The sequence below is a fragment of the Dryobates pubescens genome, chromosome 31, assembly GCF_014839835.1.
Source record: "Dryobates pubescens isolate bDryPub1 chromosome 31, bDryPub1.pri, whole genome shotgun sequence".
Classification (NCBI taxonomy): Eukaryota; Metazoa; Chordata; class Aves; order Piciformes; family Picidae; genus Dryobates; species Dryobates pubescens.
Window position 1 is genome coordinate 3,554,165 of NC_071642.1, and position 107,447 is coordinate 3,661,611.

General features: G+C 57.2%; 6 protein-coding genes and 1 non-coding gene across 13 annotated transcripts; 4 read left to right on the top strand and 3 right to left on the bottom strand.

Annotated features, from left to right (window-relative positions):
- The first annotated feature begins 8,678 nt into the window (after positions 1–8,678).
- PTBP1 (polypyrimidine tract binding protein 1) lies at positions 8,679–38,952 on the top strand. 7 transcript variants are annotated; one of them, XM_054174996.1, is made up of 15 exons: positions 8,679–8,795; positions 12,966–12,996; positions 24,614–24,692; positions 25,651–25,823; positions 26,968–27,114; positions 28,509–28,679; positions 29,516–29,626; positions 30,054–30,228; positions 30,837–30,926; positions 32,186–32,328; positions 35,315–35,348; positions 36,160–36,252; positions 36,878–37,094; positions 37,608–37,685; positions 38,805–38,952. In XM_054174996.1, exons 1-15 carry the CDS (start codon positions 8,788–8,790, stop codon positions 38,935–38,937), a joined length of 1,683 nt encoding a protein of 560 aa, XP_054030971.1. In that variant the 5' UTR covers positions 8,679–8,787; the 3' UTR covers positions 38,938–38,952. The 7 variants fall into 7 exon arrangements, with proteins under 7 accessions (XP_054030971.1, XP_054030972.1, XP_054030973.1 ...); XM_054174997.1 differs by having other exon boundaries at positions 30,837–30,914; XM_054174998.1 differs by having other exon boundaries at positions 30,873–30,926.
- A 10,552-nt stretch (positions 38,953–49,504) lies between these two features.
- On the bottom strand, positions 49,505–53,837 carry PLPPR3 (phospholipid phosphatase related 3). Its single transcript, XM_054175492.1, is given in 9 exon segments — positions 49,505–50,671; positions 50,673–51,127; positions 51,235–51,408; positions 51,691–51,748; positions 51,829–52,024; positions 52,232–52,361; positions 52,636–52,821; positions 52,989–53,096; positions 53,762–53,837. Coding segments are annotated over 8 exon segments (2,082 nt in total). The 5' UTR covers positions 53,064–53,096; positions 53,762–53,837; the 3' UTR covers positions 49,505–49,863.
- Positions 53,838–56,572: 2,735 nt separating this feature from the next.
- Positions 56,573–59,194, top strand: CFD (complement factor D). Its single transcript, XM_054175485.1, has 5 exons — positions 56,573–56,727; positions 56,953–57,106; positions 57,398–57,542; positions 57,909–58,166; positions 58,661–59,194. Exons 1-5 carry the CDS (start codon positions 56,661–56,663, stop codon positions 58,835–58,837), a joined length of 801 nt encoding a protein of 266 aa, XP_054031460.1. The 5' UTR covers positions 56,573–56,660; the 3' UTR covers positions 58,838–59,194.
- Positions 59,195–60,438: 1,244 nt separating this feature from the next.
- Positions 60,439–72,408, bottom strand: MED16 (mediator complex subunit 16). The gene is made up of 14 exons (XM_009900457.2): positions 72,223–72,408; positions 71,761–71,868; positions 70,904–71,073; positions 69,321–69,752; positions 68,042–68,147; positions 66,553–66,708; positions 65,251–65,462; positions 64,803–65,009; positions 64,035–64,245; positions 63,710–63,843; positions 62,909–63,101; positions 62,438–62,654; positions 61,991–62,074; positions 60,439–61,131 (listed from the first exon to the last, which is right to left on the bottom strand). The coding sequence occupies exons 1-14, from the start codon at positions 72,356–72,358 to the stop codon at positions 61,005–61,007; spliced, it is 2,493 nt and encodes an 830-aa protein (XP_009898759.1). The 5' UTR covers positions 72,359–72,408; the 3' UTR covers positions 60,439–61,004.
- Positions 72,409–73,269: 861 nt separating this feature from the next.
- On the top strand, positions 73,270–73,376 carry LOC128898792 (U6 spliceosomal RNA). The gene has a single exon (XR_008462975.1). It is a non-coding gene; the product is annotated as a U6 spliceosomal RNA (small nuclear RNA).
- An 873-nt stretch (positions 73,377–74,249) lies between these two features.
- On the bottom strand, positions 74,250–84,436 carry R3HDM4 (R3H domain containing 4). The gene is made up of 8 exons (XM_054175486.1): positions 84,325–84,436; positions 79,973–80,127; positions 79,731–79,849; positions 78,507–78,630; positions 78,003–78,088; positions 76,167–76,252; positions 75,730–75,785; positions 74,250–75,015 (listed from the first exon to the last, which is right to left on the bottom strand). Exons 1-8 carry the CDS (start codon positions 84,366–84,368, stop codon positions 74,912–74,914), a joined length of 774 nt encoding a protein of 257 aa, XP_054031461.1. The 5' UTR covers positions 84,369–84,436; the 3' UTR covers positions 74,250–74,911.
- Positions 84,437–84,864: 428 nt separating this feature from the next.
- Positions 84,865–107,213, top strand: ARID3A (AT-rich interaction domain 3A). Its single transcript, XM_054175493.1, has 9 exons — positions 84,865–84,974; positions 87,701–88,625; positions 89,286–89,607; positions 103,728–103,800; positions 104,795–104,978; positions 105,511–105,758; positions 105,992–106,288; positions 106,389–106,478; positions 106,896–107,213. The coding sequence occupies exons 2-9, from the start codon at positions 88,210–88,212 to the stop codon at positions 107,120–107,122; spliced, it is 1,857 nt and encodes a 618-aa protein (XP_054031468.1). The 5' UTR covers positions 84,865–84,974; positions 87,701–88,209; the 3' UTR covers positions 107,123–107,213.
- The last annotated feature ends 234 nt before the right edge of the window (positions 107,214–107,447 follow it).

Sequence of the window (107,447 nt, forward strand, 5' to 3'; positions counted from 1 at the left end):
CGCCCCGTGTCCGTCTGTCCGTCTCTTTTCTCATTTAAATGACCTGCGCTCAGACTCTGCCCTTCCCCTTCAAAGAGTCATCTGCTCGATATCCATTTAAATGGCAGCTGCGGTAGGGGACAACCTGAGGACAGAGGACTGGAGCTGGCATTTCAGGGAACAATACCTCAGCTGACAGGCGAGGGATGGAGCTCCACAAATAATGCATGAGCTGCAGGCTCCAGCCCCGCCGGCTGGGACACGCTGCTCACCTGGAGCTGCGTTTCGCTTACCAGTGACCCCTCCCCAGGTCAGATGTGCTGCCGGCACAGCCACTAACAACAGCCCAGAAATGGACTGGGACAACCAGTCCGAGCTCTGGAGAGAAACAGGGACCATGGCTTGCAGAGCCCTCGAGGTTCTGGCATGAGTGAGTCCTGCAGAGAGGAGAAGACTCTGGAGCGGCCTTGCAATACCTGAAGGGATCCTGCAGGAAGGCTGCAGAGGGACTTTCCCTGAGGGTGTCTGGAGACAGGACAAGGGGGAATGGTTTGAAGCTGAAGAAGAGCAGGGTTAGACTTGAGCTGAGAAAGAAGTTCTTCAGTACAAGGGTGGTTGAGACTCTGCAACAGGTTGCCCAGGGAGGTTGTGGATGCCCCTCCCTGGAAGTGCTCAAGGCCAGGCTGGATGAGGCCTTGAGCAATCAAGCCTAGCTGAGAGGCGTCCCTGCCCACGGCAGGGAGGTTGGAGTGGATGAGCTCTGAGATCCCTTCCAACCAGAGCCATTCTATGATCCAGTGAAAAGCTGCTGCTGAGCCACCAAGCTCCCTGAGTGGTTTGTCAGGCAAATGGCACCACGGTGAGAGGGTAACAAAATGAAACCATTGTAAGGCGAGGCAAGAGCATCGCAGTGCATCTCTGAGCAGATCTGCAGCCTCTGAACTCCTCTTTCATTGCAAAAAGAATAGCCCAAACCCCCCCAAACCCCCACCCCTGAATAAAGAAAACAAAACAAAAGAGATGGAAAACTGCAGCTAGGGATGAGAAATGGTGTTTACTCCCCTGCCCTGGGACAGTGCAGGGGGATGTGCTGGTGAGGAGGGTTGTTTGTATAAATAAATGTTCATTCTTGGCAGTGGAATGCAAACTATGCTGAAGGGCTGGAAACAGACCACTCGGTGGAGCTGAGGCCAGAGCAAGGGAGAGATGGAGTGAGGCTGTGGGGAGGAAATTCACATTCATTTTTAGCAGCTTGGGAGAGTTTCTCAAGCATGTTTGACATTTTTAATTATGCTGATGTAGAGCCCTGTCCCCGGGACAAAAGGAGTCAGGATTACAGGATAAACAGCGAGGAAACTTCATCCCTGCCAGCTCGGGGTGGTGTTGCCTGTGGGTCTGCAGACTCTGCTGAACACAGACTCATCTGTCATCTGCTCCAGACAGATGGAATTTGGATGTCTTGCAAAAAATCTTCACCTAGGTCAGGAGCCCCAGGTCGTGGGCTGGCACATTTCTATCCAGGGTGCACTTTCTGATAGCCCACATCAGGCAGGAAAGAGATTAGTCTGAGCTGCTTGCTGTTTGTCTGGGGCTTTCCTGCAGGGTTTCCTGAGAGGGCAGGAAACAATCCTGCTGTGTTTAGATCAATTGTCCCAGATTCTGGAACTTTACAATGGAAAATAAACCTGAAATTTCTCATGGAGGGTAAGCTCAGCTCTAGGGTATCAGATTGGCTATGAGAAAGAATTTCTCCCCCTGCATTGGAACAGGCTGCACAGGGAGGTGGTGGAGTCACCATCCCCGGGGGAGGGTTCAGAAATGAGTAGATGTGGCACTAGTGGTCATGGAGATGTTGGGCAGAAGGTTGGACTTGATCTTGGAGGCCTTAATGATGCTATGATTCCATGATCAGGCAGTCAGTGCCTGTTTGGCTCCTTTCTGCACTAACATCTTGCATCTCACCTTGTGTGCACTGATTGGGAAGAGCCTAAGGTGCTCCCTCGCCCACCTTGCTTCCCAGAGAATCCCCACAACCCTCTTCCTAACACTCCAGTTCCTGTGCCTGGGTGATGCATGCAGCACTGGAATGGTCAGGTTGGTGCTCAGTGCTGAGCAGTTGTTCAGAACCATCACCCAGGAGAGGTTTCTGTGCACACCTGTGCTGTCTGCTCAGACATCCTGCTCCTGGGATGAGTGGAGCTGAACAGCAACCTGCATTCTGTGAGATAATGGAAAGTCAGGGGGAGGTAGCCAGCTCCTGAGCATGAATAAGGGAATGAATTATTCAGTGCTCATCCCCTCAACATGTGCTACATTCAGGCTCCAGAGGCAGGATCCCTGTTGTGGGGGTTCCCTTCCCAAAGATTACAGATGTGTGACAGGCTACTGAACCTAAAACTTCAAATGACATGATGGGAAATAAGATTAAAAGACTAATTTTCACAATTAAAAGGGCTAATTTTCAAAGCAGCAGTAGCAGGCTGCTGGAGAGAGAGCTGTGCTCCCTCAGGCTGGTGCCACAGCGATTGGGCACTCTCTGAACTCAGGCTGCTGTTGCAGTGAGCTGTCCACAGCAGCTGGAATCATCACATGAAATATGAACAGGCAGTGGCTCAGGGGGTCTGGAAACAGAGGGTGGAGGAGGAAGGAAAAAAAGTAAGTCCTGTAATTGTGGGTATAGAATCAATCCAGAAGCTGGCCCAGTCCTGAAGGAAGCTACCTCTAACACAAAAAAAGCAGTATGGGTATTACCTGGATGTCCCAAATGCCAACATGCAGCCTCAGGAGCACTTGCAAGATGAGGCAGAACAACTGAGCTTTGGGCTGTGATGTAAGATCTGTGGCTCTGCTCTGTGGTGCACTTTGAAGACTCCATTTCTTGGGGGTTGAATGAGGAGAAGGGGGTTGCCATGACTGGAAGGCTGGCACTGGTAAATCTGCATCACTGCCATGACTTTAACCTCACAGCCCCAAATCCAGTACCTGAAGGGGGCCTGCAAGAAAGCCAGCAAGTGACTTTTTACAAGGGGTTGTAATGATAGGATGAGAGGGAATGGATTGAAGCTTGAGGAGAAGAGATGTAGACTATAGATTAGGAAGAAATTCTTTCCAGTGAGGGTGGGGAGAGACTGGAACAGGCTGCCCAGGGAGGCTGTGGATGGCCTCCCTGGTGATGTTCAAGGCCAGTATGGATGAGGCCTGAGCAGCCTGGGCTGGTGGGAGGTGTCTCTGCCCCTGACAGGGGGTTTGGAACTGGATGATCTTTAAGGTACTTTCCAACCCAAATCATTCTACAGTTCTGTGAATCCATGAAATCACAGAGCCCAGGCAAGCAGGGGGCCAGCCACGATCCCTGAGCAGCTTGCAAGGATGGTTCATCAGCTCAGGAGGCTGCAGGGCAGAGCTGCAGGGCTACCATCAGAGCCCAGATGAATCCACACCACTGCAGCACAGACTGGGAAAGAAGAGAAAGACCAAAAAAAATAGGAAAAAAGAAAAACAAAAGTCCTGTGCTGAATGGGCAGGAAATGGCTGGTTCATCCTCCACAGGAAATGAGTCACCCAGAAGGATCCCCGAGGAGCCCAGAGATGGGGAAGTTCTGAACTGAGAGGGGCTGATAACAACAGAATATGGAGAAGTCTCATTTTGTCCCTGAGGGGCAAGAAGAGAAGTCAAACATGAGCTGGTGTGATTAGGCCTCCCAGCTGCCTGCAGCACAAACACTCCTGCAGCTGTGGCCTGGCACTCCTGTCAGAAGGTGACCTGAGAGCAGGCAATGGCAGCAGCAAGAAACATTCCCAGGGCAGCCACAGCCACTTGCAAAGTGCTTTTTAACTTTGGCCTCCAATTGCCATGGTGGCACAGCTGATGAAAGTCCAGCTCAGGGAGCTGGGGGCCTGCTCTGAAGAGGTTGCTCCTGTTTCAGACTGAAGGTGCATTAAGCTCAGTTCCAAACCAGTTTATGTGCACAGACTGCTACGCTTAGTGAGGCTCCTTCATGCTGCCAAGCTCATGGATCAGTGGAGGAGCCACTGCCCTCACCAGCAATGAGCACTGCTCTGAACCCACCCACATGCCCTTCAGCAGTGCACTGGGACCAGCAGCACCAGCTCCCCACATCTTTGTGTACCAAACAACACCCCCTCCCCCCTCCAGCACCCCAGCCTTCTGCCTGTGCAGCCTGTGACCTCCACCTATGTGTTCCCCTGGTGGTCCCTCTCCATCCCAAGCCAAATGAGAGGACACCTGTGCTTGGATGGCTCTGAGCCACAGGTGAACCACCACCAGAAGGCATGTTCTGAGAAACCCAGCTCCTTCTCTGCTACCTTGAGGACTAATCATTTCCAGAGCTGTGGATGTGGCATCATGAATGATGCACAAAAGAATGCTCTGGCACCCTATGATGCTGCTAAAGCTGCCAGTGGGTTTTTAAACCAAACAGCCCTGTTAATTGAAGGGAGTTTAAAAGAAATGGAAGCAACCAAAAAGAAGCAAAAGTATCTGGAACACCCCCGAGTTTCTCTGGGACTCCACTGGTAGCAAAGTCACACATGAAGGAGTTTCCTGGTTCAGAGAGCTTGCAGAAGACTGTGAATAATGGGGGAGGAGGGGAACTCGCAGGAAAACAACTGCCATCAAAGCCAGGCTCTAGGATAAACCATTATCTGCAAGTAGCTTGGGTTCCTGGACAGAGACTGTATTTCAGGAGGCTTCTTGTTTACAAGTCACTGCTAGAAGCGTTGGGTGGAAGAGGAAGGAGAAAGGGGGGTGGGGGGAAACCCTTTGCTAGTTTGCAAATGAAGGTAGTTCTGCAGTGAGTGAAGGCAGCACAGGCTGCAGGGCAATTTAAAACGTACAAAGGAGGGGAAAACAGGCAGGAAAAAGGTCGGGTTTGTTTCAGAGGGTTGGGGTGTTTTTTTCCCTTTCTTTTTTAACCCTGCAGAGCAAATTAAATTCCGAGAGATAACACAGGCAGGAAGGGCTTGAAAAGAGGGGGGGGAAAAAAAAGCCCTGGGTGTGTCCCACCAGAGCTCTTCTAGCAAGTGAGTAACCGGAGCCGGGGAGGGTGGGACTGCTCTGCTGGATTGTAGCAAAGAAGCTGATTCATATTTTTTCCCCCCTTTCTCCCTCCTCTTTTTGTCTTCACTGGGCTGCTTTCTCAAAACAAACAGAAAGAAGATAAGCAGGGGCAGCTCTTCCCCCCCTTCTTTCTTTTTCCCAGCTACATTTTTGTCTCGAATGTTATTTTGTTGTCAAAGGCAGGTTCCGGCTTGGCCCAGAGGAGCCCTGTGTGTTACCCAGCAGTATCACTAATCCCTCTGTCTGAGAAGGGGCTTGTCTACAAAATTCTGTTAATATTCCAGGAAAATGCCTGATAAAGTGCTGCACACTCAGCAGCTCTGCTGCAGCTATGGAAAAAAATCTCAGTGAGTCTGCACGAAGCCTGAAAGAGCTTTTCCAGCCAGAGCAGCAGAGGGCTTTGCACAGGAGCAAGCCCCTGATGGCATGTCCCTGGCTTTGCTTTTCCCAAGGATCCTGAAAAGCAGCTGGGATACCTGTGCATGCAGGGAAGCACCCTCCAGAGGAAATCACATCCTGCTCTTACTAGTGATCAGTATCCAGCACCAATGATTTCACTCGAGGTCTTTGTGCCATGTTCCAGGAACCTTTCTTTAGAGTTTGCTTTGTTACAGGTGGTCTCAAATCATAGAGTGGCTCAGGCTGGAAAAGACTTAGAGGTCATCTACTCCAACCTCCCTGCCATGCCTCTCAACTAAACTTTATTGTTCAAGGCCTCATCCAGCCTGGCCTTGAACACTTCCAGGGAGGAAGTCTCCCTGGGCAGCCTATTCCAGAGTCTCACCACCCTCATATTGAAGAATTTCTTCCTCAGCTCCAGTCTAACTCTGCTCTCAATGAATGCTTCAAACCATTGTCCTGCCTCTAGACACCCTCATGAAAAGTCCCTCTGCAGCCTTCCTGCAGGATCCCTCCATGTATTGCAAGGCAGCTCTGAGGTCCCTGTGGAATCTTCTCTCTGGGCTGAACACCCCCAGTTCCCTCAGCTTGTGCTCATAGCAGAGGTGCTCCACCCCTTGGATCATCTTTGTGGCCCTCCTCTGGACTTTCTCCAACAGCTCTGTGTCCTTCTTGCGCTGGGGCCAGCAGAACTGGAGGCAGCATTCGAGGTGGGGGTCTCGCAGACAACAAAAAGAGTGATTCTACCTCCACACCCACCCTCTGCTCCTCACAGGGATTTCTACCTACAGTATAAAACCCAAATAATTCTGAAGAGGAGATGAAGTGAAACACCTCCCTGGGAAAGAGAGCTTCAAAGAGGCACAGTTCAAGAATGTGCATTATGGCCTGTGAGCAGGGCGTTAAATTCCTGCTCTGCTTTGATCAAATCACTTTATCTCAGCTGGCTCTGGGGCTAAGCAACTCCAAAGTGGATCCCATAATCCCATCATTTTCCCATTCTTTCCCTCATCTAAGTTGTAAATCTCTTATCTGTGGCAAAGAGCGAGCCTTTCATATGCAGCACCTAGTAAAATCACTTGGGTTTCAAACGGGGCCTTTAGTTGCCTGTAGCAATAGGCAAGAACCTGCTTTTTCTCCACCTTAAACTCCACTGCTGGAACAAGGGCCAAATGGCTGGGGAGCCCAGGAAACCACAGGGAGGGAAATGATAGCTGCCAGCCCTTGGTGAGACCCAAGGCTGGTGGAGCAGCTCTTGCACTTCACAAAGGGCGACAAGAGCGAGGCAGTTAAGTTCACATCTGGCCCTGGCCACCAAAACATCTGAGCATTGCCTCACGCTGAGAAAATCAAACATCTGGCCATAGGAAGCAGCACAGCAATCTGTATGTGGGAGAACACACTGGATGGTTTCACTTTTAACTGGTTTGTGTTCTCCATATTCATGTGTCTAGTGCACGCTCCAGGAAGAAATGAGAATGCAAAATGCATGTCTGTACCTGTCAGTTACCTGACATGAAGCAGAAGCACTGCCCAAGGCCAAGCCTCTGAATTTCATCTGCACTTTGCATCTGAAAGATGTTTTTTTCTAAGCCTTCCACAGACAGACCCTCCCCTCCCCCCCCCCCAGCCACTGCTGTGTGCCAGCTCAGATGCTCCCATCAGCAGCACCGATCTCTGGTAGTGTTTCACTGCTTTCCACTGGCACTAGAGGTGGATTGGCAGAGCTGTGCAAAGGTTGTCACCCCCCTCCCCCCCCAAAATAAAGGTAAGAAGTGAAGTGGGAAGGATCCCTGCCACGGTAAGACCAGCATTATGTTGCCTAGAAACTCTCAAAACAGGGTTGCAGCTAATGAAGCTAAGATCAATGTGGACTGGACATTTGATATTTGATTCAATGCTACACAAGGGACTCGTAGCAAGGTCTGGGACAATTAATTCTTGTGCTGCAGTCAAGGGAGAGGGTTATGACAAGTGAGGCAAAGGAAAAAAAAAAAAAGAGTAATTGCTAGTCCAATTCCCAGTGAGCAAATATTGCCTGTATTTAAACAGAGCTGAGCAGCATTTCATCCGTGGCAGCAAACTGCTTTTACAGCATGCTGTCAGTAGAGAGGAACCAGCAGTGTCCTAGGTGGACGAGAGGAGGATCCTGAGATCTGCTTGGCCTCCACCAGGATTCCAGTCCTTGTGTCCAGCAGCATTTACAGCAGGAGCCAGGCACTTGCTCCTCCCTTGGAAGCCTTCGTTTTGTGGCACACGAAAGCTCAGCAGCCACTTTGGAGGGAGCCACGGGAAGTACCTGACAGAATTAAGCCCACTGTAGTAGGCTTAAATTCATTACAGATGGCCCAGCACTTAAAAAGTAAATCTAGAAATCTGAAAAAAATCCCTAAAGATAGGAAATCTGTGGATTTTACCTCAATCTCTGCAGCAGTAAGGCCCAGAGGCAACGACACACACGAAGAGTGGAACAAGCACCTCTTAATTAACCACTGAGGTCCGCCTGACTGGCAAAACTCCTGTTTGGGGGCAGCAAAGCGTGTCAAGAGTGCATCTTCAGGGAAAACCATTTTCCTGATGCCCGAGCAGAGCAGGTAGGTGTTAGGTCTTACCTCACAACTTCTGCCTCTCGTCACCCACAGGGTAATCTTTATCCTTACGGCATTAACTGCAATTAAGCAGCCAGACTTTATCTTAAATACATTTTTAAGTGCTGCCGAGCGCTAAGTCCCCAGACTGGAGGGGGGGGGGGCCTAAATCATTAACCTAATTGAGGAGGGGAGCCCGCTCTCCCTCACTCGAGATGGCAACAGGCAGACACCGACGGCTTCCCTGCCCTTATCCAAGATGGCGGCGGCTGGGCCGCTCCTGCGGGCGCCGGCCCGCGCTGCGGGGGACAGCGCCATGTGCACGCTGGGGCCCTTGCCCATACTCAAGATGGCGCCCAACGCGGTTATGCCCTGCCCTGCCCCCAATCAAGATGGTGGATCCGTGTGGCAATTCGGCATCCTTCCCGCTCTCAAGATGTCTCCTCCCAGCCGACTCCCTTCGCCTACCGAATCGCGCCGCGCACCGCCGCTTCGCACCGCCTCTCAGCCCGCCCAGAGCCAGTAGGCTTCGCCAGGGGCGCCAGGGCGCCAACCCTCACACGCGGGCGATCCCCGCCCCTGCTATCAAGATGACATCTGCGATAGCCAATGGGGCGTTGGCGCGGGTGAGGCGGGCCGGGCGGCGCCGCCATTTTGTGAGTCTATAACACGGAGCGGTTAGGTCTGTTCCTGCTATTCCGGCGCCTCCACTCCGTTCCCGACGGGTCTCCTCTGTGTGCAATGGACGGGTGAGTCCCCGCCGACACGGGCCTCGGCATGGGCGGCACTGTGCCGAGGACTGGCGAGCAACGCTGCCGGACCCTCCTCGGGGTGTGGAGGAATGGGGAGAAGCGGCCGAGGTGCGGGACCCGCGCCGGGGGCTGGGGCGTTACCTGAGGAGGGGGAACGCTGAGGGTGCTGCCGGCTGGCCCGGCTGAGGCGAGGGGGCGGCTGGGGGTGGGGGGAGTTCCTGTGCGGGCCGCACTCTCGGAGCCCCTCACCGCGGCAGGGTGGGGAGGGGAGCGGGGACAGCCCCTGTTCCGCGGCCGCCGCCCCGACGCAGCGCCTCGTGGGAGCCGTCCGCCGCGCGCTCCCGCCGCCGCCTCGTGCTCGCGCCTTGCCGGGGGGCAGCCGCCGCGTACCGGGAGGAGGGGTCCCGAGGGGAGGCCGCGCCCGCCCCGTGGGGCTGGGCACGGGATTTGGGACACACTCGGTCGCCTGCGAGCGCGACGTGGGCGTGGGGCTGTCGGGGGGGGCTGGGCCCCGGCCCCGCAGGGAGCGGTGCGGGGTGCCGGGAGCTGGCGCACCTGGCCGGCGGGGGGGGGAGGGCAGCGGGGCCGGCGGTGACTCACGGCGGGGCCTGCTCCTATTGTCTGGCGCTTTCGCAAGCGGGGGGGAGGGGGGGGGCGGGAGGGGAAGGGAGGGGGGAAGGGACTTTCTCGGGTGGATTTTCTTTTGTGAGTAGTTTCTGGCTCAGCACAAGTTTCGCCGCAGCCTTTGGGGAGCGGCGGCTCGCAAGGAGCCAGGTTTCCATTCGCGGCTTTACCTGAGAGAGCCGTAGGTAAAGCTGCAACCGAGGGGCAGAGCTGCTCTCGGGCTCCCTCCTCTTTTCCATTGTCCACCTCGGAACTCCTTGGAAACCCAAACTTTTCCCCCCGTGACTGACTCGTGTAGGTTTTCCAGAGCCGCAGCTTTTCGCACCTTGGGCAACGTCGAGAATTTATTTATCTATCTAAATCACCTCCTTCAATCTGGTGTCTCTCACTTCAGGAGCCTTTGCCTTTTAAAACTGCTCTTTTAATCACGGAACGAGGTCTCCGGATTTATCTTCGGCGTGGTTTTCTTGGTGATCTGCCTTGGCATTTTTTGCTTGTTGTTTGTTGGTTTGGTTGTTCTGGAACGCGGTGGTTAAAACATCTCTTTTAAGCCCTCCGAGTAAGCAGTTTGTTTTCGCAGAGCCTTAAACGCTGGAAGCCCAAATTAGTGCCTCCTCGCTTCTTGCCTCCGAACAGTGGTCTGGTGAGAATTAGGCGCAGTCACATGTCTGAGGTGGCTTTTTTTTTTTCCCTTCCTCCCTTCCTTCCCCCTTTACACGCTGAAAAAAGTGGCGTCAAAGTATTTTCATCTGAAAAAAAACCCAACAAAAACCCAACAGTTAAAATCGTTTATTTTACACTGAAGTTTCGCAGCTCAGGTTGCTCTGCTTCAGTTCGCTCCCCGCGTTGATTGATAGTGAAAAAGAAACCCTTCGGCGTCTGAGGGCAGGCGAAAATTCAGTCTGTCTTCGGGGTGCTTCCTAGGAAAGCTCTTTTTGCTGCATGTTAAAATTGAGTTCTTTGAATGTGCAGACTGAAGGTGAGTCTTAATGATCCAGGACTTCGGGAGGATCTCTGCCCTGGGAAAGCTGCCCCTCAGTTGAAGCTTTGAAAGCTGCTTCTGAGGATGGATTTCTCCCCACCACCACCACTTATTTTTTTGCCTCGCTGGCCACAGGCTGCTGCCTTGCTTCAACCTAAAGCGATACGGAGCTGTGCTTTTCCAATGACCCCGTTTGAATAAGTGGCTTTGTTTAAAGCACATGAGGAGTTCAGATGGGAAATAACTGCTTTGGAGCATGACCTGGAGGTTTTACTGGTGCTGCTTAAGGGTTTTGTTTTCTTACTGCATAGGAGTCCTCCCATTCCATCTAAAAAAAAGCCCCTCATTTTCATGGAGGGCTTCATTGCCTGGATTTTCTGAAAGTGAGCAAAGCTTCAATCCTCTGCTGCAAGTTGATGTAGGAGAAGAGAGTGAAGCTGAGGATGTGCTAAATTGAGGGGGAGGGGTGTGAACTTGGGGGCCATGTTGCATGTTTCTGGAATAAACATTCTTCGATACTGTTGGTGCTTGTCTCATGTGGTGTTTTGTGCCCAAGCTGGGTTACAACAGTGTGCCAGGGATCGATAATTCTTGGCAAATAAAACAGCTTTTCCTCTTGGATGATGGTTAAATGCTATTCTCCCCCCCCCTCCTCCCCACCTCCCTGATAAAGCTACTTTATGTAAAACGTTTCCTGTGTGTGAGGCCCACAAGAGGAACAGGAAGTAAGAGAAAATGCTCTGGGGTAAGTTGGAGAGCTTGAGAAACTTGGGAGATTCCCTGTTCTTAGGCTTTGCTGGAAAGAAGTGGGGTTTAAGCTTCTGAAATGGCCTGGGTTGCCGTCGGTATTTGTGTGCTCCTAGCCTCTCCAGCAGCTCTAATAGATTGATCACGATTCTTTAAACTGATCTGGGCAGATGGGTTCAATTAGTTCATTACTGCTGGCCCTCAAGGTGCAGCAAAAACCCATCTGTCTGGGTGAACAGGCACTGGGGGGCTGTGAGCCCAGCGTGCTCCTGCAGAGAGCCTTCTTGAGGTGGTTGAGAAGCTCTCGCGTGGCTTCCTGGCACTGAAGCTCTGGCTGGAAGTGCTGGGTTATGATGACATGGCAGCTTGGCTTTGAAGAGGAAGTGTGAGGAGCTGAGCTGGCCTGTACTTGTGGTATGGCTTAAGATGGAGCTGGGGGAAACACAAATGACTTCATAAGATTGGGCAGTATTTAATTCCCTGAGAAGTTACTCGTTGTTGCAGGAGGGGAGTGTGAGTTCTCCAGCACTAAATCACTCTGTAGAATTGTTCTTGAGTGCCTCACAGGTTTCACAGTGCTGGTTGAGGAATGACTGCCCTGCCTTCTGCTGCTGTGCCACGTTTCCTTAGAGCTGCTGCTTTGGGATCCTGTGCCCTGAGGCTGTGGTCAGCTCCCTGAAAGGTTGGAGTTGGAACAGGCAATGCTGCGGATCCGTCCCCCTAACACGATCATCTCTGCTCTCAGTTTTGTGATGCTGCTTTTAGAGCAGGGCTGTAACTTCAGAGCAGGGCTGTAACTGAAGTGGTCGGACTGTGTTGAGCTCTCTTGTGAGAGTAATGTGTAGGTGCAATAATACCCTGGGAGATTACCCAGGTACCACATGCCAAGGTGTGGGCAAGTCCTTCTGATCCCGTAGCTGAAAGAAGCTGCTCCAAGTGGCTGTGTGTTGTGGTGTGTAATGTTTGCTGCTGCTGAGAGCTGGCATGAGTTGCTTGAGGTGCAGCTAATGCTGCTTTTCATGCTGGTTAATCAGGAAGTCTCATCTTAGGAGGTTTAAGAATATATGGTGGAGTTTAATGAATGCGTTTGCTTTCAAACTCGTGTTAGGGAAAAATAAGTGGGGTTGTTTTTGAAGTAGGAAAGAATTGATGGAGAAATCTTCTGTACAGGCATACTCCTGTCTGGGAGCTGCCTGGACCTCTTTCCTGCTCTCTGTACTCCCCATGCCCTGCTCTGGGCTGGCTCCAGTGGTTGTAGCGTGGCTCGGGGTTGCTGTAAGCCTGGCACTGGCTCAGCTTGGCTGAGTGGCCAGCTCCTAGTGGTGTGGTGTCTGTGGCACCACTGGAGCTCCAGCATCTCCTTACTGATGTCATGGTTTCCCTAGAATTGCGTCTTTCCAGCCTAGCAGAGGACAGGAGGTTAAGAGCTGCAGAACTGACTGCTGGTGATGGAGCTGACTCTTGACACTCCTGTTCTTGGCTTAGTCAGAGGTGGTGTTTCTATCAGGTTGCATTCCCACAAGGAATGCTGGGCTACCTATGGGCTTTTGGTCCTAGCCCTGCTGTGGTACCTTCACAAAAAGGAACAAGCTCCACTGTAGGCAGTGGAAGAGCTGTGGTTTTCTGGCACTGCTGGGTCTTGGGTCTCCACCATCACCATCTAATAATTTTTCTTTGTATAAACTGTCCTTGGCTCACTTGCAAAGACAACTGTGCACTTTGACTTGCTTTTTTTCTTACTACTGTGAACTATGCTGGATATTTGTGGCAAACCTATCTAACTTTTTTAATCCTTTTCTTTCTTTTTTCTACAGCATTGTCCAAGATATAACAGTTGGTACAAAGGTAGGCACTTCTCACTTTTTCTCTCTTTTTACACTGCTCAGCATCTGACCTAGTTTTAGCCTCACCAAATGCAGACCTTCAGCTTTAAAAGGTTATTTCTGGTACCATGTAGATTGGTTTTCACCAGAAGGTAGTCTGGTTCCATATGCATTTAAAACTTTTATTGTGGCTCAGCATTGAGCTCCTGACATTTGGACATTGATTATCAACTGTCAGAGTAGAACTTTATTGCATTTAGAAACAGCCTTTTCCTCTACTAAAGTATCCAGCCATGCTTGTTACCTGTGTGCTAGACAATGCTGCTCCATGGAGAAACTGGTCTGTTTTCTTCTGAGAACTCTGTTTCCTTTGTTTATGTGAATTCCTGTTCAGTTATGTCAAAAAAATCCTTCTGCCACACACACAAAACAAGAGTGTTTAGCTGTGGGTTTTTATCTCTGGCAAGTACAGTAAATATGACCTTTACTCTTCTAGTCTCAGGTTTTGAAAGTGCAGACTTAGCCCTGAAACTCAAAGTGCTGACAGGAGCCTCCTTATCTGAGTGGTACTGGGGCTGCTGTCCTTGCAGGAGGAACTCTGGCTGCTGCCAAGAGCCCAGCAGGAAGGTGCAGGGTAGAGCAGCCCCCCTTCATGTGTGAGAGGCTTTAATGTGACTTTGTGAACACCCTGGCTAATGCTCCAGAATCAGGATTGCAGTAAGTTCAGCCTTGTGAGCTCTTGTGGTGAGATGGTACCTGTGTGAGTGTTGGCCCTCAAAGCGGTGATTCCCACAGCTTTGTTCAGTGGTCTGAGCTGCGTGTTAGCATCTTGCAGACTGAGGAGTGTTGTGGCAGCTTGAAGTGATGCTGGGTGTATAGGACTAGTTTGAAGCAGACCTTGAGCCTGTGTAGTGTGAGCTCTGTTAGCTCTGCTGAAGTGAAGCAGGAGCATTGGAGAGCATTTGCTGCTGAACTACAAGTGGGGTTTTTTGTATTGGGAGTAACAAAACCAGGGCTGTGAAACACTGAAGTGTTTGGTGCTTTAGGGCTTCTGAGAAACAAATGCATGAAGGGGCTCTATGTAATAGCTGGAGGGGGAAGGTGGTTCTGGTTTTTCTTCATGTGAGAAGCTGAAAATTGAATTGATCCTAGTGCTGTGCTGGTGTCTGCTGCTGGTTGAGAACACAGATCAGCTGCAAGGAGTGCAGTTTGCCATCAGAGGAGGAGGAAGGGTGGAGTGGAGTAAGGTTGGTTAATAGTTTATAGCCAGTGTAAAAGGTGGACTAAGTCACTGTGTGACCAGAGCAGTTTGATACAGCATCTTCCAGTCCCCTCAGCTGGTTTTAACAAGGTGCAATCTGCAGCTTTAGCTTTTCTGCAGCTTTAAGAATTGTTTGCACGTTAACTGAATTTGACCAGGAAGCTCTTGAAGCTGTAATTGCAGTCCTCCTGCTGAATGTTGAGAAGCTGCAGGATGTGGTGCTGTGTGCCTCATCCTCCCCCCTGTCTTGAGGGTTGATGTCAGGCCCTAGAACAGCAGAGTCTGATGTCTAAAATGAGGACTTTGGATCCTGCCAGGCCAGAACTGTGTGACCAGGATTGTGCTGCTTGTGCATTGGGGTGGGGAGACGAAGGTGTGCACCACAAGTGAGTTGTTCTTGTCAAGTCAGAGGGGGCAGGTTTTGAGACAGTTGAATCAAAAATTAAGAGTGGCAGAGGTGAAAAGGAAAGTTGAATCATCTTGATAAAGGTAAGTTTTAAAGGGCTTTTTTGCCCCAGCAGTGCTACCTAATGAAGTCATGGCATGTTGCAGTGTAGATCGTGCAATAGAGGGGGACGTGCTTGAATGCTGTGGTGTAAGATGTTACTCATGTCTTGGATTTGCTTAGGTAAGTTAGAATCCTGTTTGTGCACAGCTGGGAGCAAAGCAGAGGCTTCTCTGGTGCCTCATCCTCTACGTGGCTGTATGCAGGTCGGCTGCATCCAGGCAGCTTCCCCATGCTCTGCTGCTTCAGTGCTGCTTAAGCTCCTCTGACCGCAGGGCTTCTGCAGGGAGAGAGGTGCAGGCATCTCCATTTCAAAAAGTAGTGTAAGCAAATGATCAGTTGTTTCTTAAACATCTCTCTGTGGTGATGTAAAACCTCATCAGCTGCAGCTCTTCTGAGACTCCAGTTCACCCTCCTTGGGTTTGCTGGAGGTTTCTGTATCATCACAGAAGCCTCTCAGGGTTGTCTTGGCTGAGATAATGCCACTGATAGAGCTCTGTTCATCCATCAGCATTTCTGTGAGCCCTGGGGCATCACTGAAATTGCTTTGAGGATTAACTGATCCCCTCCTTCAGAAGCAGATGTTCTTTAATTGTTTGATAACTTAAAATGATGCTGTGGAACTGCAGATTTGCTGTCTGCTGGCTTTATAAACTGTGTTCATAGACACAGGGTTCCAAGTGGAGACTGGACGCTAGAGCACAGCAGTCCTTCCTGAGAGCTTGCTGACTGGGCTTCTAAATGAGACAGGGAAATTTGAGCTGGAAAATTCTTTGAGGTGTGAACCTAGGAATTCTTGTGTACCAAGAAGTCAGGAGTGGTGCTCCACCAAGTCGAAGGTGCTAGAGGATTGCAGTCCCCAAACGCTGTCAGGTCTTGTGGTACTGTAGATGATGTGCTCCTGAGACACCAGTCAGCCCTTTTGATGCTCTGCTCTCATGACTGGAATGTCCCAAGCAGGGACCAAGTGCCTGCAACTTGGAACACTGCTGAGCAAATTCTCAGAGGAAACTCAGGGTGGCCTCTTGGTTGTCTGCTTGCTCGAAGTGTTCCTGGTTGCTAAGTTTAACTGTGGAATTGAGGAATCTGTGAAGCCACATTCCAGTTTGCTCTGCTTCATTGTTTTAAAGGGCAGGGTGCTGGCACTTTTGTAGCATTTCCTCACATCCTCAGGGTGCTCACACTCTATTTCTATTAATGCTTCTGAGATCTTGGTTGTGTTTGGTTTCTGTTCTCAGGGCTTACTGCTTGAGCGCTCTTCTGCCTGATGGTCTTGCTGCTCATCAGGTTGGTAATGGCTGGAGCCATTCCTGGGTTTCAGGGTTTAGCCTTGTCCTCAAGTTCTTGGGTTTAAAGTGTGGATTTGTTTAGGAAGCTTGCTAGCTGCAGTTCTGGTCTGGGGCTCTTCATGCACAGCCTCTGGAATGTCCTGCAGATGAGAAACACATGATTTAAACGTAGTTTTGCTGTCTGAAAAGGAAGGAAGTATGGCCTTAAGATGGAGGCACTGTATTGAACTCTGAGGTACTGGCTCTGACCCCTGCAGTTGCCTCTTGGGTATTTTGATCAAGATCACTATCAGCTTTCTTTAATTTGCCTTCATATCAGTGGCTCTTCAGGCTCTAACGGGCCCTGAGCAGGACTGACTAGAACAAGTATGAACTTTGTGGCATTATTCTTCAAGTGAAATTGCATTTCAGTGCTCAAAACAGGCTCAGAAGAGTTTAGGTGCTGGGTGGTTTTGTAGTTCCCTGGAGAGGCTGAGCTCTCCTCCAGAGGTTATGTTTCCAGGAACAAAGCATATTGCTTCTGTGGCATTGGAGAAGTTAATTTTTAAAGCCAGGGTCTGCTGGAGTGTGGTACAGGCTGACTGCATAGAAGTGATTTGTGATCAAGCCAGGATCTTTGCCATGGGAACAGTAATTATGGCTTCAGGCAGCAGGCCAAGAATGTTGTGAGGAAATTCCAGTCCCCTCCTATGGCTTTAGTTAGAGGCTGCAACAAGCTGGCTCTTGTGGCCTCTCTGCCAGGCGTGATCACACATGTCAGCCACATGTAGTGAGGGGCACGGGTGGTGCTGCTGCCTGGGCTTGGTTGGCAGCTCCCATCTGCTCTGTTGGTGGAGTTCACAGGGTTTGTGCACCTGGGTTTGCAGCTTTTGGGTACCTGTCCCTCACTGTCATCCCTCTGTGAGGATTCCCAGTGCTGCTTACGTCTGTAGTAAGCTGAAGAGCACGATGAGCTGTTTGTTGAAGCTGTGGTGCCAAGTGAGATGCTGCCACAGGCTTCTCAGCTGTTAGAGCTAAAGCAGTTTCTCAATCACTTCTAAACCATTTTTTCTTCTGTGGAAGCTGCCTGAACTCACTTCAGTTGGAAAGGAAACAAGCTGTGACTCCTTGTAGGCAAAAAAAAATCAATTGATAAGACTTCACAGCAAATAATCAGTTAAGAAAATGGCTGTAGAAAAATCAGCCAAGGTTAAAAGAGGATTAAAAATCCCAGGAAAATACATTTAACACACATGAATGAATTCAACTCTTCAGTCACACAAGTGCAGGCATAGATTCTCCTGAAGCAGAGCCAACATCTGCTTCAGGTGTTGTCAGATGAGAAAGTGCTGAAGTTTTTGGTGCCACCTTTTGTCATCTCACTAGTGAGAAGAGAGTCATTTGAGGCCCTATCTGGGTGGCTCTGGTGTAGCTGTCTTTCCAGGCTTGATAGGAGAACGTGCTGAGCCACTGTGCTGAGTTCAGCAAGTGCCTTTTTGGTAATCCCAGTGTGGTGATTGCTTGGTGTTTGCCAAAGCAGATTGTAATTATTACACAACTGCAATTTAGAGGAGATTGAATTAGTGTGGGGTTCTTTCTGAAACCTGCCTGTTTGATTGGCCCTTCTTCCAGTTTGGGGCACAAAATGTTCTCTCACAGGTTCCCAAAGTGAGTCATCCAGCAGGATTTCTTGCTGATTGTATTTGTCTGGAGCTTCACCGAGGCCATGTCTGCTCTGCTGCAGTGAGTTGAAAAGCTCAAGGTTGTCTACTGGTTAAGCTCCAACTCGGAGCAGTCTATCATAAAGCTTGGGTGTGTGCTGCCCTACAAAGCCAGAATGACTGCATTACTGCTGCTGCGAGTTGAGGCGTTTTGGGCTATTTAACGTGGCCACACCTTCTGTTTGCTCAAAGGGCAGGTTTGTTGCACAGGGTGTCTCCATAGTAGCAAAGACCAAGGGAGAAAAGCCAGGGAGGGGCTGGTGAGACGAGTGGGCTGCAGATCCGGCTCTGTGCTGGAGCTGGTGTGTGCCTGAGCTCCTGATGATTGCAAAATCTCAGGAGCCCTTGTTTTAATCAGACAATGGCAGGAGTTGGAAGGGACCTCTGGAGAGTGAGTCCAACCCCCTTGCCAAGACAGGGTCGCCTAGAGAAGGTCTCACAGGAACATGTCCTGGTGGGGTTTGAATCTCTTCAGAGATGGAGACTCCCTCACCTCCCTGGGCAGCCTCTTTCAGTGCTCTGTCACCCTTAAAGTTCCTCCTCATGTTCAGATGGAACTGTTCATGCTTGTGCCTGTTGTTCCTGGGCACCACTGAAAAAAGTCTTGACCCCATCCTCCAATGCAATGCTTAAGTTTCTGGTGTCTCTAAGGAGCTCAGAAACCAGTCTGCATGCAACAGAAATGATACCAGCCCTTGAGGCAGTGCCTGTGTTACTGTGTGTTCATGTGGCAGTTGGTTTTCCTCAGCACTGATTTCTTTGCAATGCTCTGACCAACTAACCTGGTTTTAAAGATGCTGAAGGTGTGTGTGTGCCACGAGCCTTATTGGGAAGTTTACTGTGCTGGCTCTTTTGTAAAGACATTGATTTAAATCTTCCCCAGTGAATTCAAGCCCTGAGTGGGGTGGTGGGGGCTGGCCCCAGCTGAACAGATCATAGCCTAAAACATGCATGCTGAGCCAGCCAGGCCAGTGCCTCCCCCCAAGGCCATCTAATGTGCAGATAAATGATCCAGGGCAACAAGGAGCAATTTGGGCAACTAAATTTATTTCTCTCTCCTCACTTTTTGGTTCTGATCAGAGGATAAATTGTGTCTTTAAGGGGGTAGTAGAGAGTGAGTAACACACTGTGGCTACTGCTTTTACAGCCTGGTGGGACAGCAGTGTCACCCTGTGCCTGGCAGCCACCTCAGAGGCTGCACACCTCAAGGTCTTGATCTTCCCACCTTCACTCAGCCTGATGGAGGAGGCAGTTGTGTCCTGCAGAGGTGTTTTCACCTTGGCATTTCTTTGTGACCCAAATTGCAATGTTTCTCTTTTTTCCCCCCACTGCTCTACCTTTAAATGATTGCAGGGTGCTGGAGGCAGGAGGAGGGAGAGTGTGGCACATGGAGGTAACATGAGAGATCCCTGCTGGAGTGGAATCTCTTGTGGAAGAAAGACAAAGGGGAAAAAAAACTGTGGCATCCTTCTTGGTTTAAATTTAGTTCCTCCCTCTTGAATCCCTCAGCAAAAACGCTGGAATGTGGCATGTGTGAATGATGATGTCATCAGACTGGATTTTGCTTAGTTTCCTTCACAGTGATTTGGGCTGTTGAAGTATCAGAACATTCTTCTGCTCCTCTGGGATGACCTCACACGGAACCCTTGAAGCATGCATGCCTCAGAGGCACTCCTGTGCTCAAAGACTTTTTTGCTGCTTTGATCAGGGCAGGGTTTATGTGAGCTGCTCAAGGATTGGTCTGCCACTTTGCCTGCAGAATACCATAGTGGTCTTTTACTGGGTCCCAACTCCTGACAGATGTAGGGAAGGTGAATTAGCAGAAGGGGGGAGGCTTGCATGTTCTGGCCAGGGAGTCACAGGACTTGTGTCAGGGCTTTTATCTGAATTTAAGCAGACCAAGGGTGTCTGACAGCCCAAATCTCTTGTGGTTTGCTTTCAGAGGAGGGGTTTCCAGGTGCATCTCTGGTACCTGCTTGGTGCATGTTTGCCTTCTGAGTCTACCTCCTCCCTCACAAGGAGGAGGGCTACTACAATCCTTAGTCTTGGTTATTCACTGAGTAGTGGAAGGTGCTCTGTCTGCAGAGGCAGAGAACACTTCTGCTGTGTAGGAGCTCCTCAGTGAGATGGGGAAAATGGAGTGTTTTGTAGACTTTAGGCTTGACTAATCCAAAGCTTGCTGGTCTTCCTAGTCCTCCTCCCTGTCCTTCCCATATTCCCTGTCTTGCTGTTGCTTTAATTTTACTTCCTGCCTGTAACTTACTGCCTTATGGAAGTTGGTTAATGTCACCAGTTTGTCTTGAGATGAATGTTTTTGTGGTGGTTCAGATGTATTTTGTTTCTGGCCTTCTGCACAGGCAGAATGCAGCTGATTGTTGCCATCCATTTAGAATTGACTGGGGCTGAATGAAGTAAAGGATTATACAGGGCAGCTGAGACTTTCTGCAGTACTTGGTCAGGTGCTGGAACAGGCTGCCTGTGGAGTCTCACCATTCCTGGAAGTGTTCAGAAACCAAGATGTGGCCCTTCAGGATGTGGCCTTGTGGTTATGGAGGTGTTGGGTAGAAGATTGGACTTTTATCTTAGAGGCCTTTTACAACCTTAACGATTCCTTGATACTTGGAGGTGTGCTGGTAGGTGCAGAGACAATCCCTGGTTTCATCCTAGGGTATGGAGAAGTTCAGGTAAAATCCTACTGCCAGTGAGACAACTTCTAGCTCTGCTGTGAACTGACAGCAGCTTTGTGACTGAAGTGTGGAGAGCAGGAGCACATGGCTGTTGGAATCAGTTAATGCAGCTGGAGCAGGAGAGCTGCTGTAACCAAGAGCCTGGCAGACAAAAGCAGGCTGCTGCTATAGCAACACTCCCAGGTCATGCTTTACCTGGTAGGAGCCTGTGTACAGAGGTGAAGTTGGTGGTGGAACACCTCATGCTGGTTTGGGTGAGATCAGATGATGGAACTTCAGTGGCCTGTGCTCGCTGTAAACAGGAAGAGGAGGTTTGTTAGTTCAGATGAGAAGTTTTCTGCAGAGCAGTGTTATTGCCAGCAATCTGTGGCTTCTGCTGATCTGGTCATAAAAATACCAGCTGCAAAAGAATTAGCTGGACACAAATGTCACCAGGAATTAATGCCTCTTGTGAGCAGGGACCTGAACTCTGGATCTGAAGAGGCTGTGGTTTGGGTAAAAGCACTGTGCAGCTGGGCCTGCCCCCGATGAATCACAGGATCACAGAGTGGTTTGGATTGGAAGGGACCTTACAGATCATCCAGTTCCAACCCCACTGCCATGGGCAGGGACACCTCCTATTAGACCAGGTTGCTCAAGGCCCCACCCAACCTGGTCTTGAACACCTACAAGGAGGTAGAAAAATGGTGGTGTGGAGTGTTGCTGGCAAACACTGAGCACCCACACAGCCCTTTGCTGGCTTTAAGTTTAAACTTACTAGTTGAGTCAGTAGCTTTTTGTCCTGGCTTTTCCAGTATAATTCAGAATATCCACTGGGTATGATGTTGGTGAGAAACTCTTCTAAACCTTTTTTAACAACCTGGCCTGCTTTGGTTCCTCTGACCCTACTGAACTGGATACTTGGTGTGGAGCATTTGAACCTCTATATGGTTGTGAGGCTTATTAATAGCTTTTAATGTGTCTTTTCCTGTATGTTAGAGCCTGGGAAGAGCTGATGGTGTAAGGAACAGGCAGCTGTTAGAGGCTTGTGTTGGAGCTCCCCATAGGAGTGTGGACAGGGGACTTGCTGGTTTTCTGTGTGCCTCTTCGGTTCACCTCAAAGAGCAGCCAGCAGTAGGCATCTTTTCACCAAGGCTTGCGGTGCTGGGACAAGGAGCAGTGGCTTTGAGCTGGAAGAGCAGAGGTTGAGACTGGAGATCAGGAAGAAATTATTTACAGTGAGGGTGGTGAGACACTGGAACAAGGTGCCCCCTCCCTGGAAGTGTTCAAGGCCAGGCTGGATGAGGCCTTGAGCAACCTGGTCTAGTGGAAGGTGTCCCTGCCCATGGCAGGGGCTTGGAACTAGATGATCTTTAAGGTCCCTTCCAACCCAAACCATTCTATGCTCTCTTGTGGGGCTCAGCTCCAGCAGCAAAAGCAGGAGGAAAAACAAATGCTGGTGAAAAGGTTTTGTTGATGGAAACTCCTGCTGCTGTGGGGACTGTGCCAGCAGTGCCCTTACCCCTGGCAGGGTGTCAGCACCATGTGCTAGGTGTGCTGCTCGTCGGAGTGCACTCTAAACCCCCTTCTTTCAAAAGGAGCCTGTGAGGAATAATTTTGGTCCACACAGCACAATCCCCCGTCTGTAAACCTCCCTGTGTGGAGAAAAGACCTGGGAATAATTGCAATTTTCCAACTGCTGCAATCTTCCCTCTTGGTTTGCACATGCTTCCAGCTGGGAAGCTTACAAATTGCCTGCTGCTGCTTTTGATGTCAAACAATCGTCCCCCTCTGCCTCCTGGCTCTGGTCTCAGCGGGCAGCTAGAGTCTCCAAGATAAGAAGGGAGTGGATTGGAGATTGCTCTTTCATTAAAGCAACAGGGGCATGTGGAAAGCAGCAGCAGCTGAGCATTCCTTCTTCAAGTGCCCTGCAAATAACTTCTCAAATATGCCAGAAAAATGTTTATTTTAAGCAAGCCATTAGGAAAATTCAATTCAGGGCCTTTTAAACTCTTTCTTTTTTTTTTTTCATAGCAGTATAAATGTTAGGGTTTTCTTTTTCCCCCCTTAGTTTGTAGTTTCCTAACACTGCCTTCCATGAGTGGCTTGTTCTGATGTTTCCATGATGGCTTGCATGGGCTGCTGCTTGAATCTGCACAGGGGTGCCAAGGTTGGGTATCATCAGGAGTTTCCAAGCTGTTAGTGAAGAGCATCCTCCCAGAAGTTCAATGCAAGGGGGGGGTCTGGTGAGGCCAGTAAATGTTTGCCTGTCTCACTGGGGCTGTCTGGTTCTTGTCCATAGCTGCCAGCTGCAGCCCAGTTGACACAAAGTGAAGCTGTACTCGTGGTGTTCCCAGCAGCTCAGGCACAGCAGTGTTGGTACAGCAAATTGGTGGGATTTTAGCCTTGGAATGATGCATAGCTTTGAGTCATCAAAAGGATGGGATCCCAGCCTAACAGCCTCCCAGACCAGTTGCCTCCTGCTCTGCTTGGGAATCCCAGTGCTAATTAGAAGAGCTGTTAAAAGGCTTATTCCCAATTACTGCACTATGTCAGAAGGAGGAGACCTCACTGGGTGCCCTCAGCCTCTGTGGGACCTGGGCAGTGCTTGCAGGTGACCAGCACACGACAGTTTGGGGGACCTGCCCTAATTTCTTCAGGACATCAAAGTGCTTGGGCCTGTCTTTGAAGAGCTGGCAGTGAGTAGTCAAACAAGAAATTCAAGATTTGGGGAGGGGGAAAGAAAAAACCAGAACTGTCTGTAATTCAGTGTTCTGGGGCTCTGTGACCTACTTTCCTGAGCTGTGTGCTGGGGAGGTGAGCAGAGAGCTGGTGGTGTTGCCCAGATACTGTTTCTGCAGGTGCCCCCAGATGTAGGGCATGGTGGGAGGGGGGTGGTGAGTGTCTGGTGGCCGGCATGGAGCAGAGTGAGTGTATGTGTGTCTGAGTTGGGTGGGAGGGCAGCCAGGCAGGGATGAGCTCTGCTTCTTTTTCTGTTGATGAGAGATTTGTAGTGTGGCATTTCTGTGTAAGAGCCACGTAGAAACCAGTGAGAAAATGCTTTTGTGTGCTGGGTTTGTATGATTGTGTTTGCTCACAGTTTGGAGTGGAATTTTAAGGTCTTCTAAGGACCAGCTTGGTTTAGAACTCTGTTTGTCAAATGTTTTCTCCTCTCCATAAAATCTGGAAGGCACAGAGCTGCAGTAAGGAAAATGAGAGGACCTGGGGCACACTGGGCTACTCTCAGCTTTTTGTTTTCAAAGCTGTGTCGACTTCTGTGTAGAAGGACCAGTGTGAAGGGCGGTAGAGGATGGGATTACAGAGACTTTGGAGCTGTGGTACTCGGGTTTCTCTGCTTCAGAATGCCTCTCTGTCCTTCTGCTCGCTGAGGCTTTGGTACTGTTGTCCTAGGAGCTGTTCTGGGGGTTGTGGCTAGAAGGCAACACATCAGTGATTAGACTGCTTTGTACTAGAAGCCAAATTATTATGTGTGGCCCTGTTTCTGCTGTCAGATTTGAAAGTAACTTTTTTTAGCAGCTTACCTTTCCTGCTCTACCTCCTCTTTTTTCTTCTCTTTGTGGGGAGGAGGGTGGTGAGGAGGGGAAGAGATCCACCGCTTCTTTCAGATCTCAGTTTCTCAAGCTTACATCTGCTTGTAGCTGGAAATTCACATCTTTTGTTCATAATTACCAAGTCATGCACTAACAGTTGTGGCCAGCTTCTGAGAACTTGTCTTTTGCCTAACACTCCTTTTCTCCTGGTAGCTCCCAGTGCAATAGTCTTGGTGTGCTCCTGAGGAATGCCAGGAGGCCTCTCTGCTTTGCTCTTCCTGCTCAGCCCCAGAGTTTTTAGCTTAACCAAAAAAGAATGACAATCTTGTCTGCTGTGAGCAGTCAGAAATCTGTTTGTTGGATACAACAGGAGGCTGTCTGAAGCCACTGCTGTACTTGGTGACTTCAGAAAGCTCAGCAGTGCTCCAGCTCTTAAGATCCCTACAGCTTAGCTGAAAGAGATACTGGATAGTGCTGCTCAGTTACTAAACTGGATCTCACTTATGCTTAATTTATGGAGGTGAGGTTCACTGCTCACTGCCAGTATGTTTTCACTTATGCTTCTATTCAGCTTCTGTCCAGCTTTTGATCTCAATTGTTCTGCTTTTAGGAGTACCTGAGTTCAGTAAAAATGCTGTCAGTTTACCTCTCCTCTTTTCTTTTCCAGCGGCGGGGATCTGAGGAGCTTTTCACTACTTGTGTTACTAACGGACCTTTTATCATGAGCAGCAACTCTTCTTCTGCAGGTAATATTGCCCATGAACAAGAATAGCCATTCCTAAGCATTGCAGATCCTCAGAGGAGGTCTGTGTTTCTCCCCACTTAGGCTTTTTTTTTTTGAAATCACTTCATTTTTGGTACTTATCAGGGCTCCTGCAGGACTGTGCTGAATCGCTTCGTAGATTTGCATTGGGTTGAAAGTGACCCTCAAAGGTCATCTTGTCCAACCCCCTTGCAGCAAGCAGGGACATCTCCAACCAGATCAGGCTGAATAATGACAAACCTCTTTAAAAGGCTATGAGACTGTAAGCAGTTGCTGCAGAACAGTTGCTAAATGACTTTTACAGGATAAGAGCATGCAGGGTTTGCTCTCAAGAGCTACCAGTTGATTTCACCTAGGGTTATTTTGGCTCTGTGTAGTTGTTTGCTGCTGAAGTTAGTAAATCCCACCCAAGACTGTCCTTGGGTGCTCAGCCCAGATTTGTGCCCTCTGTGCTTGTCATGGCCTTGAATTGTCTTACTCTGAGCTCCTGTTGTCCTTCCAAGTCCCTTCATGTTCCTCCTGTGGCTGCCAGGCTGTGTCAGCTCCTGTCTCTGGCATATCTAGAATCCAGCTGATTGCGTTTTGGTTCGTATTTGATTTACTATCACTTTAAGATGTCCTCTTCAAACACTGCAAAGAAGCCCAGTGGAGGTGAAAATGAACAAAGCAGCGCTCTACAATTAGTGGCTCAGCCCTCCACAAAGCAGCCACGGGTGGGTGGTGGTCTGAAATGAGCACAGGGAGGGTGGCTTCCATCGCCGTGGTGTCTGGCTGCATCACGTCGTGTGACTGGGAAGAAAGGCTGAAACCACGTGTCTGCAGATCCTGCTCGAATTAGGCCGTGGAATCTGGCTAATAAGGAGCAGCAGCTGGATGTCAGAAACATTCCCATCTTCTGTCCAACCCTCTCCACTGAGCAGCAACTCTCTTGCTTTCCACAGCTAATGGAAACGACAGCAAGAAGTTCAAAGGCGACAACCGCAGCGCTGGGGTCCCATCCCGAGTAATCCACGTCCGTAAGCTCCCCAGTGATGTCACGGAGGCAGAGGTCATTTCTTTGGGCTTACCTTTTGGCAAGGTCACCAATCTTCTCATGTTGAAAGGCAAAAACCAGGTATTGTCTCTGTAATTGAAGGCAGGGATGGTGTCAAAAAGACTTGACGGGCTTGTCATCAGCAAAGCAGAGCCGAGGAGCTCAAACAGCTGCGGTGTGCTGGGAGCCAATGGCTTTGGCGTGCTGTGATTTTACTTTCCCGTGGTTATCCCATGAGCTGTTAAAAGTACTATTTTCAGGCTGTGCAAGGAGTTAAGTCCATAATTACATGTTGTCACTTCTAATGAGCATTATGCCTCGTTGTTAAATTACAGAGCAGGGGAATTATTTGGACAGCAGTGCCATGAGTTGGCCTTTTTTTTTCTACCCCCCCCCCCCCCCACTCGAGCCAGCCTGATGGTTGAGTAACCACCAGTGCAACTTTGCATAGTCAGGGCACCTTTACTGGTGCAACAAAAATGAGCTGGGTATAAAGCTTGAAGCACTCTTGGGTAATGCAGGTGATGTGCACTAATTTGGTAACTCAAATTGCCTGGACAAATTAAGGAGTGAAAAAAAGCGAGGCAACTTTAATCATCGCTTAAAAGACTTTGTCTTTAATCTTAATGATGGAAATGTGCCTCTGCTGTATTGCATGGTGGCATTGATGTGCAAGTCCTTAAGATAATGGCTTGCTGCAATCCCTGGTGTGTGTGTTTGAAGTAGAGAAGACCATAAAGGTATGGGCAGTGAGTGGGCTCGCTGCTCTGTAGAGACCTGTGAGAAGCTGCTTAAGATAAGGGTGGAGAAGGTGGATGATTTGTGTTTGTGTTCCTGCAGACACTTCTGTTGCTGCTTTCTTAAATACATGTAGCCTGGAGATGTTAAAGTGAGACTGAAACCAGGTACATCTGGACAGTGAAGATCTTCATTTGTCCACAGAATGTATCTAGTTGGAAGGGACCCTCAGAGGTCATCTCGTCCAACTCCCCTGCAGTGAGCAGGGACATCTCCAGCTAGATCAAGTTCTATGTACAGTTGGTTCTTAAGTCATTCTGTCTACAAAAGCTTGCATGTAAATACAGTTGTGAAAATCCAGTCCAGTCACAGTTCAGCTGGAGGTTCCTCCTGAAGGTCCCAACTGTTGTGATGCTGTTGCTGAGTGTTGCTGCTGTCTCCTGGTGTGAGCCCATCTGATCATGTGTTGGGTTTGACTTCTGTGCAGGCTTTCATAGAGATGAACACAGAAGACTCAGCCAACACCATGGTCAACTACTACACCACTGTCACTCCAGTCCTCCGCAGCCAGCCCATCTACATCCAGTTCTCCAACCACAAGGAGCTCAAGACAGACAACTCTCCAAACCAAGCAGTTAGTTCTCATTCTTTACCTTGCTGTACTAGTGGGAGGGACAGAGCTCTCAGCTCCTGCTTTGATTTGTGCTGCTGCTATAAGCCTGGGAGGCTTCTGAAATTGAGTTTAATTGTTGAAGTGCTGAATGGAGCACACCAGCCCGTGAAATAAGGTCTCCTGTGACAGCTTTTATCCAGAGTTTCAGCACATTAAATGAGCTGCTGACTGCTTCAGTGTGTGGGGAGGGATGGAGGGAACAGGAGGTGGTGAGGAGGGGTGGCTTGGCATCCTTCAGTAAGTGAACACTCAGCTAGACACTTAGGTCTGCTGCTCTAGGACCTTTGTTCCTAATGTTTGAAAGGTTCCTATGAAATGAAGTTCTGATGGGGCAAGCCCTGTGTCTGCAGTGGAGCACAGTCTGCCTCTGATGAGTTCTGAGGTGGGCAGCACTGGAACATGGCAGTGCCTAAGGCTTGTCCAGAGTTCCTGTGCCACACATGGTAAAATTCCCTTTCTCAGCCCAGCTGCTCCTGGCAGCCTTTCAGGACAGGAGCAGTGGGAAGAAGTTGAAGTGACCTGTTTCTCCTTATCAAGAGAGGCTGCCAATCATGTCCAGTTTGCCTCCTCTCACTTTTCAGGCACTGATCAGAGCATCTGGTGCTGTGCTGCTGCTGAGTCCATCTAGCAAAGGCAGCCTCTAGCACACAGCACTGTTGTGTGCATGAAGGAAAAGCAGGTCCAGCAGGTGGTCCTTCAGCTCTCCGTTCCATCAGCCTCTGGCACACTGGAGATGGTTCACCCCCAGGGAGCTCAGCTTTTCCTTTTCTTTAGAGGAGTCACTTTGCATCAGTGGATGCTGAGCAAGGTTGCAGCAGTAGCATACTTACTTCAGTCTGGGTTTTGGCTGGTTGGTGTGCACCGTGTTGTCACAGGATGTTAGGGACTGAATGATCTCTGGAGGTTCTTTCCCTCCAGAGATCATTCAGTCCAACTCCCCTGCCAGAGCAGGACCATGGAATCCAGCACAGGTCACACAGGAATGCATCCAGATGGGTCTGGAAAGTCTCCAGAGAAGGAGATTCCACAGCCTCTCTGGGGAGCTTAATCCAGTGCTCTGTGACCCTCACAGTGAAGAAGTTCCTCCTCATGTTGAGGTGGAACCTCCTGTGTGTAGTTTGTATCCATTGCCCTTTGTTCTATCACAGAGTTGAAGTGAGCAGAGCCTGTCCCCCTCCTTGACACCCAGTCCTCAGATACTTACCCCTGTTAGAATGCTCTGAAGTCCCCAGTGGAAGGAGCAGCATCTTGCTTTGTTCTGCTCACTGAGATGGTTTGCTGATAGCCAGTTGAGAGAGGCTGGCTGTGTTTCTGCAAGCACAAGTGTAGGTCTCATGGCATCTTTGCTTCTGCAGCGTGCCCAGGCAGCTCTGCAAGCTGTGAACTCTGTCCAGGCTGGAAACCTGGCCCTGGCAGCCCCTGCTGCTGCCGTCGACGCGGGAATGGCGATGGCTGGCCAGAGCCCTGTCCTGAGGATCATTGTGGAGAATCTCTTCTATCCTGTCACTCTAGATGTTCTGCATCAGGTAAAAACCATGGTGCCCCAAGGCCCTGAAGAATGGGAAATTGTTGTGCTTGCAGTGTCTTTGTCCTACCAGTGTGTGGTGGGGGGTTTTTGTGTGGCTGTACAATTCGAGCTCTGACCGTAGTTGCCGAATGTCTTCCTTCTGGAGACCCAGACACCTGCACCAGATTCTTCTGGGTTTAATCCCAGTCTGGCCAGGCTTCAGTATCTCTGGTTGGACTTGATCTTAAAGGGTTGTTTTTTCCCCAGCCTAAATATTCTCTGCTTCTAGAGACTTTGATTGCTGGTCTGTTTTAATTGGATTGCGGCCTGCTACAACACAGGGGACAGCTGTATGTGCTCAGGACAGCTCTTCCAGCTCTGTGTAGGGTGTGGCAGAAGGAGATGCCATGCTGTCCTTGGGTGAGGGGTAGGGGTAAACCATGCAGTGTCTGAGAGTCCTGTGGGCAGCAGCCTGTTTGGAAAGCTCCTGCTGTGGTTGCTTAACTTAGTCTTCGTGTTTAAAATGCAAGCTTGGCTGTGTTTAAGAGTCCTTGAAATTCTTGGAGGTGTTCCAGGTTGTGAAGGTGCACGTGAATCTTCCTGGGTAAGAATCCAGAACAAAACCAGCCCCTTGTTCAGGGGCATTTCAACTCCCCCTGATGGTTTTTCCAGTCTGATGCCATTGAGGCAAGTTAAACAACACCCCAGGTGTAGTTTAAAACCTTAGCATTTCTTTGAGTTGGAAAGCTAAGCAGGTAAAGGATAACTTCTTGTTGTTGCTGCTTAGAATGCTGGAGATCAGTGTGGAGTTGCCTTGCTGGAGGTGAGCTGAGCTCTACAAACATTGTCTTGCAGATTTTTTCCAAGTTTGGAACAGTCTTGAAAATAATCACATTCACAAAGAACAACCAGTTCCAGGCCCTGTTACAATATGCTGACCCAGTGAGTGCTCAGCATGCCAAACTGGTGAGTAAACACCTGGATTGCTTGAACCCTCAGCTTGCTCTTCATTCACCTAAGATCAGTGTCAGAAAGTAGCATTTGGAGGCCTGGCGGTGTTGGGATTTGGTGAGCATCTTCCTTGTAGCAGAGCACAGGTGGGTGGAGTTAAAATGTACCTTAAAATGCATGAGCAGGGGGTAACAGAAATGCACCTTTAAAGTGTGCAGACGTGGGGCTGCTCGGCCAGGAGCTTTAGGTTGGACTTGCTCTTAAAGGTCTCTTCCATTTGGGATGATTCTGTGAAGGAGCTCCCAGAGCTGAGGGGGTGAAGCAAGGCAGTGCAGGACCTGCCTGTCTGCAGAGGGGACTCTGGCTAGTGCCACTGGGGATGTTCTGCTGTGTCCTGGGCGTGAGTGCACCTTGGGCTGAGGGAGGGTTTGTTTCCTTGCAGTCCCTGGATGGACAGAACATCTACAATGCCTCCTGCACGCTGCGCATCGATTTCTCCAAGCTCACAAGCCTCAATGTCAAATACAATAATGATAAGAGCAGAGATTACACCAGGCCAGACCTTCCTTCTGGGGATAGCCACCCCTCCCTTGATCAGACCATGGCAGCTGCTTTTGGTGAGAACTCCTGTTGAAGTGGGAGCAGGACGACTGTAACCACTGGGTGTGTCAGCTAGGGAAGGGATGGGGACCCCACCGTGGTGGGTCAGGCAGTCTTGGAATACAGTGTGACTAACCAGGAAAGTCTGGGAACTACTGAGTGCAAAGTGGTAGTGGGAACACACGGCTGTGGGTGCGTGCTGCTGCTCGGGAAGCTCTTCTCCCTTTGGGTGAAGGCTGTGGAAGGCTCTCCAGCTGTCTGTGCTTCGAGTGCCATCTGCTGTTCTGCCTGCAGCGTGCACTCGGTGATAATCCGGGGTGGTGTAACCCGTGCTTAAAGTCTTGGTGTGCTGATGCAAGTTAGAGGAGCAGCCAGCTTGTGTTCTGCACAGCAGCTGTATTCTAAGGGCTGTTTGGGAACAGCAGAGTTGGAGGAGGAGTTGTTTTTGTACATCTCTTGAAGCTCAGTGTTGCACTTAGAGGCACTTTTGAATTGCTGTTTATGTTTTAGGACTTAGCTTTCAACTAAATGCTTATGTTGAAGGGGACAGATCAAGCCGTTTCCAGCTAAGTGTAGAGTTTTCTTGCTCTTGGGTGTCTTTGTGTGATGTGCATATCTTTCCCAGGTGCCCCAGGAATAATCTCTGCTTCTCCATATGCAGGAGCTGGCTTTCCTCCTACCTTTGCAATTCCTCAGGCTGCAGGTACTGTATTTCGTAAGTTGACATTTTTTATAGGCTTTCTGTTGAAGCATCTTGGTGTTTTGAAGCTAAGTGGTGATGTTTCTGTTGGGCTCAGTCATGCAAACTCCAAATTCTGGCAGCTGGATAGGGAAGGGAATGGTGCTTCAGTACCTAACCAGTACAGCTGTGGCACCACTGGCTGGGTAATACCCCTGAGAGAAGAGGAGAGTAGGAGTGGAAGGATAGGAGAAGCAGTGTTTAAAATTGAGAGGAAAAAGAGATTTTTTTTTTTCCCCCCATTTCTTAGGGTTAAAGAGGTTGGGAACTCACTGACAGCTGTAAATGTAGTCAAAAGCAAGGAATCTTGCTTCATTTTTCCCCCTGAATATTTTGAGTGAAGCTGATATTTAAACCTGAAGCTGTTAAGCCACGCTGCAGGTAGCAAATTCTGGCCTCTGGGGGAAGTAGCCAAGTGTCTGAGATGAAAGCCTTCCACTGGGGTGCCAGACTAAACAGCTCCTGCTCTGTCTCACAGCAGACCAGGCTGTGTTGACTTTCTTGTAACCTGCTGGAATTTCCTTGCTTATGACAAACAAGTGCAGATCAAACCCCTGAAGGTTGCTGCTTGGTTCAAACATCCTGTCCTGGTGGGGAAACACCCAGTGTGCTTTGAGAAGCCACCTCGCTGACCTCCTGAGCTCCAAAGCTCTGCCCTTCGGAGGGGTAATGCAGTGAGGTGCCAGCTGTTAGTGTGAGCAGCCTGGAAGTGTTGAGAAATAGAACTGTGAGGTTTCTCTGTTCAAGAGGAGATGAGCTGGTGGAGCCCAGCTGGTGGTTCTCCACCAGCTCATCTCCTGAACAGAGAAGCCTTACAGTTGCATGCTTAAAGGCAAACCTTACAGTTGCATGTTTTAAAGACAATGCATTTTTTGGCATGCACTGGTTGGAGAGACCCTTCCCAAATGCCCTCTGTGACACCTTCCCTGCACCAATGGAGCTGAGGTTTTGTGCTGCTTCTGCTTCTTGTGAAACCTGCAGAATATTGTAGTCAAACAAGGTGGTGCCAAGAGGCACCTGCTGAGCACCAGGCACTGCAAGAGCAAACACTGTGAGAGATGAGAACACTTCCTGCAGCACCCGGACTTGGAGGCTCCTGCTCCCAGGATCCATGCTCACTGTTGTCTGATCATATGCGTGTTAGGCAAGAGGTGCTGCTCTCCCTTCTGGTGCAGCACACACAGCAGAGTCCACGCTGTGGGTTTCTTCACTGGTTAATATTCTTTAATTTCCAGGCCTGCCAGTCCCAGCAGTTCATGGAGCTTTGGCTCCTTTGGCTATCCCAGCAGCTGCAGCGGCTGCAGCAGGACGGATTACCATTCCCGGCCTCACTGGGCCAGGGAACTCAGTTCTGCTGGTTAGCAATCTGAATACTGAGGTTAGTGAAGTCCTAACTTTACCCTTTTTATTATTCATTTCCTCCCCCCTTTTCTTCTTCTTACCTCTACTTTTACTTTCTGAACACAAGATTGTGCTGCAACTCACTGAAAGTGAAATCCTGCTGTATCCTAAAGGGAACAGCCCAACTAGAAAAACAGATGGCCCTGCTCTGCCAGCCCCAAAAGTTAAAGCAGTTCAGTACTCTAGTTGCTGGTAGGAAATCAAGTCCATCTCAAATGAAGTCTTGCTCTTCTTTGGTTCAAAACCAAGGATGCTGCCTGCCTGCTCTTGCCCAATAAAGACTACAATGCCTTTCCCTTCCTTCCCTCTTCATTTGGAATCTCCCTGCCATTCCCATGGCATGGTGTCATTGGGGGTCACAGACTAGTCATGTCCATTCTTCCTTTTCCATAGCATGTTCTAGATTTTAATCCATTAATTCAGAGCTACAGAGAGAGTTTGTTCTGAGCTTTGCTCTTTCTGTGGAGTGTCTGGACCCCTGCCAGCTTTACCCTGTTACCTGTGCAGTATTTCCCCTTCTGCCATGTGCTTGCACATTTATTTTTTTCCCCTTTCCAAGATTCTTGGAAGTGTTGTTTTTTTTTTTTCTCCTTAGCTAAACTCCCTTTAACAGCTCACAGTTTACATTTTCAATTCTACTTAGTGAGTTGAAATACTTGAATGCCTTTAAAAAAAAAAAACCAACCCCAAAACAACCAAAAAAAGGCAAATATTTGAACAAACAAAAGAAATGCTTCTTGTAATGAAAGAGCATCACAAGAATTCCATATGGATACCTTGGATTTGCCTTCAGTTTGGCTCTTTGTTGGATTGAAAGTGTAGAATCTTCTGATGTGTGTGCAGCAGAGTTATGAGTTAACTGTGGTGGGACTGTGCACACAAGTTACTACTGCTGTGCAAAAGCTCTGTAACTTAGCAGTGATGTCAGAGTAACCACAAAACCTCTTTTGCATCAAAGGGGAAGCCTGGATGTGATGAACAATCAAAATGTTGTAACTCTGGATGAGATGAGCCAATTGAATCAATATTTCAGACTACTCTTTTTTATCTGTCACTACTGTTTTCTCCAGGGCATGAAATAATGGCAGGGGCTGTGGCACAGCTTTGCTCTGGCTCTTTACCTAGGAGCAACTCTTCCAATGCCAGGAACTGGCAGCTTTGGCTCACACCCATGACTAAAGTCACAACTAAAGGCTGGCATTGTTATTCCCAGCCAGTGTGCCACTGTCACTTGGGGATGATCCTGCAGTGACAGAGGCTATGCTGTGCCTCTTTAATTTGGCCCACAGCTCTTAGCAGCGTCTGAATGCTGTGCACAGCTCTTAGCTCAGTTGGAGCAAGCAGTTATTTCATGCCTTGTATTTTTTGGATGAGCTCTTCACTATCCATCCAGCTTATCTTTGGGCTAGAGAGACTTTGATACTTGTACTGAAGCTGTGAACTAACAGACCTGAAACTTTTTTCCATTGCCTGTATAATCAGTGTTGTAGAAACTTACCTGTGCCACAACCAGTTAGTTAAGAGACAGTATTGCTTTGGAGTGACTGCTCTGCCATAATGCCTTAGGGGATTGGGTTTTTTAATGAACTGTACTCATGGAAGCTGAAACCATTCACCATGGAATGGAAAGGTGGAACAGAAGAAACCTCAGTTTGTGTTGATTCCTTGCTTTGGATGCAGACTCCTGCCTGCATGCAGGGTTCTGCAGGGGCAGAGATGCCGCTCCTGCCCTTTTTGAGTTTCCATGTGACAGGAGGCCAAGCCACAGAGGTGGCAGGGAACAGACTCTGCAGCAAATGAAGTGCTGAGTTCCTCTGCAGCAAGACCCTCTAGCAGAGACCTCTTGAGGTTTTTGAACCTCTGGGTTCTGTATTGGGCTTAGCTTGCTTACAGCAGTGGATTGCTTCCCGTGGCCCTAACGTGTGGCCGGTGGAGCTCTTTGCTTTATCCACTGAGTCAGTTCTGCTAAGAAGTCCTTTGTGACTGGAGAAAAAGATGTTCAGGCAAATGGAAGCCTTGCAACTCCCTGGAGCAGTCACTCTGCTGGGATACTGTCTCTTACCTCTTTGTTATACCTTAAGTTTAAAAACAAAACCAAAATGCCTTTTTCTTTATCGTTGTGTTCCACTGGGTGGTAAAAAAACAAACCCCTCCCCCCCAAAAACCCCCAAACACCAAACCCTATTAACTGTTCTGTAAAGAGGGGGAAAAAAAACCCAAACCAAACCCACCCCCAAGTTACTGTACATAGAACCTATAAATCTTTTGACTGATGGAACACTACATATTTCCTTAATGTATTTACTGACCTGTGTTTTGTTTTTGTTTTGTTTTGTTTTTTTGCTACTTTTTTTTTTTGTGTGTGTGTTTTTTTGTTTGTTTTTTTTTTCCTTTTCTCCCCCCCCCATCCCTCAATATTTTTTTTTGTTTGTTTGTTTGTTTTGTTGTTTTTTTTTTCTCTCCCCTTGATCCGGAATCTCTTTGCCAACTGACTGCACGGTACTTCTGCTTCCTGTTGTTGCTTGAAACAATAATAAAAAACAAACCACCCAAAAACAAACCACCACCAAACCATTCAATGAAAAAAAAAAAAAACCACAAAAAACCCACAAACCACAATTATTGTTTGTTTGTTTTTTTTTGTTTTGTTTTGTTTATTATTTTTTCCCCCCCCCCCTCCACCTTTTCCAAACCAAAAATAAACCTATTTCTCTATATTTTAAAAAAAAAAAAAAAACCAAACCAAAACCAAAATATCCAAACCCTGCTCTTCGGAAACCAACCTGCCCTTCAATATTAACCACCTTGAAAACTTCACATCATCCATCAACCAATTGCGCCATTTCCTGCGGGGATTTCCTGCCCTTCCTCCGTTGTGGACGATTTGTGCAACCTCGCTCTACCCCTCCGATTCCTTACCTCTTCCCTGTCCCTCCGCTGCCTTGCTCTGCTGTTCTCTAAAGAGAGTTACACCCCAATGCCTCTTTATTCTTTTCGGTATGTTATCATTCACAACTTTATTATTACCTTTTTATTTTTTTTTTGGTTGTTGTTTTCATTTTTTTTTCACTTAATTTAAGGTTCATTTCGTTGTTGTTGTTGTTGGTTGTTGTCGCTTTTGGATACTTCAGAAATGTTTGCAGTTTGGGTTTGGTTATTGTTTTATTTGTTTTCCTTATTTTGAATGCATCATTTCGTTGCTTTGTTTGGGTTGTTTTGGTTTCCTTTTTTTTTTTTTGGCATTTAGTTGCTGCTGGTTTTTTTTTTTTAACTTAGTTTGGTTGGTTTGTTGTTTTCTTTTTTAATGTGCATGGGTTTAGTGCTTTGCATGCCTGATATATACACATATATATATATATATACTTAGGATTTAAATTGTTGAGAGCATGCCACATTTATGTTCAGTCTTCTGGCAGTGAGGTTGGTTGTGGTTGGTTTTGATTGGCTTTTTTGTTTTGTTGCTGCTGAAACCCCAGTATCTATTTTCTCCTTATGTATTCTTAAGTTTTTAATGTATTGTTCCATTGATTATTCTGCTGCACAGATAAATGAATTCCCCTTAATCAGAGCAGAATAAAGTTAACCGTGGTGGGAATGAGAGCAGTTCTGGTGGTGAATGGATGTGAGGGTGTTTTGGGGTTGGTTTTTTTTGCTGTTGGATGGGTTGATTTGGTTGATGTTTGGGGTTTGGTTTTTTTTTCTTTAAGTTGAATGAGGCTTTTTTTTTTTGGTTGGGGGGGGGTTTAATTCTCTCCCCACCCCCACCCAGCCATGCCTAAGACTGTTCTTGTTTCCTCGCTTTTTGAAGGAGTCTATGGTGATGTGCAGAGGGTGAAGATCTTATTTAATAAGAAAGAGAATGCCCTGGTTCAGATGACTGATGGAAACCAGGCCCAGCTTGGTAAGCAAGCTTCAAAGCATCAGCCCATTAGGAGATCTTAATGGTTAATTATAGCTTTTGCATCACTGCTGCTTCTCTTCCAAGACAAGACCCCAAACCTGAATGTGTCCACACCCTTAGCTGTGTCTGGATATGCAGTATGGGCTTGGGATAGCTCTGGAGAAGGTACAGCTCCTTTGTGTGAAGAGTAGGTTTGGATGCTCACGTTGTCTATCGTGAGGGTGGTGGAACACTGGAACGCGTTGCCCAGGGAGGTAGCTGAGGCCCCATCCCTGGAGGTGTTCAAGGTCAGGCTGGACAAGGCTCTGAGCAACCTTTTCTAGTGATGGATGACCCTGCTGTGACTGTTGTGGGGTTGGACTGCATGACCTTTGGAGGTCTCTTCCAACCCAACCCATTCTAGGGTTCTATAATCCAGAGGGGAAAATAGAATGAACGCTGCAACAGGGCACAGCTCGGCTGCACTCCTGCAGAGAAGCCAAGGCTGACCCTTGGGGTCCCTTCCAACCTGACATTCTGGGGTTTGGGGTCTTCTGAGGAAGAAGTGGAAGGATGCTGTGGGTCTGTAGCTGTCTGAGCTGGGCAGTGAGTACTGCTGGAGTCAGCCTCTCTTTAACCCTTGCAGCCATGAGCCATTTAAACGGGCAGAAGCTGCTGGGGAAGACGATCCGGATCACGCTGTCCAAGCACCAGACAGTGCAGCTTCCCCGCACGGACCAGGAGGACCGTGGCCTGACTAAGGACTATGGCAACTCTCCTCTGCATCGTTTCAAGAAGCCAGGCTCCAAAAACTTCCAGAACATCTTTCCCCCATCTGCCACTCTTCACCTGTCCAATATTGCGTAAGTAAGGGGCAGGCATGGGGGCAGGCATCGGAGCAGGCTGCCCGGGGAGGTGGATGCTGTCCTGTGTAACCTGTTCTGGCACTGGGGGGGGGGGGGGGGGGTTGGGCTATGCAATCCCCAGAGGTCCCTTCCAACCCCTAGCATGCTGTGATTTGTGCTGGAGTCACCACCTAGTGACTCTGGAGGTGTAGATATGGCACTTGGGGCTGTAGTGTAGTGGCTGTGGTGGCGTCAGCTTAGACTCCATCTTGGAGGTCTTTTCTGACTGAAGCAGCTCTGTGATTCTGTCCCCATGGAGAGTTCTGTATGCTCAGGTTTAATAATCTTTCCAGATGAGTTGGGAGAGCAAACATGGTTAGCTCCTGCTCTGTGGAGGAAAGGCTTGCTCACTTACCTGTGGTTCTCTCAGCCTCTCAGTTCAAGAAGCTGCTCCTAGAGAGCTTAAAGACTCCTTGATTTTAGAGATCAGTCTGCCAACATACATTTGACTGGCAAAACTCTTTGTTTCAGACCCTCAATAACTGAAGAAGACCTTAAGATACTGTTTTCAAGCAATGGTGGGGTAGTCAAAGGATTCAAATTCTTCCAGTAAGTGCTTTTATATTCTCTCCTTGCACTGGGCTTTTTGGTATGTGGAGGGTGGAGGATGCTTGGTTCTGGTGCTCAGCCACAAGTCTGACTTAGTTCTGGTTGAGCTCTAGCTCTGGCTAAGTGAAAGCTGAGCAGAGTCATTACTGATGCAATATTTGACTCTCTGGGCTAAAGAATTCTAGAATAACCCAGGACTTGTGTGGGGTGAGTACAGGTTGAGTAAAACCAGGGCAGCTGAGAAGTTTGGATGTGTTCATTGCACAGAGGGACTCCTCCATATAAAAGAAAGCATATTGCAGTTACCTGGGTGGTTAATTCTCTGCTGGCCTCGTTGGGTGCTAGAAAGGAAAACTTGGGGCGGGTTTTCAACTGTGGGTCCAGAGGAGGCCACAAAGGTGATCAGAGGGCCACAAAGATGGGGACAGGCTCACCACTGTGACCTGGGGTGGCTGTGCCACAGAAAGAGCCCTTCAAGAGGAGCCCAGGGCAAAGCTCAGAAAACACTGACCCTGTTTCCCCAGGCAGGGGAGCCTGTGCTCAGGGCAGCAGGACAATGAGCAGGGCTTGTCCTCCAGCCTCCACTGGAGGGGTGGAAAAAAAAAGATGTTTAAAAAAAAAGCCTTGCAAAAAAATAAAGCCACAAAGATCAGAGGGTTGAGAACCTGCCCTGTGGGGACAGGCTGAGAGAGCTGGGGCTGTTCAGCCTGAAGAAGAGAAGGCTTTAGGGAGACCTCAGGGCAGCCTTCCAGGACCTGAAGGGGCTTCAGGAGAGCTGTGGAGGGACTTGACAAGGGCTGGGAGTGCCAGGCTGAGAGACAATGGCTTTGAGATGGAAGAGGGGAAGTTGAGAGTGGAGATGAGGAAGAAATTCTTGAGAATGAGGGTGGGGAGGCACTGGAACAGGTTGCCCAGGGAGGCTGTGGCTGCCTCCTGCCCAGGCTGGATGAGTCTTTGAGCAACCTGAGCTGCTGGGAGGTGTCCCTGCCCACGGCAAGGAGCCGGGTCGGAACCGGCTGATCTTTCAGGTCCCTTCCAACCCACTCTGTGAAGTCAGGGGAGCTCTGCACGTGGTGGTGGTGGCATGAATGTGACTGAAGGTTGTGCTTTGCTTGCCAGGAAGGACCGGAAAATGGCTCTGATCCAGATGGGCTCTGTGGAAGAAGCCATTCAGTCGCTCATTGACCTCCACAACCGCGACCTGGGTGAGAACCACCACCTGCGTGTGTCCTTCTCCAAGTCCACCATCTGAAGCTTTTATTTTTTTTGGGGGGGTGGGGGGGAGGAGTTGTTTGTTTGGTGTTATTTTTGGTTGGTTTTTTTTTAAGAAGGCATGAAAACAAACAAAAAACCAAACCAAAAAAAAAACCACCAAACAACCATGGACTTGACTTTAAAACAAAACACAAACCAACCCCTTGGGTTCAGCCTTGCTTTGAAAAGACTGAGCCAGGAGGGGGTTTCGACTTCCAGCATTCCAGAAAGACAACAAAACACACACACACACACACACAAAAAAAGAAAAAAAAAAAGAGAAAAAAGCCACTTTAAAGGAGAAAAAAAAAAAAATGCAGCTTAAGTGACCTTAAGACCACAGAGATTTTATTTTTTTAAAGAGAGAGAAAGAGAGAGAGGAGAGAGAGAGAGAAAAAAAAAATCATTTACAGGTTTTTAAAAGAGGAAAAAAAAACAACAACAAAATGAAATCTTAAAATCCATGTTGCTGACCTTTGTGGTGATGGGTAACAAAAAAAAAAAACACAACAACAACCACCAGAAATAATCTCCTGACTGTTCAAAATAATAAACAAAAAATAATCCACAAGTTGGAAGTTTACACTTTGGAAACCTGCTCTGGGAAATTCCCCTCCCCCTCCCCTCCCTGCCCCTTTTTATTGCTCCTCTTCTTCCTTCTCCCCCAACAAAAAGCAGATCTGCTTTTCCCCCAACCCCCCAAGTTTATCAGGTTTCACATCGATGCCTTTTCTTCTTATTTTCTTTACCCATCTATGCCTTGAAGAGAAAACAACAAAAAAGACCTAAAACCACTGTGTTTAAAATTCACTCGAGCGCCTTTTTCTGAGTCAGGATTCTGCAGGACCCAGCTGGTGGCTAGGAGCTCCCAACTCACCCAGCACAAAAGATCTTTTAAGTTGCATTGAGCCTACCTTAACTGTGCATCTGCTGTCCTGTGCCTTAAACCTAATTTTTTTTTCCCCCCTCTCCTTCTTCTTGGGTGGGGGGAAACACCCAACCAACCAAAACCAAACATCTGAACTGCAGGGGGAGTGGATTTGGGAGAGCTGAAGGTTTGGTGCCTGAGCTCTGTTTGGATAAGGAAAGGATGAGTGGAGCTGGCAAAGTGGATAAAGAAAATACCTGGGCTTTGGCTCTCCCAGCAGCTGTCCCCCCACTGTCCATGATGTGTCTCAGGAGGGCTCTCCCAGCAGTTGTCCCTCACTGTCCATGATGTGTCTCAGGAGGGCTCTCCCAGCAGCTGTCCCCCACTGTCCATGATGTGTCTCAGGAGGGCTCTCCCAGCAGTTGTCCCTCACTGTCCATGATGTGTCTCAGGAGGGCTCTCCCAGCAGCTGTCCCCCACTGTCCATGATGTGTCTCAGGAGGGCTCTCCCAGCAGCTGTCCCTCACTGTCCATGATGTGTCTCAGGAGGGCTCTCCCAGCAGCTGTCCCCCACTGTCCATGATGTGTCTCAGTACCACCTGTCCCGTGCCACCGCTCGCTCTGCCTGCGGCTCCTCGCCGTCGGCAAAGCCGCTGCCTGGTGGAGACCTCTTTCATTTCGTTCGTTCCCCAGACCTCCCAGTGGAGGTGTGGTAGCTTCAACCCACCACATCAGGCAGAGAGAGAGAGAGGGCTCTGGGTGGGGAAACATTCCCAAGACCAAATCACATTCCATTCTCCATTGCAAAAGAGCATTGATCAAGAGAGACAAAAGCAAAACCACTGCAGGCCACTTGTGAAGACGAATCATTGTCGCAATCATGTCTGTCTGTCCGTCTGTGTAAATATCTTTATCTAAATAGCTAGGACCTGAGGAGTTCCTTGACTTACCCCCACCCCCAACACCAGTTAGAAAAAGAGGTGTCCTTGGGGAGTCACCCATCCTGATCTGAGATGAATAATGAGACCAATGTAGCTCTGTTATCACTCTTTAGAGCGTGTCTTCAAGCATTTGAGCTTTTCCCCCCGTCGGTGTCGTCGTTTTAACCCTTTGTATTATACTTTTTTGGGATGCTGTTGCTGTCATCTGTGCCTAGCAATATTTCCAGTTGACCAAATATTCTAATCTTTATATGCAAAAGGAATAGTTTAAGTACCTTGATGGTTGGTTTGTTTCTTTTTTTTTCTTTTGTTGGGGTTTTTGTCTCTTTCTTTCTTTGATTTAATAGAACGATAAGAATGGTATAAATGTAATCTTAAGTTTACTCCTGTTGATTTCTTCCTCTTCTCTGTGCTATTACCTTTGTATACTGTATCTTTTTTGCTTTGGTTTCTTCTGTTGTAATGGAAGCTGTAGGGCAGGAATTTAGTTGTCAGGCTGAGGGTCGTGACTGAGGGAGGGAAGTGATGTGATGAAGGCAGGAAAAACCCTGGTGAGCCAAGCAGCTTGCAAGAGCCACGTTTGGGGGGGAGGGTTAAGGAGCACAAGCAGCTTGGCGATGGAGGCAAAAAGGACCCAGGCTGAAGCTGATTTGGTGATGTCTTTTGTTTTTTCATTCCTCCCTTAACCTCTAAGCCCAGATCAGTGAAGTTGTTCTAGGAAGGGAATTTATGAAGAGTAGAGTGCAGCAGATTTGTGTTTTCCCAACCAGATTGGATTTGGTTTTGTTTCCTGGCTTACAACTCTTTCCCAGCCATTCTGCCTTCTCCGGTGTAAGCCGATGTTGCCTTACAGTTCCCCCCTCTCCCCCTCCCCCCCAACCTGCAACCTCTTGGGATGCAAAATGACACAAATCTTGTACCTTTTTTTCAGGGTTTTTTTCTGCAAATTGTGGACCAAAGTTTTTGTTCTGGGGTTTTGTTTTGGTTTGTTTTCTTTTAATTGTCTTAGTGTGTTGCAAGTTCCTTGCTCCACCTGGGGGCTCTTGACTTGCCCAGCACTGAGCGTTCGGAGAAGTCTTAACTCTTTTCTGTAGTTCCTCCCTGAACTCCAGGATGTGAATTACTCTGGAGAGAAGTGTGTGCAAGTGAAGGGTGGGGGTTCAGCTTGGGTTGCTGCCCGAGGTTGGTGATCCCTTGGTTTTTGCCCCAGGGTCCTCAGGGCGGGGGTGGCTGAGGAGCACAAAAACCAATCCCGGTGCCGGTGGTGCCCCAGCTGAGCTGAGGCGTGGATCCCGCCTCACTGCTCAGCCTGAGCCTGTTCGTGAAGCCTCCTGGTCCTCTTCTGGAGAGCTCTGTGCATCCTCACCGGTGTCTGAGGAGCCAGGAGGGCAGACCCTAAGTGTCTTGGGTGGCTGTTGTCGCCTGGCCTTCGTTTGCTCGTCTCCCTCCCGGGCCTCAAACCAGCTCAGCCAGGGAGCGCCGGCCCTCAGCGCCACCACCCTGCAGCCCCCTGCACAACCCAAGCAGAACAGCCCTGCTTAAGTGCATCACCCAACCCTCCCTCCCGGGACCCTGGGCTGTGGGGGGGTGGGGAAGAGAGATGTGTTGGGATGAAAAACCTGCCCGTGGTGGCCTCAGCCACCCTTGCAGGCCATGCCTGTGTTTAAAGCGAGGCGAGCCCAGGTCCCGAGGGGGCAGGATTGGGGGCGAGGGGAGGGGAGGAGGAGGCTCTGTCCTTTTGGATCCCTGTGTTTGCATGTAAAGAATGTGAGTAACAAAAGGTTGTACATATTTATAATCCTTTGTTTTGTTTTATATACCTGTTGTTAAGATGGAAAGGGGGAGGGGGGGGGAGGGGGGCCAGCAAACCCCAAGTTTGTTTTCTTTCTCTTTTCTTTTTTTTTAACGGTGACCAGATGTATATTTTGATACCAGCTCTTACAGGTTCAGTATTGTGGAAGGTAGGGGGTGGTGTGGGGTGTTTTTATTTGGGGGGGGGAGGGGGAAGGGTTAGGGGTTGGGCTCAAGCAGCCACAAACATCAGAAGAAGAAATAAAAGAGAGAAAACCTTTTTCCATTGCCTCTTTCTCAAAGAATGTTTGTAATGCAAAAAAGAAAAGAGAGAAAAAAAAAACGACATTAAAAACTATTTTATAACAACCTTTGTACCTTTCTGTAGCTCCATTTATTTACTGTCAGATTGTAGAATTGCAGTTATTGGCCAGTCTGTACTTTTATTTTTTTTTCCTTTTTTTTTTTTTTGTGCTTTCAATAAATTTCTTCTGTATTCTTTGCTTCTGATTTTTTTTCCTCCCTCCCCTCCCCTCCCCTCCCCTATCTTTTGTGCCTGTTTTGGTTCTTTTAACCTTTTTATTCATTTTATTTCCCCTGCCTGATTCCAGCTGCTGCCTCATTTTGTGTGACTCTTCACAGCCCCTCAGGGCTTTTGGAGGTGGTGAAGAGGGGTGATGGGTTCTGAGCCCCTCAGTGCCCGGGGGGAGGTTTCCCTGATGCTTTCCCTTTGTCACTCTCCACCACTCTTTTGGTTTTGTTTTGGTTTCCCCTCCCCCTCCCCCTTCATGTTCCTAAACTTTCCATACATTCCAGCTACTACCCATGAAATAACTCCTTTTGCACTCCCAACTTGTACTGGCTCTCTGGTTTTGTGCTGCTGAGAAGTTGGAGCTGGCCGCTGGATGTTCAGGTCCACATCCAGCAGGTGCTGGCAGGCTTCCTCTTGGGCTTCTCTGGCTTCTGGGCTGCTCTGTGTGGCTCCCTGAGCTGTGCTGGGCTCGCCCCAAGGGCTGAGCTTTCCTCACACGGGTTTGGGGTTGAAGCTCCTTTCCAGAAGGCAATGTTCCCTGGGCCCTTAGCACTCCAACACTGACACAGAGCTCCTCAGCTCTGCCTCTACAGGGCAGTGGTGCTGGCAGTGATGGCACTCCCGGGGAGGGGGAAGGGTGGCTGAATGAGCTTCTCCTCTGGGTGGATAATGGGGAGCAAGACCACCCTAGCACTGCAACATGCAGCTGAGCCCCTTAAGGGTGGCAGCCAGCACCCTGAGGCCTTGCTGCTGCTTTTAAACAGGAACAAGGGCTGCAGCCTTGTCCCTTGCCCCAGTGCCCTCCCTAGCAGCCAGGAGCTGGGAGCAGTGGTGCACAAGGGTAGGTACCCTGTGATTCAAGGCTGGAATCCAGGGATGGAGCTGTTGCTTCTGTGGTGCTCAGGAGTGGGCACCCTGGGATTCAGGGCTGGAATTCAGGGATGGAGCTGTTCCTGCTGTGGCTCTGCCATTTTCTGTCCTTTGGCCACATTCCCTTTGTGTGGAGCCACATCAGCATCACACACGGCGGCCTGGGGAGGTGGCTGGCTATGGGCTGCAGCCTCCTGTGTGCTGAATCAGGTCCTGCAGGAGCCTGGAGCTGCTCAAGGGGATCTCTTGCTGCTCATGAAGAGTGTAATAGGATTTGTAAGAGCTGCCTCTGCCCTGGCTGGCTCAGGGCTGGTGTGAAAGCCAGGCCCAGCTCAGAGTGTCCCTTGCTGCCCTGCAGGGATGAGCAAGGCCCTGGTTTGGTTCTGCAAATGCTCCTCTTACACTGGAGCCTGACCCCCTCCAAAAGGGGAAAGACCTTGGGCCCTGCAACTAGCATCTGCTGTTGCCCTTTGGGGCTCTAGATCAGGTTGGTAGTGGCTGATGCTGGGAAGCCTCAGGGAATCACAGAATGGGTTGGGGTGGAAGGGACCTCAAAGATCATCCAGTTCCAACTCCCTGCCACGGACAGGGACACCTGCCACCAGCACAGCTTGCTCAGGGCCTCATCCAGCCTGGCCTTGGACACCTCTGGGGAGGAGGCATCCACAACCTTCCTGGGCAGCCTGTTCCATTGTTTCCTCACTCTCAAGAATTTCTTCCTTATCTCCAGTCTCAATCTCCCCTCCTCAAGCTCCAATCTCTTCCCTGTTGTCTGATCGCTACAAGCCATTGTCAGAAGTCCCTTCCTGGCTTTCTTGTGAGCAACCTTTCTTCTTGCAGTCTGATCTTCCAGACAGGCTGGCAGCTGGCCCTGCCAGCACTTGGGCATCTCCTGCCCTGGCCTGGCTCACTCTGGAACCTGTCCTGGGCTCTGGAAATTCACGGAAAGGTGCTGAAGGTGCAGGCAGCGCCGCTGGGGATTTGTTTCTGCTTCCCGTGCAGCCCTGGCACCGTGGCAGGAGAGGCAGGCAGCGGTGACAGCACGGAGGCTCCAGCGTGGGGGGAGGCTCCGGCATAGGGGGATCCCCCAGCCCAGCCCCGTCCCTCTCGGACGAGTTGGGAATTGCTCATTACCCGGCGCGGTGATTGCAGCCTCCCCTCTCGCTGCGGGCAAAGCAAAGATCGATGGCGGGGGGCGGGCGCCCGTGCCGGGCTGGTCGCCATGGAAACGGTGGCAGCTGCCTGCAAGGGGACAGGTCCTGCCTGCCCTTCGCTATCCCTTCACTGTCCCATCCATCCCCACGGCAGAAATCCCTGTGGGGCCCCAGAGTTGCCGGGGTGAGGCTGGGTGACCTCCGTGGATGGGTCGAGCTGGGTCAGCCTGGCCACTCAGCATCACTCAGCTTCACCAAGTGTTAGGGGTTGGAAGGGACCTCCAGAGATCACCGAGTCCAAGCCCCCTGCCAAAGAAGGATCACCCAGGGCAGGTCCCACAGGGGTGCATCCAGGCAGGATGCTCTCCAACGCACCTGCGTCCTGCTGTTAGCTGCGATGCCAAGGGGAGGACGCAGGGAGGGTGGCAGAGCCCCTGCCCAGGTGCTGGGGGGGAAATGCTGGCACTAATTTGCCCATTGGTGCTGCTGCACCACAGCCAGCTCCTCCTACCCGTGCTGGAACCGCGCCACCTCGGCTGCCAGCAGGGGGACGTCCTCGAAGGGAGGTCGGAGTGAGGCCAGCGTTGGTCTCTTCTCCCAGGTAACTAAGGACAGGACAAAAGGAGATGGCCTCAGGCTGCACCAGCAGAGGCTTGGGTTGGCCATGAGGAAAGATTTCTTTCCTGCAAGAGTAGTCAGGCACTGGAAGCAGCTGCCCAGGGAGGTGGTGGAGTCCCCATCCCTGGAGGTGTTCAGGAAATGTGACACTTGGGGACACGGTTTGGTGGCCGTGGAGGTGCTGGGTAGCAGGTTGGACCTGATGATCTTGGAGGCCTTTCCCAGCCTTAGGGATTTTGTGATTCCCAGCTATCCCCAGCAGGGAAAGGCTGACCTGGGCAAGCAGGAGATGCTCTTTGGATCAATCAGCTCTGCCACACCTGCTCCTGCCCAGGGCCAGGGGGAACAAGGTTACTGCAGTGCAAGAGGAGGTGACCCTGGGACCCCCTCATCCTGGGGGCTGAAGCTCTGTCCAGGGAAGCAAAGTTGTGGATTTTCAGACAAGGATGCCCTGGGACAGTTGTCAAGTGTTGAGTTGTCACCCTCAAAGTTTAGGCTAGCAGATCCTTCCTGTTGGTCACTGCTCCCAACCTGTGTCCAGTGCTGGAGCCTTCCCCACGCTGTGCAGGTCCCGTGGGAGCCTCTGTGTGCAGCACTCCAAGTGTGATTAGCAGCTGGAGCTTGGTTAATGAGGGGGGATTCTCCCCACACCTCCTCCCTCTGGGGGTCCCCAAAGCAGATACCTCTGCCTGGGGGTGGGAAGGGGCTGAGCCCCTTGGCAGAAAGCTGAGGGCTTCTCTTGGGTCACACCCCGGGGTGGGGGGCAGTGATGTGCCTGGAGGCTCCTGGCGGAGGGGGTCCAAGGTGGGGGTCGTTGTTCACTGGCCTAAGGCAAGGCCTTGGCCAAAGCCTGTGCCAAGGGAGCACCATGCCCACCTGCCTGCCCCTGCCAGCGCTCTGAAGGATTGGGCCCATTGGCTCCTCAAAGCTGGGGGGGCTCACACCGAGCCCCTGCTGCAGCCCCCAACCCTGCCTGATCCCTGCCCGGGGTGGGGGGTGCTGGGGTGGCTGAGGTGGTGGCTGGCAGCTCCCATGGGACCCTGCCTCAGCTCCCTGTGGCCAAGGGCAGGGGCTGGTGGTGGGGAGGACAATGAGGATGAGGATGAGGATGAGGATGAGGATGAGGATGAGGATGAGGATGAGGATGAGGATGAGGATGAGGACGAGGACGAGGATGAGGATGAGGATGAGGATGAGGACGAGGACGAGGATGAGGATGAGGATGCTCCCGCTCCCTCCCGAGCCCCGCGGGCCCCCAGCGCTGCAGCAGGGACTGCTGGGGGGGCTGCCCGGGGGGGGTGGGGGCTGGGGGCTGCGGGTGGGTGCGGGGCTGGCAGTTGCTATGGGAACGGCTGGGTCAGAGGCAGCGCGAAGCGGCTGTGACGCCATTGCTCACCGCCATGAGCCGTGAGAGGGGCGGGGGGGGGGCTCGGGGGATGCGAGCCCCCCACCTCTCCCCTTCCCGTCCGAGGGGCTGCCAGAGCAAGGCTCCATTCCAACCGGTTCTAACAGATCCGCTCCAGCTTCCAGCTCCACCGAGCCTGGATGCAGCAGCCTGGAGCACCATTGCTGCCCGATGGTGCCGGACCCCCACACGCACACCCCCCCCCAGCTCACCAACCCCTTAACCGGGGTTAAGCACAGGCACAAGCCACCAGGACCCCCACCGCAGGCCCCCACCCCTCGAGCTGCTGCCAGCGATCGTCCTACTAATCCCCAGGTGGCTTTTCCAGCGCCGAGCCAGGGAGCCGCGGGATAATTCCCATGTTTGCAGGGCGGAGGCTTGGGGATATCCACTGCTAATCCAATTGGCGGTGGCAGTTTGGTGCCATCGCCACATCACCCCGCCTCTGGGGGGGACAGGAGCAAGGGCTTGCCCCTGCCGCTGCACCCTGGGCCGGCACAGCTCTGGCGGTGGCACCAATGGGCACTGGCCCCTGCTTGGTGCCAGCTGCCGTGGCCTCAGAGCCAAATCCACCTCCATGCCACACAGCACTCTGGAGCTGCTGCCGACTGGGCTGGCTCTGGGGCTGCTCCAGCCCCTTTGCTGTGGGCACAGGGCAGGCTGGAGCAGGAGGGATGCCAACCCAGCTGCCCACTGCCCTCTGTGACTGTGTCTTTCCGGGCATCCCTCAGAGCAGCCATGCCTCTGCCCAGCCATGCACTCCTGCTCAGCTCTCCTGTGCTTTGGCTGCTTTTCCACCTCCTCTGCCCAAAAAGGTGCCCCCCTACCCATCTCCCCCAGGAAGCCTGCGTGTGGTGGGTGCCTGCCACTCCCTGGAGCCATTCCTAAGCCCTGACAAAGAGGAGCAGATGCTGCTCAGCGCCGGGCAGAGGTCACGCAAGGCTGTGCTGCTCCCAGAGTCTGGGGGAGGTGGCAGCACAGGGGGATGCCAAAGGAGGTCTTGATGTCTGCACCACAACTGCCAGTCCCTGTCCCTGGGTTGGCACCTGCCCTGCCAGGGCTTTGCTGGCCTCTCTCATGGGAGACCAACCAACCCTGTGGCAGTGCCACTGCCGGCGGTGCCACGCAGGAGCCCAGCGAGGTGCCAGATCCTGCGTTGCCACAGCAACACAGTAGGAAACTGCAGTGCTGGCACTTCCTGGTGAAGGGTTCTTGGTGTGCTGGGCACCTCCATCCCCAGGGCTTTGCAGGGTGACACATGTGGCACTGCTGGCCAGGGGGTTACACAGCCACACCTCTCCCCCAGCGGTCTGGGAGGGAGCAGTGGAGCACCTGGCACTGCTGGCAGCCCCCTCCTTGCCCTGGGGCAGCTGATGGGTGGTCACCCTTGCATGGCAGTGGCCAGATTGCTGGTGCCTGCCTGGTGGTGAAGGGGTTGGGGAACATGGAAGGGCTCTAGGCTGGAAGAAGGGAGAGGGAGGCTGGAGATTAGGAAGAAATTCTTGGCAGTGAGGATGGGGAGAGCCTGGCACAGGTTGCCCAGGGAGGTTGTGGATGTTCCCTCCCTGGAGGTGGTCAAGGCCAGGCTGGATGAGGCCTTGAGCAACCTGGGCTGGTGGGAGGTGTCCCTGCCCGTGGCAGGGGGTTGGAGCTGGATGATCTTGAAGGTCCCTTCCAACCCAAACCATTCTATGGTCCCCCCTGCTCCTGACACTGCTCTAATCCCCCTTGGCAAGCCCTGCCTTTGAGGGTCTCCTGTTCCCCAACCCACAAGCAGACAGTGCCTGTCCAGAGCAGCCCTGCAGAAGCCATTGAGCCCCAGTCCTGCCCCAGAAACCATGGGACCAGCAGCACCCCGGGACCAGCAGCACCCCAAAAGCCCAGCAAAGAAGCCCAGGCAGGGAACATCCACATCTTTATTGGCTCTTCAAACCACAGCAGGGCCAGCCATGGCCCGACAGACACATTCACAGCCTGGAGATGCCCCTGGCCCCCTAAAACCTTGGCAGTTTAGGCCCCTAAAGCCCAGGGCTTGCTGCTCCTGGGGGATGAGGTTCAGCCCTGGCTCCCCCCATGCCAGCCCTGGCAGCACCCTTTGCCCCACCCCAGTGCCCACCCTCCAGCCCGTGCAGTATTTACAGCCTCTGTGTGCCCAGAGCCCCAGCCCTGAGCAACCCCCTCTGCATCCCAGCACTGTCCTCCCTCAGCTCCCCCAGACCAGTGGCTCACAGGACCCTCCCAGCATCCTCAAACCTCTGGCAACAGCCAGGACCTGCTGCCCCATGTCAACAACCCACCCCCCAGGACCCTTCATTCCAGCCCCCTCCCCCCCCCAAGCCCTTTAGCACCATTTCCTCCCTCCCGCCCCCCACCCCAGGCAGACTCCACTTCCAGAGCCGGAATAAACGAACCCCTCAGAAGTGTCAGCACCTGTGTTAGAGAGAAAAACAAAGTCAAAAGTGCTTGGAGCTGCCCAGCTCCATGGGCTGGGGTGGTGTCAGAGTCTCCCTGAGCCCCCCCAGCTCCCCGGGCAGGAGCAGGGTCCCACGCCAGGGGGTCCCGCACACGTCTCGGCTGGCTCAGGACCGGTGTGGCCGTGCTCTGCCACATCCTCCTGCCGCTACGATGCCAAAACCAGCCCAGTCCTCAAGTCCCCCCCCATCAGAGAGGGACCCTGATGTTACAGATCACCCCCCGAGATGGGGCAAGGGAGCAGGGGGCCGGGTGCAGGGAAGCCGCAGGGGCTCAGTCCTTAAACCTCCTGCCGGCTTGCATCTTCTTGTAGTAGTGATCCACCTCGGGGTCCGCCTGCCCGTCCCGCTCCGCCGGCTTCCTCCGCAGCGTGGACTCCCGGCTGGCCGTGCTCAGCAGCCCCTCGGCAGGGGTGTCCCCCCGCTCCCCTCCCCCTCCCGCTGCCCCCGGGATGGCGGCCAGGCTGCCGTAGCGCGGCTCGTCCTGCTCCATGTCGCTGATGGAGGAGCCGGGGGAGACGCCTGCGCTCTTGGCTGGGTGGAAGCCGCGGAAATCCTTCCCCATGTCACCCAGCTCGTAGGCGTCCGACCCCTCCGTCCCTTTCAGCCCCGTCTTCCACTCCCAGGGCCCGTTGCCGGCCGAGAGGTGGACCACGGGGTGGTGAGGTGCGTGGGCATCGATGGTGATGATGCTGGAGCTGTCCCGCTCGGAGGGCGAGCGGTACTGCGAGGAGTCGGAGCTGGTGGAGGACGAGGACGTCTCCGAGTGCTTGGGGGTGACGGAGACCATGCCCTGCTGCTTGGACATGGCGATGACCTGCATCAGGCGTGGGGGATTGGCCACCCGCTGTACTCCCCCCTTCTCCGCCACCATCACCCACTTGGCCCTCACGGCTGCCCCGCTGCCCGCTGGGACGCTGGCAGCGCCCTGGCTCTCCTCGGGGATGTGTACCAGCTGCGAGGCGCCCGGCCGGGGCTGGATGAGGACTCGGGGTCCCATCGCTGCCCGCTCGGCCGAGCGCGCTTGCACTGTGGGGTAGAGGGAGGGGGGGGACGTCCTCGCTGGCATCCCCGGCGCCCTGGCCGTGCGCCGTCTCCTCCGCCAGGGTCATGCTCCGTCCCTCCAGGGACTTCTGCTTCCACTCGGTGATGAGCTGCTTGGAGCGGGAGGCGTCCACGGGGACGTGGATGGTCATGTGGCGCCGTGCAGGGTCATCCATGGAAGGGGTGTTGACCCGCGGCAGGGTGTTGCTGAAGGTCACCATGTTCTCCTTGCCCATGGGGCTGCGGGGGGCCAGCAGGTCCACGTCCACGCTGGCCCGCTTCAGGCTGCCCAGGGAATTCTTCTCCCGCGGCACTGGCCGCGCCGCCTCCTCCAGCCGCGTCTGCGGGTTCAGCTCGTCGGTGCTCACCGACTTGTTCTGGTGGTAGACGGAGTCGTGGCCACGCTGCGTCAGCGCCCGCAGCGCGTCCTTGGCGGGCACCGGCGCTGGGACCTTCTCCGTCGGGGCACGGAAGTTGCCGACGGCGTGGTAAGCCTGCGGGAAGCGGAGCGCGGGGTCAGCCCAGCCCCGGGGGCTGTGGCCCATCCTCCTCTTCCTCCAAAGCCACCGCAGCCGCACCCAGAGGAGGGGCCAGCACCTACCAGGTAGGCAGCGATGCCAGAGCCGATCAGGAAGCCCACGTAGACGTCGGTGGGGTGGCTGCGGTACTGCGTGATCTGGGTCAGGCCACAGATGCCAGCGGCGATGGCAAAGGCGAAGACCAGGATGGGCTTAAGGAGTTTGGTGCTGTCCGAGATGATGGAATTGAAGTACATCTGGTGGGGCAGGGACAGGCTGTCAGTCACAGCTGATGGCACCAGTGCCCGCTGCCACCACGTCACCACAGCCTCCCCCGACCCCAGCCCCTGGCCATGCAGCGAGCTCTGGGGTGCAAATGCCCACACCTGGCATGGGCACACGTGTTGGGCACAGCTTGTCCATGCACGGGAGGGTGTGTGCCAACGGGAGGGGCATGCAGGTGCCCAGTGGCACAGACCTCACGCTGCCCTGGTGCTGGCCCATGCAGGGCCAAGAGCCAGGCAGTGCCAGGAACTCACCGACACGTAGACAGCAGCGAAAGCTGAGAGCGTGGCGTGCTGGGACGGGAAAGTCTTCCTGTGGGGGAAACAGGAGGGCATGGTTGGCATGGGGCAGGAGGGCTGGCATCTCAGCACGGGCCCCCTCACGGCACATACCGGGCAGAGAGGATGGCATGCTTGTCCGTGCCCGAGCAGATGTCCTGGGTGATGTAGGGGTTGGCATCGCAGGGGGTGCCCAGCAGGGTGTAGTTGGGCTTGCAGACCGTCAGGAAGAAGGGTGCGTGGTAGCCGGTGGCCAGCTGGATGACATCTGTCACCAGGGCTGTGGCACAGAGCCCGAAGACGTGGACCCCTGGGGGCAGCAGGAGCAGGGTGACAAGTCGCCTTCTGTCCCACCCAGGCCACGCACTCAGCCCCGGGGCACCTACAAGGGCTGGGCTGAGTCCCACGTCAGGTCTAGGCGGGGCTGTGTATTCCTGCTACCACATCTGGGCTGCCCTTATGGCCCCCCCCAGCCCCTCGGAGCAGCCCCCGGGCAGGGCTCCGTGTCGTGACGTACCCACAAACCTTACGGTGCGGCGCAGGAAGGAGTTGAAGTTGCAGCCGCCGGCGTTGATGCTGCCCTCGGCCCCGGCGCGTCCCTTCAGCCGCGACTGCAGGCAGTACACAATCCCCTCCCCGACCATGATCTGAGGAGAAGACAGAGGCTCAGGGGGTGCTGCTGCATCACTGGGGAGCAGGGGGGGCCAGGCTGTTGGCGGTGCCACCCCACTGATGAAGGGCATGGCCAGGATCCCCGCACCAGTCTCCTGGTGCTGCTGGCACCCCCAAGCCTTGGCTCTGGGCAGGCTCCAGGCTCCATCCTTAGCCCCCTGGTGCTGCTGGCACCCCCAAGCCTTGGCTCTGGGCAGGCTCCAGGCTCCATCCTCAGCCCCCCGAGGTGGGCAGCTGCCCAGGACGCACCGAGGCGGCAGGCGCGGCGAAGGCCAAGCTGAGCAGCATCAGCAGGGGGATGAGCTCCTCGTTGGTCTCCACGTAGGGCATGGAGAGTGCCCGGTCGTGGCACTGGAAGCCCACCTTGGCTGGCTTGAAGAGGTCTGTCAGCTCCAGGAAGTAGAGGGTCACGATGGAGGAGGCCACAATGGGCAGCTGGGGTGGAGTAGGACAAGAGCCCTGGCACCACAGCACTGCCCGGTGCAGTGGGCACAGGCAACAGGCAGGGTGCCTGCGTCATGGGAAGGGGCAAAGCCCCTGTCCCCTCCATGCCAAGGCAGGACCAGGGCCCGGGGAAGCCCCCAGCCCGTTCCCACACCCACCTCCACGAAGTAGAAGCAGGGCAGGAGCGTCATGCTGTCCTTGGGAGCCCTGGTCTTCTCCTTGGGGGGGATCATGGTCCTGGGGCAGACACTGGGGTCCTGCCCTGCCTGGTGGGCAGCAGTGTCACCCCCAGTCTTCAGGCCCACACGGGTGGGCTCACTCCACTGCCCCCTTGCGGCCGGTACCTGGGGCTGCCCCGCCGAGAACTCCCCCGGGGGCAGAGGGTAACCCCGCTCCCCCCAGGGGACCTCCAGCACCGGGCCGGGGGGGTCCAGCCGAACCGGGGGCTGTGACAACAGGTGGAGTGGAGCGCTGTCACGACAGGCAGCCACTACCGCGACAGGCAGCTGCTGCACAGGGCGTGGGGAGGGGGTGTGCCGCCCGCAGAGCCGAGGCCTGGGTCGGGGGTCCGCGGGCATCCCCCCAGGGCCCCAGCCGGCCGAAACCGCCCCGACTGCTAAAAGAGGGGGGGGTAGGGAGGAAGATAGCGGGGATGGAGCGACGCGTGGGGGCAATAACGAGGCGAACAATGACGGGGGCTGTTAACAGGGAGGTATTAACGGACGAGTATTACCGGGGGGAGGGGGCATTGTCGGGTAGGGGGGCTTACAAGGGGCCGGAGGCGGCGGAGAATGGTTGAGGGGAAGGCTCCCGGCGGTGCCGCAGCCGCGGGCGGGGGTCGAGGCCGGATTGGGGGGTGGGGGTTGTCGGGGAGCGTCTCTCTTTGTGCCTCCCGCAGCCCACCCCCCGCAGCCCCCTGCCCCCCACTCACCTCTGCTGCGGCCGCCCCGGGGCGATGAGGGGCCGGGGGTTGGGGGTGGGGGGTTGGTGGCTGCCGCGGGGCTCCCCGGGAACCGGGATGCTCCTGCCTCGGTGGAGCGCGGGGAGCGGCAGCTTCCTCCGCCCCCGCCTCCTCCTCCTCCTCCCCGCCGCCCCCCGCCCCGCCCCACCGCTCCCGGGGCGCTGAGACCCCCCCACAAAAGGGCCGCGGATGGGTGTTTGGGGGAGCCTGGGGTAGTATAGAGGGTCTGAGGGTCTGGGGGCGGTTCTGGGGCGAGACAAAGAGCCGGGCGGGGCCCGGTCAGCGATCAGGAACGACACCCCCCCCCGCTGTTCCGACCCCCCGAAAGCTGCTCCGCACCCTCTGCAGCAGGCACCGGGAACCGGAGGGCTGGGGGGGATCCCGGGCCACGTGTACCCCCTTCCCTGGGGCTCCATCCCCACCCCCGACCTCGCCCAGATCAGCCCTTTCTCCCCATGTGCTGCGCGAGTGGAGACCACCCCCACCGTGCTCCAAGGACCCCCCCCAGCCCTCTCTCTCTCCCCTCACTGAGCTCCCCCACGCTGGGGCTGTCGTGACCCGAGGGATGCCAATCTGGGGCTCAGCAGAGTAGGGATGGGGGACCCCACTCCAACTGCCCCCCTCCCCCTGAGCTCTGCCAGGCCCCAGCACCCACCTGGGATCAACTAGCTGGGGGGGGAGAGCACCCACTGCCCCACGGGCCTCATCACATCTTGGGGAGCTCAGGGGTGACTCGAGGCCAGTGCCAGCAGAGGAGCTCCAGAGACAGAGGCTGAGGCCAACCTCAGCTGGAGCAAGTCCCCCCCAAGGGACTGTGGGGTGTGGATGCAGCTCCCTTTGCCCCACCAAGGACCCCCCCAGTGGAGATCAGGACACCCCCACCCAGCCTGGTCCTGCCCCACACCCCCGGTGCATCCCAGTCCCTACCCATACCCCACACCCTGTGTCCTGCACCCCACTCTTGGCCTCCTGACACCACCCGGCCACCCGCACTCCCATCTGGGCTCGGCACGACCCCACCCCACGGCAGCGGCCCCCACCCCACGGCAGCGGCCCCCACCCCACGGCAGCGGCCCCCACGCTTTGCCCTGCTTCCATTTTTGGCCCTAAGTGTGCGGAAATCTCCCGGCGCACTTAACGCCTAAATCCCGAATCCCTGGAAGCCGCGGGTAAGCCTCTCTCTCCCCGCGGAAAATCCCCACTTTGAGCCAGAATCGGCCACCTCGGAGCCGGCCAAGCCACCACCCTCTCCTGCTGCCCGTGTGGGCTGAGCCCTGCCCACCACATGGGGCGGGCAGGAAGCTGAAGCTGCCCCCACCCCCGCAGGACTGCCTCATCCCTGGGGTACCCCAACTGCTTGCCCGTGCCCCCCGGGGCAGCTGGGGCTCTTGGTGCTGGGGGTTGGGGTGGTCCATGGGGCACAGGATCAGAGGATGTTAGGGGTTGGAAGGGACCTCCAGAGATCATCGAGTCCAACCCCCCGCCCCCACCAGAGCAGGAGCATAGAATCCGGCACAGGTCACACAGGAACTCATCCAGAGGGGTCTTGAAAGTCTCCAGAGAAGGTCAGGGTGGTCCCTGGGCCAGGGTGGTCCCTGGGCCAGCGTGGTGGATGTCTGCACGTGGACAAGGCTGTGGAGGCTTGTGGTGTGTGAGGATGAGGAGAAGGAAGATGAAGAGAATGAGGAGAAGGAAAATGAGGACAAGGATGAGAAGGATCAGGTGGACAGGAAGGACAGGGATGAGGAGCACAATGAGTAGAAGGAGAGTAAGCAGAAGGAGGAGAACGAGAACAATGAGGAGGACAGGAGGATGAAGAGGATGAGGAGGACGATAGGATCCAGCCCCTTGCCCGGTTCCCCAGCAGCCACACTTGGTCCCGGATGTGGTGGACAACCTGGCGAGGGGCGAGGGCAGGGAATAATGTTCGTGTCCAGCCCTGGCCCCAGCGCGATGCCGCCGGGAGGAGGCCCGAGGCAGGGCGTTGGGCGCCGGGGACGAGCCCTGGCAGCGGCCACGGGCGGCTCCAGGGCTCGGGGACGCGCTGGGGCCGCCCGGGAGCCGGGGCTGTGGCTCCGCTTAGTGGCACCGGGGAGAAAGGCAGAGGGGCCTGGAGCCGCCACCGCCGTCCTGCCACGGCCACCACCGCCCTGCTACCGCCATCACCACCCCCCCTGCCACCGCCCTACCGACACTCCTGCCACCACCGTCACCTCTGCCACTGCCCCTGCCACCTTCTCCTGGCCCTCCCAGGAGCTTCCCTCCGGGCAGGACTCTCACCCTGGGGACCCCCACCAGGAGCTGGTGGCCCCAACCCCACTGTCCTTGTCCTGGCCAGCCCCAAGGGCAAACCCGTGGGTGATGCTCAGCTCCGCTCGGGCACCTGCCCAGGGGGCACCCAGCTCCCCACCACCCCTCCCCGGGCAGCCGGGCAGGGTGTGCGGTCCGCGGGGAGGGCTGCGGCGGGGTCCGGACACGGCCACATGTGCGGAGCCTTCACGTGCCGGGAGCTGGATTCGGATTTGGCTTTGGAAAGAGCGGCGCAGAAATTCCCCGCGGCGGGTGCCAGCTCCGGCAGCTGGGCCGGGCTGTTTCCTCCCCCCCTCCCCGTCCTGTTCGTGCCGGGAACCTTCTGACCCCTTGTAGGAGCTGAATATTTAAAAACATTCGGCCCACGCTGCGGAAATTCCCACCCCTATCCCCCCCTCCCCCCGCCCCCCCCTCCCCTCCCCTTGCTCTGTCCCTTCCTGCCCCCCTGCTGCCCCAAAGCAGGACTTAAAAGCCAGTCCCAGCCCAGCCCCAGTCCTGGTTGAGCAGCGTCTGCCCCACGGACCCCACGGCTAAGGTGCCACCGGGCTCCACCGCCGCCATGGGGCTAAGTCCTGCTCCTGCCCTCGTCCTTGCTCTGCTGCTGCTGCTGGGAGCTTCAGTGGATGGTGAGCACCCCCCACACCCCGGGATAGGCACAGGCTGGGTCCCCAGCACGGGCTGGGGGTTCCTGCCCAGCGCCGCCGAATTCCTGCCTCTGCCTACAGCTGGACACTGCGGCGGCCTATGGGGAAGGGTCTGGGGATGCCGGGAGGGGACCACCGCCGTGACGCTGCCCCAGAGGGGCTGGGGTGATGCCTGGCTAACCCGGGGCCCTCTTCCACCTGCAACAGGGCAGCCCCGGGGCCGGATCCTGGGGGGCAGGGAGGCCGTGCCCCACCTGAGGCCATACATGGCCTCGCTGCAGCTGGACGGGCAGCACATCTGTGGAGGCTTCCTCATCGCCCCGCAGTGGGTGCTGAGCGCTGCACACTGCACCGAGGAGATGTGAGTGCCCAGGGTGGGGGTGTCGGGGGCTGGGGGGGGGGGCTGCTGCTTGCTGAGGGAGAGCTGCTGGCCTCAGGCTAAATCCTGCCCCGGAGCCCAGACACGGGGTGGGAGCACCAGGGCTCTGCTCCCACCTGCGGAGAGGGCTGGACAGGGGCTGCAGCTGCAGGACCCCCAGGAGATGCTGGCACAACGAGGCGGGGGTGTGTGTGTGCTGTTTGGCTCTCCACACCCCCAGCTCTGCGTGCCCCAAGGGGTGGGCAGATCCCCCACATGCTGCCTCTCTTCCAGGGACGGCAAATTCTTCCAGGTCCTCCTGGGTGCCCACTCGCTGTCGAAGCCGGAGCCCCACAAACGCCTGTACCGGGTGCGCGCCCAGATCGCCCACCCCGGCAGCAACATCCACAACAACAAAGACGACCTCCTGCTCCTCCAGGTGGGCTTGGGGCTGCTGAGACCCCGGCTGGGACCTTCCTTCCCATCACCCACTGCTCACATCCGGCAAATCCCTTGGCACCTCTTGCCACCGACCGTGGCAGGAGGAAGCTCTCCACCGTCCCTCCTTCCCCATCCCATGGGACTATCCCTGCTTCCCCCACCAAGGACGTTTTGGGCTGCATCCAAACGCCTTTGTCTTCCCCCACGATCCTCACAGCTCTGAGCTCCGAGGGCTGCGGGTGGAAGGCGAAGCCCTGAGCACGGCTGAGCCGGGGCAGCCTCGGCGCTGGGGCTGGGCTCGTCGGGTCCCGAGCCGCAGTTGGTCTCCGGTGACCTGGATCCTTTCTTTCTTGATTGGGGGCAGCTGGAGGAGAAAGCAGAGCTGAACGCAGACGTGCAGGTGCTGCCGATCCAGCGGGAGGACCGGGACGTGGCTGCCGACACCGTGTGCCTGGTGGCCGGCTGGGGAGCCATAAAGCACAGCGGCCGCCGGCCGGACACGCTCCAGGAGGTGGAGCGGCCGGTGGTCAGCCGCGACGTCTGCAACCACCGCACCCACCACGACCAGACCATCACCGACAAGATGATGTGCACCAACTCCCACAAGAAGGACAGCTGCAAGGTACCCTCAGCGGCCGGGGACCCGCAGGCTGGTCCTTCAAGGGTTGGGGTTAGGGGTGGGAGGGGAGGAGGATGACCCAGAGGCTGGAAGAGGTGGGAGTGGGGAGGAGCAGGATGGGGCTGTGTGCCCAGCGTGATCTGGGCTCTTTGCCCTGTACTGGCTGCTGTGAAGCAGCTGTTCTGAGCCTGGAGACAAGGATGAGGCCACAGGCAAGACTCAGTATGCCCCAAGGGTACCCAAGGGTCTGCTGGGAAGCCAGGGGCCACACGGAAAGTGTCCCCCCCCGCCCCCCGCCGAGCCAGGGGACTGAGCTGTCAGCAGGTGAGGGAATGCTGGTGGAGAGCGACCCCAACCCACAGCTCCTGCAGGTGAAACCCATGCTGGGGAGCACCCAGGGGCCGATGCCTTGGGTCAGGTGGGGACCCCCAGCTGCAGGGTCAGGGTGGGATGGGTCAGCAAATGCTTGGCAGTGCCGATGAGCTTTGGTCCCACAGGGAGACTCTGGTGGCCCCCTGGTCTGCAACGGGGTGGCTGAGGGGGTGGTCACGGCCGGCTCCCGCGTTTGTGGCAACTACAAGAAGCCTGCGATCTACACCCGCATCGCCCCCTACGCCGACTGGATCGACAGCGTCATGGCCTCTGCCGCTGGGGGGGAGGGGGACACTCGCTGAGCAACCCCCCCCGGGGACCCGGCTCCACGCCACAGCTTGCTGCTGCCGCTGCCGGCACAGCCATAGCGCCCACGCTGCACGGCCGAGCACCTTGGAGCTCCCACTGCTGCCCCGACCTGCTCCCCGAGCATCCCCTCGCACCAGGAGGGTGGCTGGACCGGGGGACTGGCAAAAGAAACCCTAAACACAACAGGGGAAAGGGAGCCCCTGCCCCCCCTGCTCACAAAGCAGAGGGCCCAGCTGGGGGAGGATGGGAGGGAGGGGGCCACGGCTCCCCGCGCTGGTGTGCGCCACAGGCTTTGCTGATCGTGCTCCTAACGCTGCCTGTGCCCTGCTGCAATAAAGCGATGCTGATTCCTGCAGAGCTGCCGGGCTCATGGAACGGGTCTGGTGTGGCAACTCCCTGCCCAAGGGTGTGGGCAGCACCGGGAGGAGCTGGCCAAGAGGTGGGGAGATGCTGAGGCTGAGCCCATGGGGACAGCGTGGCCAAAGTCCCCCCCACCCCATCACTGCTCCAGGCCACCCATCCATGCTGCTGGGGGGGTGGGTCCCACCCTCTCCTTTGCCTTGGCTGTGTGCTGAGAGCCCCTGAACTCTGCTGTGAGCACTCGACCCCAGCTCTGCCTTGGAGCAGTCTCTCTTTAAGGGGCATGTGAACCCCAGCACCACTCCTGGCCCCAGTCCCAGCAGGCCAGAGGGGGAAGGAGCAATGGCCACAGAGCAGGAGGAAGGTGAGGCGCAGGAAGAAGGCCTCGTGTGAGGATGGAGCAGGACACAGTGCTTCTGCACCTCCCCACTCACTTCCCAGGGCTTGGCCAGCACCCTGGGGAGCTGCTCCTGGCCCCAGAGCTCCAATTTGGGCAGGAGGCAAAGGGGAAAGCAAGGATCTGCCCTCCCCCCGAGCTGCTCCTGTGTCCCACCTCTGTGCAATCAAACATTAAATAAGCCCAAACCTGCTCTCCCAGAACAGGAGATGAAGCAGGGCCCAGCTTGATTGCAGAGGAAAAGAGCCTTAACAAGTAGTTTCCTAATTAGCCCTTTGCTTCTCCTTAATTACCAGCACCATGGCAAGGGAGACTCCAGCTCTGTGCAGCACAGGAAGCAGAGCTGAGAGAGACAAACTCATTGCCATCAGCTCAATTTCTCAGTGCTAAATGAAAACACAGTTGCAGAGGGAAAGGACCACAGAGAAATGGACTCCTTTGTCCCCTTAAGTGGTCTCTGGGGATGCCCAGTTGGTGTTGTGTGGCTGGGCAGGAATCTGGCCAGGCCTCAGCCCAGCTCCAAGCATCTCCACTGCACTTTGTCAAAGCATGTGGACATTTGGCCTGATTCTGGAAAGGTGCTGAGCAACCTCAGACTGGTTTGAGCTCAGCAGAGGCACAGGGCCTGCTTCAGCCCAGCTCCAAGTCACCAGAAGCCACCAGGTGGGTCCTTCCCCACGTGTCCAGGTGAACCCAAGAGCAAGAGCTCCAAGAAGCTTCCAGCAGCTTCTCTTCTGTTGGTGCACCAACCACCCCAGCCCCGCCAGCAGGACCAAAGAAGCCCCAGCAGAGCCCCAGGCTGACACTCTGGAAAGAGACCAAACATTCTGTAGAAAAGGAAGGGAACTTTTATTTACAACCAGAGCTGCTGGTTGAGTGAGAGCCACAGGAGCTCTGCTCCAGGCAGCCACTCTCTCCTGCTCCAGAGGGAGGCCTCCCTCCATCAGCACACAGACAGCACAGCTCTGGGTGACATCTCCCACCAGAGGGGAAAGCTCCCTCAAGGGATGGAGAAGTGCAGGGAAAGGGGCAGGGCCCAGCCCATGCTGCCCTCCCCAAACTGCTGCTAGCAGAGGATGAACCCAAGGCCCCGGGGTGCTTGCTCCCTGCTCACCCCCAGCCACCCTCCGTCACCGTGCTCTGCCCCACCCAGGGCTCACAGCTGCTCCATGCAGACACCAGCACAGCAGGGCTCTCTCCTTGGCCCCTGCTAACTCCAGCTGGGAAACCTCTGGCATTCCCTTCCTGCTGTCCCCTGTAAAGAGGAGGAGCAGCTCCCTCCCAGCTCCGGGAAGCAGAAAGCTCAGCGCAGGCCAAGCGGCACCAGGCGGCGGCTCCCAGGACGATGCTGTGGCCCAAACACCTCCGAGAAGGAAGCACTGAGCAGCTCCTGGGGCAACCCCTCAGGAGTAGCTGAGGGGCATCCTCCTCCAGAGCCCCCCACAGAGGCAGTTCTTGATCCAGCGCTGCTCCCACTGCTTCACTGCGGTCACCTTGTTGGGAGACTTCAGCATGGTGACGCAGCCACACCTGGGAGGGAACAGAGAGCTGCAGCCAGGCCCAGGCAAAGAGATGCTGCTGCTGAGATGTGGATCCCACAGGCAGAGAGGAACCCAAGCAGGACACCAGCCTGCAGGTGATGTTGGTGAGCACTAAAACCAGCTGAGGCTGTGCCAGCAGTGCCCTGGCAGGAAGAGGGTACCTGGGAGCAAGAGGCTGTGGGAAGACAACAGCCCCCAGCTGCCAGTTTAATGACAGCTGATTCAGTCACAGGGAATTGTTGGGGTTGGAGAAGCCCTCCAAGAGGAAGCCCAACATCAACCCAGCACCACCATGGCCACTAAACCCCGTCCCCAGGTGCCATGGCCACAGGTTTCTCAAACACCTCCAGGCATGGGGACTCCACCACCTCCCTGGGCAGCCTGTGCCAACCCCTCACCACTCCTGCAGGAAAGAAACTCTCCACAACTCCAAGCTAAAGCTCCCCTGGAATCCATCCCCATGGATGGCTGCTCCCTGCACCATGATTCCGACACCCAGGCTGCCTGGGGAGGCTGGGTGAGGAGGACAGCACAGTAAGGCCTTCAAACACAAGCCTGGTTTGAAAGATCACCCCAAATGGCACTGTGGGTCCTGTGATGATCTCCCCTCCCAGCTCCTCTCCAGCACAGGTTTATTTAAGGGCTTGCCCTTCAAAAGGCCTTTTAAGGACCTTCCAGGTCAGGTCCTCAAACACCACCACAACTGCTCTCTTCCAATGGCAGGGCCACACCCCAGAAGCATTTCCTCCTGCAGAGCTGGGACACCAGCTGGGGTGGTGAGCAGAGACTGAAGAGCTTCTGAATGAGGAGGAGAGCAGCTGGAGCTGCTGCCCAAGCCCTCTGCCCACCTGGTACACGACTTGCACTCCTCTGTGGGGTATGCTCCCAAATGCAGCCGCCTCAGGTGATCAATTTTGGGCTGTCCTGGTGCCCTGGGTAGGAAGGAGAAGAGGAATTGGTCTACAAGATTGCTTTTCAAAAGCTGCCTCCAGTGGCCAGCAGAACAGAGGCTCTGACTGCCCAGGCCTCTGAGTGCCACGGGGTTGGAGGCCCTGCTGACAGGAATCTCAGCCTGCTTTTCCCCCTCCACGTGCCACCTCCTTGCAACCCTTTCAACTCCCAGCCCACTGCAAGCTAAGCAGTGAATTCAAGCAGAGAGGACTGGCTGCTCCCAGGTCCCAGCAGCAAATGGCTGAGCCCAAACCTGCTGGAATCCCAAACCCAGAGCTACAGAGAGACACCCCCCCAGACACCACCTCCTCACCACTCCACCCCTGCATGTCAGGTTTCAGTACCTGACAAAGGCATCAAACTGGGAAGAGACAGTGTGCCCAACGAGCCCAGGAGCCTTGCCAAACTGGAGCCTGACCAGCTGCTTGTTCTGCAGCTTGCTGATGATGCCATCGTTGATGGGCAGCCAGTCAATGTTGGGGATGAGCAGCTGGCTGGGCAGGAGGCAGCACTCATCTATCAGGGTATCATCTGGCTCTGTGATGTGGTTCTCCTCACGACCTGAGTGCCAAAATGAAGCAGAGAAAGCAAAGCAGCATGATCCTGAAACTCCTCCTTTAGAGATGAAGAGAGCTCTGTGTGTGTGGTGCCCTCCTCCAGCCTCCAACGCAGCTCAGAGCACAAAGCCCCTGGCAGCTGCTCCTGCCCTCCCTGAACGCCACAGACCCACTCCTGAGCTACTTCCCCCCTGCAATTATTCCCTCCCCCTGAGGGAAGGGCTCTTTTGTTCAGGGAGAAACTGGCAAAACACTTACAGCACAGCCAGAGTTTAGTCAGGAGCCTGAAGAGCAGGGACATGCTGTCCTGGGTGTCAGAGGTCGCTGTGTAGACAGGGAGGCAGCTTGGCTTCAGCAGCCCCCAGATCCGGATCACCACCATCAGCTCCCTGAACATGGCCAGGGAGGCTCCGTCCCGCAGGAAGCTGTGTCCTGGTCGAACTGGGGAGCCCTAGGGAAGGGGAACAAACAGCCCCACACAGGGGGTGACACAGCCTGCCAGAGGCACCAGGCTGCTGGCAGCCAGCTGCCCCGTTTGAGCGGGGCACAGCCTGGCGGCGCTGGCTGCCAGAGGATGCCGTGGAGGTCAGAGGCACGCAGAAGTTCACTGGAGGCTGAAGGGAGTCAGGCAGCTGCTGAGGTCCCTTCTCCAAAGTGAGGAACACAGAAAGGACAACTTCATCATAGACTGGCTTGAGTTGGAAGGGATCTTCAGGATCATCCAGTTCCAACCCCCCCTGCCATGGGCAGGGACACCTCCCACCAGCACAGCTTGCTCAGAGCCTCATCCAGCCTGGCCTTGAACACTTCCAGGGAGGAGGCAGCCACAGCCTCCCTGGGCAGCCTGTGCCAGTGCCTCCCCACCCTCACTGTCAAGAGATTCTTCCTCATCTCCAGTCTCAATCTCCCCTCTCCCAGCTTAAAGCCATTGTGTCTCATCCTGCCACTCCCAGCCCTTGTCACAAGTCTCTCCCCAGCTCTCCTGGAGCCCCTTCAGGTACTGGAAGGCTGCTCTAGGGTCTCCCTGGAGCCCTCTCTTCTCCAGGCTGAGGTTCTCACCTGGTTAGGGAGGCTGGCCAGCAGGTAGAGCACAAAGTCTCCCACCCACTGGATGAGCTGCTGCAGGGACTGCAGTGTGGTCATCTCCAGCACAAACTCTTCTGTCTTCAGGTTAATCATCACCTTGTCGATGTCTGAAACAGAAGCAAGGCATCTCCTGGCTCAGGAGGAAGATGGCTTCAGACTTCACCCCTTGGCCCTGCTGTGCTGAGAGAGGTCACCCTCCTCTTGCTGAAGGCAGGGAGCCACCCTGAGACCACAGCACTTCTGCCATCAAACCCAGCAGGAGAAGGGGCCAGGACACACCACGGGGGCAGGGGCTCACCTATGTCTGTGATCTTGGAGCAGATCTCGGTGAGTCTGTCCCCAGGGCTCTTGTCTGGGGTGTTCAGGAAGTGTGGACGCAGCAGAGACTTCAAGGTGCAGCTAATGGCAATGAGGAAGAGCTTGGCATGGTAGTCACAGACTCGAGCTATGGTGCTGGAGGAGAGCTTGCAGAGAGAAGCCTTCATGGCAACGATGCGAGTGGAGAGGACCTGGTGGGGAGGCACAGCAGGAGGGAGGCAGCAGAGGAGGCAGAATCAGAGGGAGCTCATTAGAGCTGCTCTGCTCTCCAGCTCTGCCAGGTGAATGACAGGACTGGTGCACAGCTGCTCCCTGCACGTGAGCAGCTCGCTCTGACTCACAAACAGCTCTGCTGCTCCCAGAACCTCTGCCACAGGCTTTACAGCTCAGCAGAGGTTTCCACAGGTCAAGTGGAGGATCTCCACGCCTCAAGTGTCACAGAATGGGGTTGGGTTGGAAGGGATCTTAAAGCTCAGCCAGTTCTAATACCCCTGCCATGGGCAGGGGACACCTCCCACCAAGCCCAGGTTGCTCGAGGCCTCCTCCAGCCTGGCCTTGAACACCTCTGGGCAGGAGCCAGCCACAACCTCCCTGGGCAACCTGCTCCAGGGTCTCCCCACCCTTAAAGAAGTACTGCTTGAGGAGAGACAGCACAGCCAGGTTGGTCAGGAGCTGTCTTCTGAGGCCTGGCAACTACAGCTCCCTCCCTCCCTGGCACTGAGACCCTTCCAGGTGCCCAGCCCCTGACCTGCTGCAGGGCTGCGTTCTGCCGCATGTACTCCTCATGAAGCTTCTCCACCAGGTTCTGGACCATGTTGGGCTGGACATGGAGCAGGATGTCCCACCAGTCATAACCAGTCACCATGCAGTACTCCAAGAGGAAGAGCAAGTGGCGCAGGGACATGTTCATGTCCAGCACGTGGCCCATGGAAGGCGAGATACGGAGCATGCTCAGCTGGAAGGAAAACCTGCATCAAGAGCTGCCTTGAAAGCACTCCCCAAAGCCACAAACCCAACACAGGGCTAGGGAGGCTAACCCCCAGTGCCACAACTGGGGATGGATCCATCCCTTCTTGTTTAACAGGGATCACACCCTGCTGGGAAGTAACATTCCCAGAGCCACCGACGGCCGCACAGGGAGAGCCTGGAGGAGAGGAGGAGCTCAACCTCCCCACCCCCATCCCACAGCACCCTACCTTCCCGTGGCTGTCAATGCCAGCCAAGGCCAGGGATGTCCAGGAGAGCTGCATGGCTTTGAAGTGCACCAGGGGGGCAGCAGTTCGCTGCCTCTTGATGGTCTGCTCCTCGCCGGGGCGCTGGGAGGAGGAGCCGTAGAACACAGCCATCATCTGCAGGGACAGGCGGTGCACGATGTGCACACTGCCATCATGGAAAGCCAGAGCCAGGCCTGGGGACAGCAGACAGCCAGAGCTCAGCAAGTGACCCCTCCTGAGCAAGTGGCTCCTTCAGGCCTCACCCTGAGGAGCCACTGCCTGCGTGGCAGAGAGGATCACAGGGCTGGAAAGGACCTCCGGAGGTCATCGAGTCCAAGCCCCCTGCCAGAGCAGGGCCTAGAACCCAGCACAGGTCACCCAGGAATGCATCCAGATGGGGTTTGGAAAGTCTTCCAGAGAAGGAGACTCCACAACCCCTCTGGGCAGCCTGCTCCAGTGCTCTGTGACTCTCCCACTGAAGAAGTTCCTCCTCAGATTGAAGTGGAACCTCCTGTGCTGGAGTTTGTATCCACTGCCCCTTGGCCTATCCCAGGGTGCAGCTGAGCAGAGCCTGTCCCCTCCCTCCTGACTCCCAGCCCTCAGATATTGATAAAGATTGATCAAATCCCCACTCAGTCTTCTCTTCTCCAGACTAAAGAGCCCCAGGGCTCTCAGCCTCTCCTCCTCAGGCAGTGCTCCAGTCCCTTCCTCATCCTGCTTGCTCTCTGCTGGACTCTCTCCAGCAGATCCCTGTCCCTCTTGAACTGGAGAGCACCAAAAGGCTGTGGACTCACAGCCCTCTTGGTCTCCAGAGGCCCAGGGGAATGTCTCTTTCCCTGGACATGAAAAAGCCTGCCCATGACCTTCAGAGGTCCCTTCCAACCCAGACCATGCCATGGTTCTGTGCAGAGGTTGCCCTTGAAGGTGTCCCTGGCAGCGTTTCTCATGGCTCCACATTCCTGCTGCAGTGCAGTAATATCTGAATGACTCTGGTGAGACCTGTGGGCCTGGGCTTCACATGGCTCAGGCACTGGCACAGGCTGCCCAGGGAGGTGGTGGAGTCCCCATCCCTGGAGGTGCTCAAGAAAGTGTGGACATGGTGAGGGCCACACAAAGTGAGGGCCATGGTGGTGCTGGGTTGAAGGTTGGACTGGATGACCTCAGAAGGCTTTTCCAACCCAAACAATTCTATGATCCAGCTACAGCTCAGGAGATGAGGAAGGGGGAAAAAAAGTCTCAGGCAAAAGCTACCTATTTAGGAGAAAGCCAAGAGAAGTTCCTTACCCAGGCCAGGGAAGAACTTGGTGTCATTTGCCACCTTCAGATCAGTGTTGGTGAGGGAGATGGGCAGCTTCGGCAGGGCCACGGCCGAGACCCGATCCAAGTCGTTGGTGGCAGAGAGAATTCTCCATTTCAGGATCATGGGCTGCTTGTCCCCCACTGTGAGAGGGAGGGAGTGAGACAACTCTCCCCCAAAGCCATCCAAACCCCCCCTACCCCAATTTCTGCCCACCCTCCTCCAGCTCAGTGGGATTACAGCCCCAGCACTGACTTCGCTCTACCAGACCAGGAGGTTCCTGTGCTCACGGAAAGGTTGGGACTGGAAGGGACCTCAAGGCTCAGCCAGGTCCAACCCCCTGCCATGGGCAGGGACACCTCCCACCAGGTGGCTCAGGGCCTCATCCAGCCTGGCCTTGAACACCTCCAGGGAGGGGACATCCACAGCCTCCCTGGGCAATCTGTATCTCCCCACCCTCACTGTCAACAATTTCATTGACTCCTGGAATGGTTTGGGCTGCAAGGGACCTCGAAGACCATTTAGGTAATCTTCCTTCTGAGTGGTACAAACAAGGACTTTGTTGGGCTAAATCTCTTTTGGTGGTGGAAAGCTCTGCTGCTGGGAGTCAAGATCATCTTCAGGTGCAAGAGCTCTTCATACTGCACTGGCACAAGGAGCAGTGACTAGGGTTGGCTGTGCCTGGAAAGAGGGGCAGCCAAGGTGGTGATGGGACTTCACCACAAGTCGTGTGGGGAACAGCTGAGGGGACTGGGATTGTTCAGTCTCCAGTGGAAGAGGCTGAGGGGAGACCTCATTGCCCTCCACAACTCCCTCAAAGGAGGTTGGAGCCAGGTTGGGTTTGGTCTCTTCTCACATGCAACAAGAGGAAACAGCCTCAGGTTGTGCCAGGGGAGGTTCAGGTTGGAGATTAAGACAAATCTCTTCCCAGCAAGGGCTCTGAGACACTGGCAGAGGCTGCCCAGGGAGCTGCTGGAGTCACCAGCCCTGGAAGGGTTTCAAAGCTGCATGGAAGTGGTGCTGAGGGCTGTGGTTTAGTGGCAGTGGCTGAGCAGCAGTGGTGGATTGTGAGCTCCAGGCCAGTGGTTGGACTGAATGAGCTCAAAGGTCTCTTCCAACCTCAACATTTCTATGAAGCCAGGTGTAAAACACAGGCAGAGTGGAGGGGCTGATGAAGCCAGCCCTGCTCCACCACCTCTTCCCTGTGGAAGGCTCTCAGCAGGCAGAGCAGCTGCACTGCCTGACACAGAAAACGTCTTTTATTGAGTGAAAGCAACAACCCAATTGCTTCCTGGAAACCTGCCAGGTGCTGCCTGAGATGCACACAGCTGCACCAGAGCATGAGACTGAACACCTGAGAAACAACCACAGCATCCTGGCTAATCCCACACAGGGGATAATGGAGCTGAGAACCTGCTTGGCATTTTCACTCGGGGCAGGCTCCTGTTTCCGAGAGGAACTGCTGCAGAAACTCACCCACAGGGGAGATCTGCTGGAAGATGTTGTTGACTGGCAGCCCCTCCTTCCTCAGAGACCAGCACTCCACAATGCTGCTGTTCTGGTTGGAAGCACAAAGCAACACCTGCAGACCACAAAAAAAAAACCCCCAGTGAGACCCCGAGAACCACCTTTACAACAGGGGAGGACACTCATCCCTCTCTCCTCCACTCTGAGGCTCCTTCTCCCCACTGGTTTGTGCTTCCAAGAGCCAAAAGCAGAGCACTGCCTCTGCAGCACACAGCCTGGGCCTCTCCCCTTCACCAACCATCTCATCTCCCACAGGCCTGTGACCTGCTGATGCTGTTCACACCACCACAAACTACACAGAAAGGGAAGGGCAGGAAGGGAATTGACTGTGGTGCCAGAACAGACTCTCTGTTCTCCTACCAGGTGCTTGGTCCTGACCAGAGCACAGGCTTGGCTCCACTGGATCCCTCTGCTCTCCACAACCACACTGCCAGTCCCCTGGCAAATAAGAGTTAAGCTGCTAAATGAAGTCATGAAGATCAAGAGCTCTGAGTGCTCTGCAGAGGGGCTGCTTTGAAGCCAAGACCTGAAGATGAAAGACTTCACAACCCAGACCCTCCCAGTCAGCCCAGCAGAGCTCAACTGCTGCCAGATCCACAAGATAAGCAGGGCAAAGCATCATCAGGCTAAGGAGGGATAGAGCTTTTCCAGCTGCTGTTCCAAGACCTGGAAGGCTTGGCCACCACAACCCCAGGCTGGGCAAGTTGACTGCTTAGTCTTGAGAAGGCTGAGAGGGGATTGGATCAATGCCTATAAACATCTGAGGGGTGAGTGGCAAGAAGGACCCAGACTCTTTTTAGTGGTGCCCTGTGGCCATGGCTACAAACTGGAACCCAGGAGGTTCTACCTCAACAAGAGGAGAAACTTCTTTGGTGTGAGGCTGCTGGAGCCCTGGAGCAGGCTGCCCACAGAGCCTCCTTCTCTGGAGACTTCCAAGCCTCAGTGGATGCATTCCTCATCTGGATGGACTACCCTAGGTGCTCCTGCTTTGGGAGTGGGAGTGGGCTGCCTGATCTCTGGCAGCCATTTCCAACCCCTGCCATTCCTTGGCTGAGTGCAGTCTGCTTGAACCAGCAGCAGCTCCAGGACCGGCAGCACCGAAACACAGAGGGCACCGCCGGCCGGCCCCGCTCCCCTCCAGAGCCACAAGGGGAAGCCAGCCACGGCTCAAACAGCTACCTCCTGGCTTCTCACTGAACTCCTGCCTGCTGGAAGAGCAGCTGCTCACCTGCTCTGACATGTCCCGGGCCAGGAACTTCAGGTGGGTGATGGCCGGATACTTGTCCTTGCGGGCAGGGTCGGTGGTGCAGCGCATGAAGAGGGAGGGCAGGATCTCGGTGTCTATCTTGCACTTCTCGTTCACCACACTGACACAGACCTTGTAGAACTGGACAGGGGAGGTGCTGCTGCCATCTGATGTGGCCACCACGATGTTCCCCCCGCCGGTGAAGGCGACGTCGGCCAAGGCCACGCGGCAGCGCAGGCGGCAGAGGCTCTCGGTGGAGGTCAGCACCTGCCCGTTGGGCTTGAGGAGCGAGACCGTCACCAGCCCGCTGATGGTCACAGCAATCCAGCCCTCCATGGGCTTCCCACCAAACAGGGTCAGGGATGGAGAGAACTTGACCCTGGAAAACTTCTCCCCGAAGTTGGAGGCTCCAGACTGCAAAGAGAGGTCAGGGAGGCAGAGAGGTTGGCAGCGCTCCCCGCCGGGAGCAGCCCCCGAGAGGTCACTGCAGAGGGCTCCGGAGCTGAGCAGAGGAGAAGGGCACCAAGCTCACACCCCAGCCCTGCTTGCTGTGGCCTTCCAGGATCTGAAAGGAGCCTACAGGAAAGCTGGGGAGGGACTTTTGAGGGTGTCAGGGAGTGACAGGACTGGGGGAATGGAACAAAACTGGAAGTGGGGAGATTCAGATTGGATGTGAGGAAGAAGTTCTTCCCCAGGAGGGTGGTGAGAGCCTGGCACAGGCTGCCCAGGGAGGTGGTGGAAGCCTCCTGCCTGGAGGTTTTGAAGGCCAGGCTGGATGTGGCTGTGAGCAACCTGCTGTGGTGTGAGGTGTCCCTGCCCATGGCAGGGGGCTTGGAACTGGCTGAGCCTTGAGGTCCCTTCCAAGCCTAACAATTCTATGACTCATCACCCTGGAGAGGCTGTGAGTGGCTGCAGGGACACATGAGCCCCTCAGCAAAGCTCCCAGAGCACCCCAGACACAGAGCTCTGAGCTGGACAACAGACACCCCAGCCCCACCCTCCCTTTCTGCAGCCAAATCCAGCCCTGACACCGAGCCCTCATGATCCCATGCCTTCAGTTCTCCAGCTCTGAAGAGAGGGAATGACTTCTCTGTGGGACAGCCCAAGAGCTGCCAGTTCAAACAAGCTAAAGAGGCAGCTTCTGCTTGGCAGAGTTGCTCCTTCTGAGCCTGACACAGTTAGACACATCTCCAAGCAAGCAGCTTATCTCCACACCCATATGCTTGCCATTCCCAAATCCCTGCATCAAACCTTAGGACCTCAGATATTTTTTATCTTTCTTTTTGGTTGTTTTCCTCCTGAGTTCCTACTGGCAGGCAAAGAAGAGCTTTTATCACCATGTCTGCAGCCCAGGAGGAATCAAAATGAGAGCACCCAGAACGAGAGACACATCGAAAGCCCTGAGAGAAACCAAGCTTCCAACCCCTGCTGGAGCTCAGCAGGGACCCCAGGGGACAAAAATGGCCACAGGTCAGAGAGGAATGGAGGAGCCAAGAGAAACCTCGAGAGAGGGGGCTTCCCAGGCCAGCCCCTCTGAGTGATCCCAGGCAGAGCTTGGGACAAACCTTCTCCACGTGCAGAGCCAGCTTCACGCCGTTGTGCAGCCAGGACAGGGCCACCACAGGGTCCCCCTCCACCAGGCTGCCCACAGTGTTCTCCCAGCTGTTGGCCAAGTGGTCAGTCATGCTCCAGCACTTGATGTGCCCATCTGCATCTGCTGACAGCAGCCTGGAGCCTGTGGTGTCAGAAGCAGGGGGCAGAGGCAAAAAGTCAGCTAAGAAACCAACTCAACCCAGTGCAGCTGGAACGGAGGCACTCAGCTCGTGGCTGTGGAGGGATGGACAAACTCCCTCCCCATGAGGAATGAGCACTTTAGGGAGCTTTTAAGAGTCCTGGGGTCAGTTTTGGGCCACTCACTCCAAGAAGGACATTGAGGGGCTGGGGAGGGTCCAGAGAAGGGCAACAAAGCTGGGGAAGGGCCTGGGGAACAGGGCTGGGAAGGAGCAGCTGAGGGAACTGGGGGTGTTGAGCCTGGAGGAGGCTGAGGGGAGACCTCATTGCTCTCTAGCAGCCCCTGAAAGGAGGTTGCAGTGAGGTGGGGGTTGGGCTCTTCTACCTAGGATAGGAGGAAATGGCCTGAAACTGCACCAGGGGAGGATGAGGTTGGAGAGCAGGAAAAATCTGCTTGCTGCAAGAGCAGTCAGGGATTGGCACAGGCTGCCCTGGGAGGTGGTGGAGTCCCCATGCCTGGAGGTGCTGAAGAAATGTGTGGCTGTGGTACTTGGGGACAGGGTTTAGTGGCCATGGTGGGGTTGAGTGGATGGTCTTAGAGATCTTTTCCAACCCAAACAGATCCAGGATTCTGTGAACACGTGCCCATGAGCAGTGGGACAGAGGGGGAACAAAAAGGGATCCATCTCACCTGACTGGTCCCACTCCAGGCAGGTGATGACTTCAGCATGGCCAGAGTTAACAGAGTAGACATCCCAAGGGTGCTCAGTGTCGATGATATGGACCATATGGGTGAGATCTACCCAAAAAGAGAAGCAAACCACTGCCCCTCAGTACCCAGCCAGTGCTCCCAAACCTACAGAGCCTCAGCTGAGGCAGGGGAAGACACAAAATATTCTCTGTCAAGCCGTTTTGAGAAGGAGGATGACTGCACTTGGCAACTGTGGGGAGCACCAGAAACCAGCATAGAGCCTGTCTGGTCTAGCAGAGTGAGAACTGCTCCTTGGCATAGAAAATTCCATTCAATGGAAGAAGAAAGAGATCAAGTTTCTCATGCTGCTTAGTGCAGGGCAGCGATTTCTGGGTGGAAGCAGAGCCCAGGTCCCCTGGGCCAGCAATTCCTGACTGCAGAACTTCCACGGGCACCCCATACCTTTTTCCTCCTCATTTTTGAGGTCCGTGGTGAAGGCGATGAGGTTCCTGCAGGACCAGGCACACACCAGGGGAATGGAGGGACAGTGGTTGCTCTTTGGCTTCTTCTCCCATTCGCACACATAGGCCAGGTCCATCGCCCCGGGAGCCCGCGGAGGGGGAAAAGGAGAGATCACCCCGCTCTAGAAGCAAAAAACCAGCCCATCCCACATGTCACAGGCCCGGACAAACCGGTCCCTCCCGGCCGGACCCGCCTAGGCCCCGCCGCACCGGCCCCCCGGACAGGCAGGCGGGAAGCAGCTCCCCAGCCCCCGAAGGGCGAGCGGGGCCCCCCAGCCCTCAGGGGTGTGTGTGGGTGTGTGTGAAGCGCAGCCTCCCCGGGAGGCGGGTGAGGACAAACCCTGCACCAGGAGAACTCCCGCGGCGGGGGCGGGAGCGCAGCGCGGCGCGACCCGGACCCTGACGGCGAGGGAAGCCGGGCCTGCCGCGGGGAGGAGGCCCCACTGCGGGGTCCGAAGAGAGCCCCACAGCCGGTGGCGGAACAAGGAGGGGAGGCCAAGCCAGGCCCGGCGGGGGCGGGGGGGGGAGGCACGGCGGGGCGGGCCCGGAGTGCGGGGCCCGGGGGGGAGCGGCGGGGCAGGAACCGCTGCACTCACCGGGCCAAGCCGCACCGCCTCCCGCCGCCACCGAGGACCCCGACTTCCCCCGCCCCTGCAGGCTGCCCCCCGCCCGCCTGCTCCCTGCGCTCAGGCAGCGTCGCGGACACCCCAGGTCGGGGGCCTTTAGTGGTAGAGGCTGAGACAGCGCCAGTCAGCGGCCTTAATTTGCATGGACGTCTACCCAGAATTCCACTGAGTGAGAACGGCAAATACAACGGAATAATTTGAAACATTATAGGAGAAGAAAAGACTCGGGAGGACGTGTAAGGCACACTGGGGGGGGTAGACGATTCTATACACATTTATCTACAGCTAAAGAAATAATCACCCTATTCTTGCAGTTCTTATATTCTGGGTGGTTAAATAGCGCTGCGGGGGCAGTAGGATTCGTGCTCGCTTCGGCAGCACATATACTAAAATTGGAACGATACAGAGAAGATTAGCATGGCCCCTGCGCAAGGATGACACGCAAATTCGTGAAGCGTTCCATATTTTTCTTCCCCTCACCCATCGCCATACAGCCCCTCTACGGCACTCTTATTATTACTGCCCACCCCCCACCCCCCCCACAAATACCTGCTGGGGGAACCCCGAGCCGCGGAGGACCCCAGACTGAGGCTGCCCAGACCCCCGATGTGATCAGGGTCAGCCCCTGCAGAAGGGCTGTGGATCAGCGTGGGACCTGCGCAAGGCGAGGCACGGAGTTGGGATGCCTGCCGTAGTTTGGGGACCATCCTGACTCCCACCCCGTCTGACACCTCCCTGCCCCACACCCAGTGCCCCAACACCATGCACAGACACAGGCAGAGCGGGGAGCACTGTGGTTTATTGTTCCCCAACACCACCCGAGTCACACAAGCAAATGAGGCACAAGGGCGTGCTGGGGGCTCCCCCCACCCCATACGGACTCCCTGGGGTCCCCCTTGGTTAATGGCAGTTGGTGTCTTCAAAGCCAGAGCACCCAGCAGGTGCTGGGGGGGGCTGCCACAAGGCAGTCCTGGGTGAGGGTGGGGGTCCAACACCTCTGGTGGTCCCCAGCAGAGTCAGGGGCCAGGCCAGAGGTGGGCCCGCACCCACAGAGTCTCCTGCGAGCAGCCCTTTGGGACACAGAGACACCCACCGAGGGCAGCCATGGGCAAGCAGCGGGGCCCCCACGGGCCGAGCTGCACCCCCCCAACACACACACACACACGTAAATACACACACACAGAGTTAAAAACAGGCTATAGTACACTTAAAATCAGCCCACGGAGCGCCGGGCGGGGAACGGGGCACTGCCAAAACGCCACAGCACCCAGGACCTCCCCGCGCCGCACCGGGGCTCACGGAAGGGGCTGGCAGGGAGGGACCGACCCCTCCCGCTCCGCCTCCCACCCCGGAACGCCCCACGGGCGGGCACGGGGCTGTGGGCGCTGGCTGAGCACCTGGGAATGCGACAGCCCCGAGGCTCTTCCGCTCGCTCAGCGTTTGCTCAGCAGCCGCCGGGAGCTGTTTCACCGCAGAAAAATCTGGACCAAACCCACCCAAAATCGCCAGCGTCAGCGCCAGGGGTGGGCTTGGCCCCAGCCCCGCGAGTTTGTTGAAAAGCACCTGGGCTATAAATAGACAAACACACACACAAAAAAAACCCCCAACAAACACAGTCCCAGGAGAGCGGCTCCGGGCCAGGGAGCAGCGCTGGCAGCTCGGGGAACAGGGTGGATAGGCACCAGCCACGGCCCACGCCTCCTGCCTGGGGCACGGAGATATCTGGCGGGGACACACCGGCTGCTGCCAGCCCCAGCAGCCCGAGGGGAGCATGGCACAGCCCCCTGCGAGCCTCCCCCCCACCGAGCTCTGCACCATCGAGCAGCTGCTCTTGGAGAAGGGGGAAAGGATGAGCCCCCATCAAAGAGGGCTCTGCACTGCACCCGGCTTGGGCAAAGGGGAGAGGCAGGACGGCAGGGCTGAGAGCAGCCAGGAGCAGACGGAGGAAGATGAAGGAAGCCTTCAGTGCACCAAGCGAGGGGCAGGGCGACCCCCGGGAGGGTATCAGCTCATCTGGCCCAGGTAGTCTGAGAGCAGGAGCTCGGGGGGCAGGAAGACGTGGTGCTTGTTGCTCACTTTCATTTGACGTTTCCCTTCGATGTCTGAGCCTGGGGGCGAGAGGCAGCAGTCAGCACAGCCCTGTCCCATCCCTGGCCCCGGCCCCCACGGATCCCAAACGCTGCTCAGCCGCTTCCCCTCCTCCCTGTGCTGTGCAAAAAAGGCAGCTGCCCACCCCCCCAGCCCCCAGCCTCCTCCCTGCAGCCCTGCTGGCACCTCGAACGGCCTCCACTTGGCATCATTAGTGCCCTCCTGCTGTTCTGCACTAGCAGCTGCTAATGAAACGCTCAGCAGCACAGACTCCTCCGCGGGGACTGAGCCTGGGGCTTCTCCTCCCCTGCCCTGGCAACCAGACCCTGTGAAGGAAACCCACGGGCAGGGCGTGGGCACAGCCACGGCAGAGGGAGCCCCGTGAGGAGCAGCCTCATGCTTTGGGCCAGGAACCCAGAACCAAGAGGAGAAAACGTTGTGAATGAGACTTCCCCGGGCAGGGCAGAGCCTGGTCATGACCCTGCCTGCTGGGCTTCACCCCTGCTGCCCACCCCAGCCCCGGTGCTGGGAAGCTTGGCTGCAGTCAAGGCTCCTCAGGGAGCATTTGGGCAGCGGAGGAGGGCGAGGGGGGAGTTATCTGTGAGCTGCAGCACAAGGTGGGGCCGGGAGGAAGAAGGGAGGAAGAGGCTGAGCTGGAGAGGAGAGATAGTGATGAAGGGAAGGGAAAAACAAAAACAACCCCCAAACCCAAGCAGCAAAGGTGGGGCTCTTACTGGCAGAGACGAGGTCCATGTACTGGCAGAGAGCGTGGAGCAGCAGCCGCTCGAAGCTGGGGGAGGTGAGGGACAGGGTTAGAGCTGCTGGCCCAGAGCAGCACCTCCCTGCCCTCACTTCACCCCCCACGGATCAGAGGCAGGCAGCACAAAGTGCCCCAAGCCCCTCTGCAGGTATCCCCTGGCACGCCCCTCCCCTGGGGGCTCTGCAAGGGCCTGGTGAATGTCCCCAGCTGGCAAGCTGTGCCCAGCTGAGGGAAGGACGAGAGGTCTCATCACTTCTAGATACTCTGCAGTGCTTGGGGCAGCTGTGGGGGAGAGGGGAAACCCAGATGGAGCAACCTGGGTGCCTGGCAGCTGGCTGGGAACCTCAGCACCCCAGGCTGTGCTCTGTGGGGTGCACTGACACCCCCAGAGCCCAGGGGTAGGGCACATACCTGTTGTCCATCAGTGCAGTGTAGACAGAGTGAGGGGTGACAGAGAAGAAGGCCAGCAGCTCCTCCTCCAGCCCCTCCAGTGTGCCCTGCAAGCAGAGGCAGAGGCTGTCAGGGAGGGGAGGGCACCAGGGGGCACAGCCCCAGCACCATGGGGGCCTCTGACTCCTGAGCAGTCACCACCAGCAGCTCCCTGGCAAATCATCTGGATGCAGACAGCAGGAAGGCACAACGAAAGGAGGCAGCTGCCCTCTGCAGCCCCCGAGGCTGGGAATAATCTGGTCCCTGTCAACTCTGTGTGCCCAGGACTGGCATCATCCCCCACACCCAGTGTGGCAGCAGCCAGCAGAGCCTCTGCCTCCCCTCTCCTTCCTCCCCTCCCAACAGGCAAAGTGATGCAGCTCTCCCAAGCACCCTGGCCCCAGAGACAGGCAGCAGAAGCAAGTCTCATTTGAGAACAAATTGAGCAGAAGCCAGAGGGCAGGAGGAGCCCAGGCTGCTCCAATTAGAGTGAGGAAAACAAACAGAGCAGGAGAACAGCACACTGAGGAGGGAGAGCAGGGAGGCAGACACCCCAGGGCCCGGGAGAGCGAGTGTCTGGGCAGGCAGCACGGCACAGGGCAGCTCAGCACCCAGGGCTGGGCAGCATGAGGCCATGTTTCCCTCTCCATCCAGGCTTAGCTGCCTGTCCAGCAGCTCACACACTTTGTACCCCACCCCCAGAATTAATGTGAGGCTTTCCAAACAGCCTGGGGGGGACCACTCTGAAGAGCCCAAAGGCTCCACTGCTGCCCCCCGTGGGCAAACACACCGAGTTCTCCCCAGTCACCTGCTGCTCAGCCAGGGGAGACTGGAAACCACCACACAGAAAATGTTCTGTGACCACTAGAAAAATCTGAACTGAGCCAGGGGAAGCCTTCTGCCCCGGGAGCTGAGTGCCTGCCCCTGCCAGCCACTGCTGCACAGCTCACAGGGGAGCGGGAGGGGAGAGGGAGGACAGAAGAGGAAGGGAGAGGGAGAAGAGGAAGGGAGAGGGAGAAGAGGAAGGGAGAGGGAGAAGAGGAAGGGAGAGGGAGAAGAGGAAGGGAGAGGGAGAAGAGGAAGGGAGAGGGAGAAGAGGAAGGGAGAGGGAGAAGAGGAAGGGAGAGGGAGAAGAGGAAGGGAGAGGGAGAAGAGGAAGGGAGAGGGAGAAGAGGAAGGGAGAGGGAGAAGAGGAAGGGAGAGGGAGAAGAGGAAGGGAGAGGGAGAAGAGGAAGGGAGAGGGAGAAGAGGAAGGGAGAGGGAGAAGAGGAAGGGAGAGGGAGAAGAGGAAGGGAGAGGGAGAAGAGGAAGGGAGAGGGAGAAGAGGAGGGGAGAGGGAGAAGAGGAGGGGAGAGGGAGAAGAGGAGGGGAGAGGGAGAAGAGGAGGGGAGAGGGAGAAGAGGAGGGGAGAGGGAGAAGAGGAGGGGAGAGGGAGAAGAGGAGGGGAGAGGGAGTGGAACAGGAGGCAGGCAGGAGGAAAACAGGAGGCAGGCAGGAGGAAAGCAGGAGGCAGGCAGGAGGAAAGCAGGAGGCAGGCAGGAGGAAAGCAGGAGGCAGGCAGGAAGAAAGCAGGAGGCAGGCAGGAGGAAAACAGGAGGGGGTCCAGAAGGAAAGCAGGAGGGGGGCAGGAGGGGGGCAGGAGGAAAGCAGGAGCACATTCCCCAGGAGCTCATCTGAAATTGGCACCTGCCTGGCTCAGTGCCCAGATGCCAAGTCAGAGGATGGCACCCAGGAAGAGGCACTGGACAAAGCTGCCTGTGGGGTGCTGGCAGCTGGAGCCCTGCCTGCCCCAGCCCCCCCCAGCAGCCCCCAGCTCACCATGGGGATCCGACCCCGCTTGAGGGTGGAGCGCAGGCGGCGGCTGATGCGCTGGAAGCACTCCTGGGGCGTGTAGGCAGGGAGCCCTGCAGCAGGGAGAAGGCTCTCACACAGGGCTCACGTCTCCAGTGCCCACAGGGCAGCTCTGGCACCCGCTGTCCCCCATAACCGCCCCGGATGATGACCCCAGCTGGCCACCTCCTTCGCTCCTGGATCGGCACAGAGTCAGCCCCAGAGCAGCAACAACCTCCCCAAGCCGAGGAGGGTGCAGAGACTTGGGGGGTTGCATGGGGGGGATGGCTGCTGTGCCCATCACCCCCCACTCCCAGCTCCCACAGACCCTCCCTGCAGCACCCAGGGGGTGGGCTCAGACATCCCCCAGCCCCAGCAGGGCCGGGCAGTGCCCGCAGCAGGATGTAGCCCTTGGGGAACAGTGCCCTGCCCAAAGAGCAGGCAAGGGAGGAAAGGGAGAAGCCATCCCCACCCAGTGTCCCCTCCCAGCACCTTTCCACTTCTCTTCATTCTTGACAGGCAGCTTCCTCCTGTGCTTCTTCCTGGCTTCCTCCTCCAGGTAGAGCAGGACTCGCTCCTGCTCTTCCCCGGACCGGTTCATGAAGTCATTCCAGATCTGCCAACAAAAGCCACCAGGCCCCACTGCAGAGGTGGCTGGGGAGCAGCCAGTGGGGCATGGCCACCCTCAGAGCCCCTCCTGACACCCTGTGAGCCTCCTCCTCCTCAGCCACCCGTCCCCAGGGGCAGCCCATGCGAAACAGGAGCAGCAGCTTCGAGAGGGCAAGGCAGGGGCTGGGCAGAGCTCCACAGCTAGCACAGGGACAGAACGTGGTGGACAGGAGCTCCAGCAGTGATGGATGACCTTTCTCCCTGTCTCTCCAGCTCCTGACTGTAACAACCACTTTGGGAGGAGCTGTGGATTCCCCCCTGGGAGCCAGCACACCCAGGTGGCTTTTTTAACGGTGACTGGGAGCCCAAGTGCTGACACAACAGCCCAGCCATGCAATCCACCCCCAACCCAGCTCACCAGCCTTGCTGAGCCTGGCCTGAAGGAGCAAGGCAAGAGCCCTGCAGAGCCCAGAGCACCCCAGATGGTGCAGGTTGCTCTGTGCCCACAGCCCTCAGCACCAGACAGGAGGGAAGCCCAGTTTCCAAACGCCCAGTTACAGCCTGGCATTGCAACACCAGCTGGGCAGGCTGAGGCAACGCACGGTTTGGCAAGGGGAAGGAGATGCCCAACCCCAAGGGCTGCAGGACCAGGGGTCCTGAGATCTGATTCCTCCTCCCTGGCACATGCAGCAGCAGCTGGGACCTGGATGTAGAGATTCCAGCCAGGCAAGAGGACAAAAAGAAACAGCCTCAAGTTGCACCAGGGGAGGTTTAGGTTGCACATGAGGAATGATTTCCACCCCAAAAGGGCTGTCAGGGCCTGGAGGGGGTAGCTCAGGGCAGTGATGGAGTCCCCACCCCTGGAAGGGTTTCAAAGTGCTGAGGGATGTGGTTTGGTGGCAACCTGGCAGTGCTGGGGCCTGATGATCTCAAAGATCCCTTCCAACCAAAAGGATTCTGTGACTCTGTGGCTGCGACACGAAGCAGGAGCCAGGCCACAGGAGCTCAGGCTGGGGAGGCAGAGAGCTCAGCTCAGAGGAACAAGGAACAGACACCAGCTGCTGCCAGCACCACTGGTGCCATGCCCAGGGCCCCTCCTGAACCTACCTCCACGTAGGTCTCGTTGCTGCAGGCCTCAGTGAAGATGCTGGGGGTGGCAGAGTGGGTGAGCTCCCCCTCCTCGCTCCCACACTCGTCTCGCTCCAGCAGCGTCATCAGGTAGCGAGCTGGGGGTGGGGAGAAAGAGCAAAGCTCCTGAGAGGGCAGGCAGCACCCTTGGAGAGACCCTGCACCCCCCCAGCACCCCCCTGCTTGGCCACCCACGCTCAGAGCCTGCCCCAGGCCCTTACTGTTCTCCAGCCTCTGCAGGCTCTTGCGGCCCTTGGCGCGGGGGATGAGGTCGGAGTTGCGGATGGCCTTGTTGATGTAGTACTGCTTCCTCTTGGAGGGGGAGAACCTCTTGGCTGGGGAGTCCTCCAGAGGGGGCAGGCAGTCCTCAATCCTCCTGCAGGGATGCATGGCAGAGGGGTTTGAGCCCACCCAAGATCCCTGGGGCCACAGCAGTGTGAGGAGAGGGAGCTGAGTGGGCACAGCCCATGCCAGAGGGTAGAGCATCAGTGTTAAGTGCAAGAGGCTCCTCCTGCACAGGGCCCTGGACCCCTCTGGTCATGGCTAACAGCCTCATGGCACCATGGGGTGCTCAGGGGATTTAGAACCATAGAATTGTTAGGCTTGGAAGGGACCTCAAGGCTCAGCCAGTTCCAAGCCCCCTGCCATGGCCAGGGACACCTCACACCAGAGCAGGTTGCTCACAGCCACATCCAGCCTGGCCTCAAACCCCGCCAGGGAAGGTTTGGGGCGTTTAAAGCAGCCACATGTGGGGGGGGTTGGGGGGGGATGAGCAACCCCAGCAGCACTCAAGGCTAAACAAAGGGATTCATCCTTGCTGTGGCCTTCCAGTATCTGAAGGGGGCCTACTGGAAAGCTGGGGAGGGACTTGTGAGGGTGTCAGGGAGTGACAGGACTGGGGGGGATGGAGCAAAGCTAGAAATAGGGAGGTTCAGATTGGATGCCAGGAAGAAGTTCTTCCCCAGGAGGGTGGTGAGAGACTGGCACAGGTTGCCCAGGGAGGTGGTGGAAGCCTCATCCCTGGAGGTGTTTGCAGCCAGGCTGGAGGTGGCTGGGAGCAACCTGCTGTGGTGTGAGGTGTCCCTGCCCATGGCAGGGGGGTTGGAACTGGCTGAGCCTTGAGGTCCCTTCCAACCCTAACAATTCTGTGATCCCAGGGGAGAAATTCAACCCTCAACCCAAGGAGGCTGCCAGCAACTGGACCTTGTCCCTGCCACAAAGCTACAGCCCCTCCTGGATGCACCCATGGGTGCCTGGCTCTGTTAACAAGAACTTGATGGGCTTCTGGGGTCCATGAAGAAGAGTGTGGCCAGCAGGCCAAGGGAGGTTCTCCTCCCCCTCTGCTCTGCCCTGCTGAGACCACAGATGGAGTATTGTGTGCAGTGCTGGGCTCCTCAGTTCAGGAGGGGCAGGGATGTACTGGAGAGGGTGCAGTGCAGCCTATGAGGATGATGAAGGGACTGAATCAGCTGTGTGATGGGGTAAGACCTGGGGCTGTTTAGCCTGGAGAAGTGAAGACTGAGAGGAGGGTGGGGGGCAAGAAGGACCCAGCCTCTTGTTAGTGGTGCCCTGTGACAGGACAAGAGGCAATGGCTACAAACTGGAACCCAGGAGGTTCCACCTCAACAGGAGGAGAAACTTCTTTGGTGTGAGGCTGCTGGAGGCCTGGAGCAGGCTGCCCAGAGAGGTTGTGGAGTCTCCTTCTCTGCAGGCTTTCAAGACCCATCTGGATGCATTCCTGTGTGACATGCTCTACATGATCCTGCTTTGGCAGGGGGGGTTGGTCTCTGTCTCTGGAGGTCCCTTCCAACCCCCTACCTACCCTCCCCTGATTCTCTGACCAGGCTGTCACCCAGACACACACACAGTTGAGGAATGACCATAAAACAATTTGGTGTGAACATTAAACCACTTAATGCAACCACTCTGGTTTCAAAGTACACCAAGGAGGGGAAGTTTCATTATCTCCATGCTCATTCTTTGCCCACTTGCTGAGGTCTCTGCCTCCTCACAGCTTCCCCTCTGGTTTGTTGTGGCTTTCCAGTAGTGCAGCAGGAGGTAGGGGAGAAAAACCAACACCACCAAAACAAACCAACCCCCCCTCCCCCCCTCCCCAAACCCTGGGCAGGGCTGCAAAGGGCAGCAGAATCACAGAATTGTTAGGGTTGGAAGGCACCTCAAGGCTCAGCCAGTTCCAACTCCCCTGCCATGGCCAGGGGCACCTCACACCACAGCAGGTTGCTCACAGCCACCTCCAGCCTGGCTGCAAACACCTCCAGGGATGAGGCTTCCACCACCTCCCTGGGCAACCTGTGCCAGGGTAAAGAAAGGCTGCTCCTTGTCCTCCTCACTATCAAGGAATCCCCAGTGTGTCCCCTCCCTTTCAGCAGCACCCTGGGGCTCCAGGGAGATCTGGCACCACAGCCAGGTGCTGGCACAGACCTCCTCAGCACGCCTGATCGTGGCCTGCTGGCTGGGAAGGCAGCCAGCTCCAACCCACACCAAAACCTTGATTTTTATTTTGTTCCCCACCTTTTCCCTGTGCTGCTGAGCCAGGGGGAGGGGAAAACCCCAACCCCTCTTCCTTCCAGCTGGAGAGAAAACAGCAGCAGGGGTGTCTTGGGAGAAAGAAAAGGGACGCTGGGCGACGACGAACTGCCTGGGCAGGGAGCTGTAACCCAAGCCACCAACAGAGAGTGACCAGGGGCTGGAGGATCAAGTTTTGATACAAAGGTGGTTTGAAAAGAAATAAATAACCAAATAAAAATAGAAGGAGTCACCTTACAGCTGGCCCCAGCTTGGGGCTTTGAGTGCACAAAGAGTGGCAGCTGCGAGCCTGGCACTACCGGGAGCCGTCACGGCTCAGCGGCCTGACCTGGGGCGGCTGTGCCACAGAAGGAGCCCTTCAGGAGGAGCCCAGGGCAAAGCACAGTAAATATTGACCCTGTTTTCCCAGGCAGGGGAGCCTGGGCTCAGGGCAGCAGGACAATGAGCAGGGCTTGTCCTCCAGCCTCCACTGGAAGGGTGAAAAACAGATGTTAAAAAAAAAAAGCCCTTGCAAAAATAAAACAGCCACAGAGAGGAGCAGAGGGCTGCAGAACCTCCCCTGTGGGGCCAGGCTGGGAGAGCTGGGGCTGTTCAGCCTGGAGAAGAGAAGGCTCCAGGGAAACCTCAGAGCAGCCTGCCAGGACCTGAAGGGGCTCCAGGAGAGCTGGGGAGGGACTGGTGACAAGGGCTGGGAGGGACAGGATGAAAGCTTTGAGCTGGGAGAGACTGAGACGAGGAAGAACTTATTGAGAGTGAGGGTGGGGAGACACTGGCACAGGCTGCCCAGGGAGGCTGTGGCTGCCTCCTGCCTGGAGGCTGGATAGGAACTTGAGCAAGCTGGGCTGGTGGGGGGTGTCCCTGCCCATGGCAGGGGGAGCTGGGACTGGATGGTATTGAAGGTCCCTTCCAACCCAAACCATTCCATGATTCTATGACCCCCCCAGCCCTCCCTGCCCCAGCTCCTTGGCAGCAGGACAAGTCACTGCCCCGTGCCCTCCTCTCCCTCCCAAAGCTGCTGGAACCATTTGCAGCCATGCCAGGGCCTGGCACCTTGCCCCCAGTCCCTGCAGTGCCACGTCTGCTGTTTGGCACTGCCACCTCTGCCTGTGGGATTCCTTTCCAAGCCGGGAGACTCACAGGTGACAGTGACCTTAGGCCTGTGCCAGGCTGTGGAGTGTTGGGCACCCAGCCAGGGGCAAGCAGGTGTCTGGGACGAGCTCCACTTTGAGTCCCTTATCAGCAACTCCAGTGCCGGTCACCGGCACGGTCAGCCCGAGGGAGCAGGGTCCAGACAGGACCAAACACTGACCCCACAGGGACAGGACACCAGCTCCAGGGCCACCACGCAGAAGGTTTGGTGGCTTCTCCTCCACTCCTCCTTTCCAGACACGAAACGGGAAGGCCCCCGGTCCCGGTTCGCGTTAGTTACCGTTTCACCGGCGGCATACGGCACCGACAAAGCGAAGCCCCTGCTGCCTGCCACACGGGACCGAGCCCCGCGGGCTCGCCGGGTTCCGTGCCACGGCTCTAGGCAGCCCCGTTCCGGGCTCGCTGGTGCCCAGGCTGGGAGCAGCAGGGTGAGGGTCAGCAGTCCCTGCCCCAGCCGGGACGCCCCCCGGGACCGCATCTCCCGAGGGACCCGGGCGCGGCACCGCCGGCACATCGCGTCCCCAGTCCCGGTGTCCTCAGGGAGCCCCGGTGACCTTCGGCGTGGTAAACACTAATTAGCCCATTATGCTAATCACGGCCTCCTGCCTCTGACAGCCGCCTCCGGCTGCTTTCCTGCGCCAGATCGCGGAGACAGGAGCTCTCCCCGGGCTGAGCAGAGCAGCCGCCCCCTCCCGCCGCTCCCCCGGTGCCTCTGGGGGTCCTCACCCGAAAAACGGAGCCCCCGCCCACAGCCCACGGGGAGGAAGCGCAGGGTGCTGGCAGCGGGAGGGGTGAGAGGCCCGGAGCCGACGCCGGGCCCGTGGGCAGTTCCCCTCTGCCCCGGCCGCCCCACAGCCCGCCCAGGACCCGCACTCACGGGAAGGGCTCCTCGGGGCCCGCACCACCCCGCAGCACCACCATGGCCCGGCTTGGCTCGGCTCGGTTCAGCCCGGGACAAGCGGCGGCACCGGGACCTCGGCGGCCCCGCCGGAAGTGGCGTCAGATGGGCGGGAGGACCGAGAGTCCCGCCCCGGGGTGCCGCCGGGGTGGGCAGGGTGGGGTCACGGAGGGGTGATCCTCGCAGTACCGGGGCTCAGCGGCCGCCAGAGCCCCACGACTGCGGCCCCTTTAAATCCGCCCCCGCGAAGCTCTTAAAGGGGCCGCACCCTGCACGGCGGCGCTCCCCCCGCCTGGCCGCGAGGCGGCGCTGTAGATGCGCTCCCGGCCGGCCCCGCGGCCCCGCTGCAGCGCAATATTTGCATGCGGCCGCGGCTAGGGACCAATAGGGAGAGGAGGCGGGGCGAGGCTGGGGTAGAGGGCGAATGGAGGCGGGGGGCGGGGCAGCGCGGGGCGGGGCGGACGTGGATGGCCAATGGGAGGAAGGGGCGGGGTGGCGCTGGGCCCTGCCGCCCGCCCGCGGGGAGAGCAGCCGCCGTGCGGGCACCGAGCGCGCCCTGGCCCCGCCGCAGCCCGAGCCCCGGGCGGCTGCGGCTGCTATGCGGCTTCGCGGCGTACGGCCTCCACCGGGTAAGCGGGGACGCGCCGCCATACCGGCCCCGCGGGCGGCACCGGGACACCCCTACCGCGGCCCCAACCGGGAATCGGGGTCTCACCCCCGCACTTAGGGGTTGGGCGGGACAGGGACCGGAGCTCGGTACCGGCCGCGTACCCTGGATAGGCTAGGATCCCTGCGACCGATTGCTGGGCGGGACCAGGTCGCCCCCTCCCCCCGCGGCCGGTTACCGGCCGCTTCCCCTGCGCGGGGTCGGGGCTTGCCCCCCCGCGGCCTCTCCTGGCACGCCCCCGCTCCCTGCCCGGACTCTCCGGCCCCTCCGGGCGTTACTGTCCCGGCCGGTTAGAGTCCCCCGCGCCCCGCCTCGCTCCCCTCGGTAGCCCCCAACGGGGAGACGGGCCGGTTGTGCCCCCGACTCTGGCCGCAGGAGGGGGCTGGGACTGGGCTCCGCGCTGAGTTGAGTTGGGTGGGAGCTGCTGGCCGAACTCGGGGCCGGCCCACTCGTGTCGGTGGCGGCCGTTCCCCTCTGGGTTCATGGGGTCGGGCACTGCCGCCCGGGTTCAGCAGGGGGCCTACGGTGCCACGTGCCGCCGGGAGCGGGTCGGGGCTAGGCTCAGTCCTGGGGATGAGCCCCCTGCCAGCCCCGAGGGTCCCTCCCGCGGCATTCTCCAGCCCCGTCCCTCCCTGGGGACAGGCACCCACCGCTCCTGTGCTCCCTGTCCTGCTTTTTTCTTCCAGCCCCGCGCTGCTCTCCCAGGCGGTGCCGTGAGCCCACCCGGGGGTCCGGGTGCTCGGGCGGGGGTGTCCGGCTATGGTCAGGCCAGGCCCGGTGTTGGTGGCACAAAGGCCCTGTCCGTCACACCCCCACCCGCCGCCACCGCGTATTTTTAGCCCGGTGTGGCCGCTGTCGCTCTTGAGCACCTGCCCCACGGGACAAGGGTGCCTGAACCTCCCCCCCGGCACCGCCCGTACGGCACCGAGCCCCCGCGGCCGGGACAGACAAAGGGGCACAGCTCAAGGTCACCGCACCAGGTGCCACAGTCCCCTGGCTCTGGCTTTGCCACGCCGACACGCTCCGGCTACGCTTCGGCTTCAGTTCCCTGCAGGGCCACGGCAGCGTGGTCGTAGCATGGCCACGGTCTGCTCTCAGTGGCACCGCTGCTGGCACTGAGTAATTTTGCAACTCGTGGCCAGGCAGAGCCGCAGTGGCACAGGACTGGGGGATGCCCATGCCTTGGACGAGTCTCGCCCCGGTTTTGCTCGTGGCTCTCGCAAGGAACGGAGTTCAGACACGGTACGGGACGGCTGCGTGATGAGGAGTGTGGCCGTGGCCGGCGAGCGGCCACCGCTCCGGTGCAGCCCAGCCCCGTGTGTGTGTGCAGAGGGGAGTGGGTCCCTGCGCCGACACCTCCCTTCGTGCAGGCAAGATGTAGGTGGCTGGGGTGGAGGAGGGGAAACTGAGGCACAGGCAGTACTCGGGGGCTTGACCAGCTCCTGCCACTCGGGCGCTGGCTGCCCTCGGAGGTGACAGCAGTGGTGGCTGTGGGACCGGCCGCCCGGGGCTGCGGTGGCAGCGGCAGGTTCGTTCGTATGGTGGAGCCGAGCACGGCGGGGCTGTGAGCGGATGCGGACGCCGCCGCAGAGAGGCACGGGGGAAGCGGCTCCCACCCGGCCACCCAATAGGCAGCGGCACCGCGCTGGAAATGAGTTCTCTTTTCCAGAATTCGCGGGACGGTGCCGTAGTTGCTGGCTCCCGCATGCCGCCAGCTGTCCCCTCGCCGCAGTGGGGGCTGCCGCGGCCCCGGCAAGCATCCCCAAGCCAGCTCTGGACCCAGTCCCGGGAGGGGGTGTGCTCCGACAGCCCGCAGGCAGCAGAAAGGGGGTGACTGCCCCGCTGAGTCAACACTCGTGCCTGGCATTGCTGCCGCGGTGGAGCGGGGAGCTCCTGCTCTACCTTTGGCACAGGCTTGGTCACGCTGAAGTTGTTGCTGGTGGAGCCCTGTCTGACGGGGGGGGGGCGGGCTCGATGTTGCAGGGGATCTCCAGGCTGGGGTGCCAGAGGGGTGGGTTTATGGCATGGGAGCCAGCCATGCTGGGCTGGTTTCTCTGGTGCTTGCTGGCAAGGTGAAGCAGAGCTGAGCTATTCCCAGCCTCACCTCGACCCACAGGACCTACAACTCCCTAGGGAAGGGGTGAGATGTGGGGGTCATGGGGGCTCACAGAGTGGCCAGGAGAACTCATTTGCCAGGGTTTTGAGGAGTGAGGCTCTGCCTGCCTGTCCCAGGAGGCTGCCCCAGAGCCCTGGGGACACAGGGGTCTGCCCGTGCTTTGGGACCCCTCTGCTACATAGTGTGGACCCTGATGCTGCTGACACCCCAGTGCCACTGGTAGCTGCCTGTCACGATGAGCCCAGCGCTCCCCTCACCCTTGTCACCAGTCCCCCTGGGTGGGGACATGCCCTGTCCCCCATGGGGGACGTGCGGGTGGCTCTCCCAGCGTCCCTGCAGGGCTGTTATCTACGGGTGCTGCTTTCCCAGTATCCGCAGGGCCAGGCAGGGCTATCGGGTCCGGCAGGCCCCTTCCCCCTCCAGCAGCAGGCCCCAGCCTCCCTATCTCATTAGCCCGAGATTAATGAGGCTCCTGCACTGTCTTTAACTCCTTCCTGCTCGCCAGCTCCTGCCACAGCTCCACTGACCCTCTCCCCTGCTCTGATGACCTTCTCCTCCACTTGTCCCGGCAGGTTTGCGCCGACGCCTGGCGGAAGCTGAACGTTAACCCAAGGCTGCCACCCCCTCCAGAAGGTGCCCGGTTGGTGAGGGACTGGATGATGTGCCAGCCTGCAGCCACTGCCTGTTGAGCCTGCAGAGGTTTCGACGCCTGCCCGGGACACGATCACTGACAGCAGCAGCACCCTGACCCCCGACAAGCAGCCCTGTGGCTCCTGCCAGAGCCCTCAAGTAAAGGAGCTGTCAGGTCAGGGCTGAGGGCTTCAGGGGGCACACATCCTTCTGCCCCGACCCAGCGGCAATTCCTGCCTTGACTCACCTGCGAACCCTCCACCGCCCTCACCCCTCTGGCAGCCCCCTCCCAGGGCTGCTCCCCACCCCGGCACTGCCCAGCCTTGGCCCCTCAGCCCCGCTGGAGCGCAGCAGCCTGCCGGGTGCAGCCCCCAACCCCTCCCGGGTGCTGCCCCCGGGGTGCATTACCCCTCGCCCCCCTGGGGACCCTCCGCCCGCTGCCGGCAGAGCCATGAAGCTGCAGGCGGTGATGGAGAACCTGCAGCGGCAGCAGCGCGCGCGGCTGCAGCAGGCGCTGGAAGCACGGCAGCAGGAGCAGCAGCAACGCTCCACGACGCCCCCGGCGCAGCCCCCGACGGCCCCGGGGCAGCCCCCCACCAGCACCCCAGCACGGGGCCGCGGGCAGGATCCAGCCCCTGTGCCCTCAGAAGAAGGAGCGGAGCCTGAGAGCGCACACATCCAGCGGGCACAGATGGCTGCCCTGGCTGCCATGCGGGCAGCGGCTGCCGGCCTCAGCCACTCGTCCAGCCCGGGGCTGTCAGATGAGAGCCAGGCCTCAGAGGAGGAGGAGGAGGAGGAGCGTGGGGAGGATGAAGAAGAGGATGGTGGATACCAGCAAGAGATGGGCTCTGAGGAGGAGGAGGAACTGTGAGTATGCTAGCCCAGACCAGCAGCTCTTACAGTTTTGGGTAAGGGACAGGGATGTGTTCAGGTGCTGGCAGGTTTTGGCATGAGCAGTTGGGGACAAGGCTTCACTTGGCCTAGGGGATGGTTGGGAGGGACACTGGAGCTGCCAGTGCTGTGCTGGGCAGCTGGGTACATGCGACTCAGGGCAAGGAGGTAGGTTAGTGCTGTCAGGACATACTGAAGCGGGAGCTACCAAGAGCAGCAGCTCAGCCTGGCAGTCGTGATTCCTCGTGCCAGGCTGGCATGGGGCAACATTTCATCTCTGCCCTGGGAGCCACGTGGGGCCGTGACAGAGGATCCTGGTCTGGCTTTAAATTATGCACAGCCCTCACTGCTGCCTCCTCCCAGCCGTGTCCTCTCCAGGGCTGGGAATGGGCTGGGAGCCATCTGGCAAAGCCCTGCTCACTGACGGAGCTGCAGCCTTGGGATGCCAGTGGTACCCTGCAGAGCTGCCATCCACCAACCCGGGTGTGCGGGGGCTTTGCTGGATTCCCCGTGTGCCAGGCAGGTTGTGCCAGCCCTGTGGCTGTGGGGTGCCTGTGAGGCAGGCAGCAAAGAAGGATCAGCTTTGGAGACCCAGCCCCCTCTGTGTGGTGACCAGATCTCTCCTCCCTGCCCTAGGAAAGGCAAGTGGGACGAAGATGACTTTGAAGAGGACATGGGTGAGGAGGAGGAGGAAGAGGAAGAGGAGGAGGAGGAGGAAGAGGAAGACTACGAGGAGGAGGAAGAAATGGGAGAGGAAGGGCTGAGCTCGGCAGAGGCGGTGCGGGCCGGCGCGGGCTCCCTGCTGCTCCGCAAGCCCCCAGCACCCCAGCACTACCGGGGCGAGCCGCAGAGGCTGCCGGGGGGGCAGGAGCGGCTGCCCTCTGGACTGGGCCACGCACAGCCCCCGCCCCCACCCCCTGACCACGGCGACTGGACCTATGAGGAGCAGTTCAAGCAGGTAGGTGCCCACCCCGCCCCCTCCCCTGTGCCCTGCGTGTTCCCTCTGTGCCTATCCCTCCTCTGCTGCATGTCCCCGCGTCCTTGAGAGCTGTGGTCAGATGTCTCAGGTCGAGCTGCTGGCGTCGTTGCTAAGTGTGGGATTCCTCCAGGGTTTTAGTGCTTGGGGTCAGCTGTGCCCCCTCCCCTGCCACTTTGTTGGTGGCTCTGGTGGGATCCTGTGTCTGGCCCTGGTGCAGGTGGGCAGTGTGGTGAGGTTCACTGCAGGACCTGGGAGAATTCTGGCTGGAAGCAAGAGGGAAAAATGCCCCAAAGTTGCACGTCCAGAGGGACTCTTTGGTTTCTCCACCCTCCCCAAGCCGTTTTTGGTGGGGACCTCACACACTCTGTCACCACAGAAGCAACGCCCATCGGGAGAGCTCCAGCCCTGCTGATGTTTAGGGACAGATCTCTGCCCTCCTGCCACAGCCAAAACGCCTTTGAAGGGTGAAACTGGGGTAAAGGCAGCTCAGCTGCCCCTCTGCCGCCATCCCCATGCCAGCTGAGCCGGGCTGGCAGGAGGCATGCCCGCTGCCTGCTCTCTCCCGACGCTGGTGCTCTCTGCGCCCCGCGTTCGGCTAATAGAAGGAAATGTGCTGCTAGCTGGGGCTCCCCAGGGGCTGCCCGGCGCCTTTGATGTGTGTGTTTAAATACATCTGAGTTTAGGGCTGGGGGGAAGGGACAGGAGCCAACAGCAGCAGATGGGACCCAGATGGAGCGGCCGGGGCACGGTGGCCTTTCGGGAGGGATGCGACGGCCCCTGCCCCTTCCCTGAAGGGGGATTGCATCCCTCCCAAAAGGGGGAAGGGGCTGCTGGGATCTGCTGGCCCATATGGATGGGAGCAGCCTCACAACAGGGCTGGTGGAGGAAGCTCAAGAGAGCATGGAGTGTGTGGCCACCCTCCCCGGCACGCTCCTGCCGGGCTGTGGGGAGGGATCGTCTACCCCCATGTCCCTCGTGCTGCTGTGCCCACGCTGTCAACTCCTCCTCCTCCTCCTCTCGTGGTTTCTCTCTATTGTGCTTCCTGCCGACGGGGAGCAAGGGGCCAGGGACGTGATCTTGTGTCTGTGCAAAGGCTTTTTCGATACCGCAGCTGCGATCTTCCTGTTTGTCACTGTGTCAGTGCCGTACCGGACCTGCGTGCCGGCTCCAGGGGCTGGGCAATCGCTCCCAGACCTTGGGATCCAACGGGAAAACTCAGGGTTGTGTGGCTGGTGGTGCCTTGAGGACCCATGCCATGCCGGTGTGGCGCTGTGAGGATAAGCCGTGGCCCACACCGTGAAACTCCACGAGGTCCCCTGCCACAGCCACAGAATTTGGGCACGTCAGCTCAAGTCCTTCGCCCCCCAAGATGTGCAGGGAAAAGGGGCTGGGGCACGCACTCCCCTCTCCTTTTTACTTCCTAGTCGAAAGCTTCCCGGGGTCGGTGGGGAGAGCCTGGTTAAATCCAGCCGAAGGGAGGAGGGAAGCGGCTGCCGCCGTGGGCGGAGGGGAGGAGGAGGCAAAGCGAAGCGCACGGCCGGGAGAGGCTTCCCCCGGCACGTCAGCCGCCAGCGCTCCGGCGCTTGGATCGCGGCCGCTGGAGCGGGGCCAGGGGGTTGCTCGGTGCAGCGCAGCGCTGGCTGGGAGCTCCTCCTGGCCACGCTCCAACGCGTGCCGCCGACTGCTCCGGCTCCAGCTTCAGCCCAGCTGGCACAGCCAGAGCGGCGAAGCCTGGGAAGGAGCAGCAGGAATGTAAACAGCGAGTGCCAGCTTGGGGCAGCCACCTTGGCTCTGGTACTGTGTGGCAAGGGAGGGCTTCACAGAATCATAGAATTGTCAGGGTTGGAAGGCACCTCAAGGCTCAGCCAGTTCCAACCCCCCTGCCATAGGCAGGGACACCTCACACTACAGCAGGTTGCTCACAGCCACAATCCAGCCTGGCCTTCAAAACCTCCAGAGATGAGGCTTCCACCACCCCTCTGGGCAACCTGTGCCAGTGTCTCACCACCCTCCTGGGAAAGAACTTCTTCCTGACATCCAATCTGAATCTCCCCACTTCTAGTTTTGTTCCATTCCCCCCAGTCCTATCATTACCTGACACCCTCAAAAGTCCCTTTCCTGTGCCAGCTCCTGCTGCTGCCGATTCTTTGCCAGGGTTGGAGGTATGTCTGGGGAAGTGCTGCTGTACCGTGGTTGGGTCCTCTTGTGCTGGAGAGCCACTGGGGACCTGTTGGCTTGAGCAGGGATGCGGTGCTGTGAGCGTGGCTGTGTTGGTGTGGCGCCTTCCAGCTGCCATGAGGAATTGCTGCTCGAGGAAGGGGCTGGCTTGAGGGTCTTCTCTTTTTTTTTAGTTCCTCTGCTCTCTGTGTGGCCACCAACATGGGTTGGGTTCAGGGCCAGATCTGCTGGCACTGGTGAATGATCCAGCCTGGTGTTTGGCCCTCAGTATCCCTGCCTTGGTTCTCTCTGTGCTCCAGGAGTCGGAGTCCTCCTCTCTGTCTCTGCACTGAAACCCAAGCTGGGGGCTGTCCCTGTCCTCTTCCCTGGGGGTTTTGTTGACCCATCTGGGGCAGATTCCTGCAAACTGGGATTGAACTGCGGGGGGCCAGGGAGAGGAAGAGGAGGAGGAGGGGACCCGGTTGAAGGAGGGGAGGAAGGGGAGGGCGAGAGGAAGAGTTATGGAGGTTATGGAGGTTAGGGAGTCGGCACGTGGCACCTCCCCGTCCCTGGGGACAGCTACTGCGCAGGCAGAGGTCAGCGCGGCCGCTGACCCGGGGCGCGGGCGGCAGAACAAAGGAGCCCCCGGCGTGGTGGGGGGCTCTGGGGGAGCAGTGGTGAATTAAGGAGGAAAGAGGCATTTTTGGGACTCCCCACGGGGAATGGTTGCCACATCCTCCTCCATCGGCCGGCAGTGAGCGCAGCCTTGCTTTCATTTTCATCCTGTAGCCCGGCCAGGGGTGGGCACAGGGGTGGAAGGCTACAGTGAGCTGTTGGCAAATTGCCTCTCCCTGCCACCATGCTGAGCCGAGGCCACATTTGCTCTTCTTTGGGTTTGGGATTGTCTCTAACCTCCCCACCAAAGGCATGACACATCCCTGGGGCTGGTGGGGGGGGGCCTGCAGCGATGCTGGAGTTTCTGTGCTGCCAGCCTGGAACTGGAGCTGGCCATAGGGCTGCACCTGGGGGCTGGGAGCGAGCCTGGCACCCACCGCAGGGCACTGCAGCCAGGTGCTGGGGCTCGCTGGGGCTCACACCACTGGGTGTTTTCCAACACTGTGCCGTCCCAGAGGGTGATGCTAGTGGGAGCAGCTGGGCTTTGATGAGCTGCTGGAGCGTGAGCAGCTCAGCCAAGCTCTGCCAAAACCCCAGCTCTGCCACGTGCCACCACAGACTGCTGCGTAATGCCCGGGGCTGCCGTTGACGTGGGGAAAAAACCTGCTCTGAGGGCCATGCCCCAGTGAGTGTGTGTGGGGAACTCTGCTGCTGCCCCAACAGAGTACACCCCCATCCCCCCCCACCCCCAACCTTTCTGTTTCATTACTGCTCTTGCTGCATTCTGCTAATTCAGGGAGCAGGAGCCCTGGGGGTGTTGGCAGCCCACGGGGTTGGAGTTTCCTGCCTTTGCCTCTTTTGGAGTTTCCTGTGCTGACTGTGGTCCCCTGATGCTTGCACCCCAGCACTCTGACACCCCAGCACCCCATCCTGAAGGAGAACTGTCACCCAATGCCCCCCTGTCTGCAGCAGCCACTGGGTTGCCCTTGGGGTACCCTATTTTAGAATGGTGGAATTGTCAGGGTTGGAAGGGACCTCAAGGATCCTTCAGTTCCAACCCCCCTGCCATGGGCAGGGACATCTCACACTAGATCAGGTTGCTCAGAGCCACATCCAGGGATGTGGCTTCCACCACCATTTTGTAGGGCTCCCTCTGGGATGCCCTGTTTGAGCTTGCTGTGAGCTGATATTTAACCCCCATCTCTGCCTCTGCTCACAGGAAACACCAGAGGTTTAAGACGCTGGTTAGGTGCTGGTGGTGGGGTGCCAGTGGTTGGGGGTCCCAATGCCGTGCCAGTGGTTTGGGGGGGTGAGGGGGGATGTGCAAGGAGGTTTCTTAAGCTGTCCCAGATGGGGGATGGCTGAACCACAGCAATGGCATATGGGGGCCAAAAACCTCAGCCCTTATCTTGCGCCCAGCCAGGCTCCCCTGAGATACAGCGTTTCAAAGTGCAACGGCTGGGGAGGCAAAAAAAAAGCCGACAACATAAAGCGAAAGCAACTCAACCACCTCAGTGGGTGACAGGCTGGGTGCGGCAGCAGCGACGCTGGGCCCCCCACCCTGCCCCATTTCCCTGGCCATGGCAGCTCCCAGGAGGATGAAGCTGCTTTTTTTTCCCTCCTGGGAAAGGCTGAGGAGAAGCTCATTTCCCCTCCCAAGCTCTGGTGAAGCCGTGAGGGGGAATCCCCCTCTGCTCCCTCCCCCCCCGATGTGGGGCCCCGAACCCCCTTTCTCCTGTGGATTATTTTCCTTGAGATAGCCCAAAGCTGGCTGGGGCAGGCAGGGGCCCTGTGGCCCCTTAACGAGGGCAGGAGGGGTCCATTTACTTTCTTTAAAATATTGATTAGGGCTTTATGGCATTAGGCAGCCGAGCGGATGAGCTGCCCCCGGGGGAGGGTGAGGGGCCCCTGTGCGGGGAAAGGGGCACCCGAGGGCCGGTCACCCGGCTGGGGGCCACTGTCCCCCCACCCTGCAGGCAGTTTGGCTCTGGTGGGTGCTGAAGCGTGGCAGGGGCACCGATAAAGGGCAGCACCCTGAGGCTGGGGTGATTGCAGTGTCTGGGCAAGCTGGCAGCAGATAACAGGGGCAAAGAGTGGACTGCAGCGGGACAGGACACTGAGGATGGTGGTTTGCTTGCTGGTGGACCCCTGCCGGGAGCAGGAGCAGGACCATGACCCCGGTGCAGCCATCACCCATCTTGCCCTGCACCGTTGTTCAGCTTGCTGAAGGGTGCTCCCCAGGGATCCAGCCCAGTAATCGGCTCACAGTGCTCAGGGAGCATTCCCGGAGCTGTAATCCTGCCAGATCCCTGGTCAGGGGTCAGGGACTTCTCGGCAAGAGCAGCTTAACCACCGAGTGCCTCCTCCAGCCTGATGCCCAGGTGCTCCTGCAGCCCATGGGTGCTGGTGCCAGTGTCCAGGACCAGCCATTTCTCCCCAGACACAGGATAATTAATGAGGTGGGGGGCAGGGGACACGTTCCTCCTGCTCAAGGTCCTTGGCCAGTACTTTGCCCTGGATGATTTTGTTTGTTCCTGGGTGGTCTGTACCCCCTGGCACCCCTTGACTTGCGAGCTGGGCTGGCTCCCCTAAGCCTGGGCACTGCCTGCGAGTGTTTTCCCCTTGAGCCCTGACCCTCCCCCCAGATCCCAGGGCTGGTTGAAGGGCTGCAGAGAGGAGGAGACTGCTTCCCAGCGCCGGCACAGCTGAACTAACAGGAATGAGGGTTGTTTAAAAGAAGAAGGCAAAAAAAAAAAAAGAGCAGGGAGGAGAGCAGGTCCTTTGTCAGCAGAGCAAACAGCCGCCGGCCGTGGGGCGGTTGGGCAAGGGCACAGCATTGCTCCATCTCCCTATTTCTAGCCCAAACCGCAGCAGAAATGGCAGCAGGGTCCTGGGGCCCGGCCGGACGTGCTGCAATCAGGGGCCAGGGCGAGGGGCAGGTGGCAGTTCGGGGGTGGAAGCAGCCCCTGGCTCTCCTCTGGACACGTCCCTGTCGCTGGGCTCTCAGCCCATTGGGGCAGCAGGATCGGGGAGCTGGGGCTCAGCCCCCGGCTCGGCTCCTGACCTGCTCCCTGACCCCTTCCAGTCGGTCACTTAATCTGCCTGTGCCTGGGTCCCTCCGGATAATCCGCCCTGCACTGGGGCTGCTCAGGGCTGTGGCTCTTCTGCACGGGCAAGGGTCTCTGCTCCCCACATGTACTGTTGAGGAGGGGGCAGCTCTCTCACCGGTGATGGTCCTCTGGGAAAGGGCTACCCCCCTCTACCCCCAACAGCAGCCAGCTTAGGGGTCTCATCCCAGTGCAGATGGCATCTGAGAGTGCCCACGCAGGCACTGGCCCTAAATCCCTTTGGGAAAGGGCTTATCCTCCTGCCTTGGTTTCCCCACCTGCCCCATGCCTCCCAGCTTTGGGAGACTCAAGCCCCTGCAATGTGGCACCCTGTGCTGCTGCCTGCTCTGGTTCCACAGTGGGACAGGGCCTGGCATTGCTCTGGTGCTGTGGCATTGCCCTCCCCACCCCCCGCCCTGCTCCTCTCCATGGGTCGGTGCGAAGAAGCAGCAAAGTTGCAGCGGTGCCGGAGAAGCTCTGCAGCGATGGTTCGAGGGCTGACATCCGCAGCTGGCTGCCTGTCAAAACCATCTGTGGCTGCTGGACCTCTTCCAGCTCGCAGGGCAGGGCTGGGGCACGTGGGGCTGGTGGGAACACCCCAGGTCCCTCTACCACAGCGGGGGACCACTGGTGGGGTCAGCAGAGCAGCTGTCCCATGGCCGGAGGTGCGGGATGGAGGTGCAGGCCCTCGCATTTCAGGAACAGATTTGCAATTAGCCAAATCCCCGGGCGGGCGGTGGAAGCCCCGGGTGACTCATCTGCTCTGGCTTACAGCGATCCCCTTTCTAAGACGATCATTTACATATGGTGGAATTTAAACCCCGGCTCGCCTGCAGGAGCCAGCGCAGCCGTCCTCCTGCCCCAGCACCGGGTCGAGTCCTTACCCCAGGGAGGGGTCTTGACTTACTGGCTCCAGGGGCTTCACCCTAAGCCTAAGGAGGTCTTGGAGTGCACAGGGAGGGACAGCCTGAGGTGAGGGCTTGCCGAGTTTGTGCTGCTTTTAGAATCGAATCATAGAAATGTTTTCACTTGGAAAAGCCCTCTTAAGATTGCCAACCCAACGCCATCATGGCCATTAAACCATGTCCCGAAGTGCCATGGCCACAGATGGGTTCAGGGATGGTGGAGTCACCACCTCTCTGGGCAACCTGTGCCAATGCCTGACCACTCTTTCCATCAGGAAAAGCTTGGCTCCAGCCATGGTTCCCTGTGTCTATGCCATGTGGTTCTATCTCGGCCACCCACCTACCCAGGGTCTGCCCAGCTGGCAGCAGGGAGCTGTGCCAGTGTTGTGTGAGCTGGGCCCTGGGTGTTGCTCGCTGGGACGAGCTTTCTCAACACTGCCTGTCTCCACTGGGTTAATATTTGCACAAGGTCCGGTGTGATAGTGAGCATGTGTCAAGGGCATGCACCGGCACGCAGGCAGGGACGGCCGGGAGAGCCTCTGCGCCCCTGCCGACCTGCTCCCACTGCCTGCCCCGGCCGACGGCTCTGGGCTCGGTGGGGGCAGCAGCTCCCCCATCCCATTGCCGCCCGCGGTGACCCCTCCGCAGCCCCGTGCAACGTGCGTCAGCATTCAGACACCCTTCTGGTTTTATTTTAGCCAGATCCCAGCTCCCTGTCGTCGTTTGAAATGCAACTGCAGCAGGATTCGCTTCCTCCTCTGCGGGAAGGGGGGAAAGAAACAGCCGCGGTGCAGCCGTCCTGGGAGCCGGCAGCGCTCCAGCTCGGTGGCACTGCACCGAGACGGCTCCGGTGTGGATGTGAATCCATGTGGAGCGTCCCGGTGGCTGCCAGCTGGCCGGGCTGGAGCAGCCCCACGGCGTGGCGGGGAGGGCTGCCGACGGTGCTCGGACAATGGCGGGTCAGGGAGGTTAAACGGTGACTAATTCGCCCATTCAACGTCCCCCCTCCGTGGCGCGGTGGCACCAGTCGTGTCAGCGCTGACACCGGCCCATGTACCCCAGGTCACCCGTACAGCTTGGACGGGTGGTCTTGGGACCACCAGCCCTTTGGGGTGCAGTGGCTGGGATCGTTAGTGGGCTCATCCCTGCACCACAGCTGGGACCGGGACTGGGCTCATCCCTGTGCCACCGAGGCACCCCAATGGATCTGCCGCCCACCGAGGAGGGGGCACCGGTGGGGAATGGCACCTGCGGTGGGGCCGGGGCCTGGGCGGTGCTGGCCCACAGAGGGGACAATGCTGGGAATCGGTGGGAACAATAGTGCCGACGGGAAGCCACGGTGGTGAGGGCTCGGCTCTCCCTGGCCCCCTCCCCGGCTGCCCCCGCGGAAGTGGCCCCCCGCCCCGGGCGGCCCTGGCCACACTCAGGCAACAGGAATCCCGCCAGGCCGGTCAGTGGACTCGGCTGCCGGCGGCAGGATCCGGCCACATCTCGCCCGGGCGAGGCTCCAGGCAGCACCATCCCGCACTCATTGGGCCTCTGAGCCGGCAAGCAAAGATTTTTGGGGGGGCCCTATGGCATTTTGGAGAGGGGGTGCAAGTCCCTGCCCTGCCGTAGCCCTTTCCCAAGGAAGGGTTTGTACTCTCCGGGGCGCTCCCAGGGGATTAGGGATGGGGAGGGCGAGAGGTGACACGTCCCTAAGCCAGGTGCTTTATCTGCGGTGGGATCTGTGCTGGACTCTCCCTTTGCCCTTCGCTGGCAGGGATCGGCCCCGGCACACACAACACCCCCGTGCCTGGTGGGGCCGTGTCAGCGCTGCCCCCTGGCACTGCAGGAGCTGTGCCCAGTGAAGGGGGACTGCATGGCCATGGGCTTCCCCTGTCGTGACTCAGCCACCATCTTACGGGAAACCAGCTCAACACCATCACCCAAAACGCCTCATTTCGGGGCTCGTCACCATCCCTCAGCTCCAGTTTTCACCAATTACTTTCTTTTAATGACTAAGATTCCCCCAAAAAAACCCACTCCCCCTCCTCCCCCACTTCGGGTCCTGGTGTAGAGCCGGTGCCCCGCAGTGCCTCGGCGTGCCAGGGGCCAGGGGGCTGCGTGCTCCGGCTGGGAGCGGAACGGGAAACGCTGCCTGCGTGTTTATCCTTCGATAAATAACTCGTTGGCCTGCATGGTCTCACCCCCTGCTCCCGGCATCGCCCCTTGTCTGTCAGCGGGACAAAAGGATTCATCCCTGGGGGCCCTCAGAGGAAGGAAGGAAGAAAAGAAGGAGAAAAGGACCCTCCCGTCACCCCCCCGGGCTGGAATCAATCAGAGGGCGCTTGGCCCTGCTACCTGCTGCAGGCGCCTCCTCGGGGTGGGCTCTGCCAGGCTGCTGCCCCCGAAAATATAGAAATTTAGGGATTTAACCCCCGGAAGGCAATTTGGCCTCGCGGAGGGGCTACCACCAGCCCCCCTCATCCGCGCTACAGCGGCCCTCGGGGGTCTGTGTCGTTCGTGTGTGTGTCCCCCCCCCCCCAAGGCTCACGGCATGCACGTCCCAAACCGGTTTCGAGGAGAAGGGAGGAAAAGCTGAGAGCGTGGAGACTTCCTGGCGATGGGAAAGAAACTTGGAAATTAATCCCCGAGGCTTGAAAACCCGGAACCGAGCTGGGCGGGGGGGTTGTTTTTGACTCGAACGCAGGACGCTGGGACATGGACCCCTTTGAGCCCCAGCCCCGTAGCCCTCTGCATTCTGGTGGGGGGGGGTGGTGGTGGGGTTGTTCCTGTGATGCCCTGGGGTGGGCACAGGGGCTCCGGCGGATGGAAGGACTCGCGTGACTCCGGTAAAAGCGTTACCGGAGCTGCGCTCATTAAATGACTCTTCCCCTCCCTGCTTTAATTGCCCTGCTTGCCACAGCTCAGGGGCCATTGCAGGGGAGTGGTGGGATGCATGTTGCGGGGGGGGGGAGCGGGTGGGTGGTGGTGTCTTATCTCAGTGGGTCCCTCCCAGCAGACCCCCAGCACGCACCGCTCCCGTGCCGAAGGCTCTCTCTCTCCTGCATTCCTGGCATTGCCGAGGGGCCGCCTCCCCGGCAGCCCTTTGAACGCCAACCGGGGTCGGGATTTTCCCGTAATCTGGTTTGAAACCTTAATCCGGTCATCCACACCGAGCGGAGCGCCGGGCCGGCATCCTGCGGGGCCGCTGGGCTGCGAGGTCGCTGCCGCCCGCCCGCCGCCTTCCTAATTCCTCCTCCACTTAATGATCTATCTGCTGGCAACGGCCATCTGCCGCCTCGGCCGCGGCCACCCGCAAGGACGCGGAGGGTTAGGGGCTGGTGGACGTCGCGCTGGTGCTGAGGCCGGTTGGGCACCGTGGCACACAGCCAGCTGTGCCGGTGGCACTGGGTGTTTGCCGTGTGCTGGGGGCGTGGGGGGCGTTGGGAACACTGACTGTGCAGGGCCAAGTCAGCCAGCCCTAGGGGTCTCTTGGAGAGGCAGAGGACGGCTCCTATGCACCCTCTGGGCAGGCTGTGCCACGGCATCCTCTGGCACCACGCTCTTGCCGTGGGGACCTATCGGCAGGGCGGTCAGAGGCAGGCAGCCTCCTGCCGGGTGAAGAGGACATTCTGGGGGCAGCTGCGTTGCAGATTAAGTTGTTTCCACCTCCCTAATTACAAAACATAAATCTATCGACTCGGTGGCGGCCGGGCAGCCTCTCCCCACAGCCGGCTGGCATCACCTTTGCACCAAGCCTCAGCCACCTTGCCCACACTTCCCCAGCGAGTACCTGTGCTTCATGCCAAGCAGAAGCCGTGCTGGAGCACGGTGGGCAGGGGCATGGGCACCAGCCAAGGCTTCAGCAGCAGCTGTGGATCGGCACCTGCTGATTTCGGTCCGGTAGTGCCGCTGGCAGCTGGTCCTTGCCAAGCCTGGCTGTGCACTCGGTTTCACACGCTGCTGAAACAAGAACATGTTTCTGTTCCTCAATTTTTATTTTAGACCCCAATACCTCATCTTTCCTACGCTGCCTTGCGGTGCTCGCAGGGTGTGCGGCTGCCCTGCCGCCAGCTGCCAGCGCCGGAGCGCTGCAAGGTGCCCTGGCAAACCCGGGATGTCATCAGGGCGAGGAAATCCTGCCTGGGGCTGCTGGAAGGAGCCCACCTCTTCCCCCCTTGCCCATCTCTGCCTGTGCCTGGGTGCCAAGGGGGGATGGGGGCAGCTTGGTTTGGTCACAGGGCACCCACCATGGTGGAGGCAGGGCATGTCCCAGCTGCCCTGGGCATGTCCTCGCCTCCTAGCACTGCTAGCCAGGCTCCCTGGGAAGTGCCTTTGCACTAAGTGGTTCTGCTGGCAGCAGCAAAGCTAAGCTGGGGGACTCCTAAGCCGCTTGTTAAGCAGCAAAGGAGTCCTGGGGGACTCCTGGGATGCAGCAGGGGAAGTGCCAGGCACCAGCGAGCCCTGGCAGGGGGCTCCTGGCCTGGCTGAGCTCCTCTCTCCGCTCCAGAGTGGTGGGGGCCAGCGAGCAGCAGCCGAGCGCAGCAGAGTTGTCGAAATCTCACCAGTAACCACCAGCAGCAGCTTGCGAAACGTCCTTTGCCCGGCAGACAGGGCTGGGTGTGCCGGCAGGGCGTCGAGGGCACCGGGCGGGAGTGGGGCTCCCTCTGCTCGCCGGTTCCTGTCACACACTCTCACACACACACAGAGTGAGTGGCAGAGTTTAACTTGGGACCACCGGGGCCGGCAGGCGGTGGAGGAGGACGGCACAGGGGGCAGCCTCCCGCCCGCTGCCGCTAATCCCCGCGGCCCGGCCGGCGCACGCTCTCCTCAGCTGACAGTTAATTTTCTTTCATCCTCTTAAACACGTCCACTCCCCTCGGGTCTGAGCCTGAAGGGGGCACAGCCGGGGGGGGGGAGTCGTCGTGGCAGTAAATGTGTGTTGGTCCCTTCTGAAATGCAGCTGCTGGATTTGAGCTTCCTGACACCGGAACGAGCTGTTGGTTTCAGGAGCAGACGATTGAGTTTTCAGAGCTCTGCAGGTTACGAGGCTGCAGAGCCCCCCCCCCCCCCCCCCCGCCGTGCCCTGTGCCGTGCCAGGATGGATCCACATTCACTGCTGCCTGGTGGTACCCCTACCCCACCGCAATTCAGTATCCTAGGCTCCTCACGGATGACACAAGGGCCAAAGCCAATGCCGCTGACAGGGTCCCCCCTGAGCCACTCAAAACCCTTCCAGTGCCAGGGACATGGCCCTGTGCTGATTCTCTGTGCTTCCCATTCTCCCGAGCAGGAGGGTGATGGTTTTCCAGCCCCCCCATCCTCTGCACCCTGCAGGATTGTGCCGTGTCAGTGGGCCCTGGGGAAGCCCTTTCTACACGTGTGGATTTCAGAGCTGCTCAGGGAACCAGGGGAGGCTGGATGGTTGGCAACAGCCCAAAAACCCGTGGTGGTAACGACAATACCGTGACCCACCCTCTGCCAGGGGCACCCCTCTGGGCTCCCCCAGCACGTGGAGCCCCTTGCCTGGGTGCTGGGATGGCAGAGGAGTTTAGACAGGTCTTGGCCAGTGGTGACAGGGACAGTAGCTGCTGCCCTTGCCCTGGGGGATTGCTGGTGGCCGGATGAGCTGGGCGAGGTTTCCAGGGGGGGTTTATGGCCTTCCCGCCGCGCCCTGCCCCTCTTATCGCATGGCCCCATTGATCCCTTTGATCAGCCCCAGCTCAGCCCCACGGTATCCGGCTCCTCCCTGGGATCAGCGGGAGGAGGGGGCTCCCAACTGGGGTGACAGCCACCTGCCCACCCGCAGTCCCGCTGCTGCCAGGGTGCCACGCAGGGCAGAGAATCGTCACAGAATTGTCAGGGTTGGAAGGGACCTCAAGGATCAGCCAGTTCCAACCCCCCTGCAGGGACTCCTCACCCTGGATCACGGTGTGATAGACAGGGCACGGTGCCCTGGGGACTAGCAGCCATAGGGGTGACCTGGTTAACCCTCTGCTGCCATGCGGTTGGCAGCCCTGTGCTGCATGCCTGGCGACTTACGTGGCAATATTTATAGCCACCCCTGGCCGCGGCTCCCCTGGCAGTTGTTCAAAGTTGTCACTGAGCAGAGCGAGAGCCGCTCGGCACTGGGGCTGGGGGTGGCGAGGCTGTGGCAAGGGCTCCGCCGTCCGCCCCCAGGGCTGCCCCCACAGCACCACCTCCAACACCCTTCCTTGGGGGGGGGGGGAGGATTATCCACCAGCCACCACCCCCGGGCAGAAACCAGGCTGGGCTTGGGCTGAGAGAGGCAGAGGCGGCGCGGGGTGGCTGCCTGGGCGCCCAGGCCAGCAGGTCCTGCTGCCATAAATGAGGCAGGAATGTGCCAGGCTGGTGGCTGTGGGGTGGGGGCCCAGCAGAAGCTGCCCCAGCAGAACTGGGTGCTCAAGATGTAGCTGTGCCAAGAGCCTTGCCCGTGTCTGCCTGCCCTGGTTCAGAAAGGCACCTCCCAGGTGTGTGGTTCCTGCTGCTGGGTTTGCTCCAGCAGCCTTTGGGGAGATGCTTGTGCAGGAGGAGATGTAGATGCTGCCAACCCCGTGGCACAAAGCTTAACCAGGACAGCCCCATGCTCAGTGCCAGCCTCACCAGGCAGAGGGGAGCCAGACAGCATGGCAGCCAGTGGTGTGTCACAGCCAGGAGGACCAAGTCTGGCTCAGCACCCTCCTCACCTCATCACAGCCTTCCTTTGCTGGGCATAGGCCCCCTTTGAGTACACCATGGCAGGCACCATGGCACATGAGTGTGCATCACAGCGCATGGGTGGGCACCATGGCACACACACTCATGCTGTGGCACACACTCACACCACGGGACCTGCTTGCCAGCTCCTGGCACTGGGTCCCCCTGGCACTGCAGGTGCAGAGGACAGATCACGCTGAAGGGTTGCTCTGCTCTGTGCCAAGTGTGCTGGGTGCTAAAAATAACCAGGATCAGCATTCCCAGAGGAGCAAGGGACCAGCTGTGGGGCGAGCCCCTCCCAGTGCTGTGATCTTGGCACCAGCATTTCAGAGGAGCTCTGACAGGGCAGGCAGGGATGGCACCGCCATCCCAGGGCTCCTGCTGGGACATGGGCACAGGTCAGCCCTGAGAAACGAGGACCCCATGACCTCATTCAGGGACCACCCTGAAGCCACTTGGCACCCTGTGAGGGGCTTAGCCAGGGGGCATAAGCCCCAGGAATGCTGCCCGAGATGGAAGGGAGGGAGGGGGGAGAAGGCGGGGGGGGTCCCCAGGCGGTGGGGAGCACTTGTTGGGGAAGGGGTTCTGAGCTTTTTCTCCTCTCGTTGTGCAGCTTTATGAGCTGGATGGTGACCCCAGGAGGAAGGAGTTCCTGGACGACCTCTTCAGCTTCATGCAGAAGCGAGGTGAGCCCCCCCCATCCCCCCGCCCTGCTCCCCCCTGGGGCCAGGGGCTCATTTCCTTGCCCCTCGTTACAACCCGGAGGTCAGGGCTCCGGCTGAGCCTCTGGTTAATTTTTAACCTCTTAGCACAGCGAGGTCAAACCTGCTGGGCCGGATCCGGCGCCTGCAGCCCACCCCCTCCACCCCCCCCGCCCCCCACCCCCGCCTTCCCCCATCACATCCCAGACCTGTGGCCAGGTCCCAGGGTGGGTCCAGCCCGTCCTGGGGTGCATTACCCCCCATTTTTGCTCCCCCCCCCCCGCTGCTCTCCTTGCCCTGAGTTCTTGCTCCCAGTTCTTGCTCTGAGTTCCTGCCCCAAGTTCTTGCCCTTCTTGCCTCGCCCAGGCTGGCAGCGGGTGGGCACGGGGAGGGTGGGCAAGGGGTGTGGAAAGGGCTGAGAGTGGAAAATCGTTGGCCTGGTGGAGGGTCTGGCTCCTGCCTGGGGAGCAGGGCTGGAAACGCTGACGCATCGCTGCCCTCAGCCTTTGTCAGGCGGGCGCTCAGGGAAGCGCCCACGGCTGCCTCGCACTGGGGGTTCCCCCGGAGCCGCCAGTACCAGGAGGACAGAGAGCCCCCCCCAGGACAGAGAGAGGCTTCAGCCCCTTCTCCAGCCCTGGAGGGATGAACTCCCCCCCCCTGCCCCGTGCACGTGTGGCCCCCGGCGTTATAAATAGCTCTGTGTTGCCGGGGGCCGGCGAAACCGCGCCCGGCTCCGTTTTGGGGGCTGTGGCTGAAAACGGAGAGTTTCTGTTTCCTTTGTTCATGGGGCTGGTGATGCTCGGGGGCGGGGGGGTCCTGAGGGAGGGACAGTGAAAGGGAAGGGAGGAGCAGGAGCTCCCCAGCCCCGGTGCATTTCGTAGGGGTCTTGCTGCTTCCCTCCCCCTCCTCCCGCCCCATCTTTGCCTGGAGGTGAGCAAGCAGCATCCCTGACTCACTCTCTCCTCCCATTGCTCCCCAGGGACCCCTGTCAACAGGATCCCCATCATGGCCAAGCAGGTGCTGGACCTCTACATGCTGTACACACTGGTGACAGAGAAGGGTGGCCTGGTGGAAGTCATCAACAAGAAGCTGTGGCGGGAGATCACCAAGGGGCTGAACCTGCCCACCTCCATCACCAGCGCTGCCTTCACCCTGCGCACACAGTGAGTGGTGCTGGGGGCTCAGCAGGGTGAGGTGCTGAGGAGGGAGAGCCCTCCAGCAGGGTTGGAACTGTTTGGGTAGTTAAAGACCTCTAAGAGTCCAACCATCAACTCAACACCACCATAGCTGTTAAACCATGGCCCCAAGTGCCACGGCCACACATGTCTTGAACACTTCCAGGGATGGGGACTCCACCACCTCCCTGGGCAGCCTGTGCCAAGCCCTGACCGCTCTGGCAGCAAAGAAATGTTTTCCTCATCTCCAACCTAACCCTCCCCTGGCACAGTTTCAGGCCATTTCCTCTCCTTCTGTATCATCTGATCCTAAGGAGGAGAGCCCAACCCCCAGCTCACTGCAACCTCCTCTCAGGGAGCTGTAGAGAGCAGGTTCCCTCAGCTGCTCCTCCCCAGCCCTGTCCTCCAGCCCCTTCCCCCACCTTTGTTGCCAGGGTGGGGAGGGAGGGGGTTGGTACACAGGCCAGAGTTGCCCAGATGCCACATCCCCATCCTCTTCCCCATCCTTTCCCCCTGGCAGGTACATGAAGTACCTGTACCCCTACGAATGTGAGAAGCGAGGGCTGAGCAACCCCAACGAGCTGCAAGCAGCCATCGACAGCAACCGCCGGGAGGGTCGCCGGCAGGGCTTTGGCAGCTCCCTCTTCACCTACTCGCCCGGTGGCACCCATGGCCTCCTCTCCTCCCCCAAGCTGCCAGTGCCAGCGCTGGGGCTGGCCTCAGCCACCAACGGTGGCTCCATCGCTCCCGTCCAGAAGATCAAGAAAGGTAACGTGGCTGCCACGGGGTCCAGGCTGTGGGATGAGCGCCCTCCTGGCACCAGGGATGCAGCCTCTTGCTTCCCTTCTAGGGGCAGGAGGTGCTGGGCACCCCCAGCATATACACAAGGCATGGAGGGGTGGGTGCCAAACTGGCATGCCAGGGCCGAGCACAGCCCAGGGTGGTGGCACTTGCCTGTCCCCATCCCCCGTGTCCCTGACCTCCTGCTCTGCCCCTTGCAGAGGAGGACTCTGCCATCCCCATCTCCATGCCCAGCCGGCTCCCAGTCTCCCTGGCCGGCCACCCGGTGGTGGCAGCCCAGGCGGCTGCGGTGCAGGTGGCAGCGGCCGCCCAAGCCGCGGCGCTGGAGCAGCTGAGGGAGAAGCTGGAGTCGGGGGAGCCCCCGGAGAAGAAGATGGCCCTGGTGACGGACGAGCAGCAGCGGCTGATGCAGAGGGCGCTGCAGCAGAACCTCCTGGCCATGACGGCCCAGCTGCCCATGAGCATCCGCATCAACAGCCAGGGCACCCGCTCGCCAGGTCAGCGCTGGCCCTGGCACCTCCTCAGCCCGGCAGAGCCGCCAGCGCCGTGGCTCCTGCTCCCGCCGGGGGTCTGTAACTTGGCTTTTATCCCCAGCAGAGAACCGCCAGGACTCGGCCGGCAGCCTGAGCAGCAACGGCACCAACAGCATCAGCATGTCAGTGGAGATCAACGGTATCGTGTACACAGGTGAGGAGCTGCCAGCGCCACCTCTGGCGGCTGGCCCCTGGCCCCCAGCCGCTGCTACCACCACCGCTGGGGGCTGCTCCCTGTCCCCCAGCATCTGCCACCAGCGCTGCTGTGGGCTGGGGACTGCTCTCTGTCCCCCAGCATCTGCCACCAGCGCTGCTGTGGGCTGTGGGCTGCTCCCTGTCCCCCAGCATCTGCCACCAGCGCTGCTGTGGGCTGGGGGCTGCTCCCTGTCCCCCAGCATCTGCCACCAGCGCTGCTGTGGGCTGGGGGCTGCTCCCTGTCCCCCAGCATCTGCTACCAGCACCACTGAGCACCACCCAACCTTACTCCCACTGGTCCTTGTCCCATCGTTGACCGTGGTGGGTGCGGGCAGTGCCACCCCTGCCTCACCCCCTGCCCTCGCTCTCTCCCCAGGTGTGCTGTTTGCCCAGACGCCAGGCCCCTCCTCCTCATCTTCCTCCTCCTCCTCCTCGCTCCCCTCCTACAGCAAAGGCAATGGAGGCAGCAGCAGCCGGAGCAGCGGCGCTGGCGGCGCTGGCAGTGGGGTGGGCAGCGGTGGCGGGGGTGGCACTGTGCCCCCCCCAGCGCCAGCCAGCCTGGCTGTGCCCCCCAGCTCTACCTCCAACAACACTTCGCCTTAACACCCCCAGCCCCTGCCAGTGCTGGCAGCCCCAAGCCCAGCAGCCAGAGGGTTGGGGTCTCACTGGGGTCTTGGCCAGGGTCTGGCTGGGATCTGACTGGAGTCTGACCAGGGTCTTACTGGATTTTTGGCCAGGGTCTGGCTGGGATTTCACCAGGATCTCACCAGGGTCTGGCCAGGATTTCACCGAGGTCTGGCTGGGGTCTGGCTGGGATCTGATCAGGGCCTTACCAGGTTCTGGCTAGGGTTTGGCTGGGATTTCACCAGTGTCTCACTGGAGTCTGGCAAGGATCTTACCAGGGATTCTCTGGGATCTGGCTGGGGAC

Coding starts and splice junctions, on each gene's coding strand:
- ARID3A (XM_054175493.1), top strand. CDS start 88,210: ATGAAGCTGCAGGCGGTGATGGAGAACCTGCAGCGGCAGCAGCGCGCG. Junction 106,289..106,388: donor CCAGGGCACCCGCTCGCCAG/GTCAGCGCTGGC, acceptor TATCCCCAGCAG/AGAACCGCCAGGACTCGGCC. Junction 106,479..106,895: donor CAACGGTATCGTGTACACAG/GTGAGGAGCTGC, acceptor CTCTCTCCCCAG/GTGTGCTGTTTGCCCAGACG.
- MED16 (XM_009900457.2), bottom strand. CDS start 72,358: ATGGACCTGGCCTATGTGTGCGAATGGGAGAAGAAGCCAAAGAGCAAC. Junction 65,010..65,250: donor GCATTGACAGCCACGGGAAG/GTAGGGTGCTGT, acceptor TTTTCCTTCCAG/CTGAGCATGCTCCGTATCTC. Junction 63,844..64,034: donor CTCCAAGATCACAGACATAG/GTGAGCCCCTGC, acceptor CTTCTGTTTCAG/ACATCGACAAGGTGATGATT.
- CFD (XM_054175485.1), top strand. CDS start 56,661: ATGGGGCTAAGTCCTGCTCCTGCCCTCGTCCTTGCTCTGCTGCTGCTG. Junction 57,107..57,397: donor GCACACTGCACCGAGGAGAT/GTGAGTGCCCAG, acceptor CCTCTCTTCCAG/GGACGGCAAATTCTTCCAGG. Junction 58,167..58,660: donor ACAAGAAGGACAGCTGCAAG/GTACCCTCAGCG, acceptor TTGGTCCCACAG/GGAGACTCTGGTGGCCCCCT.
- R3HDM4 (XM_054175486.1), bottom strand. CDS start 84,368: ATGGTGGTGCTGCGGGGTGGTGCGGGCCCCGAGGAGCCCTTCCC. Junction 80,128..84,324: donor GGCCCCGAGGAGCCCTTCCC/GTGAGTGCGGGT, acceptor GCATCCCTGCAG/GAGGATTGAGGACTGCCTGC. Junction 79,850..79,972: donor CCTGCAGAGGCTGGAGAACA/GTAAGGGCCTGG, acceptor CCCCACCCCCAG/CTCGCTACCTGATGACGCTG.
- PTBP1 (XM_054174996.1), top strand. Junction 28,680..29,515: donor CTCTAGATGTTCTGCATCAG/GTAAAAACCATG, acceptor ATTGTCTTGCAG/ATTTTTTCCAAGTTTGGAAC. Junction 36,253..36,877: donor TGGAAACCAGGCCCAGCTTG/GTAAGCAAGCTT, acceptor TAACCCTTGCAG/CCATGAGCCATTTAAACGGG.